This window comes from Saccopteryx leptura, chromosome 6, assembly GCF_036850995.1.
Source record: "Saccopteryx leptura isolate mSacLep1 chromosome 6, mSacLep1_pri_phased_curated, whole genome shotgun sequence".
Lineage (NCBI taxonomy): Eukaryota > Metazoa > Chordata > Mammalia > Chiroptera > Emballonuridae > Saccopteryx > Saccopteryx leptura.
The window spans coordinates 42,667,750-42,811,928 of record NC_089508.1 but is presented as its reverse complement, the minus strand read 5'-3'; the positions used below and the strand labels follow the sequence as shown (position 1 = coordinate 42,811,928).

Sequence of the window (144,179 nt, the reverse complement as noted above, 5' to 3'; positions counted from 1 at the left end):
TTATTGGAAAGATGAATTAGCATTGTCTGCTGAACAAGAGTATATGTAAGGATGTTCATTTTAACATTATTTGTAAAAGTGAAAAATTAGAGAAAACATAAATGTCTTCCAGCAGGAAATGGTCAAATAAACTAATAACAAAATTGCTATTATTATTATCATTGCTTTTACTATTAAATAAGTAACTTGTATTAGTCCTTACCATGTGCTAAATACAGTTCTAAGCATTTCAAATGTCTTGACCTTTACAATCCCCACCATAACTCTTTAAAATACATACTAGTAGTCTCATTAATTGGATTATAGTCATATATTATATATTATGTTCAGCTTCTTTTTTTCCTCAGAGGAGAGAGCACACATAGTTCCTCACTACCACAAATTATGCAGTCAGTTTCCCACATTTGGGGAAATCGCAGGGTCAGCACACCCAGAGTGTACTGGATAAGCGTCACCCTGGGAGAACCACCTTCCTCGTCGTCATGGGATCTCCCGGCCAGGTAAGTATTACTATGTCCAGCTTTTAAAGAACGAGATAGTCTGATGTGCTGCCATGGAAAGAGGTCCATGATATATTGTTATGCCAATGAAGAAAATCATAAAAGAGAGTATTTAGGATGAGCATAGTATCTCTTTTTTGCTTTAAAAAAAAAAGATGTATGCAGAGATGTTTGTAAGCATTTGTACATAGAAAAGCTCTGAAACAACAAACTACACTCTCCTGGGGAATGAGAGTAGACGTGATAAAGAAAGTTTCACATTTTACTTCATAGACATCTAAAGTTTTTTTAAAAATAGGCCTGACCTGTGGTGGCGCAGTGGATAAAGTGTCGACCTGGAAATGCTGAGGTCGCCGGTTCTAAACCTTGGGCTTGCCTGGTCAAGGCACATATGGGAGTTGATGCTCCCAGCTCCTCCCCCCTTCTCTCTCTGTCTCTCCTCAGTCTGTCTCTCCCTCTCCTCTGTAAAAAAAAAAAAAAAAAGATTCTTTAAAGTTTTTTTAAAAATAAACATTTACTCTGGCAATTAAAATAATTACTCTTGTAATGAAAATATAATTATGGTTTTAAAAGAATAGAGAAGAATAAAATTACTATACTTTTATATAACTAATACATAGGAAGACAAATACAATCCAGCTGGAAAATGTCCACAAGCCATTTAACAGAAGTTGGTGTGTGTCAGCCGGAAAGTGCTGGTATCATCTTAGCCAAGATTATACTGATTAAAAAGTGAGGATGCGGCCCTGGCCTGTTGGCTCAGTGCTAGAGTATTGGCCTGGCGTGTGGAAGTCCCTGGTTCGATTCCCAGTCAGGGCACACAGGAGAAGTGCCCATCTGCTTTTCGACCCTTCACCCTCTCTTTCCTCTCTGTCTCTCTTCCCTCCTGCAGCCAAGGCTCCATTGGAGCAAGTTGGCCCCAGCACTGAGGATGGTTCCATGGCCTCCGCCTCAGGCGCGAGAATGACTCCCATTGCAGCGGAGCAACACCCCAGAAGGGCCGAGCATCGCCCCCTGCTGGGCATGTCGAGTGGATCCCAGTGGGGCGTATGCGGGAGTCTGACTGCCTCCCCGCTTCTAACTTTGGAAAAATACAAAAAAAAAAAAAAAAAGTGGGGATGCACGTGGGCAAACTTACTCAGAAAAAAACGAGAACTACAAGTTTTGGGGATACAAAGAGAACAGCTTGGTGAAACAAAGATTATTTAAGTAAACAAAGGACATCAATTTGATGAGGACATCAACAGTCTGTTTACATCTGGAAGTAAAAAATTACATGGTAGGTCACAGAATATTAGACAAATTAGACGGCTCAGATGGCTTGGCAAAGAGAAGAACTCATAGGTGGTTAGAACTATTTCAATATCAAGAGCTAAAATAACTAGAACCGGAACAAAGAAACGGAGAGGAAGAGACATATCAGAACAGTTTCACACTTAGACCCAGGCAAGAGGACTGGGATCTCAAGCTTTAGAAGGCTCCATATATCACAACATTTTAAAAATGATAAGTTTAGTAGAGCCATTGACATGTCCTTCTAAATCCAATACTCTGCGTTGGCATAGCACAGCACAACCCATAACTCTAAATACTCACTGTGCCGACTAATACGTCTTAGGTTCCAGTGAAATGCTTTTGTATCTTTCTTACCCTCAGCCCTTAGAACAAAATGCAGTGGTGTTCGGGCGCCTGTGTTCAATACCATGGAGGCTGTCAGTTCTGCTACTGCCTCCACTGGAAGCAGACACTGCTTTGGAGTACAGGAGTTTTAAGTTCAAGAACAGACAATAAGAGGATGGGAGGAGTCTGAAGAGGGTAAAAGGAGTCAAATATATGGTGATGGGAGAAGCCAAAACTTTGAGAGATGAGCACACAATGCAATACACAGATGATGTATTGTGTTATAGTATTGTACACTTGAAATTATATACTCTTATTAACCAGTTATCCCCTAAAATTTAATTTTAAAAAATGTAAATATAATAACAAGCAAATACAGTAAAATATTAATAATAGATAAACTTTAAAAAGGAGCAAACAGTAACTTATAAAACCCTTCCTCTCAGCTTAAACATAATAGATTGTTGCATTAAAAATATATATTTCCTAGGAAGTTGAACATCCATTATCTGACTTCCTTTTGTGTTCCAATTTGTGGTTTCAGAGTTCTTGTAAATTAGTGTATATTTTAAAACAATTGCACATAGAAATTTAAGACTAATTTGCAATATGAAACAATTCATATTGTTTTGAGGATCTATCAATAGATCAGGGGTCCCCAAACTTTTTACACAGGGGGCCAGTTCACTGTCCCTCAGACCATTGGAGGGCTGGACTATAAAAAAAACCATGAACAAATCCCTATGCACACTGCACATGTCTTATTATAAAGTAAAAAACAAAACGGGAACAAATACAATATTTAAAATAAAGAACAAGTAAATTTAAATCAACAAACTGACCAGTATTTCAATGGGAACTATGGGCCTGCTTTTGGCTAATGAGATGGTCAATGTCCGGTTCCATATTTGTCACTGCTAGCCGTAACAAGTGATATGGCATGCTTCTGGAGCTGTGACGTGTACGTGCTGTGTCACCGGAAGTAGTACTGTACGTGAGCGCTGCCGCTCTTTGTGGCACCACCACATACAGTACTGACCACCAATGAAAGAGGTGCCCCTTCTGGAAGTGCAGCGGGGGCTGGATAAATGGCTTCAGGGGGCCACATGTGGCCCGCGGGCCGTAGTTTGGGGACCCCTGATCTAGGTATATGTATGCAATAAAAATTTTTCACTACTGTTATTAGTTTCATTTTGACAAAAATAGTTAATAAAGTTGAATTTACTTTAAAATTAAAAGGTTAGCTTTAGCTAAATAATTTTGTTTTAAATACTGAAATTTATTATTTGTGTTTTATCTTTTAAATGAATAGCTAAGTTTAATATTTTCAAAGAAAACATTAGAAAATAAATTTTCAAATTAATTGTAATTTTTTAATATTTAATTTATATTTTTGCTGAAAATTACATTTTGTACACTTGAATACAATTGCATTCTATTTTTTAATCATTTAGATCATCCCTGTTAATAGAATACAAATTATGTGAAAATCTTGATTATAACAACATTATTGGTGATTTTTGCTGAAAAGACAAAAACATTTTATAAAATACATGCATAATAATTTGTGAAATGTGCATGTCTTTATTTTAGCACTCATCTAAACATTGTCAGCCCATCAACAATACACTCAGACATGTAAAATTATAGTAATTAAATTCGGTTGTCTTTGACATTTTGCCAACTTTCAGTCACATATAAACCATAGCTTTACTTATATTATTATATTGAATGATAATGAAGATATTATTTATGCAGGAAACATATTTTATTCCACAGTGTGTGATCTCAATTTTTTAGAACTTTTAAGTATTTAGATACAGTATATGTATGCCACTATTATTTTACTTTTCAAATGATAGGTGCATTTCCAGATTCCAGAAATATGGGAAGCAAAAAAAGAAAAAAAAATGGAAACATTAAGGATAAAAAGATTAGATTATGAATCTGTGGTCCCACTGACAAGAAAAGAGAAGTTGGATTGGGCAACTTGAATCCATCTGTCGTTTCTCAAAGCCTGGTGAATATGAGTAATGACAGTCAGTCATAACTTGAAGTCATAAACTGAGGCACTACAAATTCAGAATCAGTGCTATCAATCAGGAGTAAGAAGAGGATGACCTTGCCATCATCCCTCCAAGACCATAGAGCAATGACTGAAGTAAACACTCGTTAGATCAGCGGTTCTCAACCTGTGGGTCGTGACCCTGGCGGGGGTCGAACGACCAAAACACAGGGGTCGCCTAAAGCCATACAGGTTGAGAACCGCTGCATTAGATGGAATCGTAGTTACATATTTCTATTATGGGCAATTCCAGCGTGGTTCTTCAACTGAGATTTCAGAAACAGAGGCATTATTTCAGAATTTCTATATCACAGTATGGCATTACCAGAAGCGAATTTTATTAAATGAAGTCTCTAAATCTTTTCTCTTACAGTTCTCCGAAGATCACTTTCTTTGCTCTTAAGTGATCATTATGTGGGCTCAGCTGATTTCATCCTCATGTTCCTTATATTTATAATGAGGCTATCTTTTCCTCTTAGTTTACCTGAGAGCAAGGGACTAACCACTGTCTACTTGGTCTCAGATCTATCTATGGCTAGACTGGTCACTTTTTGATTGCATCGGCTCAGGAACAGTAGAGACTGTTCGCTGTGCTGTCCTCCCAAACCCATCTATTGGATTGCTATACCCACTGGCGGCTATGAGAGTGACTTCCTAGTGACACAGAGGCTTAGAAAAAGAAAGAGAAATAACAGCTGATGCCAACCCAAGAAGACCTAGAAATAACACAACTGAAAATTGGAAGCAGACAACACCAAGCCTAGACTCAACCAGCCCTACAAACAACACACCCAAACACACAGACATAATGAGAAGACAGAGAAGTGCAATCCAAATGAAACCACAAGAGAAACCTCCAGAAGAGAAACTGAATGATATGGAAATAACCAAACTTTCAGATGCAGAGTTTAAAATAATGATTGTTAGAATGCTTAGGGATCTTAGAACAACAATGGATGGTCATTACGAACACCTAAATAAAGAGATAGCAAGTATAAAAAAGGACATTGAAATATTAAAAAAGAATCAGTCGGAGGTGACAAATACAATATCAGAAATGAAGACCACAATGGAAGGAATTAAAAGTGGGATGGATGAAGCTGAGGATCAAATCAGTGAGTTGGAAGACAAGATAAACAAAGGCATGGAAGCAGAGCAGAGTAAAGAAAAAAAATAAGACTGGCCACTTTTTCATTCTCATCACATTTACCACCCAGGTTGTCACAGCCAATGACTGTGGTGGCTGCACACTGACTATTTTCATGCCCTCAGTCCTGCTGGTCTGACTGATCCTCATCTCCTTAGGCTTTGTCCTACATGAGGTGGGGCTGGATAGATTGGGCAGGACCCTAGCAAAGAACCATAAGGAAGACTACTTCTATCCATACAGAGAACTTAGCTTTTTCCTTTCTTTCAGATCTCTCTGTCCCAGCTACCTCCACTCAAGTCTTCAGGAACCTTTCATGGTCAAAACAACATTTTCTCCATCTCTGACCCACCAACACAGGCCAGTCTTTTAATACTTTTTAATCTTTTAAGAGACTGTTCTTTTCTTTATATAAGCTTAAGATATAATATCTCTAACTCCTACTCACATTTAGTTTATATTGTTTTTTAAATTCAGTTCAAAACAATTGGGTGGTGGGAGGAAACAAAAATGATATACATCAAAGTATTCCCATGTTCAAATGACCCATTTCTGGGATAAGGCATATTATTAACATGAGTAATCCCAGTCCCCACCCCAATCTTATCGGTACACACATTTTACTGCCCTCATGGCTAAAAGAATGTTGGCCACTTCGTCCCACTCTCTTATTTTCTAAGCCTATCTTGGCCTTTTCCAAACAAGTTTGGGATTTTTGTGAGACATAATTCATGGAGTGAGTAGACAGAAAAAGGACCCCAAAGAAAGAGGAAAGTGGTAAAGAATCTTGCTAGCTGGGCCACTTCCATTGCTTTCCTTTGTTGAAGAAAATCTAGGCGATGGGTAAAGCTAAAAGAAATATTTTTAAAAACAACACAAATGATTAAATATTCTACACAGATTTTTAAATATTCTAAAAAACAGAGAAAAAGAAAGGGGGGGCAGAGATAAAATACAATGGTAGAATGTGTCTAGAAATTATTTCTGAGGTGGAAAAGTGGAAGAGGGGACTTCAGTCACTGAGGGATATGAAATATACCCCGCACATGTTTCTGAAGTGATGCCAGTAAGAATTAGAATTCCTTTTATTTCTTTTGGTTGCTGGACTGTAGAATATAACTCCTCACAGAGAATGGGCTACCTGGGCCCATTCTTTCTTTTTTTTTCCATTCTATTGAGAGATAATTGACATATAACCCTCTTTTAGTTTAAGGTGTACAGCACAATCACTTGATTTACATACAATACAAAATGATTGCCACAATAAGTTTAGTTAACAGCCATCACTTCCCACAGTTACAAAGGAAGAAAAAATGATATTTTTCTTTTGATGAGAACTTTCAAGATCTACTCCCTTTGCAATTTTTATATACACTGTGCAGCAATGCTAACTGTGATCATCACCTTGTACCTTACATCCCTAGTACTTACTTTATAACTGAAAGTTTCTACTCTTGACCACCTTCTTCTGATCCCCCCCACCTCTGATATCTACAAATCTGATCTCTTTTTCTATAAGTTTGGTTTTTGAGTTCTATTTTTAAATTACACCTATAAATAAGATCATGCAGTATTTGTCTTTCTTTATCTGACATATTTTATTTATCATAATGCCCTCAAAGTCCAGCCATGTTGCAAACAGAATAATTTCCTTTTTTTATGGCTGAATAATATTCTCTCTCTCCTTTTCTCTCACTATATATATCTTTATACCTTCATTAATAGACACTTAAGTTGTTTCTATGTCTTGGCTACTGTACAAATTAATACTTAACTTACCTAATTACATAAGCCTCTGGTGGAAAGATCTTATAAACTCCCTTTTAACATTCCACAGAGTTAGTGTTCCCCAAACAGAGTAAAGAACAGGGGGAAAGTCATTGAAATATGTTCAGGCAACAATGAAAATTCTGCTTAATCTAGAGACGGGCCCCTGACAACTCAGATGGACTCAACAATTCCCCTTGACATGCTTTCCTTCTTTCTCACTCTTAGGAATTTTTCACAGTCAGCTGCCACCACTGGTCAGGTGGTCTGAACATTCTTTTTTCTCTTTATATATTTTTTTAATTTAGGAATTAAGTTTAATGGGGTGACATTGATCAATAAGAGTACCTGGGTTTCAGGTGAACATCTCCATAACATTTGAACTGTTAATTGCAGTTTTCTGGTGTGTTTATCTGTTTCACAGTAAAAATGGTTAAAAATTATTAAAAGCAAAAAAAAAAAAAAGTATTTTAAAAAATTTTAACCTTTCATTGTTCATTAATAATTAGAAGTTAAATTTAAATACTGGTGAAAATTAAAGAGCTTCTTTACTCTTTTTGATAATCTGAGAGTCAGGGGATCAACTTCAAAATTTGGAAACACTTAGGTTTTCACATTCACTGTTCCTCTCACTCAGTTGCGAACGCTCAGGAAAGATGGGCTCATTTAAAAACTACGATTTACATATTTAGAATCTAGAAAAAGCCTGGCAATACTTTATCAAATGCTACCCAGCCCTATTTTTTCTCACATTACTATTGAAATACATACGTATTTTAAACTAAATAACATGATCTGGATATTTGTTTATAACTCTGCCAGATTCATTGTTTCAAGAAGTGTGGATTTCCATCTGTCAGAGTTTGCAATCAGATTCCAAAATAGTGGCCTACCTCTGAACAAGAACCCTTGGAAATTGTTAAGCCCCATTTTCATGAGGATATAATCCATCTCTAGACACAGCTACTGTTTAAATATGCCAGATTTGGGGATCAAATCTCTTTTGGTCTGTGAAGAGGGTTGAAAGTTTAATCAACTATTTTCTAGCTCATAGAATCCCATATGGTGTTGGGTCATTTTGAACATGGGAATACTTTGACGTCGCACATCACTCTTGTTTCTCCCCCTAGAGGAAAGCTACAACACCTTCTATTTAAGGAGCTGTGCTGGATGGAAGCGACTCCCAAGAGCCCGTTGATATCTGCTGGCAAAGCCACCCGAGCAAGTCACGCGTGAGTAGTTTCCTTGCTAATGTCTTGGCATGTCATGGTTATGCACTAAGTCTTTGTCAGGAATAGACCTGTTGCCAATGTTTGTTGTTCATGCCTGTTGTTATTAATTTTCTTTTTTCTCCTCCCCTATAGCAAACATGATAAGGAGAACAAGCCAGGAAGCTGAAGGGTGCTGTCCTTCCCCCCTTGGCTTGCAAGAGCAAAGGGAGATGGGATGCAGGACAGGGTGAGCGACCTCAAAAAAGAAAGTTCATTGGTATGGATTCCTGAATCTAAAGCGGTTGTATGGCACTTTAGTTGCACATTGAAATCACTCAGGGAAATCTGAAAAGACTGATGTCTGGACCCTTCTCTCATCCTTCAGTGTGTCTGGGAGAACATGAGAGTATAAGTTCATGAGGTAATGCGATGTGATGTCAAGGTTGAGAACCTCTGCTATAGACTCGGTGAACCATCAAGGTGACAAGCTGCTCTTTAACCATTTCTCATCATTGAAGTGTACCTTCTCAGGCACCATGGGGCCATGTTACATCCACACAGGACACGCAAGCCCAGTGAGTCTTACCCTTTCCTTTGAGGCAGCTATGCTGGGACAGGAAGAGTACTGGATCTGGGTCCAAGAACTAGACTCTTCTGTTCAAAGTCAAATAAACTAAGGCTCATGAACAAACTAAGGCATCACTCTGAGTCTCCTTTTTCTAAGATACTGGACTCAGGAAAATTCAGTGACCACTATGAGTATCCCTAACTCAGTTTCAAGCATATGACAATACATAACAAGCATTCTTGTCTTGGTTTCTGTTGGGATATATATATATATATATATATATATATATATATATATATATGCACTGTACCCCAAAGGGATAAAGTGATTGCCTTGAGCTCTTTCTATTACATCTCAGACAATCAGATTTTTTGTTTGGGTGTAGATTTTCTTAATAATTGGATCAATTGAAACAAACTTATATACTTACAAATGTGGCTCACGAGGCTCTACAGTCCAGGAGCAAACAGATATGTCAGTGCTGCCTCAGGATTTCTAGGGCTTGAACTGCTCACGAAATCATAGCTCTGAAAATATTTCACTTTGGAGGTTGTAGGCAATCTATATACACCTTCTTCCCTATTTCTTCCATCAACAAAATGGAAAAATTCCACCGAAGATTAATTCTTGCCTGCATGGCACTTTCAAAATTAAAATGCACTACATGCAAAAAGTAAAGTATTAACCATAGGGAGGAACAGGGAAATCACCAAAGGAAGAGGTAATAACAAGTAAATCAGGCAGAAAGTAAGCCTTTGCTAAAAATGAACTACGTGATTGATATGAACTTAAATTTTCTGTCTCGATACTTGGAGTTTTTGCAGTTTACCTGATTGAGACTCAGCTAAAACTGAATTTACAGGCAAAGCTGCTGTGTCTCTATAAAGGGCAAACCCATTTTTTAAATTAGAAAAATCCAAAGTAACTTAATTCTTAGGTGAGCATTGGGGCACTTTTTCTTTCTCTCTCCCTGTCATCTCTGTCTTTCTCTCATTCTCATTTGTTGATCTTCACATTCAGACATGTCACAGTTGATGGTGATTTTTTTTTTTTTAAAAAAAAAAAATTATTAATTGATTTTAGAAATAGAGGAAGGGAGAGATAGAGAGAGACAGAAACATCGGTCTGTTTTCTGTATGTGCCCTGACTGGGGATCGAATCCTTAACCTTTGTATATAGGAATGATTCTTTAACCAACTAAGCTATACAGGCAGGGCACCGTCGATGGTGTTTTATGTCACACATTAGTACAGCTAAATATATACCCATGAAAAGAAACCTTTCTCTCCAGTACTGCCATAAGTGCTGAGGGGCCATAAAACATTTTGAAAGCAGAAAACACAGACAGGTGCCAATACAGACTCTTGTTCTTTACTACTACCCCCAAAAGATCCAAAGTTCCCCAAGTGTATCTTATTTGGTCAAATACATGTTAAACCCAGGTCCGTGTTTTCTTGAAAACTGCATCAGCAGCTAGGAGAATATTCTTTACTAGATTCATATAATGTCTGTCTTCCTTGAAATGCCTTCATTACCCCTTGGGACAACTACAATTCAGATTTCCATTAAGGTCCACGCCTAACTTCCTTCAAGAAACTTCTGCTGCTACATATTACACTGCAATAACTCCTCTCTAAATTTGTAAAGTAAAAAAAAAATTAAGAAAATAAAACACTAAAAGGCAAATTTAAACATGACAAAAGTAATGACTGGCTGCCATCGCCTGCCCAGCACCGTTCTCAAAGATGGCGGGTAGGAAGACTGGCTGTTCGGAAGAGCCTATGCAGGCAACCCATCAGGAAGCAGGAAGCCAAGGGTGGTCTCCATGTCCACAGTTCTCCCAGATCGAGCTCATGAAACAGGTGCCGACTATCTGGGGGATTACCGGAATTACTGTCCCTTTCCTGGAAGTCCCAGTAACCAGAGGGCCCAGAATCATTCCAGGTATATTTAAGCTGGAGTAGGCAACTGCCACTAGGTGGCACCAAACTGTGGCCAGGACCAGGCGGATTTAGATGGCACAGGCCCCTGGAACTCCCAGATGGCGAGTTGGGCAACCTCACCCTGGTCATTTCATTAATCTTGCATTATGATGCCAAGTTTTAAGCAAGTGAATTTTGGGGACCATGCCTCCCTCATCATGAAGAGAGCTATACTTAGTACTGCAGTCAATTTTATACAGTGTTATTTTTGAGTTTGTATTTTTCAACCCCCAGCCAAACTGCAAGCTCAGCAGGCAGAGGAGTCATGTTTTCTCTAGCTCTTGTATACCCCAGTGTGGTATGGAGGAGGGGGAAATGTTCAACCACTTCCGGTTTTATTGTACTGTTGAAGCTTTAGTAGAGTATGGATTGTCTTAATATGCATTTCTGTAACTTCCTGGATACAAACCTGTCTACCCTCAACACCCCTCCCCATTGTACACTCTCACATTTGCAGCGGGCTTTCCCATTTGGCTTTATCGTTGGCCACACTCTCAGGATGCAATCGGTTCAATCCCTTATCAGAGAAGTAAACAAAAGAACAAAACATCTTTATTCAAAATACCTCTGTGATTCCATTGCTTCGTAATAAACACAACTTTCTACTTTTCCTGATATTCTGGTTGTGTGCCTAGCTACTTAGCCAACCTCTGTTTGTTTTTCTCATCTATGCTAAGTGACTGGGGAAAATAGAAAGCACGCGCGCGCACACACACACACACACACACATACACACACACTAGTGGTGTGCCGCTCTCAGGAGGAGCCACCAGCATAAAAGTCTGGAATGTGCTTGGCTTTGCACCCATCACAGCAAGGCATTAGAAATACTGGATTTAGTGTTGTGCGTCCACAGATATAAAATTAGGCCGACAGAAGTCTGGATCTGGGCCTCACTCCATACTGCTAACTTGTAGAGCAGTGGTAGCCAAAAGGGTTTGGAACGGTTGTCTCTCTACAGATGCTGCCATTCATTTCTGTGGGAACAGGACCACTTACATCTAATTACAGTTTCTGCTTAAATTAACAGGACAGATATGACAGCAAAAACTTCTTCAGACTAACTGGTGAGGAGACCTTTAGCTGACACAGCTTATGAAGTAGTTGGCTTGCAGCAAAGTAATGTCAATTTTAAAAAGTAATTTAGAATTCATATGGTTCCATCCAGCAATTTGTGGCAGCCAGCGAAAAATACGTGGGGTGGGGGGTGGGGGACCAGCCGAGTGGGCAGGCAGGAGCATACACCATTTTAGAGAGAAGAATAGATTATCTTACAGAGTCAACAATTTTAGCGAGATTAGGTTATTTTACACAGAACCATTACGCAGCTAATAAGCCTGGAGCCAACGTTTGAACCCTGACGGTTGAAATTCAGAGTCTTTTTCTTTTAACTGCCTCCAAGGATATCCAGTGCCCTAGCACACACTGAAGTGCTACTTTATCAAATAATTAAAGGAGACTCTGTGCTTAATACTGGTTTGATGACAGTACTACTGGCCTCCACTCTGGCCACTCAACTTGATGCTGTGAGATCCAAGGTGAGTAGACCCTTTAGGACTCTATAAATTCCTAGAATGGGTCATTAAGTGACCCCCAGGATAGGGTCACTGCAAAAGTCTCTCTCCAGCCAGGAAAGGTGTCCAGGCTTCTTTGAGAAAGGCTGCCCCAGTAGGTGCCCAAGGTTCACAGAATTTTACCCAAACTGCCTTTTTTTTTTTTTTTTTTTACAGAGAGAGAGAGAGAGAGAGAGTCAGAGAGAGGAATAGATAAGGGCAGACAGACAGGAACGGAGAGAGATGAGAAGCCATCAATCATCAGTTTTTGTTACGACACCTTAGTTGTTCATTGATTGCTTGTGCCTTGACCGTGGGCCTTCAACAGACCGAGTAACCTCTTGCTCGAGCCAGTGACCTTGGGTCCAAGCTGGTGGGCCTTGCTCAAATCAGATGAACCCGCGCTCAAGCTGGCGACCTCAGGGTCTCGAACCTGGGTCCTCCGCATCCCAGTCCGACGCTCTATCCACTGCGCCACTGCCTGGTCAGGCCCAAACTGCCCTCTTGCCTGTTCCACACCCTGTTCCACCTTTCAGTGAGCTAGACCTGTCTACCTACCTACCTGACCTTCCCATTTGATGCCCCTTACCAGATTCCAGCTGTTGTCTTTATGACCTGGGCCTTCATTATCATCCCTTTACCTTGATGAAACAGCCTGGCAAACAGTCATTTTGGTGAAGGCTGGCCTTAGAGTCACACATACCCATGCTCTCACTGTCCCCGGACATAGCTCTCACCTGGAAGAGACCACCCCGGCAATCATAGACGTGAGGAATCTGGGATGCTTGCTCCACTTGGAGTCTAGAAAAGACGAGGAGGGACTCAGTCTTATGATTTGTGAAAGTAGTTACTAAAAGTAAAGTTTGAAAATCTTGTTGTAGGGTTTCACAGCATACTAGATATAAGTATATATATATATTAGAAACATAGATACAATATATACAAATATACGTATGTAAACATGCACATAAGTAATATACATTTTCAAAAGGAACACATCCCATTTGAAAGCTGTATTTGAAAATGAAGCACTTAAATAAAGTTCTTTTAATTGTTCATCCTGAGACCTGATGTGAGGACAGGAAGTCCCTCTCTCTTGCAAAGGTAAAGTTCTGGAGAATGACCCCGAGGAGTCAGAATCATAAAATGATAGCTAACTTGTGTATGACTGAATGACTTTTTTATATTCAAAAAGTTCTAAAGAATAAATATGTTCCAGGAAGCTCCTTGATCAGATTTCAGCAAACCAAAACCCCTGGGCTGAAATCTAGCCCACTGCCTGTTTTTGTAAGTCAAGTGTTATGGGAACAGAGCCATGCCCATTTGTTTACAAATTATCTACCTACTTTCACACTGCAATGGCTAAGATGAGTGAGTATTTGGGACAGAGACCATGTAGTCCCTTAAAGGAAAAACTGGTTTTTTTCTATACCCACAACTGCTAACACCAAGTGTGTCCGTGTTTTCCCCCACACCAGCCAACTGTCCAACTCCCCAGACACCAGTTGGATGTCCTACGACTCAATTCTGACACTAATGACTCAGGGTTAGCAGAGATCCCAGGCTGAAAGTTCAGCCCCACAAGCCTGCCCAACTCATCAGACACCAATCACAACAAGTCTCAGGTTGTCACCTGGACTTCTGACCAACCCTTTATACCCTGGGGTTCCGACAACCCCCTCCTCAGGTTTGATAACTTGCTAGGACAGCTCATATACTCAGGATTAATTGGTGTATTAAAAGAATATAGTAAAGGATACAAATGAACAGCTAGATGAAGAGGTGCCCTGGGCGGGGTCTGGAAAGGCCCAGAGCGCAGGAGCTTCTGTCCGTGTGGAGTTGGGTGCGTCACCCTCCCACCGCGTGGATGTGTTCGCCAGCAGAGCAGCTCTCCAAACCCTCAAGTTTAGATTTTTATGGAGGTCTCATCATGTTGGTATAACTGATTATTAACTCAATCTCCAGTCCAGAGGACCGGGCGTGGGGCTGAAAGTTCTGGGCTTCGAATCCTGGCTAGGTCTTCCTGATGACCAGCCCCCAGCTGAAGTTATCTGGGTGCCCTGAGCCGCCAGTCATCTCATCAGCACACAGAACGACACCGTTACCACTGCAGAGATTCCTAGGGCCTTAGACATTCTTACGTCAGGAATCTGAGTCAAAGATCAAATATTAGAACAAAAGATGCTCCTAAGCCCCCATATCACTCAGGAATTTCAAGATTTTTAGGAGCTTTGTACAGGAACTGAGGATAAATATCAAATATATTTCTTGTACCATACTGGAAAAACCTAAGATATTTACTACCTGCTCCTTTACAGAAAGTTTGCTGACCCCCTGACCTAGCTGAGTAATAGGGGACATATTAGCTTACCATGTAGATTTTACTACCAAAAGGAGGCCTCTTGGTAGGTCTACTTGAAGGCAAGCAAAGACACCACCTCTGATGTACAGAATTCAGGACAGATTGTTCCAAATAGGTGATTTTTAAATTCAGACACTTCAGGCCCTGGTTAGTTGGCTCAGTAGTAGAGCACAACCAGAGTATGGAAGTCCCAGATTTGATTCCTGGTCAGGGCACACAGAAGAAGCGGCCATACGCTTCTCTTCCCCTCCCCTTTCCCATTCTCTCTCTCTTTCTGTCTCTCTCTTCCCCTCCTGCAGCCACGGCTCAATTGATTCTAGTGTGTTGGCTCCAGTCACTAAGAATAGTTCTGTGGAGCCTCTACCTCAGGTGCTAAAAATAGCTTGCTTGTGAGCATGACCCCAGATGGGCAGAACATCATCCCCAGATAGGGGTCACCAGGTGGATCCCAGTCAGAGCACATACAGGAATCTGTCTCTCTATCTCCCCTCCTCTCACTTAAATAAATAAATAAAATAAATTTAGACACTTCACAGTCAATTATTGAAAACTCCAGGTTGAACTAAATAACAAGACATTTTTGCCAGTTACTTTCTCCAGGGGCTACTCAAATTATAAAATAAAATCATCACCTTTTATTCTCACAGTCTCAGACTAGCAAGAGTACATATTTGCCTGGTTGATTTAAATAATGAAGAATAACTGAAAAGAAAAAAAGCAGCTCATGGGGTTAATATAAAATCTCCATTTCCTTGGAGGTGAAAAGAGTTGGGGAAAGAAATAATGGTAAATATTTATTTTTCCTTAGAGTGAAAAAAAGCAGTGCTTTCAACTAAGTTTAAATAATTACTCGTTTAAATACCAGTGTGTGGAATAATAAAACAGGAATATAAGTTAGTGGTGTCTGCTCTTGCAAAATATCTTCTAGACACAGAAAACAATTCTAAAACATGCTCAATGAACAAAATGAAACATACTTTTTCCTCCTATGAACTTAAGGGAGATAAAAGGGTGCTCCTCAAGCCCTCACTGTGCTCGTGTTGAAGAAGCAGAGTTTAGGAGGTTAATAAAGCGTGTGCTAAGCTCATGACTATGAATACAGCCATCTCCAAAAACCCTCGGGTGCATGCATAAAAATCTGATCTCTTTTGAGTCTGATTCTCATTTTATTTTACTCCCTTTTAAAAAGATGTTTCGGCCCTGGCCAGTTGGCTCAGTGGTAGAGCGTCGGCCTGGTGTGCAGGAGTCCCAGGTTCAATTCCCGGCCAGGGCACACAGGAGAAGCTCCCATCTGCTTCTCCACCCCTCCCCTTCTCCTTCCTCTCTGTCTCTCTCTTCCCCTCCCGCAGCCAAGGCTCCATTGGAGCAAAGTTGGCTCGGGCGCTGAGGATGGCTCTGTGGCCTCTGCCTCAGGCGCTAGAATGGCTCTGGTTGCAACAGAGCAACGCCCCAGATGGGCAGAGCATTGCCCCCTGGTGGGCGTGCTGGGTGGATCCCAGTCGGGCACATGCAGGAGTCTGTCTGACTACCTCCTCATTTCCAACTTCAGAAAAATACAAAAAAATAAAAAAAATAAAAAATAAAAGAAAAAGATGTTTCTATTTTATTGATGTTATTGTTTGTATTACTCATTTGGTCGAGGGGAAGGAGACTTCAGTTTGCAGCATCTCAGTTATGTAATTGACATACTCTCTAACACTCACTGCTCCAAGGCCAAGGTAGAAAAGCATCTGGGCTGGAAATCACAAGTAGCGATGTGGGTCTCATCTCTGTGTCTGTCTAGCTTTGCGATCCGAGGCCTACCTTTGTGCCTCAGGTTCCTCACCTGAAAAATGTAGATCATGAAAGAAGCCCTAACCTATCAAAATGCAAGATGCAGGAATAAAATGAAGTAGAAGATAAAGACCAATTGTTAAAAAGTTAGTTCTAATAAAAATTAGAGTTTTCTCTAAGGGTATATGTTTTCTTTTCTTCTTCTTTTTCTTTTTTCAAGTGAGAGGAGGGGAGATAGTGAGACAGACTCTTGCATGCATCCTAACAGGAATCTACCTGGCAACCCCCATCTAGGGCCAATGTTCAAGTACTGAGCTATTTTTAGTGCCTGAGGCTGATGTCCTCAGATCAACCAAGCCATCCTCAGCAGCCACTCTAATGCTTGAATCAATCAAGTCACTGCCTACGGGAGGGGAAGAGGGAGGGAAGAAGGAGAAGGAGGGGGAGAGAAGTAGATGGTCACTTCTCTTGTGTGCACTGACCAGGAATTGAACCTGGGATGTCTATATGCTGACCAACACTTTATCCACTGAGCCAACCAGCCAGGGCTGGAGTATGTGTTTTCAATTCAATATATCAAACATAAATGGAACCTTTTCTTACTTTGAGTGTGCTGACCATGTTAAAACAGAAAACCTCAATTAGTTTGGATAGACCAAGATCAACTATTGACTCCTGTCTCCCTCCAGCCCTCATTCACAAATGGTGCTGGTTCCAGCCATCTGTGGGGAGGGGGTGAGGCTGCAGGGGAAAACAACAGGAAGCAGGGAAGCCCAGGGCAGGGCCCCACATTCTCATATCCTCCCACCATTGGACCAATGCGAGTAGAGAGAATTACCTGGGGTATCTGAGAAATTACTGTCATTGTCTTGTCAGTACCAGACAGCCACAAGATCCAGAATTACCCACACTGATGTATAAGCCAGGGTAAGAAGCCACTGCAGATCATGCCAACCGAAGTGGGAAAGGGCTAGATTTGGACAGTTCATTTCTCCCCAGTACCCTGCAGCTCATTGAACAGGATTGCCCTGGCTATTCTTTTATAATCTGTCACTCACATTTCAGCCAATTTATCTTTTCAGCCCCCACTTATGTGAGCTAGGTAATGCTGACAAAAGTTGGTTTTAAATGGGGTGAAAAGCCAAATATCACCGGCACTCAGCTGATGTATTTGGTGGTGAGGAAATAGAAAAATCTAGCATATTGGCTTTACTGATAAAGCTTTTGGTGAAGGGCTCATTGCCACCCAGTAGAATCTTGAGTTCTGACCAAATGAAGAAAGCATCCTGTCTGATGTAGCACCACGCTCACTGAATCTTAGAGCTGAGTATCAGCCAGGAACCACCTTTGAATGTGTAGGTACTGAATGTCTCTTTGCTTTATCAATTAGAAACAATCATTTAGGGCTCAACACCAATAATAAGATAAGGGAATAGTTTCCCCATGTCTTCCTAATGTGGTTACTCCAATATTAATATGCAAAATGAGAAAATATACATTACTGTCTATTGGTAAAAAGTACCGTTTTTACTCAGATCTCAAGCACATTTTGAAAGTGGAAACTGGCCCTGGCCGGTTGGCTCAGCGGTAGAGCGTCGGCCTAGCGTGCGGAGGACCTGGGTTCGATTCCCGGCCAGGGCACACAGGAGAAGCACCCATTTGCTTCTCCACCCCTCCGCCGCGCTTTCCTCTCTGTCTCTCTCTTCCCCTCCCGCAGCCAAGGCTCCATTGGAGCAAAGATGGCCCGGGCGCTGGGGATGGCTCTGTGGCCTCTGCCTCAGGCGCTAGAGTGGCTCTGGTCGCAACATGGCGACGCCCAGGATGGGCAGAGCATCGCCCCCTGGTGGGCAGAGCGTCGCCCCTGGTGGGCGTGCCGGGTGGATCCCGGTCGGGCGCATGCGGGAGTCTGTCTGACTGTCTCTCCCTGTTTCCAGCTTCAGAAAAATGAAAGAAAAAAAAAAAATTAAAAAAAAAAGAAAGTGGAAACTGGCACAGAACCCTACTTAGGGAGTATGACCAGCATCCTTCAGATAGCCACTCCAGTGGATAAAGAAAGAGTGATAGAAATGGAAATATTAGCCTTCAGCACACGGCACTAGCCTCCTTCAGGCCACCAATATGCATTAGGATCAAAGGAAAGGCAATTTAAATTTGTTGGGCAGAAATTTTGCCCCCAGCCTCTGGGCAAGGCTGTTTTATTTGCTTGACCCTCTCTAGTCCTAAAACTATTTATGGTCAGATATTACCAAACGTGTGAAGAGTCACAGAACAAAATTACATTTCTTTTAACCAAGGGTAGGGGAAATAAGTTAATTTCATGCTATTTCTTGAGGTTAGATAACAAAATGCACATTTATCCAGGAAGAGAAATTATAGGCTTCTCTCTCCAAAATTGGTCGGCCTGAAAGAAAAAGCCCCGGAACCCAGGAAGTGGACGAGGCGAAGGTGTGAGAGTGCAGCCAGCTGGACAGAGACCCAGAGGCAGCCGGCTCGCTGCTCTCGGAGCAGAGTGCCCTGGGTGACAGCGCCTCATTGTGCGACCACAGTGAGGGCACCTCAGGGAAGTCCCTGACGATCGCCGTTTCTACCTGTAATGAACCCTGGTGGTCACAGCTTCCTAGGTAGCCGACCTCCAGATCAATGGCCCTTAAACATCAGTGAGCATCACAGAAGGTCTGGGGCGGAGCTGATGATTTGTTTGCATTTTTCACAAGTTCCCACGGAGATGCCGCAGCTGCTGGTCCGGGGGATCACACTTTGAGAATCCTGTCCTATATCAAGACAAGGACAATCTTAGACCAGGAAAGGATGAATAAAGCCCTGTATTCCCTACCGAATTGTATTTGCATAGCAGATTCCATCATACAGTATTGACGAACAACCATGAGCTCTCTACTCAGAGATTCGCCGGGATTGATGTTTTAGGACACTCACATCCCCAGGGAATTGCAGACCAAGAAAGGGGCCTTTAAGGGCTGAGGGGCTGGTGGACCCAAAGCTAAGGTGATGAGCTTGAGAGGAAACTCTAGTCCGATATTTTCAAAGCTCACTCTGATTATCACAAACTCAATAGACTTCATACAGAGCCCTGCCCAAAGTGAGATCCACAAACACAGCAGTCCCTACAAACTGCTGACTTGTAGGCAGACACCTGATGAGTGACGTATCCCGAGGCTGGTGACACCGACTCCTGAGCCAAGGCATCCGACAGGCCAGAGGATGATCTCAGCGCATGTGTTCTTAAATAACCCACAGACCAAGAGGAGATGGCTTAAATACATCCCCCAAATAATCCAGCCCTTCCATGCTACGCTGAGAGACTTAACAGGCCTTCCCTGTGGATTGGGCCTAAGAAGGGGGGATGAAGGGGTGGGGGAAATCTTTCAGACAACATGTTATAGCTTGAAAATTAATTTTCATCTGTACTGTCATTTGGTTCTTAAAATTTTACAAGTGTATTTGCATCATTCCCATTTTACAGATGAGGAAATAGACATCAATGAGTTTTGCCCCAGGTCAAAGACTTGAGATTCAAACCCAATGCATGATACCACGCTGCCTCTCGGAGGCCATGGCTCAGATATACAGCAGCAGCCCTGGACAACGTCCCAAACAAAATGAGTAAGACAACCAACAAAACTAAAGTTCTTCATGCCAAGCAAAGTGACAAGTGCACAGGATAAGGGGCAAGCTGGTTTGGCCAGCAAGCGATAGAAAAGCAAACAAAAACAAGATAAAATTGGGATTTTTTTAAAATAAAAAGACATTTAATTACACAGTGATTTCACAGTAATTAAATAAGACATTTCTGGCCCTGGCCGGTTGGCTCAGCGGTAGAGCGTCGGCCTGGCGTGCGGGGGACCTGGGATCGATTCCCGGCCAGGGCACATAGGAGAAGCGCCCATTTGCTCCTCCACCCCCCCTCCTTCCTCTCTGTCTCTCTCTTCCCCTCCCGCAGCCAAGGCTCCATTGGAGCAAAGATGGCCCGGGCGCTGGGGACGGCTCCTCGGCCTCTGCCCCAGGCTATAGAGTAGCTCTGGTCACGGCAGAGCGACGCCCCAGAGGGGCAGAGCATTGCCCCATGGTGGGCAGAGCGTTGCCCCTGGTGGGCGTGCCGGGTGGATCCCGGTCGGGCGCATGCGGGAGTCTGTCTGACTGTCTCTCCCAGTTTCCAGCTTCAGAAAAATACAAAAAAAAAAAAAAAAAGACATTTCTGAGGGCACATTTCATAAACTATCCTGAGGACCCTTACTCAGACGCCTCACTCATCACTACTCCCGTAGACGTATTTTAATATTCAATTTTGTACTAGTTTTTATTTTAGGATTTCTTACAGAGAACCAGTATTACAGGAACTAAAACTGCTTTGTTGGAGGTGGTCAATTTCTGAAGCCCTGCAATGTTGAGAATGCTCGTTGAGACAGTTTTTAAATATGTGTGCACGGAGCTGCACTTTCCTCCTAAGCTCATTCTCCTCCCGCTCCTTATCTCTCTGAGTCCTGGGTCAGAGCCAGCCCGAGGCGGAACTGACAAATAGAAGTCACTTTTCTGCAGCACCTCCACATCCCTAATCCTCACCCTCCTCTAAACACCCCAGGTGTTTCCTCCCACCTTCCTTCACGCAAGGACTCAGTTTCTCTCCTTCCCAATCAAAATCTGCCTTCCAGAAAGGATAGGATCAAAATTTTCCCTCTGAACCAATGGTTTTCCATTTTGGCAGTACATTAAAATCAACTTTCATGTTTTTTAAATATATATACTAATGCCTGAGCTCTATCCTAAACCAAGTGAATCAGAATCTTTGACAATATAGCTCTGGCTTCAGTGTTTTTTAAAACAATTCTCCATGTGATTCTAACACATAGCCAGGATGGAGATTCACTGCCTATACATTCATGGGAGGGCTTATTAAATTACCCTTTCTGGAAAGATTTGAAATTTATACCATAATAAAGTCCTGATAATGGGATTTTTCAAGCAGGTCATAGATGGATGCAGAGTACAGTGAGGAATGGAGGGAAGAAGAGAGGAGCCCTGTGTTGAAATCACCCATGAGGGTGGATAGCCTATGGTTTTCATCTTCACTAGTGAGCTTCATGGGACTGGTGACCGGAGCATCCGTCAGATGGGCATTTGGCTTAAGGTCATTCTATCTCATGGTTTGCCTCTTGGACGCAGCACCCTTTGGCTGGTGTTCATGTTGCCTACCCTTAGATCCTTCAGTTACCTCTGCTTTTTCTCCATGTTGTCAGATTCTTTTCCTCTCAGACCTGATTCAAATATCTGCCCGTGATTTCCATAATTCATCTAAGGCAGTAAGGGGCTTCAAGTTATTTAACATGGTAAGTAAGTGTTGTGATGACAGTCCCCGGTCTTCCTATGAAGAGATGGATTAAAGCTGGGTATCGCAGAGCAGATTTCATGGGGTGGCAGTTTGGGGGGATCACTGAGAAAGCAAGATCTGGTTCTCAGTTTTGTGGGCTCTCAACCAGTTTTATCATTGCACTTGAGAGTGACCAGGCCTTTATGAGGTGGCTCATACTAATCTACCACACATGTCATAACCCAACATACCCATTTTATTGCGATCTTTGATTGCTCAATAGACTACTCCTGTTGGCTAGCCTACATCTTAGTTTAGGAAATTAAATTCAGGGAAAGAGTTTTCTTAGTGAGAACAGAGGTAGAAAAAAGGTATAAAACAAAGACAGGCCTCCACAAAAATGTTTTCTGAGGTCCTAGCTAGAAATTCCAGAAAACCAGAGATTCCTACATTTTAGAAATGTCTCTTTTTCTCCTTGCCTTTGAAACAAAGACCTGATTTTCAAGAGTTAGACTTTGGTAGTGGCAGGAAAATCAGCTCAAGAGGAAACCTTTGAGCCTGACTGGGTGGTGGTGCAGTAGATAGTGTTGGACTTGAACACGGAGGACCCAAGTTGAAACCCCAAGGATGCTGGCTTGAGTGTGGGCTCATCCAACTTGAGTAGCACAGGCTCACCAGCTTGAGCACAGGGTCACTGGCTTGAGTGTGGGATCATAGACATGACCCCAAGGTCGCTGGCTTGAGCCCAAAGGTCATTGGCTTGAAGCCCAAGGTCGCTAGCTTGAGAATAAGGTTGTAAGCTTGAGCAAGGAGTCACTCGCTATGCTGTAAGCCCCCCAGTCAAGGCACATATGAGAAAGCAATCAATGAACAACTATGGTGCTGCAACAAGGAATTGATGCTTCTCATTTCTCTCTCTCTCTCTCCCTTCCTATCTGTCTGTTGCTATCTGTCCCTCTCTCTGACTCTCTCTCTGTCTCTGTCAAAAAAAAAAAAAAAAAAGCCCTGGCCGGTTGGCTCAGCGGTAGAGCATCGGCCTAGCATGCGGAGGACCCGGGTTCGATTCCCGGCCAGGGCACACAGGAGAAGCACCCATTTGCTTCTCCACCCCTCTGCCGCACTTTCCTCTCTGTCTCTCTCTTCCCCTCCCGCAGCCAAGGCTCCATTGGAGCAAAGATGGCCCGGGCGCTGGGGATGGCTCTGTGGCCTCTGCCTCAGGCGCTAGAGTGGCTCTGGTCGCAACATGGCGACGCCCAGGATGGGCAGAGCATCGCCCCCTGGTGGGCAGAGCATCGCCCCCTGGTGGGCATGCCGGGTGGATCCCGGTGGGGCGCATGCGGGAGTCTGTCTGACTGTCTCTCTCTGTTACCAGCTTCAGAAAAATGGAAAAAAAAAAAAAAAAAAAGAGGAAACCTTTGTTAAAGGGATATTGCCAAAGAGAGTCAGTTACCCGACATCTGCTGCAATCTCTTCAATCAGTCCAGTGGTTTTCAAATCTGCACATTAGGATCACATGGAACCTTTAAAAAAATTCTGCTACCTTGGCTAGACACTAGAACAATCAGATCAGTGTCCCTAGAGCTAGGAGCCCATGGCATCAAGATGTTAGGGGTTCTAATAATATTATAAGAAATGTATTGCCAATCAACGCAGGTTATTTTATATTTTTGTAACTCCCCTGGGATGATTCCAAAGGAAAGCCAAGTTTGTGAACTACTGAACTATATCTGTGAAACCAATTAGCATATCCACAGCCAGATTCCCTCTCCCTCCGATGAGGCTGGAAATAAATCCCTACTCCCTATTCTGTCTGCCATCCTGTTTGAGGGTTCAGGGTAAGGAAAGTTTGTAGTTAGTTACATTTATATGCCAGACACTGAAAAGGTGTTTACATACATGCCTCACTAGTTCTGAACATAAGCTGCACATCCCAATCCGCAGGGCTGAGCTTCCTAAAAATACATACGCTAACCACAACCCTCCCAGGTCTCCTGAATCAGAAACTCTGAGATTGGGCGCTGGGGATTTGAAGATCTTTAAAACTCTCCCAAAGGAGTTGATTGAAAACAAAGGTTGAGAATTTCTGAGCCATGTAGATCACCTGGACCTTGTGACATCTTTTGGCACTTGTCATATCAATCTTTATACAGCTAGGCTAGGTTATGATATGAACCAACCAGACGAATGCCGATGGTATCAATATATTAGAAGTGGTGAAAATACTACAGAATGTATTATTGCCAGTGAACTCGGGTTCCTCGGCATACCTCCTAATATAAGAGCAAAAGGTAACACAGTCAATTTTCTACTGAAGTAGATGAACTTTCAGAATAAATTAAGAGGGAGAGAAAAGAAAAGCATTTTCGCCAGTGTTGACCCCTCCTCACTAAGCAAATGTTAGACAAGCATTTTCAACACCCACAGTGCTCACAAATGTCAATCCAGCCCTCATATCATGTCAGATGTCACTAATGCTGTTTGGATTGGTTGTTTCCATGTATTCTGTATAATAAGCAACAAAGACAATAGTGTTGCCATTTACTGAGCACAACTATATTTCTGGCACTAAGTCTTATTACAACTTTTTACTTCCTACCAAAACTCGACTTTCCCCTGGATTTGGCATTCTGAGAGGTTGGGATTTAATTTTTGGGCCTATAGACTTAGGTTTGCCTGCTATACTTCTCAGAAAATCCTCATTAAGATTTGATAAGTTACCTATGCAATTCTTATGAATAAATTTAGCAAAGCTGTCAGCACATAGTGTTTCCATTTTTACAATCACTCAATCATCCCCTGGCAAGAGATTGCAAGTCCAAAGGCAGAAAGGAAATTTGGATTTAATGACTGTTTGCAACAGATATGCCAATATGATTTTCATACATTTTTTGCACTATCACTTGGATTTACTTTGTTAGCCTTTACATATCCAACACATACTTCTGCGGCAAAAAACAGGCTTTTGAAATGCTAACAGAAAGAAGTATTATAGACATCCACTTATCAGGTTAGAATATAGTCTAAACCCAAAGCATCCCATCACTGAGGTTTCTGTAAGAAAGCTCTATTGATGCAGTGACGAAACGCAGACACAACCTGTGGCACTGTGTGTCACCACCCCACTCCATCGGCTGCGAGGAACTGAGGGCCTCCAGGTGCTCCCAGAGCCAGGATGTCTCCTGGGAAGTGCAGGTCAGCCCTTAAATCTGGACCTTTGACAACACAAAATGATAAGGGGGAAATATCCGACTGCGACTGCCTGCGAAAATTGCGATTGTCTGTATTTTCCCAAAAATTTAATGCGTATTTTACTTCTTAAAATGTTTCCTAAAGTTACATAATTAAACACATAATAAGAACACAGGTCAAACGCTAAATTACTTGGTCTTCACAGATAGCTCTTCCTCGCTTCTCATAAGCCCACTGTGCTGTGCTGAAGTGGCTCCGTAAGAAACACGACGGTGACTGTCGGAAAACCCATCTGTTAACTTCATTCCTGTGCATCTTCTTTTCCTAGTTTTGTCTTGTTTTGGAGATTGTGATTTAGTTAACTGTATTTTAATAATGTGTGCTTTTTAAAAAAAAAATACCGTGTGCTTTTCAAAATTTTTTTATTGATTGATTTTAGAGAGAAAGGAAGGGGAGGGAGAGACAGAGACATGAATTTGTGGTTTCGCATAGTTATGCATTCATTAGTTGATTCTTGTATGTGTCCTGGCCGGAGATCGAACTCACAACCTTGGTGTATCAGAACGATGCTCTGACTGAGCTCCTAGGCCAGGGCTTTTAAATCAATTTGTTGTCACAGCTAATAAAATAACAAATACAATGCTGAATTATTGACCTACTCCTTAGCAAAGCTTCACTAGAAAACTTGTAACACCAGGAGGAGGCTTGGAGGGTATTTCTTAAAATTTCTCCAGATATCTTATACAACCCACACGAAGCCAGTAATGACAACATTCTAATCACTGCAAATACCAATAGCTAACATTGTATTTTAAAAATCAAATCAGGATTATTATAATCATACTGACTCCTCTTAAGAAATTAAACTATAGAGAAAAAAAAAACAAAAACAAAATGTCATCTCTTGGTCATAGTCTTACACAGAAAGAAACATTTTCATTGTAAATGTGCCTTTTAGAGCCTTTAAATTTCAAAAAGATGAGAAGGAGGATGGATCCTGTGTACTTACTAATCTGTAAATAGAGCACCAAGCCAGGAATCAATTCTAAAATGCGGAATCAATTGCACAGGCTTCCACTTAGTTTTAGTTGAATAAAAGCCCTACTAGATACGCAAATAACATCAAACTTGCCAGATTAAAGAGAGGCCCCTCATACTCTAAATCATGATTGTCAATCATCACCCAGGATTAAGGGATATATTTTAAAAACCTAAAAGCAAGTGCTTCCTTTTAACTTCTGACTACTGTGCATTTTGGATTATCGCCCAGAAATAGTATTACTTGAAACAAGACTGCCTCCCTCCTACCATCTCTGGGAAGTGCATTGTTACCATCTGCTGTCATCTATTTGGAATAAAACTCAGCAAGGCACACAGCTTAATGTTCAGAGCCCTTCACCAGACCATGCTTGTGGTCACAACACAGCTTCACATTTAAATAGAGCTGATTTTTGGTTTAGTCAGTGTTTTCTCAACATTGCTACCCTCCCAACCACAAAGAAGCAAATTAGTCTAGGAACGAAGAGGACCACAACATATTCACATTGTAAAGAGGAAACTTCCTTTAAACCCTGCAGTGACCAGTGAAGCTTTACTTGTAAACTCTCCAGTTTATTCAGGTGAATCATTTTCCCACTTTGCATTTTCTCATTAGCATTACTCTCTTTAGACATCCGTATTACTTTCACTGTGAGAAAATACTGTTTTAGGAGGCACGTGTTCTTAGTGAATAATTCTCAAAAATGTAATTATCAAAGGGCCTTGAATATATGTGTGTGTGTGTATACATATATATGAACTTTTAAAAAGTTATAATAGGTCTAATAAACAACAGATTTTGTGAATTTGTACAAAAGAAATATCAAAATAATATCTGAAACTAATAACAGGTTTCTTTATTTAGGGGTGAGGGAAGATTGAGGGTCTGAAATAAGAAAGACATTTATTTATATTATTTTGTACTTTTTATTTTTAACATGTAAATGTATTAAACATTTTTTAATTATGACCACTTGTGTAGTTATATAAATTGTAAAAAGAAAATATATACTCGTTCTTAAAATTTAAAACAAAATCACATTCCAGCACTAATCTTATCAAGAAATTTTTAATAAGATTATTAAAACAAAGTGTTAATTTATGAAAAGTTTGACATTCTATTAAATTGCTAATAAAACACTGAATTACAACCCAACAGGTCGCTTCATTGAATTCATTCATCCACTCCTGGCAAAGACATTCCAAATTTGAACTTAATTAATATTCCTTCTCCTGGTTTCCATAGTTTCTTTTTAAACATGAGTACCCGCAGAAGCTGGCAGTAACTTTACTCATATTCTCAATAATAACCCCCTCTGGCTGTCAGTATTGTATGAAAAGGAAAAATTTCTCCTACTCAGAAGAGCTGCCATTTTCCTGTCTTTTGTTTTAAAATATGCTAGTAACATTTCTGTCTCTCTCTGTATTTCACGGATGCAGTTTGACATACTTAACCCTTTCCCTCACACAACGTCAGCTGAACAATGAACGTTCAAGGAGAGCAGTGTTTCCATTCCGGATCCCAACAGCAGCCTCCCACTCTGCGTTCCCGTAGCCTCACAGTTGCAGGGCCCACAAAACTGGGGCCTGACGATGAGATGTTCTGGTGGACACCAATGCCACGGCTTGACATTCAAGGGCTGCCAAAGGTTCATTTGATTATACTGGGTTTTAACACCTAAATGAAGATCTCCTTGCCACTGTAAACAAGGGAATGAGTTGGTAAGAAACTACATCTATATGAGTAAATGGCATGTGGGCCCACTAAACTGGTTCATTTCTTTTTTTTTTTTTTTTTTTTTTTGTATTTTTCCAAAGCTGGAAACTGGGATAGACAGACTCCCGCATGCGCCCGACCAGGATCCACCCGGCATGCCCACCAGGGGGCGACGCTCTTCCCACCAGGGGGCGATGCTCTGCCCCTCTGGGGCGTCGCTCTGTCGTGACCAGAGCCACTCTAGCGCCTGGGGCAGAGGCCAAGGAGCCATCCCCAGCGCCCGGGCCGGGCCATCCTTGCTCCAATGGAGCCTCGCTGCGGGAGGGGAAGAGAGAGACAGAGAGGAAGGAGAGGGAGAGGGGTGGAGAAGCAGATGGGCGCTTCTCCTGTGTGCCCTGGCCAGGAATCGAACCAGGAACTTCTGCACGCCAGGCCGACGCTCTACCACTGAGCCAACCGGCCAGGGCCAAAAACTGGTTCATTTCAACACAACTAATTTACTAGATTCCACATACTTTTTCTACGGCTACGTATTTTCCTCCAGTCCAAAGAAGACAGAAGCAGCCTGAGGCCTAGTCTTGTACCTTCCCTCTTCTTTGTCTCCTCTTGGAGCCAGGCTCGTCCTTGCCGGGCTGATGGCCTTCTGTAAGTTCCATGTCTCCAGCAATATGCTGCTAGACTGCATGCCAAATACCTCTGTGCCCACTTCATTTAAGTCTCGAGTGTCCTCCTATGTCTGTCAGGATGCGGTTGCTGTTTTTCAGATTTTGCTCTTGATTTTGATCTAGCTGCCCCCTCTCTGTGCATTTGCACATTCCACACTGCTGGTGAAAATATCCTTGCTACCTCAGTGTATCTATTGTAGTTTCCAATAAGATTGCCAGCTTTGTTGATGTGGGCTAAGCTCCATTTTCCTTGGTTTACACAAATCAGGCCTGGACCACACATCACATCAGCTTCTGTAGGGATACTTTTTTTTTTTTTTTGTGGTCCCTACTTTTGCTGATCTTTGCATTCAGTCCTCACTGACCATCAGTGTCAAAGGTAAATATGTAGAACCCACCCAAGAGGCCACGGGGCCATGACCTCTCTGGCTACTTCTCTTTGGTCTCGTTGACAACCGTGGCTATCCCAACAAGTAACCACACAGAGCGTCTGTTCTCATGGCCAGTGTGGGCCTTGTCTTGTCTACTACTTTTCTGACTTTGAGACTCACTGATCTGTTTTTCCCTGAAAGGGATTATTTATCCTATTCCAAATGGTCTGAGCGAGAAGAATAACTTGCAAGCAAAAGACAGCTAGAGATGCAATATGCCAAGAAACAATAAACTATGCTTTGCAGTTGTTGCTCCAAAACTTAATTATTCTATGATTATAAGTCAAAGGACAAAAAGTAATATAACAGTGCCTTGTATTGTAGCTGCTGTCCTTCTAGAAAAGTCCTAAGAATAAATTCAAATAGAGTTTAAATTCAAATAAATAAGAAAGAAATATGCTGACCCTAAATAAGAAAGTAGGTTTACAGTTCTGAGTATGTAAAAACTGTCCTTGTAATATTTATTAATTATCGTATGATTTTTCCATCTGAACAACTGCAAACCCATTGTTGCTCTACCCTATATTTAACATCACTGAAGGAAATAAAAGCAGACAGAAAAGCATAACAGCTTTTTGGATGGAAAGAACCTAATATTCCAAAAATGCAAATTCTCCCCAGATTAATATGCCAATGTAATGCAGTTTCAATTAGAATCTACACAGACATGGCAGACAAGCAAGTTGTTCCTGTCTCTTCTGTTCATACCTATACTCCATTGTCCTATCAAACTTCACTTAGAAAACATAAGTTCAGAGGTAAAAACATTAGGCATTTCCAGATGATGTCGGTAGACTATTAAACCATGTGCGGTCTCTTCTGAGAGGTCCCTGTGCAGCTGCACAAATTGCGCACATACAAAGCCAACCCCGCCATCCTCGCCTCTGTATTTCAAGAGGAAACTTTTCCCTGCCATTTCTTCTTTCACTCTATATCCTGACCTACTTCCCCCTAAAGCACTTACCTTCTAATGTATTGTCAATATTTATTGAATTGAGTGAACGATAAAATGAACCCTCCAGTGCTGATAGGGCCTCTGTCCTAGAACAGTAACACCCTATGGGGTAGAGCAGCAATGTTCAATCTATGTGCCACAAGAATTTTTAAAACATGCAATATCTATTTAGTGGGGGCATGGGCCTCTTTTCCCTTAGATTGTCAAATAGAAAAAATGACAACAGCCGACACAATAGCCACCTGATGTGAATAAATCAAAATTACACTTTTTTTTTGTCACTTTGGCAAAATGTTAGTAGTTTGTGTGTGCTGTGAGCTGACGAAGGTTGAAAATCACTGAGGTCAAGTTCTGTGGTGCTTCCTTACTGGAAATGTGTTGCATCAACAGAGATATTGGGCTCTCTCCACTCACGTGCTTGTAGTGCCACTCCTTTGCAGGTTTGCTAATTGGGTTTACCTTACAATGGGTCCAAGTTGTCCTTATGGCCCATCTTTGAATTTGGATCAAGCTTTGGGTCTGTTTTGCCCCACATTTAGATAACATTATTATCAAATGGCCTGTTAACTCTGACCCACTGGCTCTAAATAACAAAGGAAAGGCTCACTCCCTCTATTCTTTATGTTGGCTCAGGTTATCTCCAAACTCTGCTCATGCTCTGAAGAGCCACATCAATATTCAACTTGCTGCATATTTAAGTGTGAAAAGTATGAATTTTTTAAAGTATAAGAACAAGTTTGAGGTCCTGGCTGGTTGGCTCAGTGGTAGAACATCGGCCTGGCGTGCAGGAGTCCCGGGTTTGATTCCTTGTCAGGGCACACAGGAGAAGTGCCCATCTGCTTCTCCACCCTTCCCCCTCTCTTTCCTCTCTGTCTCTCTCTTCCCCTCCCACAGCCAAGGCTCCATTGGAGCAAAGTTGGCCCGGGCACTGAGGATGGCTCCATAGCCTCCACCTCAGGCACTAGAATGGCTCCGGTTGCAACAGAGAAACGCCCCAGATGGGCAGAGCATTGCCCCCTAGTGGGCATGCTGGGTGGATCCCAGTTGGGCACATGTAGGAGTCTGTCTCTCTGCCTCCCTGTTTCTCACTTCTAAAAAATACAAACAAAACAAACAAAACCTCCACAAGTTTGAGAGGTTATACCAATCAAAATTCATGGTTTGATTATTAACAGAGTTGAGCTCTAAGTAGTTCTAGGATTTTTTCACTTTTTAAGTATTCTGATTTGTTTTGCAAAATGATTTGACTTTTGGGCGTTGCTGGGTAGTTTGAATTTCTGGTAGTAGATAATAAATACATTATATTCTGAGATGTACCCTTCGTTTGGGGAAAATTATCCAGAACAGAGTCTTTTGTTACACAAAATCAAGAGTTCATCAATTGAGCTTGGAGAAACAAGTGAAATCATTATAAATCCAAATCCAGATGTTATAATCTGAGCAGATTTTCCAAGAAATACAACAGAGTGTTTAAGAATACAGGTACTAATGCCTGACTGCCTATATTCAATCCTGTTTCTACCTGCCCCTAATTGGATGGATTTACTTTGGGTTTCTTCATGCCTCAACTCTTTCATCCATAAAGGGTGATGATAATGTTGCTATCTACCTCAGAGTTTTTGTGTAGATTAAATGTAGCATTAAAAATAAAAAACAATAAAAAATAAAATAAATGTAGCATTAAAATAACACGTGACACAAAGCAAATGCTCCATGAGTGTTAGCTATCATCATTAGTTCTGTTTAGTAACTAGATATGGTGTTGGCTGTGCTGGGCTCTTGAAGCACTGAAGAAATGCTATTCCTAAATGAAGATTTAGATAGGACTCTCAGTGTTCCTAGGTGGTGTTATTAAAGTAAACTAATTTGGGCTTTGAGAAATCCAGACTACTGTGACTGGCCTTCTAGTCCCTCTTGCAATCATTTTAAAGCAGAAAACTGAGTGGGCCTTGGAATCAGAAATGTGGGAGTGGAGCAGAAAGACTCTCTTCGAGTCTGGATTTGGAGCATGCAAGTTCTTGGAGTTTTGTTGATGGGCATTAAATTGGCCTCAACATCTGGAAGGTTGACTCCACAGGGTCCCTAATATTGAATTTCAGGCTCAGGAACCTGATAAAAATCACCACCAATGGCAGACTAAATCACTTTTAGAGCTGTTCTTTGGTTATCCCCAAGCATACAGGAAAGCTTTATTCACCACTAGGACCTTAGATGGGAAGAATTCAACGTGTTGAACTGGAGTTAAGATTTTAATATTTTTCAAAAATTGAACTTTTGTAGACCAAGCCAATAAAGCAAGTGTACACTACACTATATATTTCTGGTTATTTCATTATTCATTGTATATTTCTGTAATATTTTAAGTATTTATAGCATATATGCAATACTTTAGGAATTAAGAGAGAAAAAACATTATATATACATATCTTAATCCATCCACACAGAAATTACTAGAGTGGATTTTTATCCTTTGAGGTCAGATGATGTTAATTATTCAACAAACAGCACAAGCCAGAAGTTGTATTATCTCCAGAAAGTTCTAGAAAATGTGCCTCTGAATTCGACAGTATGTTTAACAGCACCATTAAAGGCTATGAATACAAAACTGAAGTTCAGTTACATTCAATTACTTTCTTTCAGATACCCATTTTATTAAAATATAACCGATTCAAAAAAGCACATGAATTATATATTTCTCTATGAATTATTTAAAGTTGGACACACTCGTATAACTGTGCCCAAGAAAAAAACCAGCACCTCAGAAGTATGCTCTTGAGACACTACCCTCCTTTCCTTCTTAAAGGCAGAGAGTGGAATTGCTGGGTATGCACATGCAGTACAACATAGCAAATAATTACCCAAAGAGAAATATATCTTTTCCCACTACAAATGTATACGAACTACACCTGCTTCACATTTGCCAACACATGGAATTGTCAGGGCTTTCTTATTTCTGCCATTCTGGGGAATGTGTAATGGTACTTTCTTGTGATTTTAATTTACAATTCCTAGATAACCAACACGGCTGAGTGCCTTTTCTATGCTTATTGAGCACTGGATAATCTCTTTTGTAAATTGTTTCACATCTTTCACTCATTTTTCTTTTTTTTTTTTTTTCCTTTTTTTTTTTTAAATAAATTTTTATTAATGGTAATGGGATGACATTAATAAATCAGGGTATATATATTCAAAGAAAACATGTCTAGGTTATTTTGTCATTAAATTATGTTGCATACCCCTCGCCCAAAGTCAGATTGTCCTTCGCCACCCTCTATCTAGTTCTCTGTGCCCCTCCCCCTCCCCCTAACTCTCCCCCTGTCCTCCCTCCCCCCACCCTTGGTAACCACCACACTCTTGTCCATGTCTCTTAGTCTCATTTTTATGTTCCACCAATGTATGGAATCATGTAGTTCTTGTTTTTTTCTGATTTACTTATTTCACTCCTTATAATGTTATCAAGATCCCACCATTTTGCTGTAAATGATCTGATGTCATCGTTTCTTATGGCTGAGTAGTATTCCATAGTGTATATGTGCCACATCTTCTTTATCCAGTCTTCTATTGAAGGGCTTTTTGGTTGTTTCCATGTCTTGGCCACTGTGAACAGTGCTGCAATGAACATGGGGCTACATGTGTCTTCACGTATCAATGTTTCTGTCACTCATTTTTCTATTGGAATGTCTTTCTTCTTAATGATTTATAGATGTTTCTTACATATTTTGAGTATGAATCTTTTTTCAATTATGCATGGTGTAAATATTTTTCCTGCTCTTTTGCCTTTTCAGTTTAATTTCCACCACCAAATTTCTTCAAGAATCTTTGTCCCCTTAAATCCAGTTTTCTAAACTCTAGGCCCCAGAGGTTCAGAGGCTTTCTGTCCTAATCCCCTCACTCCTAATTGCAAAATCATTCATTTACAGGCCTTAACATTATTGGAAGTTCCTAATTTTAATGTAATCCAACAGTTAATTCTCTGTTACTTTGATTTTTTTGCCTATACCAGGGGTCCCCAAACTTTTAACATAGGAGGCCAGTTCACTGTCCCTCAGACCGTTGGAGGGCCGGACTATAAAAAAAAACTACAAACAAATCCCTATGCACACTGCACATATCTTATTTTAAAGTAAAAAAAAACAAAACGGGAACAAATACAATATTTAAAATAAAGAACAAGTAAATTTAAATCAACAAACTGACCAGTATTTCAATGGGAACTATGGGCCTGCTTTTGGATAATGAGATGGTCAATGTCCAGTTCCATATTTGTCACTGCTAGCTGTAACAGTAATATGACGCGCTTCCAGAGCCATGACGTGAGCGTCCCACATCACCGGAAGTAGTACCATACGTGAGCGACGCGGCACTTTGCAGCGCTGCCACATACAGTGCTCCTCTCACTGACCACCAATGAAAGAGGTGCTCCTTCTGGAAGTGCAGCAGGGGCCAGATAAATGGCCTCAGGGGGCCGCATCCGGCCCACGGGCCGCAGTTTGGGGACCCCTGGCCTATACATTCATAAAGATATTTGCCTGTTATCTTACAGAAGCATTTTATCTTTCACATTTGGGTGCATAATCCACTTAGAACTTATTTTCGTATATAGTATTAAGGAGGGGGATCAAGATTCATATGTACATAAACTCCTCAGCACCAATTTTATCATAAATCAAGTATCTATGTGTCAGTTTATTTCTGGACCATCTGTTCTGCTCAACTGGTCTATTTTTCTACTCTTTTGTCAAGAATTGCACTGTCTTACTATGGTAACTTTGAAATAATTGTTGGTATCTGTGGTGAAAGTTCTCCACATTTTTATTCTCTAGGACTATCTTGGCTATTATTGGACCTTGGCATTTCCACATAAATTCTGAATCAGCCTATCAATCTCCACAGTAAGCCAGCTGAATTTTTATTAGTATTTTGTTAAATCTGTATATTACTTTGTGAAAAATTGATAATATTGTCTTCTGATCCATGAATATACCATTTCACTGCCTCTCAGTGTTTTAGTTTTATGCATAGCTGTCCTGCATGTCTTTCACTAGCTTTATTATCACAAATATTTGATCAACTTTGCATTCTTAAAATAAACCTAATACCATTGTGATATATCTTCCTATTTCCATGTTAGTGGGTTTGGATTAATATTTTGTTTAGAATTTTAGTATCTATGCTCATGAGATTGTCCTATATAATTGTCCTTTCTTATGTCCTTGTTTTTGGCATCAAGGTTATGCTGACATCATAAAAGTGCTGGGAACTTCTTCCTCCTTTTCTACAGTGTTTGTGAAAAATCAGTATTATTTTTTCCTTTAATGTTAGGCCCAGGAAGTCATCTGAGCCTAAGTTTTCTTCACAGGAAAGTCTTTAATTTTGGACTCACTATTTTACTAGATAAAAACAGTTAATGCTTTCTATTTTATATGTTACTCAGCTTTTAACATTTTTTGAAGTATAAACAATCTAATTTTAAAACTTTATTGGCAAAAGGTTGGTCATATTAACCTTTTTTCTTTTTAATGTTTGTAGAACATTTACAGAAGTTTCTTCTTTTTAGGTATGGGTTGTCTGTGCTTTCTCTTTTTCTCTGGTCAGTTCTTGCAGAGGTGTGTTTATCAGTTTCATTAGTTTTTTTTCAGAAAATCAACCATCTTATTACATTTATTGGGGTAACATGTTAATAAAAGTATATAGGTTTCAAGTGTACAACTCTACGTACATCATCTGTATATTGCGCTGTATGTTTAGTACCCAAAATCAAATCTTCTGTCACCAATATTTGACCTCATTTTCTCTTTGCTACCTCCCACTCCCCTTGCCCCTGGTCACGACCATACTGTTGTGTCTATGAGTTTTGTCTTGTTCATTTGTTGCTTTCAGTTTTATATATTACATAGCCATAAGAAAAAATACTGCCATGTGCAACATGATCTTGAGATCATGCTAAGCAAAGTTAAGTCAGAGAAAAAGTCAAGAACTGTATGATTTCATTCGTATATGGAACATAAAACTTGGTTTTTATAGATCCTCTCTCCTATGTTTATTATTTTGTTTTATTTCTGTTTTTCCCTTCTATGTTTATTTTAATGCTTTATTCCAACCTTATTAAAATGGAAAAATAATTGTTTCCACCTTTGCCTCTTTCCCTATATATCATTTAAGGCTTTAAATTTTTTGCTATGCTGCATTTTTACCATTCAGTTCAAATATTTTCTAATTTCTATTGTAATTTTCTTGACTCCGAAGTTACTTAGAAATTTAGTTTCCATGTGTAAGAAAAAAATTAGTGAACTTTTATTTCTAGCTTAATTCCACTTAAGTCACAGAACATACTCTAAATCAGGGGTCGGGAACCTTTTTGGCTGAGAGAGCCATGAATGCCATGTATTTTAAAATGTAATTCCGTGAGAGCCATACAATGAACTGTGTACCTTATGCATTATCCAATAAAAAATTGGTGTTGTTCCAGAGGACAGCTGTGATTGGCTCCAGCCACCTGCAACCATGAACATGGGTGGTAGGAAATGAATGAATTGTAAATACATGAGAATGTTTTATATTTTTGTTACTATTTTTTTATTAAAGATTTGTCTGCGAGCCAGATGCAGCTATCAAAAGAGCCACATCTGGCTCATGAGCCACAGGTTCCCAATCCCTGCTCTAAATAATTTCAAATTTTTGAAAACTGTTAGGACACTGCAGTTTTATACATAATCAATTTTGTAAATTTCTACATGTACTTGAAGTAGACGTGTATCCTGTGGTTATTTGTGACTATCATTTACTTCTAAATAATCTCCTTTAGAGAAAAATTAAAAATTTAAAATAAATTTTAAAGACACATCACTTTACTGATGAAAGTTAAATATGCATTAAAATTAAAATATTTACTAAATATTTCAGAGTTTTGATGAAATTTGTATCCATAAATTTTCTTAAAAATTTAAAATTCTGTAAATGTTCTTTTATTAAAGCCATTAGTAATTACAACAAAAGTAATTTTATTCCTTGTGGTAATAAAATTGCTAAAGCAGAATAGGAAGCACCTGAAATATAAGGATGACAATCTGTGGAGATTTTTCTAACAGATTTAGAAATAAATTACCTCTAGAAAATTTTACTAATCCTTTGGTTAACTAACAGCCTACTTTAGACAACCCAGTTGTGTCAAACATCTAAAAGATCCCAAAATATGTTCTCAAAACACCTGTGTGAAAATCAGCAAATATATACAAGAAAATTTGTAATTACATTTTCCTCATACTCTTCTTGCAGAGTCGTTGTTGTTCATCCTACTGAGAGAAACATGTTCTCTTTGGGACTACCGTCAACTATTAACGGCTAAGAGCTATGTTATAAATCTGCAGTGTTTTCCCAGAAGCAGCTGCCTGACACTCACAGAATTAACATGGAAAAATCTGGCTCAGAATTGGGAATCAAGGTATAAAGTAATCCTAGTTTGTAAATAGTCCACTATAGGAAATCATCTACATATATATTTCCCAATTTAAACTTTCTAAAGGACTGATTTCAGGGGGAATAGGTGTCATTCCATTTGTATACAGTCAAACCACTATATATACTAAAATGCTAGAATGTATTTTTTTCTTTTTTGCTCTATGAAAACTCAATAATTACTAATTTATCAAATAATGTTATTCAAATTTCAAAACCATTCCCATATGTTCCAAAGACATAAAACAAATTTTTTCTCCTACCACATTTCTAGTATCATTGAGAAATATGCAGAGAAAAAGTTTGTTTTTTTACATGACCTTAACCAAACTCTCCTAGAAGGATAATGTTCTTCCAGCAAAAACATTTCCCCTAACTCTCCTTTTGCTGTTATGTCAATGTCTTTCATTCCTTTTCTTCCTTAACCTCCACATCCAATAAGCAACAGGAAGTCAGTCCGATTGGTTTAATCTTCCAAGTAGTCCCAGAACCCATCATCTCCTCTAGTTCAGGCCTTCAACATCCAGATTAATGCAATGGCCTACCTCTGCTTTCCTCTCCCCTCTCATCCAGTGCATCCATTCCCATCAGTCATCTTTTTAAAAAGTTGATCGTCATTTATCTACTTAATCATCAGTAGTTGGTTCTGTAATCTTTATGATAACTCTTAAGACTTAATAAACTAATCTCATGACAAGTATTCCAGCTTCACTTGCCTTTTGTGACAGACCGCACACCCTGAGCTCTACTCATAGGAGTCTAGGAATCATCCCATTTAGTGACTCTACCAGTGACTCGTGTGCCACACCTTAACAAGCTTCTCTTCTAGGCAGAATGCCTCTTCCCCTGCCCCGTTTCCTGAAATGCTCTTTGCCTCTGTAAAGTAATGTAACCTGAAATGTAACTTCCTTTTGTGAAATCTGAGTGGTAATAGAACAAAATGGTTAATGCATTGGCTATGGAGGTCCGCAGGCACAGTGTGAAATCTGACTCTATTCCTTTTTAAATATATAACCTTGGCCAAGTTATCTAACTTTTCTGTCTGTTCTCTCACTTGCAAAATGGATAGAATAATAGTACCTAAGTCCCAGGGTGAGGATTAAGTGTAGTATGTTCTTAGTAAGATGCCTGACACTTAGTAGGTGTTTAATAAAAGTTTAACAGCTTTAAATACTCCAACCCCTACTAGCCCACAAGTTTAATAACGGTTGCCAGTACCTGGTTTCATGCCACTATTATGACACATATTAGAGAGTACTATAAATTGCTGCATACTTTAACTGTCTCACTAGGCTAGACTCTTGAGGGCAGCGTTTTTGTATTTATCTTAGTTTCCCTAACTTCTAATGCAGTACCTGACAAAAAACAGAATTTCAATGTTTGTCAGATGAAGAATGACTGAATGAAGTGATCCTATATAGGACTGAAACACCTTCAAAAAGTGGTGAGAATGAGAAAATGACAACAAATGTCTTTTCTCCCCACTTTACAACAGTTTCAAAGTCATAAAATTAGTAACAAAGCCAAGATGTACATGCGCCATTTGTGATTCAAGAGCATACCGACGACTCTCCGCTGGGCTCACACATGACTTCCTCACCTAGTCTGTTTCTGACAGCACTCTCTCTTTACAGAAAGCCTGCATTTTCTTGCATTTAGTTACAGAATTTTAGCCCTAGCAATGATCATAGACACCTAACAAGGAAACTGAAAGTTGAGTAATTTGCTTGTGTATATACACTTTTAGTTCACATAAACTTTAACATGTATTAAATACAATCCAGATATAGACTCTTTCCTTAAACAAATTCTAACTTAAATGCATTTTTTTTGGCCTATAAAACAGCAACTGTGTGATTGTTTTTCTTTTGAACTTTACTTGTAAAAATAGCCTGTTGGTAGTCAGTCCTTAATGGTCAGATTTCCATTCAGAGTTTCTGATATTATCTATCATTAATTACCAACTACTCAAAGTAGCAAGGAGATATAGGAAAATAGATGGCATGCATTTAAAATTTAATTCCTTCAAGATATAAGTTCCAAGTTTTGGGAATAAACACCTTACCCTTCTCAATTCAGCTTTACTAATTTGCTCACTACACTAAAAGAAAAATAAAAAAAACATTTGTTCCTGAATGATAAAATTATGAGTAATTTTTATTTAGATTTAAAAATCTTTACATGTGTTCTGTAATGACCATTTTCATTCCCCCAACTTTGTCCTAAAGCCAAAGCTTTGGTGGCTGAATGGGGTGAGGAAGTCTTCTTCCTGAGCAGGGAGCAAGAAAAACCAACATGGGGTGTTGGAATTCCAGTGGGGTGAGAATGGTGTCACACAATGGAGTGTCTGTAAATTTAAAATGTATACATGTGTGTGCTGTATTCACACATAAAGCCCCCTAGCACTGTCCACTGATGAGTGAGGGCAGTGACAGCTCAATCATAATAAGTACAACTCATGCACAAATCATGTTTCTAAATACCAATTTCCACTAAAATGTGTAAAAATGGCTGATTCCAGAGCTGAGGCAAGACAAGTATAAGGTGAGTTTGAAAAATCCTGTGAGCCCAAAAGTAAGAAAATACTGATGACAACATGTTAAAAGGACGCAGGAGCCAACTTAAAGAGAGAGCTCCCACTATTAAATGTGGGACAATTTGAGTCAAAATAAATCCATTGACTAGAAAAAAATTTTCTACTAATAAAATTCTGATTAGGAGCAAGATATATACACCGCTTCAAATTACCTCTCCATAAAATACTTAATGAGGGAAAAAGAACAAATTTACAGTGAAAGAGCCCGATAGGTAGTAGCTTAAGCAAGTGATCAAAATGAGTATCATCAGAAATGAGGCAAACGGAAACTTTACACTATGTGGTAGGATGCAATGAGAAAACAAAATTGCTTCTGTAATATCCATGTCAGAAAGCATAACTGGAATCTAATCATGATTAAACAGATAAATCAAAATTTAGAGACAGACATTTTATAAAATAACTGGCCTATAGTCTATAGAAGTGCCAAGGTAACACAAGTCAAGGAAAGACTGAAGAACTGTTCAAAGTGAAAGAAACAAGGTCATACATGACTTTGAACTGAATCCTTATAAAGCATTATTGGGACAATTAGTGAAACTTGAACAGTGTTTGTGGATTAGATGGGAGTAATAAATCAAATGTTAATTTCCCGACTTTGCTGGTTGTATCACAGCTATCTAGGAGAACTGCTTCTTTTTGGAAATACAAAAGGACTAAAGGGCATCATGACAGCAACTTACTCTCAAAGTAGGAAATTTTTTATTTATTCAGTATTTACAACCCTTCTGTAAGTTTGAGACTGTTTCAAAAATTTTTCTTTAAAAAGCAAAATGCAGAAAACCAATCCATAGATTCTTACTATTCTTAGAGTTGATTAAGGAATTCATGAGATATATAACTCTAAAACTTTAATTACAATAAACTCTGTCAAACTCCTGTGTCCACTGTGTACACATTCTTCAAATCTTTTGTGTCATTAATTCACCCAGAAATTTTTCTCAAAAAAACTTTCAGAAACACACACACACATTTCCTGTTAGGACTGAGACATGTTCACCAGTGCTGTTCAGTAGAAAGAAGCTATGTGAGTTCTATTTTTAAAATCAAACAAAAATGTAGGTATTCCTATAAAAATAACATCTCCCTCGTGTGGCAAAAATTAAAAATACATCCCACTGGAGAATCCTAATATAGAGGCACTTAGCATTTATTCCTTATAAAGTAAGTTCACATAATTTCATGTGAATCCTCTAAATAGCACAAAGCATTTGCAAACAATATACTTAGAGGTAGTTTCAGTTTTCTTTAGGTCAGCATTTTCCAGATTCTGTTTGGATAATATTCTCTATAGCTAAAGGCTGCAGGTTTGATAGAACTGCCCTAACAAAACACCAAAATTCAAAGGAACCAAATTTACCCATAGTATGAATAGGAAAATGATAGGCAGGTAAAAAGAGATGGCCTGACTCAAAGCACCTGCCTTTTTAAGATAACAGGAGCATCAATGTTTTCAACCTCTGCAAGTTTAACCTAAAAAATTTGAAAGTCCACCACTAGAGATTTATTCCTTGGAGTTGGTTCCATCCAATCTTCAGACTTCGTTTATTAATATGAAGATACTCTGGAAGGGATAAGACATTTTCCTTCTTTTAACATTGCCAATAGTGAAAACAATAGGAAGTCACTCATCTGAACAATGAATGAAACTAATTCCAGATTTCTACTCCTGTTCTTAACCTTCCATACTTCTTCTTGTTACATCACTAGTCACTGATAATTCTAGGCTTTACAGACCTTCCAGTGATTATAAAGTAATTTAAGTGGTTTTTGAAAGTAAACTTAATTCCAGTTTTGGACTTTTAAATTAAAAGTGGCTCAGTTGGATACTGTCTCTTCAATACAGCAATATAAATATTAGTATCTTGGCTAAAATGAATTATTGACAGTTTTAATACATGTTGCACAGTACATATTAATATAAAAAATACATGTTATCAGCAGCATAATGTTGACCATGTTCTAATCCATTCCACCTGCTCAAATATTAGTGCAAATAATTATATATTTGTAATGCATCACTGCTGTCCAGCACAAATCTGTGCCTTCTGAATAAATAACTTTCCCCTGAAGCTGTTTGCTGTTTGGAGTTTGATATGATATATTCATATTTAAACTGGCTTTGTATGGTGAGACAGACTGTACTCTTCCAAACCACTCAGAAAATGAGCAAGTGTGGTTAATTACTTTCTCTCCCTCCAAAAGAGATATTAATCACAAGAACTGAAATTTACTGTTACTCTCTAATAATAGTGTTAAAATATTCAGAACCTAGTTTAAAACTATCAATCTTGTTAAGCCCAGGGTTATCAGCCTAGCTGCTCCAAATCACCAATTAAAATTCTTACTCCCTAATTTATCATATTTCTCTCTCATTTAAACTTGAGGGGTTGTTTCTCCCCTAAATTTAGAAAAAGAGAGGGTTGGTTAGTGGTAGGAATAAAAGAGTTAAGGCAACTTTTAAAAAGATTAAACGTGCATGTTTGACAAAAATGGCTATCTAATGTTAATAAACTGAGTGCTCGCTTCAGCAGCACATATACTAATGTTAATAAACTGAGTACATTTTCTTTTACAGTTTTCACTCCAGCATCAGCCATTTAAAAACTAACATGGCCGGATTGCTTGGTTGTTTAGTATCACTCCCAAGCACAGAGTTTGCTGGTTCAATTCCTGGTCAGGGCACATACGGGAACAGATCAATGATTTGGTCTCTCTCTAATTTCAATAAATAAAATTTTAAAAATTAAAAAAAAAAGTATGACCACACATTGGACATATTAAAAAATCTAAACACTACAATGAGAATTAAACATTTAAAGAAAATTAGATCAAACAAAACTAATGAGCCTATTTAAAAATGATCTATTTAAAGTTACATAAGGAGAACAGTGTATAGAACATTGAGTGAGCAAGAAAGGGGTTTCAACTTAACCTTTTATAATAGTAATATAATATAGTAATATAATGGGGTGTAACAGTATCCAAAGCCTAGGTCTGATTTGGAATCAAGAGATAATATAAGCACAGGGCTTAACTTAGCATAGTGCATGGCACCTAAGTCAATAAATATAGCTATAATTATCTTTTATTATGCATCAAAATTTTTAAATTGCTCTTTTTATTTTATGTGGAATTATTTACTCTAACAACATGCACTGGTCTTTTCCTCTAAAGTACACATGTATTTCAGGACAGACTTTCCCAAGCAGAAAGTAGTAGTACAGGAACTGAATACAATTAAGTTAAGTGGATGAAAGTACAGAATGTTTGTGATCAAATTCTCCATTAGAAGTCAGAGCTCAGTATGGTACCAGAAAATATCTCCCACTTCTGAGTCAATGGGCAATATATTGGTAATACGCAGAATATTTTTGCATTAAAAAAAGTTAAACTTCTAGATGTGAGCTTTTTAAGTAACAAATTAAGCATTGTGTGAACCTTACTTAGTCTCACATACAGTTCCAGCATGCATCAGGCACTGCCACATAAACAGGACCACAGTAAGGTGTTTTGTGGCATTTCAGTAACCAAAATCTCTTTATCAGGATACTTGTAATTATTCAACATCACAGATGAGAAAAAGGCAATTTAAGGAAGCAGTACATTCCCTACTTTGAATCAATCTACTGACTAATCATTCAATTATTTCACTAAGAGCCAGAAGGTTGATATTCAAACAGTGAAATATTTAAGATGAAAAGAAAATGGCCTAAAATATGCCTTAAATTAACCAACTTAGCAGCTCTTTTGGAAACAGGGAAGGAGCTAGAGCCTTATGACCATGGTGATGCTCATAAAGTGAGGCCAGTTAAGTGTCTAGGACTAGTCAGACAGCCAACTCGTCTAAAGATCCATGCAGCTGTTATTTTATAATTCTTCTTAAGGACCATTTATCTATTCTGGTTGTCTTTTTTTAATATTATAACTCACAGTAGCTAGACTTCCTTATTAAATCTGTTTTGTATTTCCCTTCAGTACCATTTTATGCCAATATAATATAATCAAGTTTTAGAAAAATAATTTTCAGTGTTTTAGAGTATAATAGCAACTTCAAAACATTACCTAAATATTGCTTGTTAGCTCATGTGGAGCTGCACACAACTGCAAAGATTATCTTTGTTCAAATGACGGCAAAGGCCCATTACTGCTACCTAAAAATTTACCATGTATATAGGAAAAACATTTTACTTATTAATCATCTCTTCTGAGACATAAACTTTGGGCAAAATTTTTTAGTGACTATGAATATCAAAAATATTTGAAAAACTGGAATACAAAGAATATATGTTGCTTTATACAACAAAAATTTTTTTCTTAGATAATTTGTTTAGGTGAAATTTCTAATCTTGGTTATGCAGCTAAGTATTTTTCTGCTAAAAAAGAAAGTAAGAAGATCTATGCTATGAAAAAAAGGAACATCTTAAAAATTTAAATAAAAAATAATTTATAAAATCCAGTATAATTGTCCTTAAATGTAAAAATAAAGTGAAATAAAAAAACAACTGCAGGGAATTTGTTTATTGAGCATTAATGTTAACACTTCTAAATTAAGTATTCACTTAGGAGTTTCCTTTGTCACTGCCCTGTCAATGGACATAATGGAAAATATTGCACAGAACTCAAGCATGGAGATGATAATTAACAAGATATCTATGCAACAAGTATATGCTGTACATTTAAAAAATTAATCCAAACAAAATAATGTGAAGCACTTCTAGTTGGAAGTCTTAAAATGTTCTCTCATGTTTTATTTGAGATCCATCCCCCCCCCTTTTTTTTTTACAAATTGACACTGTATACAAAGAGTTCAAATGGCCAGTAAAACTACTGTTTCAAAATTGTTGGCTTTAAATAACAGAAGTATAATCTGAATTCACATCAGAGCTTTCTAAAATGGCAGTAGTACAAGCATGTGTCTAGTATCCAAAACCTGTCCTGGCTCTCCCTTGACTAAAGAATAGAAAACTAAACAGCCTACTAAAGCTGCCACTATTTCCGTAAATGCTTTAATAAAAGTTGGCATACTTCATTTTTCTTGCTTACCTTAATAACACTGGGCTAACCAGAAAATGAAGAAAATACAGTCAACAGTAGCTAGCTTTAGATCTGAAAGTTTTGGTAAAGTGGATGACCATTCAGAAACATTCTCGAGAAAAGTAGTTTACTAAATTAGGGTAGAAAGCCTATGTTAAGAGGAAAAAAATGCCAAGAATGAGTTGAACATTAAAGTTTATCTGTTCCTATTAGGCTATGAACAACACAATGAAAGCCGAAATGCTACATATAGTTAAGAATGCATTCTCATAGAGCAAATATATAGAATGGCCTTTCTAAATGTCTACTTGAAGTTTAAAATTTTGTAAGTGATTTATTATGTCACTATAGTAAGCCAATTGAATTAACTACATTCAGTAGTAACTACTTCAGAAATGCTTTTGAAAAGATGACAAACTATAAATTTGAAAAGCAACTAACTTTGCAAAACCCATCATCTCCAGACTTAGAATATATGTTATCTATCAATTTCCAATTCCTCTTAAAAGAGAAGACTAGAGAGCCATCCATCTTATTCCAGTTTAGCATTAAGATAGACATATTAAAGGATTGCATTGTTGCTAAGCATTGTCTATTTTCTCATATGCACCATTTAGACTATACCTCACTTTTTTTCTTTCCTTATAATCGTAAAATAGTGACCAAATATGGGCCTTAAGGTCCTCCACCTTATCTTAAATGAAATATAAAATAAGGTAGTTTTATTAATTTCTTGCTAGCATTGACTTAAAATCTGTTTACCAAATAATAAATACTAAACTTTGTGTTTTTTTTGTTTTTTTTTAACCCAGAAAGCATATATATTCCGGTCCATTCCTAATACTACATAAACATTTCATCATTTCAGTTTAATGTATAACATTTTTTCTTGAAATAGCATTATAGCTGTACTTCAGAAAAATCCAATCAACCATTTACAGAAATTATGCTCAATTGTTAACCTTTTGAAAAAAGCTAAAAGTTCTCCAGGAATACTTAAAGTAACTTGATTAACAATTACCAGTGCTGAAAAAGTCATATTGACAAAACAGATGGTAAAATTTCCCAATGGCAAATGTTAAGGAATATGAACTGAAACACTGATAATATCTCATTTGCCTCTGACACCAAGATTTTCAAGGATGAAAACAAGGACATGTAGTTTCACAGAATTTGAAACTTACATGTTCAAAAATGGTATTAAAAATCAATGTTAAGGGAAAAAAACAAAATATGGCTAGTAGTGTCCACATTAAAAAAAAAAATCTCAAAGGTAAGTATGGCTGCTGTTTTTCTAAACAGTCACTATTCCATAAAGTGTTGGCTATGTCATAAGAAATCTCCTGTGCTTTCTCTCAACCAGGGCCTGCTGAAGTACAACGTTTCCCTTATAAATTCAACCTCAGCTGAAATGTCGAGCAAGGCGGGCAGATCTATAATCAGCACGAAGTTGTACAAAGGAGTGCAGAATGTTCTTGTCCAGATTGGCAAGTTGTTCTCCTGAGCAGACTTGCTTTAAATTATCTGGGGCAACTACCAGAAGATTGCAAAGTGCATGCAGAGTATCAAAAAGCTGTAATACCAGTGGAATCTAAATTGAAATAAAAGAAGAAAAAAACATTGAAACAATTTCTAGATTTACAATTGGTTTCTAAATTCATCTCACATATATACTTAGTCAAGACTTACTAATATGGGAGAGTTTAATAGATCAGATTTTTAAAAAGCTCCTGAAGTGTTAAAATTCATATATTTCAATTGTTACAGAAATTTGGCTATAATATTTCTGAAAAGAAACATATTTTGTCAATTTTCTTTTCAGTAGTAACAATAATTTATATTTTTGTGTACCAGAACTAGTTATCATTAATTTAGCACTTTTCCTAAATAATTTAAGCCTTAAGAAAAAGTGATTTCAGAGAGCTGTGCATGAAGAAAGAATATATTTTGCTGATGTGTGACAGATACAGCATTAGTGACAGAAGTCAACATGTCATATAAACTGGGGAGTAGAAATATGGCTTTGTCTAAAATAAAGCATAAAGCAAAAATGTGTTAATATTGGAAATATGATTAGAATAATACTTTTTCAGTTTGAAAATGTTCTTGATCATTACAGTATCGATAGAAGTTATAAACTTTTCATAAATGGCAATTCAGTACAGATTTTAAATGATCTGACTTATGTTCTTGTGCCTATTTATAAATTTGATATTTGTGAATACATACCTTGAAGTCTTTGGCACACTTCCTATATTCAGCTACATCACAAATTGCTAACATGCCACCCATACAACTGTAGGAATATTGTTGAAGATGCTCATAAATAAGTCGATGGAAACGTACTCCAAGTTCCATCAACACTGTATCCACATTCTTTCCATCCATGGAATTTTTAATCTTCTCCACTTGTTTTCTTACATAAGCACAGACTTTAACACAGGCCTGTAAAATTTTTTCTACACTTATTACATAGAAATGTGTATTATGTTAGTTAAGGAGAAAATACATATCGTTTCTCATTAATCTCTAAGTATAAAAGAAAAAAATTAAGATTATGGTAAAATACACTAATGAAAATGTTCACAGTAGTAGTAAGAAAGCAGATAGTTTTATGAGCCTATTGAATCATTTTACTCACATTAGTATACTGAATCAAAACATTGTTTTCATCTTCTGGCTTAAAATCTGTTTTCTTTTGTTCCGCAGCCAAGATATGCTTCATTTGTCCAATCATACAATTTAATGTCCTAGAGAATTAAGCATAGCATGTTATTTGGTCCATTTAATTTATATTATTTATTTTAAATTAAATTAAAATTTCTTCAATATCATCATAAAACTATTTTACTATGGGTAGACTTTAGATTTTAGAAAAAATAAAATCCAGGTTTGATATCAAAGAACTCTTAGTTTTATTAGCTTCCTGCTGGAAACAGAGTAAAGATTCATTTGCCTAATATTTCATTTAAATCTTAAAAATCTTAGAAGCTGTCACTACTTTATTTCCTTGACAACTACATATAAAGAATGCTTAGGGAAGGGGAAAAATAGAGGGTTGAAGAAGAACAGCTCAAGTTTAGAAGAGCTTGAGTTTGATAGTCTGAAGACAAACAAGCAGGAGTCTGGAGACAAGTGATACTGAAGACCCAGCGGAGAAATGAAGAGTAGGGGTTTACAACAGCACCAAAAATGTCTGAGTTTCATCATAGTCCCAGTAGTAATCGGCCACCAGGTTATGGAATAAAAGACTGTAATGATCCAGAAGGTAGGATCTTTAAGATGTATGGTTAAAGACAATAAATTTTAGGGTAATTATGAAAGTAATTCAAGGATGGACCAAGCATACTAAGTACAGTAATGATTAAAGTAAAGCTAGGAAAAGAATAGCAAACGATGAAGGTATCATATTAAGGGCTAGAGTTCTGCTGAGGTCAGAAAGCAGGTCTATGTAGTTGGAAGAATAAGATTGTGAACACTGAGTGGAATATTCAGGTTCAAGATTTTTTGTTACCAATGGTAACAAGGTCTATCAGGATATGAAAGTAGGTAACCAAAGTGGAGATGATGAAGAAAATGATGTGTCACAGACATAGAAATAACCTAAGACTTAAGGTTTAAAGAAAAATTGTGAGACAGATGCCTAAATCCTCTGTAAATTTAAGAAACTGACATAAACGAGTGAGAGACATCAAGAAGAAAGGGAAGATGATGTGAGTTTCAAAGCAAAAGGCATCTGGCCTAACAGCAGATGGATACTGTTCTGAAAATATCAGTGGGGATGCAAGTGACTGCTGAGCTCACCTCTTGGCCTCACCATACATGGATAAAGGAGAATTAGAAGTTCACATTCAAGAGAACACCACAGACCACTGTGCCTTCAACTAGATAACTAAAGCAAAGACTCTGAGGCTAAGGCTTACATGGAAAGCTGAAAAGAAATTACTTAATATATATTAAAAAGACAAGTAGGATATCTGCATTTCCTTTACTTTTGAAGGCTTAACATATTCAACTTCCTAATCCCCCAAAATATGATTTTCACATATTCTGAGGCAAAGCAAGACCAAAAAAAAAAAAAAACTTAATTATGAGGGATTTAGGCTAGAAAAACACACTTTCTTGAAATAATAATTATAATGCATATAATATATACATATACATTATAATTTTAGTAAAAGAGTTTTTGTGTAGATATAATCTCATGTGGTCTGACTAAAAACTAAGGGAGAGACTAGTTCTTAGAATTCTTCTAAACATTTAATTCTTCAGTAAACTGGTCTCAGTAATTAATTCTGTAACATCTTTATTTTTTCAGTTTTATTCTTCAATTTTATTTTTCCGTATTATCACATACTCTATGGTAGTTTCTGATCTTAGTGAGAAGATAATTCAGAAATGAGTTGCAAGTCTGTTACTACTAATAAAGTAAGTATTATTTACTTTTCTATGAAATACAGTGGATTCCAGGTTTTCTTTATAACAGCATGGTAACCAACCTGCATTCAAATATGCTTTCATGAGTAAAGGAAAAAGGAACAGAATTACAGTAAATAAAAATGATCTGCCCAAACCTATTTAGAGTTTGAGTCCCAGCTCTACCAACATCAACTGAGTGATCCTGAGCAAATTACTTAATCTCTTTAAGCCATCATTTCCTCATCTGTAAAATGGAAAGTTATTTCCTACCTAGTAAATGAAATAATACAGGCAAAGATCCTCTCAATGTTCCTGGCAAATAACAAATGCTTGATACATGGTAGCTATTATAATCATCAATAAATATATGCCCACTTTCATCTCAAAAGAAAAAAAAAAGAGAGACCCATTGCTCTATATACTATGAATAGGAAATTAACTAAAATAAACATTTCAAAAATATTTTTAATGTAGAGTTTGCATTCCTTTAATGGAATTTACCTTTAGAAAATTCATCTATATATTTATTTAAAGAATTTCATATATAAGCCTGAAAATTCTAAATGAGAATAAAACTCTCTTACATACCATTTTTAAGAAGTTTGGAAAGTGAGAGAGAGCTTGCATGTAGAAGTAGGTAGGATACAAAAAAAGATTTTAACTGAATCTGGTTTAAAAGTAAATCTAAACATACTGACATCCAGAAATAATAAGCTTAAAGATCCAATAAAAATAACATTCTCATATGGATGAAATTAACATGTAAAAATAAAAGTCAAATAGCAGGATGGTGAAATTAAGGTAGACTTTGGGCCCTGGTTGGTTGGCTAAGTGGTAGATGTCAGCTCAGAGTGTACACATCCCGGATTAGAATCTCGACCAGGGCACACAGGAGAAGCGCCCATCTGCTTCTCCACACTTCCTCCTCTCTTTTCTCTCTATCTCTCTCTTCCCTTCCCATAGACAAGGCTCCATTGGAGCAAAGTTGGCCCAGGCACTGAGGATGGTTCTAAGGCTTCCACCTCAGTTGCTAGAATGGCTCTAATTGCAAAGAAGCAATGGCCCAGATGGGCAGAGCATTGCCCCCTAGTGGGCATGCCAGGTGGATCCCAGTAGGGCAAAGTCTGTCTCTCAGCCTTCTCACTTCTCACTTTAGAAAAAAAAAAAAAAAAAGAATTTGTTCTTTTCTGAAAACTTTTTATGCTGCTGTAATGGTGTTTTTGTAATTTTTAAAAATGTTAAGAAAAAGTAAAACTAACAACTTGCCTATCAATTCCAGTATCCAATTTCATCTCCATTTGTTCAATTATTTCTTTTTTCTTCTGAAGGCATTCAGATAACTTAGGAGAAGAGCTATTAAAGGTTTAAAGAAAAAAATCAAATTAGTAGCCTTACAAGTCTTAAGTTTATCTTATTCATAGACTGCCACTTACATCTATACATACATACACACTCACATTATTTTAATATGCTCACAAGCCCAAAAAACACGTAAGTAGTAAAGTAATTATAGCTGACCTTGAAAAACATGGGTTTGAACTGTGTGGGTCCACTAATACCTGGATTTTTTTTTCAGTAAGTACTGCCTATGTATTTTCTCTTCCCTAAGATTTTCTTAATAACATTTTCTTTTCTCTAGTTAACTTCAATGTAAGAATACAGCATATAATACATAAAACATACAAAATATGTTTTAATCTATTTATCTTATCAGTAAGGCTTCCAAGCAACAGCAGGCTATTAGTACAGTTAAGTGTTTGAGGAGTCAAAAGTTATACATGGATTTTCGACAGCAGGGGTGGGAAAGGGGCTTTTGGCACCCCTAGCTCACGCATTGTTCAAGGCTCAACTGTATTTAGTATTTGTTATAACAGTCACACTAGGAAAACTTAACCAGTTAATAAAGAAATGGAAGATTTAGATTTGTTACTTTCATCTCTGAGAAGACATCCCCTAAGAACACAAAAATGTGATTTTGGAATTTGCAATTACAATATTTGGTTTCCCTATGGTTTAAATATCTATTATAACAGTAAGAAAAGTCACAGAATATCACCAGTCTTAAAAACATAGCAAATTACCCTAATTAAAATTTAGAGACTAATAATTGTATTTAGCTTTATTGCACTAAAAAAACAAAACAAAAAAACCTTGACAGTCATACTTGCCTTCTGAATGCTACCTAATTGTCAAAAACACTTAAAATAATAAGGAATATTATTGTATCCTTCCCTAATAGTTATGTAAATTCTGTGCTATGTGGCATTATAGCTCTTTAAAAAGTAAATTTCCTTTCAAAGTATGATTTAGAGATCACAAGTTATCTTTATCTTTGAGATTGTTTGGACTAATTTCTTGGAATATCAATGTTTATAGCAAAATATCTAGAATTTTAACTCTTACACGAATATTTTTTCTCTTTAATAGTATTGCACAGACAATTTTATAAAGCATGTTAACACATACACTACTTTATTTAATCCTCATGTGCTTTAAAAGTTCATATAATTGGCCCTGGCCGGGTGACTCAGTGGATAGAGTGTCGTCCAGCATGTTGAGGTAGCGGGTTCGATCCCCTGTCAGGGCACATATGAGAAGCAACCAATGAGTGCACAACTAAGTGGAACAACTAAGTGGTACAACAAGTTGATGCTTCTCTCTCTCCCCAACCCCCTTCTTTCTCTCTCTCCCAAATCAATGAAAAAAAATTTTTTTTTCAATTCATTTAACTGCTAGGGAGATATAAACCAAACTTACTTAATGCTTCATCAAAACCTATCCTATTAATCTCATAAAATGTGTTGTATGTCTGTATAAGTTGGTACAAGCCAGAGGTCCTCTTTTATATCAGATACAGGTTTATGACAGATTTAGTCTTTTCAAATAAACCATAATTAATACAACAGAAGGAAGAGGGACCTTTTTATTTCACACTTTCCTGTCCTGTTTGATGTTATTATGAACATGTATTACTTTCAATATTTAACAAAAAGATACATAGAATATTTTAATATTTATTGAAATACCAATGAAAATTTGACTAACCTTATTAGTGGCATAAGGTGGTCATTAAACTGCTTGTCAAAAAGATGAAAAATAGTATTGGCCTGCTGCACAACATCCAAAAAATAGAGATTTGCGTTCCGAGAATCTGAAGAAGAAATACCTAAATTGGAAGGCATGCATATGTTAGAATCATACTTTAAGAAGTTCATCTTGGCAACAGAAAAATGAATATGGTTTTATACAGACAACATGAATAAAAGTAACTGCTGTTTTAATAAATCAACAATTAATTTTTGAACTGAAGAGTAAAATTAAACTTGTTAATAATGTAATAAAATTCATCCGAAGTTTTTATGCATAAATTTTCACCATCTATTTATTCTTCATTATTTGCTGAGATAAACCAAAAAATTAAATCATCTTAAACTATACTTTTTCCCCCTCTTGTACCCAACGATTCATTTGAGCCATGAACACACTTGTACCATTTTTCTTTGTCTTTTGTGTTTTAAAATTTATTTAATTATTCATTTTAGAGGAAGGGTGGGGAGAGAGAAGGTAAGGGAGGAGCAGGAAGCATCAATTCCTATATGTGCCTTAACCAGGTAAGCCTGGGGTTTCAAACCGGTGACCTAAGCGTTCCAGGTCCATGCTTTATCCACTGTGTTACTACAGGTCAGGCTACGGTTTTTCTTATAGCCAGGCCTTGATATCTCTGATAACAGTTAAAATAATATTCTTAATACCTTCCTAGTTCAAATCTCTTTATATTTATGCCTAGCAATATATTTAAACTTACTCATTTCATTCTCCATGTTCTCTACTACAGCCTCAAAAGTATTTCTTCTCCTCACTGTCTATAGATTAAATTCTTAATTTTCAGTATGGTATTCAAGCCATTCCATATTCTGGCCCCCAACATGGCAGCTGACTGTTTTGAATTTCAATTCTCTTTTTTTGTAAAAGAGTAAAAGATTAAAAAATCTAATGTCCTTATAACCCTAGGTACTTATATTTCTAGCTAAAATTAAAATGCATATGGGGTTAGGAAAAATATTTGCAGCAAATAAGAAAATGAAAAATTAATACCAAGAGTTCTTTATAGAATGATGTTATTTTTTCAAAGTTTTAAAAATGAAAATCAGAGGTGTTTTATTTTCCCATAAAAGACAAAATTACCCATTGGTATGAAAACTAAAGGCTCCAACATAAACTTACAAGAGAAAAAAGTAATGTCAATACACATGTAGAAAATATTAATCCTTGCTATTATTAATTAAAGACATGAAAATTAAGGCACTATGTATACATATTCTTAGCCACTAAGTTATTAAAATTTTAAAAATAATATTCAATGGTGTTCGGAAAAATCAGTACAGTCATACCTGCCAGTAGCAGTGTAAATTAGTAGGGAAAAAAGCCTTTAGAAAAACAGTTTATATGTATAGAAATTTAAAAAATTTGTGACATTTTGATCTGGTTATTTCACTTTTGGGATTTTATCAAATAAAAATAATTCAAAATAAGAAAATACATTAAGCTCTGCAATGTTCATTATTTATATTACTAAACTGCTGAAAAGATTCAATATGTCTAATAATAGGTATGGGTAACTTCATAATATACACTTAAGACAGAATTTTTTTTTTTTTTTGTACTTTTCTGAAGCTGGAAATGGGGAGAGACAGTCAGACAGACTCCCGCATGCGCCCGGGATCCACCCGGCACGCCCACCAGGGGGTGATGCTCTGCCCCTCCGGGGTATTGCTCTGTTGCGACAAGAGCCACTCCAGCGCCTGGGGCAGAGGCCAAGGAGCCATCCCCAGCGCCCGGGCCATCCTTGCTCCAATGGAGCCTCGGCTGCGGGAGGGGAAGAGAGAGACAGAGAGGAAGGAGAGGGGGAGGGGTGGAGAAGCAGATGGGCGCTTCTCCTGTGTGCCCTGGCCGGGAATCGAACCCGGGACTTCCGCATGCCAGGCCGACGCTCTACCACTGAGCCAACTGGCCAGGGCCTTAAGACAGAATTTTACACAATCACTAGAAACACTAAATATCAAAAGATACATGGAAAATACTGAAGAATACAAGGGATGTTCTTATCCTACCAGAAAATTGTCTAAGCCCTTCCAAATTGTGAGTTCTGTTATTAAAATGAAGTTGCTAGATTACCATTCTAGCTAAACAACAAATCCTTTATACTACATATATGGATTCTAATTCATGTTACTTTTTTTTCATTATCTTTTTAAATCTTTGCATCTTTGAGGTATTATTATCCCAATACAAATAGCCACATTTTAAAGTCATCTGCAAAAGGTAAATGTTAAATATTTGATGTCAAGGGTCAGCTGTAATTAAGAAACAAATAAACAGAAAAAGCAGGATACAAATGTTTACCTGTATCATGAGGACAACTATTGTATATATAAAAATGGGGGTAACAATAAACCACAAGGTTACTAAATTATAGGTAATTTTGCTTCAATGTTAGAAGCTTTATAGAATATCATATACACCAATAAATATTTTTTGAGTGTCTGCTGTATTTTCTACATGCTAAACTATAATGGTGAATAAGACACAGAGTCCTACCCACAAGAGCTTATAGGCTGTTCTCTCTACTAAAATGCTTTCTCTAAATATTCAGTTTACTCCTTGACTTCATTTAGCTCTTCTCAGAGAGGCCTTCTCTCACCAGCCTTTCTGCTCTCTGTACCTGAATGCCCTATCACCCCTCACTATTACTACTCCTTGTCTATCCCTTACACAATTTTATTTTTCTTTGTAGTCATTTGTCTACCTTTTCTACAAGAATGTAAGCTTCATGAGTGCAGGAGTATAGACTTAAGTATGTGCTGTATAAATGAATTCTGGTCAATGGAGGCATACATTAACAGATGAAAATTTCATTGTGATAGTGCTATGAAAAAAGTTGATCCAATGATGAAATCATCAGTAACGAGGCTGGGAGGGGAGGATACTATAGCTAGGATGATCAGCAAAGGCTTCTCTGAGAAGGTAACATCTTTGTTGAGATAAGAAAGTTGAAAAGCCAGGTATGAGAAAAGCTGAAGCTAGATTTGGGGGCTTGGGACACACCAAGTGCCTAGAGCCTGAGGGAAGAGAAAGAATGAAGGGCAAAATGGCAAAGGTGGTGGAGGGAAATACACTGAGATGAGGGAGTACTATGAGGAAACCAGATAAAAAAAACCATGCTTCTTAAGTTTGTTGTTGTTTTCCCCCAAGAGTAACAGGAAGCCACACAAGGGTTTTAAACAAGAAAAAGAGCCAGTGACTTAAAAAGGAAGAATGAATACAGAGACCAGTTAGAAGCAGACAGAGATGGTGTTTAAATTAGACTGACATCAGTGGAAATGGAGAAAAGTAGATAAATTTGAGTTATGTTTAGAAGTGTATATCAGGCGTTGGTGAAAAGTAAGAATTATGGCAACTCCTCAGTTTGGCACTTGAACAATTGGTAAATAGTCATGTCTTGTAAAGGCAAGGGGAAGAAAGGGAGAGGAACAAGGTAAGAGTTTCATTTGGGATATGTTAAATTTGAGATGCACACTGAACAGGTGAAGAGGTCAAGGAGGCAACTGGATTAATATAACTAGAATTTAGGGAAGAAGTCATTACTATCTTATTTACACCACTAAATCCAAAAGACCAAAAGCAAATGAAAAATTCTGATATGAATCTGTTCCTTTCCTGACTTATTCTGGAATATTTTACTTTCATTACTCAATTGCCTCAACCAAAATTACTGTCATCTTTTCTGTTCCTTTGACATTGTATAATTTATAGCACTGTACTACATTCAGTAGTGACTTATATAGCTCACCCTGTCCTGCTTGATGTTAAGCAATATTAGAGAACTCCTGTCTTTCAAAGCTTCCAGCATTGACAAATCCTTGCATTACAAAAGGTCTAAAAGCATTATTCATTGCACTGAATTGAATCCAACACAGAGAGCTAAATATATAGAAAATATTAAGCTTATAGTTTAACCAAGCAGGATCAAAAGCATTTAATACAAATTATAACACGAATAAATATACTTACCAGCAAGTCCTGTTTCCAAAGCATAATCAATATGCTCAATACATAAGAATTCCACAAGAATGGTAAAAATCCTAAAGGCATTCCTTGGTAGATCAGAAGGATCAGAGAGCTTTAAAAACAAAAACCAAATACATCACTCAAGTCTACCTTTCAAAAAAGGCAACTTTTTTGTTTGTTTTTAGCAATCAACTTTGTATAAGACATAGTCAGTACTCAGGTATCAAAATAATAACTTATACCTCTTCCTCCCCACTTTTAGTGCCTCTCTCACATATATACAATGCTCTGTATTTGCTTACAACTCTCTTGGCTTAGAGATCAATGTTTTCTTGACCTGGATTGAAATCCATTAGTGGATTGTGGTAAAAGAAGAGAAGAAAAGAGAAGGACCAATAGAAAATAAAGTATAACAAAATCCCTTTTAATATACATAGTAAAACCAAATATAGTTTCATGAAATTCACACACACACAAGTGCATGTACACGTATACATATGACAAATGTAAACTGGGCTGCCATGTAAAATGCATTTCTTATTGTGAGGCACGGTCAAAATAAAACTTGAGAGCCACTAACTGAACAAAGGCTATTCTAGCAATACTCAGAACAAAAGTACTCTTTATTTTATTAGGGGCTGGGTGGGATGGGGAAATCAATAAACTAATGCACTATAAACTATGAAAAGCTCAAATCCCAGCTTCATCATTTCCTGGTTGAGTGAACACTTGAGATGTTATTTAACCCTACAAAACCTCAAATTCTTCGTTTGTAAGGTGGGAATAATATGAATTGTACTTATACTTACATCCTAGCCTGGAGGTGAGAATAAAATGTGAAAATGCATATAAAGTACCTTTAACACAGTATAGTAAACCCACAATAACAAATGTTCATTTGATGTTGATGCTGTTGCTGATTATTCATAAGAATTATGGCCCTGGCCAGCAGGCTCAATGGATAGAATGTCAGCCCAGCATGTGGATGTCCTGGGTTCAACTCCCAGTCAGGGCACATAAAAGAAGCAACCATCTGCTTTTGTCCTCCTCCCTCTCCCCCTTCTCTTCCCACAGCCAGGGGCTTGACTGGTTCCAGTGTTGGCCCCAGATGTTGAGGGTAGCTCAGTTGGTCCAAGCGTGTCAGCCTCAGGTGCTAAAAATAGCTTGATTGATTCGAGCACAAGACAGGAGTTGTCGGGTAGATCATGGTCAGGGTGCATGTGGGAGTCTGTCTCACTATCTCCCCTCTTCTCACATTAAAAAAAAAAAAAAGAATCATTAGTAGTTATGCTAACAAAATACCTCTTAAAAAGTTAGAAAACTACCTCTGAATTTCTTAAAATTGCTTCTTATATTGTGTATCAATTGGTTGTTGCTTAGTTGTAATCTCCTTTCATGCACCCTCTCAGAGTAATGCTTAATATTGGCTACATATAGCTAGGAATTGAAGTACATAACCCCTCTTAAATCCCCTTAATCTCCACTTATTATAAATACTGATTTGGTATTACTCAATTCCCTTCCTGGTCTTCTTATTACCACCCAAACTTTACACCCTCCATCAGTCTCTGTTACAACCCTTACCTGCCTGATTTGCTCACTAAGCTCAACAAGCGATGCCTTTAATTAGCCATAAAGGATACAGAACTATTGCCCCAGCCGTTTGTCTCAGTGGTAGAGCGTCATCGGCCCAGCATGTGGAAGTCTCAGGTTCGATTCTCAGCCAGGGCACACAGGAGAAGAGCCCATCTGCTTCTCCACCCTTCCCCCTCTCCTTCCTCTCTATCTCTCTTCCCCTCTTGCAGCCAAGACTCCATTGGAGCAAAGTTGGCCCAGGTGCTGAGGACGGCTCCATGGCCTCTACCTCAGGTGCTAGAGTGGCTCCAACTGCAGCAGAGCAATGCCCCAGATGGGCAAAGCATCACTCCCTGGTGGGCATGTTGGGTGGATCCCAGTCAGGCGCAGGTGGGAATTTGACTGCCTCCCCACTTCTAACTTTGGAGGGGAAAAAAAAATAGAACTATTAAAAAACAATAACAGACAATCCAATTTTTAAAATACATAATAATAAAGACCTGGCTGGGTAGCTCAGTTAGAGAATCATCCTGTTACTCCAAGGTTATAGGTTTAATGCCTGGTCAGGTCACATACAAGAATCCGCTAATAAATGCATAATAAATGGAACAAACTGATGTCTCTCTCTCTTTCTCTCTCTCGCCCGTCTTCTCCCTCTCTCTAAAGTCAATCAATAAATACATTAAAAAAAATTTTAAATACACTAAGAATATAGACGGATGGCAAATAAACAGATGAAAAGATGCTCAACATCATTAGTTATTAGAAAATTCAAAATAAAACCATAATGAGGTATCATTACACACTCTATTGAACTGTCTAAAATTAAAAAGACTCTTCATACCACATGCTGGAGATCATGTGGAACAAATGGAACATTCACACAGTATTTGTAAGAATGTCAAAAGAAATAATTTTGGAAAAGACAGTATCTTAGTGACTACTACCATATTTTTACTAAGCATATACCCAAGGCCAATGAAAGTATTGTACTGTCTGCATGAAGACATACACATAAATGTTCATGGCAACTTCATCCCTAATAGTCAAACATGGGAACCAATCTAAATGTCCATCATTAGGTAAATGGATATACAAATTGTGGTATATTCATACAATAAAATGCTACTCAGCAATGAAAAGAAACATACTAATAAATACACACAATATGGATGAATTTCAAAATAATTACACTGAGTGAAGGAAGCCAGAAACACATGTCTATACTATACTATAATTCCATTTATAAAAGATGTGGTACATATATACAACAGAATACTACTCAGCCATAAGAAAGGATGACATACTGCCATTTCCAATAACTAAGACGAACCTTAAGAACATTATACTGAGTGAAATAAGTTAAACAGAAAAAGCTAAGAACTATATGATTTCACACACAGGTGGGATATAAAACTGAGACTCATTGATAGAGATAAAAGTGAAGTGGTTACCAGGGGGAGGGGCATGTAGGGGAGAAAGTGGGGAGAAGGGAGTAAAGAGGGACAAATAAACAGTGACGAAAAAAGATTTGACTTTGGGTGATGGGTATACAACAGGGGGCCAGTTCACTGTCCCTCAGACAGTTGGAGAGCCGGACTATAAAAAAAACAACTATGAACAAATCCCTATGCACACTGCATATATCTTATTTTAAAGTAAAAAAACAAAACGGGAACAAATACAATATTTAAAATAAAGAACAAGTAAATTTAAATCAACAAACTGACCAGTATTTCAATGGGAACTATGGGCCTGCTTTTGGCTAATGAGATGGTCAATGTGCTCCTCTCACTGACCACCAATGAAAGAGGTGCCTCTTCCGGAAGTGTGGCGGGGGCCGGATAAATGGCCTCAGGGGGCCGCATGCGGCCAGCAGGCTGTAGTTTGGGGACCCCTGGTATACAACATAATCAACAGTTCAAATGCTATAGAAATGTTTACCTGAAACCTATGTACTCTTATTGATCAATATCACCCTGTTAAATTTAATTTTCTAAATATTTTTTTAAACTTCTAGAAATTACCATCAATTTCTTAAAAATATCCTATTTAGCTTTCAAGACTTAGTCCTCAAATGTACCCTTGTTTTAAAAAATTAATCTATAGCGACATATAGTAGATGAGGGGTTGCCTAAGGATAGTGGAGAAGGAAAAGAAAATTATAGAAGGGCAACAGTGAACTTTTTGGTATGATGAATCTTTCTGTTGACAGCAGTTATAGCTTCGAAAATGTACACATAATTTATCAGTTACCAAATTGTTTTAATATATGCAATTTATTTAATGTCAATTATATCTCAAAGTTTTTTTAAAAAAAAACCAAATCTGCATGCTCATGACATTGACCTTTTTATTTTTTATTTAATTTAATTTATTTTTTAAGTGAGAGGAAGGGAGATAGACAGACTCCCTCATGTGCCCTGACCAGGATCCACCTAGTAACCCCGTTTGGGGCCAATGCTTGAATCAACAGAGCTGTTTTTAAGTGCCTTAGTCTGATGCTTAGACCGACCGAGCTATCCTCAATGTTGCTCAAATGGACTGGAGTCACTGGCTGCAGGAGGGGAGAGACGGAGATGGGAAAGGGGAGAGAAGCAAATGGTTGCTTATCCTGTGTCCCCTGATTGAGAATCGAACCCAGCATGTCCATATGCCAGGTCAGTGCTCTACCCACTGAGCGAACCAAGCAGGACCACACTGCCCTTTTTAATATCCTTTTTAAAGCTACTCTCATCGAGGCTGTGGAGAAAAAGGAACCCTCATTCACTGTTGGTGGGACTGTAAAGTAGTACAACCATTATGGAGGAAAGTATGGTGGTTCCTCAAAAAACTGCAAATAGAACTACCTTATGACCCAGCAATCCCTCTACTGGGTATATATCCCAAAACCTCAGAAACATTGATACGTGAAGACACATGTAGCCCCATGTTCATTGCAGCACTGTTCACAGTGGCCAAGACATGGAAACAACCAAAAAGCCCTTCAATAGAAGACTGGATAAAGAAGATGTGGCACATATACACTATGGAATACTACTCAGCCATAAGAAATGATGACATCAGATCATTTACAGCAAAATGGTGGGATCTTGATAACATTATAAGGAGTGAAATAAGTAAATCAGAAAAAAACAAGAAATACATGATTCCATACATTGGTGGAACATAAAAATGAGACTAAGAGACATGGACAAGTGTGTGGTGGTTACCAGGGGTGGGGGGAGGGAGGACAGGGGGAGAGTTAGGGGGAGGGGGAGGGGCACAGAGAACTAGATAGAGGGTGGCGAAGGACAATCTGACTTTGGGCGAGGGGTATGCAACATAATTTAATGACAAGGTAACCTAGACATGTTTTCTTTGAATATATGTACCCTGATTTATTAATGTCATCCCATTACCATTAATAAAAATTTATTTAAAAAAAAATAAATAAATAAAGCTACTCTCATCTACAAGGTCAAGTCCAAATTTCTAAGCATGGTATATAAAGAGTTTTTCTCTACATTTTCAACTTCCTCTCTTAATAATCTCCCCATGTACATTTTTATTTCAAGTATTTCATGCTGCATGATTGATCTTTGTATATGTCTTAATATGTACACTATTCTCTCTGCCTGAAACAGTCTGCCAGAATCATCTTCTTAAAGATACCATATTTAGCTGTGAAGACACAGGCATCAAATGTCTCCTTCTTTTTGAAAACTTACCTGATACTCTTCCTCAATTCCTTAACCAGGCAGAGCTGGTTGCTTCTTCCTCTTAGGTCACAGTAACACAGACCTACCTTGCACTAATTCTTTATATGTCTACCTTCTTTCTCCACACTATTCAAAAATATTATATACAGCTAATATTAATATCCTCAATGTCTAGCATGGAAGCTTATACAAGCAAACACATAATGTTTATTAGATTGGATTGCACTGAATTGAACTGAATTTCAATCTTGTGACTTTCTAGAGAGAAGATCATGATTTAGACTTAGTTGCTATGATTCAAACAATAAATACATATAATGTTGACAGCTTCATGTTGCATGATTCTCAGGCTTTAAAAATATTTTAACAAAAAAAAATATTTTAACATATTCCCAGCATTCAGAAAATTAAAAATATTGCTATACCAACTATACTCATTACCCACCCAGGTGTGTTATATGTAACATTTTTACAAATGTACTTCTAAATAGTTTTATAGCAATTCTGTTCTCTAAAACAAAAATCTTATATACACTATTATTATTATAAAAAATGGTTGTCAAGGCAAAACTTAATGCACAACTATATATAAACAAAATAAGTTTATAATTACTCTTACCCTATGACATCTTTCAAAGGCTTGTTTGGTTTCTTGTAAAAGATTAACCACCACTTCTTGGGATAGAAAGGTTTCCCCATGGGTATCAATACTTGGCCCCAATGGTAAGTTGGTACGTTGTCTAATTCTCTCTTTTAAATCTTGAATACTAGAGCATCATATCAACAAATTAAAAAAGAATATTTCACTACACATAGATTTCACTTTCAGGTACTTTCAAAATTAGTAGATATCAACAACAACAAAATGGACCAACAGCAAGGAGACATAAAGTTGTAATTCCAAAAATTAGTTCTAGAAAGAGAGTAAGCCTTAAATCTCTAAACAAAAACTTATATCTAAAAAGTTATTTTTGGAGTTATGATCTCTCAAGTCTCTGTCAGCTCTATAATGCTAACTCAATAACCAGAAACTCCTTGTTCAGTTTTGTAGGAAGTGGGCTATTCCAAATCAGTTAATATTCCAGATAACTAAATGATTCTGCTTAAAACAAACTTTAATGTTGTTAAAATATATTTAACCATTGAAACATAATGGTGACAATAATCTCAATAAACATACTGCGCATCTCTTCATTATTATTAAACAAGATACAGTAAACAATTTAGCTTTCCTTAATGACTAGGGTCACTCTGAAAATTTATTTGGTGATAGCATTGGAAAGTTAATTTTTTGCTCCTAGAATATGTAGCTCTGGACAACGGTGAAAAAGTTTATAAAAAAATTTTATCATTGTTTAACTTTCTTTCCTTTACTTGCTACTGCCTTTCAGATGTCAGTTTTTATTCCTAATTATAACTTCTTCCCTGATCATTATTTAATAAATGACAAACTGGGAAATAAGAAACTGATTTGGGTGGGTGTGTATGTGGACCTGATTATATACCTAAATTGCTGAGTTTTCTCTCACATCTATAACAATCAACAAAAAATAATGTGCTTCCTGGTTAATAACCTAGAATACTAAAGTTTAAAAATAGAAAAGACTCTATAGAGATCTTTATAGTACTGGTATTATGTTTTATATTTTAATAATTTTATGTTAGGTCATTTTCAATATATGGTTCAAGAGAAAGCATTTGATCAATGGTATAAACAAACTAGGTTAAAAGAGTTCATCATAGGAAATTCTAATGACTCAACATTTGACAAGTTTGTCCAAATATAACAAGGTTCTTAATATTTTTATATAATATTTAATAGAAACACTCACCCTCCTGTGCCAATGGATCTCTTTTGATGGTTTTTTGAATCGTAATAGCGCTGTAGGATCATAGCACTTCTGCTTTTCAAATATCCAATCTCCACCTCAATATAGTTCTCCAAATAGGAAATGAAAATGGATTTGATAAGCTTAGACAAGAAAGTCTGTTTATCAGTACCTAAATTAAATTCCATCAACTTGCTGGAAAGATTTGTGGTTCTTTTCATGGAAAAGGGGAAAAAAGATTAATATATATTTTAGGTATAGTAACAATACTAAGAAATGTATATTTTTACAATGTGACTTCAGTAACACGTTAAACCAACATTTCTTAAAATTTGGAAAGGTACTTATTAGGATGCAGAGAGAAGCTGTATAGGGTTATATATAATGTAGAATATTACAAAAATATTAGTTTTGAAAGCTGCCATAAACTCCTAGGGATGATTCAGGAGAAGAAAGAGGCAACCAACCAGTCTAGAAATGGCCACAAGTGGCAGAATGGCTTCAAGCGTACTCTAATGTCATTCATCATATGGTACACAAGTCAGAATGCTGAGAGGTCGACTATCTGTTTGTTCTCTTGTCTTTGTCCATGTGGACTTTCCTCTAATTTTCTGTTTTCCATTATTGAAAATAGGCTCATAATGATGTTATTATTGACATGAACTTTTAGATTATGGTTACTTTTGAAAACTCTCCTCCCAAAATAAACAATAGGGATTAGGTTAAAACTCCATATAAAGCTTCTGATATAGCTTGACCAGGCGGTGGCGCAGTGGACAGAGCGTTGGACTGGGATGCAGAGGACCCGGGTTCGAGACCCCGAGGTCGCCAGCTTGAGCGCAGGCTCATCTGGTTTGAGCAAAAAGCTCACCAGCTTGGACCCAAGGTCGCTAGCTTGAGCAAGGGGTTACTCGGTCTGCTGAAGGCCCACGATCAAGGCACATGTGAGAAAGCAATCAATAAACAACTAAGGTGTTGCAATGCGCAATGAAAAACTAATGTTTGATGCTTCTCATCTCTCTCTGTTCCTGTCTGTCTGTCCCTATCCCTCTCTCTGTAAAAAAAAAAAAAAAAAAGTTTCTGATATAATCTTTTTTTTTTGTTTTTTGCATTTCTCCGAAGCTGGAAACGGGGAGAGACAGTCAGACAGACTCCCGCATACGCCCGACCGGGATCCATCAGGCACGCCCACCAGGGGCGATGCTCTGCCCCTCCGGGGCGTCGCTCTGTCACGACCAGAGCCACTCCAGCGCCTGGGGCAGAGGCCAAGGACCCATCCCCAGCGCCCAGGCCATCTTCGCTCGAATGGACCCTCGGCTGCGGGAGGGGAAGAGGCAGACAGAGAGGAAGGAGAGAGGGAGCGGTGGAGAAGCAGATGGGCACTTCTCCTGTGTGCCCTGGCCGGAAATCGAACCCGGGACCTCTGCACGCCAGGCCGACGCTCTACCACTGAGCCAACCGGCCAGGGCCTGATATAATCTTTTTAATTTAACACTGCCTTTTACAAAAGAAAAAAAAAGACAAATTCTCACATTAGATATAAGGCTGATATTGTCATTTAAAAAAATTATCATTTCCTTTCTCAATTTCTAAAGTTTATACTGCAAATAAATGTAATTATACAAGTTCTTAGAAAAAAAATTAAAGAACAGTTTACAACTCAAATCAGAAACAAAGTGATAAAGTCTTAGTTTAAACAAGAAAAAACAAAGCTTTATGTTGCTTTAAAGTATATTAATATACAACATAATATATAATCCCTTTAAATTAATGTACTAAGAATGCAGCTCTTATACAATAAAGTATATTGCTATCTGCCAAACTATTATGCAAAAATACCTGAATACCTTCCCATTTTCCAAAAATATCTAAGATCTATTATTATTTTCTAGTAATTAAAAATATACCTTGTATATAAATCATAGAGATTTTTGAGATACTGCTCTGCATCAGATTTCCGACATTCTTCTAATTGGTCTTTCACAAAACTCTAAAAAAAGTCAACATTTTGTCAATTAAGTAAATATTACATATTCAAAACATTTTCTCTCTGAAATTAACTTCACCTCCTTAAACTATCCTGACTTATAATTCAACAAAAAAGGCAATGTATAGAAAATAGGCCAATATAAAAAAATAAAAGGTTTAAAATTTTACCACTGAATTTACTAGTCCATCTACATCAGTCTTGAAATATTAAGAATGTGAAAATACCTTTTATTGAAAATGGTCTGTCCTGACTCATGAATACATTTAAAAAACAACACCCCCCCAAAAAAAATCTAAGTTTATACCAAAATAGTCAATTTCTTAAAGCAGCATTTACCAAACTGTGGTCTTGGTAACATTAGTGTCTCCTGAAATATTAACAGGCATTACTCTAAAATTGGAAAATGAGCCCTGGCCAGGTAGCTCAGTTGATTATAGCATTGCCCTGATATGCCAAGGTTGCAGGTTGGATCCCAGGTCAGGACACAATACAAGAATCAACCAATGAGTGAATAAATAAGTGAAACAAAAAACAATGTTTCTCTTTCTCTCTCTCCTCCCTTCTCTAAAAATCAATCAACAAAAATTTTTTAAAAATAAAAAAATAAATTTTGAAAATGCTGTACATTACACCTTCACTTCTAGAAAACCTATTAGTACCTCTAAAAACTATTCAAAGCCAAGCCCTGAACTGTGTTTTAAAAACAAACACTATTTAATGTAACTTAATCCAGCGATAAACATAGTTTAGAAAATATCGCCTTAAAATATATAGTACTGTGGGCGTAAAGATTATAAATTAAATTTATTTTTTTTCCATGCTAAAAAATTTTACAAATTGCATTTGTAATTCTTGTTCAACTTCACAAATGCCATCTATAGGGCAAGGTAAGGACCCAATAAAAATAAAAATCTGAGGGTATCCTACTAAAACCTGTTACTACTACTACTGTTGGTAAACAAAATTCAAACATGTAATCTGATAACATTTAATGATCAGCATATTTTTTCAACAAAACATTTTTATAAAAGCATTACAGTCATTCCTTTCCCCTTCACTGAATAGATTACTATTCCTATGGGTATAGTATAACAATCTAATTATTTTAAAACTTTTAAAACAAAGAGAAAAAAATCAGTTGCTTTAAGAACTACTTAGTCTCATTATTTAAAGTTACCTGTAGTTTGATTTCAAATACGTTTTGAATAAGTTTAGCCAGTACTGTTTCTGGATTACTAAAGATATCTCCAACTTGTTTGTTGACCCGTTGACAGAGTATTGCTGCATCTTCAAATATATCATTTCTCAAGTAAGCACCCTAAATAGCAGAGACATTTTACATAGCAAATACATAATTTTTAAATGGGTTTTAAAACAAATTAGTATAAAATAAAATGAAATCTAATAAAGTATACTGTTATGTTACCTCCTGGCACTGCTTTATATACACATCAACACAATGGGAATAACCCTATGAAGAGGAAAGAAATACATTATCACTGTTCTGATTAAATTATAATAATAATCTCAATAAAAGAGATATTACACAAGGTGGGGCAAAAGTAGGCTTACAGTTGTGAGTACATGAAATACAGAGTTTATTCTTGCATTATTTTTTAATTATTGTATTATTTTCCATATGTAAAACTAACTGTACATCTACTTTTGCCCCATCTTGCATGTAATAAAGCTATGTCTATGTCCCAATGAATGGCCAATAGTTGTAGGACTTTAAAGAAGAAAAAACTGAAGTATAACTAAGTTCTTTATAGTCATTTTACCCAATCATCACCTAGTCATCTCCTTCAGCTCCAGAACGCGTGTGCATACACGCAGATTCAAGGTCTTGAGAAAAGGTTTTTTGTACTTTTCTGAAGCTGGAAACGGGGAGAGACAGTCAGACAGACTCCCGCATGCGCCCGACCAGGATCCACCCGGCACGCCCACCAGGGGCGCCACTCTGCCCACGAGGGGGCAATGCTCTGCCCCTTGGGGACGTTGCTCTGTTGCGACCAGAGCCACTCTAGCACCTGGGGCAGAGGCCAAGGAGCCATCCCCAGCACCTGGACCATCTTCGCTCGAATGGAGCCTCGGCTGCAGGAGGGGAAGAGAGAGACAGAGAGGAAAGAGGGGGGGGTGGAGAAGCAGATGGGCACTTCTCCTGAGTGCCCTGGCCGGGAATCGAACCCGGGACCTCTGCACGCCGGGCCGACGCTCTACCACTGAGCCAACCGGCCAGGGCGAGAAAAGGTTTTAGGTAAACGTATTTCCTTCTTTCCTCTCTTGGATTAAAAGCATTTGCATTCCCTTGCAAGAATATGAACAGAGCTGTATTTAACTAACATTCTGGAAATTTACTTTAAAAATTGTATCCTTTTTAACAGAATGTGTTTAAATAATTTGTCATATTAAGCTCACTATAATGAGATTCTTGCTTATTAACATCATACATAAAAACAAGATAAACAATATAAAGTGTAATATTGTCTCAAGAGCCACTTTTTTTTTTTAACTGAATCTATTGGGTAACACTGGTTAATAAAATTATATAGGTTTCAGGTGTACAATTCTATAATACATCATTTGTATATTGTATTGTGTGTTCACCACCCTAAATCAAGTCTCCTTCCATCACTATTTACTCCCCCCTTTCTTCTCTCCTACCTTCCCCATTCTCCTTTCCCTCTGGTAAAATGTGTCGCATGGCTTTGTTTGTTTGTGTTTTGCTTAATCCCTTTACCTTTTTCACTCAGCCCTACAACCTCAAGAGCCATTCTCAATACTTCGGTATGGTACTTAAATGAAAACTCCAACAAATGGCTTGTATTTACCTAATCTGATATATAAAATGAACAGACTAAAGGAAGCACATTTTCTTTGAGCACTTTGTTTACAGAAATGTACTCATACACAGGGATTCTCTTCCTAATTCAAATTCCAGGAAGATAGTCCCATAATAGAATATTCTGTTGTATTACCACCTGAGAGCCTCTGGATTTAACTTAAGCCTTATACTACTAGTTACATTCCATTTACTCCGTGGTTCCTCCACTCCTCCAGATACTTAACATCAAGTGTTCGTGCTTTTGACCTATTTAATAACATGCTTAGCTAAAAAAAAAAAAAAAAATACATTATCAACCAAGAAGGCCAATAATATGCTTTTCTATATCAAACTATATATAAAAATTTATATATAGCTTGATATATACTAATATCAAATATATTGATGTTTGATAAAACATTGTTATAAAATATAAAAATCCCTATTTAAATATTAAATACCTAAAATTTAACATTGCTTATGAAGATAGATATAAAATGTATAGATTATTCAAAACAATAAAAATTATCATGTTAGTCATACAACTAATAGAAAATCACAGACTATAATACATAGAATTTATATAATCTCCACAGTCTTGAAGACTAATCTTCATTTTTAATTTTTACTATTTACCTTAAAATGAAGTAAAACTGCTGCTACTTCTCTCATTCTGGAGATTTCACCTCTTCTTTGAGCACTAGTAAACTCCTGAATCAGTTGGCATTCTAAATCATGGTATTTACCTTAAGATAAAAAGAAAGTCATTCAGCTACAGTGAGTTAGGTATTCAAGTTATTTGCTAGCATATGAATTATTTCTAAATATGACTATACATCTAGCCTTCCTTTGAAAACAGCTGAGCTCCCATACTCTGACTGCTACTTACCACTATTATTTTAAAAAGCAGATGACTGGGAAAACCTCCTGGATGGCATCTCTGATAGCAAGAGACAGGAAAAGTCTTAAAGTTGAAATTATAGAAAGGACAGAGGACTACAAAATTTTTACTTGAGTTTAGATGCCTTTATTTTAAAAAATGGAATATTCAACAACAAATTTCACCTTAATATGTGATATTTGACTCACTACATTCTCTTTTTTTTAGTGAGAGACACAGACAGAAAGGGAGAGAGATGAGAAGTATTAACTCATAGTTGTGGCTCTTTAGTTGTTCATTGATTGCTTCTCATATGTGCCTTGACCTGGGCCTCCAGCCAAGCCAGTGAACCCTTGCTCAAGCCAGTGATCTTTGGGCTCAAGCCTGCGAAAACCATGGAGTCATGTCTATGATCCCATGCTCAAGCTGGTGAGCCCATGCTCAAGCTGGATGAGCCTATACTCAAGCCGGCAACCTCTGGGTTTCAAACCTGGGTCCTCCATGTCCCAGGCTGACACTCTATCCACTGTGCCCCACTGGTCAGGCAACTCACTACATTCTTGAGGCTATTACAGTTCTGAATGAATAACTGAACTTTGGAACGAACCTATAGTGATCAAAACCATTGCCAGGAAGTCCATCTATCTATGTCATCCTTATTCTAACACTTTGGGGAAAATAGGTAGTTCTTTGAACCTTCTATGAAAAATGGTCTCCCAAACAGGGTGACTCCGGTTATCACAGGAACATACAATTCCATGGCTTTTCCAGAAATCTAGAATGATCTGACCAAAATATAATCCAAAAATTGGCAAGAATTAAACTAGTCTTGTAAGGAATTAAATAAATACTAAAACACTCATATAAGCTTATCTTTAAAAAAAAAAAAGAACCTGCTTTATATATATATATATATATATATATATATATATATATATATATGAATACAAAACAATCTCCAAGATACATTGTTATAGTAAAAACAGAAGGTAAAAGCTATTTGTACAGTATGCTACTATTATAAAATAAATGGGGACAGCAGAACTAAGTTTTACACATATACACATGATTTATGTCCTATGCTTGTACATCCATAGCATTCTCTGGAAGAATATTCAAGGAACAGCAATCAGACTCAGGAATGGGGTGGAAGGATGATACTGTTTCCATTATCTGTCCTTTTACTATGTTTTTTTCTTTTACACAAGTCATTTTATTACTTATTCAAAACAGTTAAATAAATAGAACCCCACTTACTTGCAATTTTGGATTTTACATCTGAAAATCTGAAAGATAAAAACCGATGATGAATGAAGTTCATTAGTTGTGACAAATGTACCAGAGTAATGTGAAATATTAATAAAAGGGGAAACTGAGTTTGGGGATATTTTGGAACCCTTTGTACTAAAGGTCATCATAAAAAAAGGAAGAAAGAAAAAGACAAAGCCAGAAGGGAGAGAGTACTGACAGGAAGCATGCCAGGTGGCAAAACTACATTTGGGTAGCTGGTTCTCATTCAAGAAATTCACATTAAATAACCAATTCCCTTGTTAAACAGGGGAAAAGTGTATGAGGCATTAACAATCTAGCCAGCCCCAACACTGAGTTATTGCCCCCAGTCATCTTCACTGGCATTTGAAATTCACTTGATAGTAGCCTATTTCCCCTCTCTGTTGGGATTTTTTTTCATATAAAATTCAATTACTATAATTTAAAGAAAAACAATAAAAAGTATGGAAAAAATCAGTTATTTTAATACTAGTATAGAAGCCATAAAAAAGACCCAGCAATGTGCCAAGCAGAGTAATAATTCAATCTTTACAAATTCAGAAACTAAAATATAACACATACCATACACTAGAATTTTTTCAAACCTTAAATATCAAGGGGGAATGCACAGTATGGAAAATAAATACTGAGAGATCCTATACAATCAGTTTAAAGAGAGAGGAAAGTGGCTAGCAAAAGAGATGCTAAAAACAGATGAAAAAATAAAAATTTAGTTATACAAAATTGATATACAGTCACGTACTGCTTAATGACAGCAATGTATTGCGAAAAGTGGGTTGTAGGTGGTTTTGTTGTTGTGTGAACATCATAGAGTGCACTTAAACAAACCTAAATGGCATGGCCTACTACACATCTATGCTATATTGTACAGCCTGTTGCTCCTAGACTACAAGTCTGTACAGCATGTTACTGTACAAAACAACACAAGATTAAATAAATCACATGAAAAAATTATGCAATCAAGGGACCCAATAAACCTGAGATGTACAAGGCTGCTGCTGGTATTACTTGGCATACTGTTATACAGCTAACCTTTTTTATAAGTAAAAAGAATACACTCTAAAATAATGATTAAAAGTATAGTAAATATATAAACCAGTAACACAGTTGTTTATTATCATTATCAAGTATTATGTACTGTGCATAATTTTATGTGCTGTGCTTTTATATGACTGATAGCACAGGTTTATTTACACCAGCATCATCACAAACACCTGAATAATGCACTGTGCTACAATGTCACAATGGCTACAGTGTGACTAGGTGATAATAATTTTTCAGCTCCATTATTATCTTATGAAGCCATCTCTATATATGTGGTTCGGGGAATGCCAAAACATCATTATATAGGGCATGACTGTATAAAAGTCACAAAATGCATGTAAGACCATGTTGATCTTTGGGGAAAAAATTAAATCTGATTAGGATATATATCCAACTTAAAGTCTTGGCAGAGAAGCTAAAACAAAACTGTAAGAGAAGTATGTAATTGTATAATTGAGAAGTGGGAGAAGGTAAGTATATGCATGTGTGTTTTATAGAGGAAGAAGATAGCAAGGGGTGGGAGAGGCAGCCAACAATTATTATACACCTATTGTGAGCCACACATTTTACTCATTTATTTAAATGGCCTAACTATAAAATGAGATAAAAGTTAAAAGAGAGGTTTTTATGCATCGCTTTTAAAGTCATTACTCAACATGCTGAACAAGTATGAGATTATTAATAATAGCTAAGTGAAGCCCTGGCCGGTTGGCTCAGTGGTAGAGCGTCAGCCTGGCGTGCAGGAGTCCCAGGTTCAATTCCCGGCCAGGGCACACAGGAGAAGTGCCCATCTGCTTCTCCACCCCTCCCCCTCTCCTTCCTCTCTGCCTCTCTCTTCCCCTCTCGCAGCCAAGGCTCCATTGGAGCAAAGTTGGCCTGGGCGCTGAGTATGGCTCTGTGGCCTCTGCCTCAGGCACTAGAATGGCTCTGGTTGCAACAGAGCAATGCCCCAGATGGGCAGAGCATCGCCCCCTACTGGGCATGCCGGGTGGATCCTGGTGTGGCGCATGTGGGAGTCTGTCTGACTGCCTCCTGTTTCCAACTTCAGGAAACAAAAAAAATAGCTAGGCCCTGGCTGGTTGGTTCAGCGGTAGAGCGTCGGCCTGGCGTGTGGGGGACCCGGGTGCGATTCCCGGCCAGGGCACATAGAAGAAGCGCCCATTTGCTTCACCACGCCCCCCTTCCTCTCTGTCTCTCTCTTCCCCTTCCGCAGCCAAGGCTCCATTGGAGCAAAGATGGCCCGGGCACTGGGGATGGCTCCTTGGCCGTTGCCCCAGGCGCTAGAGTGGCTCTGGTCGCGGCAGAGCGAAGCCCCGGAGGGGCAGAGCGTCGCCCCCTGGTGGGCAGAGCGTCACCCCCGGTGGGCGTGCGGGTGGATCCCGGTCAGGCGCATGTGGGAGTCTGTCTGACTGTCTCTCCTTGTTTCCAGCTTCAGAAAAATACAAAAAAAAAAAAAAATAGCTAAGTGATAGGTGACCATTACTGCTAATCCGTTATAATGACAGAGTTCAGAGTAAATAAAGATATATTTTCAGAGTAGGGAACTCAAACTCACTCTCTCTGTTTGGGACATAATGGTCAAACTTCAAGTATAGCAATACATTTATATTCTACCTACACCAGAGCAGCTTTAAGTATTACCAAAAGAATAACAGATATATTGTCTATTATATGGGAAGACATATTTCTTTCAATATTCACATGGGAAAACTACTACTATCAATATTTTATTAAAGTGTCTGATATTGCATAGACTAAAGGAAACCAGGCAAAAATTTCCATCTCAATGAATTTTCTTTAACGATGAAACCATTAACACTTGACTTAGCAATGGCCCTAAGGCCCTGAGGCTAAAGCAAGGGTTCTTAACCTGAAGTTTCTAGGAAGGAGTCTGAATAGCTAATGAGTATAAAACTTCATGAAATTCTATACAATGATCTATGTGTATCTTAATTTTTTGAAGAAACTTTATAACTTTCATCAGCTTTTCCAAGGTAACTTGGATCTTAAAACACTTAAGAACTCTTATTTAGAGAGAAGAAAACGCAGCTCAATGGTCACGTGTTTAAACTTTCCCTGTCACTTCCCACCCTGGTTAACAAAGTCCAAAAAATGAAAATTCAAAATCTTACCAGTAAATTTCAAAATTCTCCTTCATCAGTTATTTCCCAGAAGGAAAACAGAGAATTAAAATTATTTCAAGGTATATTATTAAATTTAGAAACTGAGACAGGATTTTTTACTCAACTATTATATACTGCTCCACGCACAAAAGAGGTACTCAATAAAATCTAGTTGAATTAATGAGCAAAATCATACAGAGATTATACAAGTTTATTCTATAAATTATACCACGTCCAAATTAGCTCTTGAGAAATAAACTTGCCTATCAAAAGGTAACTCTTGGGCGATTAGGTGCAACTTCTGAATGATGTCTGCTGCCTCCTTTATCTATTAAAAAAATAAAAGCAGTAACTTTTTAAACCCTTATTTTATATCAAAAAGTTTACATTTGAAAATAATATTCCTCTATGTATGCTCATAGACCCACACCCAAACAACTTTCTTTTAAAATCCACAATAAACAAAACTTTTCGAGCAACAGCAATACATCCGAGATGTCATCAATGAGTTGATAAAATATATATACTGGATTTTATAATGCCACAATCACCTTCTCAATGAAACCTGCAGTTCGTTTACTCTGAAAAATTTCAATTCATTGCTCACTGAAATCAGAAGTGTACGTTTTTTCTGAGTTTATGAACTCAAAAGGGGTAAAGAAGACTTACAAAAATAATTCAGCTCACACTGCTACATATATCCCACTTTACACTACATGAATAAAATAACAAAAATGCCACTTCATCTTATCAATGATTTAGGTCAAACCAACCTCCTCCAATGAAATTTAACTATTTAAAAACTATAAGAATTCTGTTAATATTAAGTCAATTACAGAGAAGAACTACTCATTAACAGAAATACCTCAGCATTTCTAAACCATACATAATTTCATTAAAAAAGCCAAGCAACTCAATTAAAAATTGGAATATAAACAATCAGCAATCTAGAGGAGAGTAGACTAATTTACATTTCAGAACAATAAAAACTTACTAAGTCAGCTACTCAGTGATTTGAAGTAATGATTGTAGTTTATAATTAGGACATTGTTATTAATGCTGCAACTTGCTTTTACCCTTCTGACAGTGCTCACCTTTTCAGAATTTGTAAAAACATCAGATTTCAATTCTCCGTCTAGAAACTCATTAAAGTATTTCATCAACTTCTGAGCCTCTACTGCCCGTTGTCTGGGAGTGTTTACCCCTTCCAACTGGTCTCCAAGGTGACAGACCTTGGTTGCTACATAGCTAATGTGCTCATCTAGTTCTTGGAAATGTTGGAAGGCAACCTAGAAAAAATGTGCATAAGCATAAAATACAATGATAGAACCAAGTTTTACTTATAATACAATAACAGCACCCAGAATTAACTTATAATTCTTATCAAAACTATACCACCAACTCATCACTACTCTCAAATTTAACTAAAGATAACATAGAAGTTATATATGAGATAATCTACAAAAACAATTCATGCCCATTAGATCACCACACAACCTAAAAACTTTTTAACAAAGTTGCATACTTTTATACTTTTAATTATTAAAATCATCATATTTTATCATAATACATTTGCTAATCAACAAAATAGCTAGGAAGTTCCAGTACCACTCACTCAAAAATAATGATTCTGATAACAATGAACTAAGTATCAAAGGGATCAGTTACCTGAACAACCTGTTACTATTACACTAAAGTGAGTAAAAAATATTAATAATGCTAGAAGTAAAAAAAAATAATTAAAAAGAATATTTAACAAAAATTTATTTTAAATATTTAAAGAGCAATGCCAGTATAAATAAGGTAAAAACATTTTTTGGCCAGTTTTGAAAACAAAAGATTATAATTAGTCTACTGAGACAAAGGTACACTACTTCCTAGAATACCCCTTTTCCCAGGGTACACTGATTGTTCTGTGATAAAAATATGTACCATGAATGCCTTAGAATTGCCAATAACAAAATTGTTGATAATTCAGTATGGTACTTTTGTTCTCACCTTAAATTGAAGGGGGAAAGCTGCAAACATTTATTAAGGACTACCTCTATGCCAGACACTATTCTAAGCATATTACATGTATTTACTTAGTTTTTACAACAACTAGTTTTATATGTAGATGAAAAAACTAGGCACAGAAAGGTTGAGTTGCTTGAGATAAAACAGCTAATATTTGGCAGAGCACACTGGCTCCAGAACTTGTTAGATTAACTAGTAATATTATTATTACCAAGGGAAAACTGCACTAGAAGTATTTGGAATCTATCATCTTAATTACTTAAAAACACATTTTCTATCTTATGTAAATTACTTCTTTATTAAATATTTCTCACAGCCACACATGCTTAAGTGAAAGAATCTAAATAAATGAAATCTGAGCAGAGATCAGTTTGCTAATCCCTAACACTAAAAAATAAACAGTCTCCAGAAGGCAGCAGAGCTAAACAATGTTCCTCAAACTTACACATTTATGAAGAGCACTCAAGTTCTAGAACAGGCCCAGGCTGTGAAAGCGGTTCAGAGGTTCCATATCAAGTCTAGGGCCTAAGAATGGCTAAGGAGCTCGACCTACTTAGCCCAAGGGCCAGTCTAATTTGTTTTTACTCCAAAATAGAGGAAGAATTCTGCATCCATTTTTCCCAGAGTTACTTACACTAGAATTTTTATGAGGGCACATACCTCAGGACTTTTGTGCAACTTCCCAGACTAGGTTTCCTGTAGGGAAAAACCTGATCCAGGCAATAGTTGGTCTGGTATTACTTTGTTTTATGATTAAATGAGAATGCAAATGACTACCTAAATATCCAAGCTAACAGTGAATCCCTAAAGAGACAGGTCCTCTGACGCATCATTCCTGAAAGGCTGTATTGTTACAGGGTAAGTAAGGACCACACTGTATTTCCATCCTAAGAAGGGAGTACTGTGTTCCCAAACCAACACTCAGTAGTAAGCCACTGCCAAGAGTGTCTGATAACAATTCACTAACATTTTATCCCACAGCATGGGAGCAGTAGAGAGAACCCAGAGTGGTTACTATCATTTGACTAGATTTTTATTAATAATTTAAAACTGGAAGGAAATAAAGATAGTATAGCCTATATAAACTATTTATTGCTTAGCTAAATATTTACCTGATTGCTTTTCTGGAGCTCTTGTACCTTCTTGGCAAATTCCTTGGCTTCTTTCTGACACTGTTGCTCTAGTTTCTCTACTTTCCTCTGAATTCTTTCATCCATTATCTGGAGTTCTTGAATATGATTTACAAATTCTTCTAATAACCTAAGAGAGGAAAATGAGAATATGTATCAATCTATCTATGATTAATTTTAGGAACCAACCAGTTCACTTATAATTGTAAATAAACTATTAATAAACACTCTTGAACTAAGGATGATCATGTTAATCTCTATAACTTCTTGTTAGGGATTATCTCTGACATGAATGAAAACCTCACTCAGAATCTCCATTAACTCCCAAAATTGAAATCAATTTCAAAGAAACAGTCAAAAGGTAAATGTGTTACATAAAAATTATATTGTGCATTCCAGGCTATGGTGACTTTCTGGTCTCCCAACTTAAAACTATAGTTAAAACAACTCATTCAACATGTTTTTATTATTACCAACTCTTTCTAACTTATTACCAATGGGGAAAATATTAAATTTATATAACAAAATCCATTCCCTCATACCAGTTAAAGTTCTCTAAACTAAATGTAAAGGGAGAAAATAAATCAATCCCAAAACTTCTAATGGTTCTATCTTTTAACAACCAACTGTCAACTAAAATCCTTTTACATGAATGTTAAAAAAAATTCCAACAGTCACATCTATTTCAAACACAAATTTGTACAAGACTGCGTTTATGAAAAAAATATTTACTTCACCTTTTAGGATCAAAAGCTTCAGATCCCCCTCTAGAGCCTCCTCCTGGGGTTCTCCATACAAGACGTTCAATATACTCATCTGCCACAAAAGGCTCCTAGTTTACAAAATAAATGGTCTTTTAAATTTTTTCATAAAAGATAACTTAATACCATTACAAATATGAAACAGGTTGTACTATGTGAGAACTTGAAATTAAATTAAATTACAAATATCAGTTAAAACATACCAATAAAAGAGTGAGCAAAGGACACAAATAATTTATAGAAGAAATACAAATGGTCAAAAAACATGAAAAAATATGCAATTTTACTATAAAATACAGTCAAATCACTTTTTTATCTCACAAAGTGACAGCTTTTTAAAATGATAATATGTAAGGCAGGATACAATATTTTCTAAATTTTCTCAGAAAAAAGGATTACAAAAGAAAAAAATTAGAATAGAAGGACCAATCAAAAAATATTCAAATATTCATCACCAGCTGATAATACCTTTTGAGGATAATACACACTAATTTATGTATTCCCCATACTACCACCTTGCAAATGACTACTATATATTGCCTATAACTTAGGATGTGACTTAATAGCATTTGCTGGTGATTCCAGTTTAAAATCTTGTATCTGTAAAATTTTGCATTTGTTAATCATACTTGAAAAATATTTTCATTGATAAACATTCACTGAACAATAAAATTTCCTGTGTCAAACACTGTTAGGATTTGAAATAAAAAGATATATAAAGCAAAAATTATACCCAAGAAACTCATAGTCTAAAAGGAAAAGTTATATATGATTGCAATAGTATGTGATAAGTAAAATTAAAAACTGCATACACAGCCTGACCTGTGGTGGTGCAGTGGGTAAAAGCGTCAACCTGAAACACTGAGGTCGCTGGTTTGAAACGCTGAGGTCGCTGGTTTGAAACCTCAGGCTTCCCTAGTCAAGGCACGTATGGGAGTTGATGCTTCCTGTTCCTCTCTCCCTTCTCTATCTGTCCCTGTCTCCTCTCTCTAAAATGAATAAATAAAATTTAAAAAAAAAAAAGAAGAAAAAAAAACTGCATACACAAACTTCAGTATTAAAATTGTTGAGTGGCTTTGGCCAGTTGGCTCAGCAGTAGAATGTTGGCCTGGCATGTGGAAGTCCTGGGTTCGATTACTGGTTAGGGCACACAGGAGAAGCGCCCATCTGCTTCTCCACCCTTCCCCCTCTCCTTCCTCTCTATCTCTCTATTCCCCTCCCGCAGCCAAAGCTCCACTGGAGCAAAGTTGGCCCGGGCAACTGAGGAGGGCTCCATGGACTCCGCCTCAGGCGCTAGAATGGTTCCGGCCACAAAGGAGCAACGCCCCAGATGGGCAGAGCATTGCCCCCTGGTGGGCATGCCGGGTGGATCCTGGTAGGGCTCATGCAGGAGTCTGACAGCCACCCTGCATCTAACTTCAGAAACGCGCACACACGCACACACAAATAATAAATAAATAAATGAATAAATAAGTAAAATTGTTCAGTGAGTTGTTATGACTTAGTAGGTGATTGGGAGATGGAAAAAGAGTATTCATTAAGTCGGCAAAATGTTTACAAAGCACCTACTATGTGCTGGGCACTGTGGTAGGCACTAAGATGTTAATTCAATAGACAGGGTCACTGCAAGGCCTTACAGAAATGATCTTCTAAGTAAGAATGCAATATTAAACAATTAATTGTGGAAATGACTAATTAAGTTGTAATAAATGTGAAGGAAAGAGAAAGTCCTGGATAGTCTGTATACCAGAGTAGGCAAAAGTAGGTTTACAGTTGCAAGTACGTGAAACAGTTTTTATTCTTCTATTATTATTTACTATTATCATTAACCTAGTTTTGCCTACCCCTCTATAACAGAAAGAGAGAGGACAGGAAGATAGTGAGGGATAAAAAAAGAATGGCAAGAAGTGGATGCTGCAACAAGCAAACTTTCTAAGAATGTGATACTTAAGCTGAGACCAGAAGAAAGAAGAAAAATCAGCCAGACAAAAACGAAATGAATAGCTCTCCAGGCCATTAGAGGAAGACAGACAGAACTTAACCCACTCGAGGACTGAGAAGTAAGCATGGACTAGATCACAGAAACTACGTGTGAAAGGAATCCAGCGAGAGGTAACAATTAAGTCCAATGGATGGCCCTGGCCAGTTGGCTCAGCAGTAGGGCTTTGGCCTAGTGTGTGGATGTCCCAGGTTCAATTCCTGGTCAGGGCACACAGGAGAAGCAACCGTCTGCTTCTCCACCCCTCTACCTCCTCCTTCTCTCTATTTTTTTTTCTCTCTCTCTCTTCTTCTCTCACAGCCATGGCTCCATTGATTTGACCATGTCAGCCACAGGCGCTGACGATGGCTCTTTGGAGCCTCCATATCAGGTTTTAAAAATAGCTAAATTGTGAACTTGGCCCCAGATGGGCAGAGCACAGGCCCCAGAAGGGGGGTGCCAGGTAGATCCTGATCTGTGTGCATGTGGGAGTCTATCTCCCCTCCTCGGACTTGGAAAAAGAAAAAAAAAAAGACCAATGGATGATAACTTCTACATTTTATAATCATCATTATTATCACATTCAGCACTTTGCCTACACAAGTGTTTCTCAACTGCCAGTCTGCAGACCAGTGCCGGTCCACCAGAAATTTCATGCAGGTCTGCAAAAAAGTTAACATCAGATGGTCTGCAGACCAGCCATTGAAAACCATTGGTCTATACAATACAGGATATTACAGTGGGGAAATCTAAATGAAAGTCTCTGAAATTACCCCCCTGTACTCAATGTAGTAAATCAGGTGGAATGGCAAAAATTAGTTCTCCTTTTAAAGCTCTAAAGCAAGAATCAGTGAATTTTTTTCTTAAAGGCCAGAGAATATGTATTTTTAGGCTTACAGGCCAAATAGTTCTGTTACAACCATTCAACTCTGCCATTACAGTACAAATGTAGCCATAGATGATACATAAACAAATGGGCATGGCTGTGTGTCAATAAAACTTTAAAAATAAGCATCTATTCTATGAGCGGTAAGTTTGCTGACTCCTAATCTAAAAGATGCAGGAGTGATCTCCCATCTTTTTCTCATTTAATTCATCCGTTTGGGTTTTGCAGAAACCAGACAAATCCTGAAGGATAACTACCTCAGAACTGACCAATGTAGTATCTCCCAGACTCATGGTACATAGCTAATTGAACTATCCATTATAAAATGGAGGTAGTAAACCCAGAATCAAACATGGGGACAGGACCAGAAAGCAAACTGCATAAGCAGGTAGCCCGAATTCCCATGTCTTTCATCACTAATGCACTAGCATCCCTCTCTCAACTTAAACTATGGCCTTATGGGGGAGTTTTTACAACCAGCTGATGGACAAGGAAAAAGCCTGAGCTTGGTTCATGAAAAGTTAGCCAGGCAGGTGAGTGCCTACTAAAAATGGACAGCAGCTGCAATTACCTCACTTGGGTGGCCATGAAATTCAGAAAACAGAAAAGTATCTTCCAAATAAGTAAAAATTTGCAAAATATATCTGGTCATCCTCTTGGGTGGAGAGAGAACTGACCTGAGGTTAGAATATACACAAACTTGCAGACAACGGCAAAATGCCGGGCTAGCAGAGGGCACAGATTAGAAGACTAAAGACAGGGAAGTCTGGGGTAGAGTCCTCTGGATGGATACATGCGAGTGGGCATACAATATGAAGAGCTTTGTATCACATGTTAAAATCCCCAGAGGATACACATTCACCATGGAAGAAGAATTAAACAACCAGGAAGACAAAATGTTTCTGCCAGTTGACATCAGGCAGTCTCTGCCCAGCATTAGCAGACAGAACAGAGCAAGCACAGTACAGATACAACATGGCCCCAACAGCATGAGGTCCTATTTATCAAGGCTGATCCAGCTACTGTCAAAGCCTAACAGTGAGAGACCAACTCTGAGCCTTAACCAGCCCCATCCCTTCAAGCCAGTGGTTGGCAAATCGAGGCTCACAAGCCACATGTGGCTCAATCAGATTGAGGACGTTTTTAGCAAAGGCCAGCTTAGGAGTACCCTAATTAAGTTAATAACAATGTACCTACCTATACAGTTTAAAAAATTTGGCTCTCAAAAGAAATTTCAACCGTTGTACTGTTGATATTTAGCTCTGTTGACCAATGAGTTTACTGACCACTGATAGACTAATCAGCCACATGGTGGCAAGTTTACTACACTGGACCTTTTCCAGTCTAGAAAAGTAATTCATTCTAACAAAAATTAAGAACATTCCAAGTTGGGTTTCACTCTCCTTAGAGGGAGTGTTTGTTCCCCTGACATGAGATCCCACATATCACATCAGACCAAGGGACCTATTCTTCAGCAAAGGGAATGACCATGGGATCCACTGATCATATTACAAGCCATACCATCCAGACTGACAGCACTGGAGCAGCCTGCAGAAGCATAGCTGAAGCACCAGTTCAGAGCCAATACTCTATAAAGATACAGCACTACCCCTTTAAGATGTAGTGTACATTCTGAGCTAAAAACCTTTGTATGATGCTGTGTCCCCAAAAGTAAAAAACACATGAGTCTAGGAACAATGAGTAAAAGCAGAAGTGGTCCTGCTTATAATGATCCGAATTTGTGCTTGCTATTCCTGTAATTCTGGGATCTACCTACAGGGTTAGAGGTCTTGCACTCTAAAGGGGGAACCCTTGCCTGGGGACATAATAAAAGTCACATTAGACTGTAACTACAAGTGTTGCCTGGGCACCTGACTGCTTATAATCAGAGAATAAAAGATGAGAAGTGACCATCTTTGTCAAGGGCAATGGACTCAAATCATCATAAGGAAGCAGGGCTGCTATTACACAATGAGTACAGGGAATAATATGTTTGACACATAGACCTACTCAAGGAAATCTCTTGCTACTCCCTTAACCAATTCTAAATTACACGGACAAATGTAGCAACCCTGACCTAAGGAAGGTATGGTAACCAGTTAAACCACCAAGAATAGCAGAGGTACTAGCTGAAGGTGAAATTGGGGGTGGGGGGGGTAGAGGGGGAAGAACTCCTATTCATTCCATTAAACTTCTAATTTTCCTCCAAGATGAGAACCCCAACTGGAAAGCTGGTGGAGCTGCTCCCCAAATGTATATAAAGTGGAGTCTGGTGGCACTAGGTTGGTCTGTGGTAGATGATGTATCATCCAGATCACCCTTTAAGAAGGGACTTGCCCTAGCTCCTAGCAGTGCTGTGCTCAGAGAGCCTCCATCCGGCAGTATTTCCAGAGATATCCTAAGCTGCAGAGACACCCTAAGCGGCAGAGAACCACTTCACTCAATGTTATACCTTTGCCAACGTGGTCTATACCCAATGAATGACTAAGGTGGGGACTGTAAAAGCCTGACCACCCTGACAGGCCGTGTTCCAAAACTCCCCAAAGAGAATATCAACACTGTCACTGGGCCAGACCTGTCGCTCTACTTTCCCGCAGGCCCAATCTTGCTTCCTTACCTTGCCACTCCACATATGTTCATCCAAAGGGTACTTCCTAATCAATTTTCAGCTCACTAAACTCTGTCTTAAAGTATTCTCAGAGAATTCGACCAGCAACACTGCTGTAATTTAATCAAGAGATGATAAAGGCTCAGATGTAAGTGACAGTAGTGAGGGTGCTGATAGTGGAGGAGGTTCGTGACATTTAAAGGATGTACTCATACAAATTGCGGATGGGTTAATGTGGAGAGTAATATAAAAAAGGAATTGTGGTTACTCAGAGGTTTGCAGCCTGAACAACTGTGTGAATGGTGGGTGTGCCTTTTACTGAACATCAGGAAAGAGATGGAAGAGGGAGTGGGAGAACAACAATTTTGTTCTGCATCTGATATGCTGTAGACACCTATTAGATTTACAAGTTAAAGCACACAGTCAGAAAAATAAGTTTGCATACAAGGAAGAAACTGAAGCCGGATATAATTTAAAGATATTATTTAAAACCTCTGAATTGGATGAGATCATCTAGAAGGATGAACAGAATGCCAACATTTGGAGATAGGAGGAGAAAAAAGATCCAGATCCAACAAAAGAAATAAAGGAGGGACCAGTGAAGGAAGAAAATTGGGAGAAAGGTATCCTGGAAACAATGTGCAGGTTTTACCTTCAGAGGAAATCATTTACCACAAAAGTATAAGATAAATCAGCTGCTGATCTAATGTAATCTCAGTTCCAAAAAAGCAAAAACCTAAACAAAAATCTTTCTGCTTATAAAACCTAATAAATCTCAACAGCTTTCTAATCATCAACCTTGCTACAAACAAAGGCATTTACACTGATATAAAAGCCAAACTAACAAACTCTAAGACCTCAAAATGGCAAGTCCTCCCAAGAGGATTCTCAGATACTTGTAAACAAGCACTCTTCAAAAGTCTTTTAAAATTACATGAACCTGACAAAGGCATATCTTCACCTTCTATTTTACTACAGTAACTAAAAGCAAAAATTGCCAAAACAAAAACAAACACTGAAGAAGGATACACTACAGACTAAAATACTATCCTATTAAATTCAACTCTAAATAATTGGTTATTGTGTTGCTCTATTAAACTTATTTAATTTCATACTCCTTACATATGCTATCAAGTGTAAGAAAAACATGGGGTGTGGTCATTTCTATTAAAAAATTAAGACATTAAGCCCTTAAACAGGAGCATAAATCTGTAATTTAACACTGTTCCTTTGAGACAGTCAACTAAACTTGTGTTTTCTTATAGCATCTTTCCCAAAATAGATCCAATACAATGTGTTACACCACCCGTATCTGTCTCTTCACTCCTTCCCCCAGCTGCCCCCCCCCCCGCAAAAAGTCACATCAGCTCCTTTAAATATGGATTATAAAGCCTTCTCAAAGGTTCTTCCAACTGCTCCTGTGATCTCAATGTCTTGTTATGAGCCACCACTCCAACACTGAAAATACGCATATAAAGATCCTATCTCTTTATAGTGTTTCCTGAATACACCTCACCTTACAAACTGGAATGCCCTTTTCCAAAAAATTTCTATTCATCTATTAACACACAATTTACATGTCATTACTACATAAAACCTTTCCTAATTATTCTAGGAAGAGATTCTGGTACTCCCACTGCACTGTATTATCTGCTAATGAATTTCTCCCTGTGATGTTATGTAAGAAATATATATTTTGGTTCTAAGTGATAAAGGTGCTAAGAGCACCTTTTGTTCTAATATTTGGTTTTTGACCCTGGTTCCTGACACAGAGCTCCTAAATTCCTTAAAGTTTTCTAGATGATAGAAGGGTCTTTTGTTCCACTCAAGTAACTTTTGGCTGCTCCTGGATGGCAGCTCATCACCAAAAAGATTAAGCATGATGAGAACCCTGAAACTTCCAGCCCCAACCCCTATATTCCAGGATGGTGAGTTAATAACTAACTGATTACTCCTATGTGATGAAGTCTCCACAAAAATCCCTTAAGTTTGGGGTTCAAAGAGCTTCCAGGTTGCTGAACAAATTAAGATGCTGGGAGGGTAGCAGACTCCAAGAGGGCATGGAAGTGCTATGCTCCTTCCCACATATCTTGCCCTATGCAGGTCTTCCATATGGTTGTCCCTGAGTTGTATCTTTTTATTATTAATCAGTAATCTAGTACTGTTTTCCTGAGTTTTGCGGGCTGTTCCAGCAAATTAATGAATCTGACATGGGGGTCATGAGAACTCCCAATACACAGCCAGTCAGTCAGAAGCACAGGTAAGTAACAACCTGAACTGCAACTAGTATGTGAAATGGGGGTGTCTTCTGGGACTGAGCCCTTAACTTGTGGGATCCGATGCTAACTCTAGGTACAGTGTGTCAGAATCAAACTGTAGGACACCCAGTCCATGTCTACTGGAAAACCAAATTGCTGCGGGAAAAATCCCCACACATCCAGTGTCAGAGGCAAAGTATCTAGACTAGTGGTAGAGGGTTGAGAGATGAAAGAGTCTTTTCCTTTCACTCCCTCAACTAGATTTTTAACCTTTTTTTTTTAAAGTGAGACAGGGACAGAAGAGATGAGAAACATCAACTCATACTTGCGGCACCTTAGCTGTGCATTGATTGCTTTCTCATATGTGCCTTGACTGGGGAGCTCCAGATGAGCCAGTGACCCTTTCCTCAAGCCAGTGACCTTGGGCTCAAGCCAGTGACCATGGGGTCATGTCTGTGATGCCATGCTCAGGCCAGCAACCCCGCAGTTTTGAGCCTGGGTCCTCAGCATCCCAGACCGACACTTTATCCACTGCAACGTTGCTTGGTCAGGCAACTCAAAACATCTTTTAACTCCAGTATGTGGAAAGACTTCTGGCCTAGGGCAGGTAAGATAGTCAATAAAATGTTTGCTTAATGAATATATTTTCTCAAACACACAATACTGTAGTTGGTAGCCAGGTTCCACAAACACTGAACAGTTAATATGGCTGAAACATGCAGCATTTCATAACCTTAAAGGTAAAAGAGTGGACCTTACTTATATATCTCACATTCATTAATATATATTTAGCTAGTTAACGCCACGAGAAATCTTTTGATAAGTCTAGTTGTAACTTTTGTAACTTAGTTTAAACATCTATGAGACATACACTTGTTTGTGATATGTGTTCTTGGCTACTCAAATTCTAATCTGAAATTAAAAAAGCCATTGGCACCACAGTCAAATTACACGACCTCAAATACTATTACCAAGGCACCAAGATTTACAGTAAAGAAAAAAACCTAATTCCTAATTCTGGCATTCAGGACCTCTACAATTAAACCCCAATTTACCTTACATGTATTCTTCTTCTTCATGCACGCTATACTCCAGGCAAAATGAACTCTTCCTTGTCTCCAGGGTCTACACTTACTTCCCTTTATGTCTTGGATTTTACTGTCCACTTTATTAGAAAATCCCTCCACCCAGTTCCACAAACACAAACCTAACTGATTCTTTGTATATCATTCAAATACCACCTCCAAATCCATTCGCACTTCTAGAGGCAATCTTCCCATCTTCTCAACTCTTTTAGCACTTTATCTAGACCTCTCTGACACCATTTATAACTTTATTTCAAGAGTATGTATTTATATATCTATTTTCCCTCCCTCTATTTAACAATAATGGCAGGTAATATACATATAATTCAACATTTTCCAATATATGTTCGATGGATTTTACAAAATTAATAAGCATTACAAAATAAGTCTCATGGTTAAAAGTTTGGAAAACAGAACTCAGAATTTTTAACACACCAAGGTACACTGTAAATCTCTAATGAAACAAAGTATGCCCATTTGCAAAACCTATTTGGCCTCTGACCCACTCTGGGGTTTTTGTAGAACATAACATATGATGAATATTTCTATGGCATGCAGCTTCATTGATCTTGGCACCTTATCTTGAACTTAATAGTTACGCAGCAAATATTTGTTGAATAAATGGGTAATTGACCTTAGTTAACAAAGAATTCCCCATTAAGGTAACTTGCCCCAAAAGAAGAAAAGACACCAGAGGAATAACAAGAGAAAAAAATATAAAGTGAGAAGAGAGTCCAATGCCCTCAGTAGTGCAATAAGAAAAAAAAAAATCTGCAATAACAGAAAAAGAATTTACTACCACAGCCACTTTTTATATATGAAGGAATTAATCCAAATCACCTGGAAAATCCTGTTTAGAATGTGTATCCTGAGGTGATGATTTAGAAACACTGCACACAGATCCTTTCAGAAACTTTTGTTAACAAGGGCAGAAATTAAAAAGGTATTCTGTTCAATTTCCAGGATACTTACTTTTAAAATAATTGAGTAATCTATTACTAATCATTTCTGTCAACTGAGAAAATACCCTACAGTCGATTTTATTGTATGAAAATGTTTATGTTTAAAAAAAAAAGGCAGTTTCATGGGAACAATAAGATTTAAATAGAGTTAACACATGAAATTTCATGAATTTAAGGCATAATTTTGCACTGATATGACCTCTATCAATAAGAAAAAATGAAAGCATAACTCAACTTAATAGCGCATTAAAACCAGGATGCATAAAAAACAAAATATCTTGACTACTCCTGACCTCTGCTTCCCACAGTTCTCCAACTGTGATGAAGAAAGGGAAGCAAGAGAAAAAAAATCACTCCCTGATTTGTCCTTCAACCTAGATACTATGGAAGTAGCAACAGGAAATAGCAGCAATGACGGAGGTTTGGTTTTTTTTTTTTATCCCCCCTCATCCCTCTAAAGCAAAGAGACCAACTTTTCTCTTAGGGATGAAAACTTCCAATGAGCCCACTGTAGGGTTGAAAAGATAACTATATTTCTTAATCATACTATTAACATTTAATTGTAATTATTAATGTAATGCTTTTCCTATTGATGAAACAAGCTACATATGGTTAGGAAAAAAAAAATCATGTAAGTTAAGATCCATAAGCATGTTTAAGATTGCTATATGAACCTGGTGGCCAGAGAACTAGCCTATCATCATCACTCTATCAGCAACGATTTTCAACTTTTTTCATTTCATGGCACACATAAATTACTAAAATTCTACAGCATACCAAAAAATATATATATATTTTTGATCTGACAAAAAATAGGTATAATTTTGATTCATTCATAGCAGATGGCTATTGTTGTGTTGGCTGTTATTTTTTATTTGACAATCTAAGGGAAAAGAGGCCAGTGTCCCTGACTAAATAGTCAGACATAACCATTTTAAAAATTCTTGCAGTGCACCAGTTGAAAATTGCAGCTCTATCAGTAAGTGAATATTACCATATTAGCAGCTGTCACATAACTGGAGACACTGAGTTAAGTTAAACCCTAATTTGGTTTGGCTACTTTACTAAATTGTGAGATGCTAGAAAGCAAAATATAAGGTCTACCGGAAAGTTCTGTCCGTTTTTGGAATAAAACAAAATACAAATTTTTCTTACTGTCAATAAACTTTATTAAAAATATAATTGTCATTATTATTAATGATTTCTTGCCAACGTGAGGCCAATTTGTATATCCCATTTTTGAAAAATGTTTTATCTTTTGATGCGAAAAATTGAACCACTGCTTGTTTGATATCTTCTTCATTTTTGAATTTTTTGCCCTTCAAAAAATTTTGTAAGGACAAAAACAAGTGATTGTCGGGGGGTGCTAAGTCTGGGGAATATGGTGGATGCGATAGACATGCTTCTGTAGTATTTCTTGCTTGTTGAAATTCATAAAAATTACAGTGGCGTAAATGAACTTTATCAGTAGCCATGGGTACACTATCGCTTCACACATAAGACTAACATGAATCAACTTTGTTTCAGTTAATTTGCTACGTCAGTATGTATACATTAAGTGATAAAAATAGAGAGGCACACATGTGCCAAATAAACATGTGCTTACATGTCAAAACTTGTTGTGATAGAAACGAACAGAACTTTCTGGTAGACCTTATATATCATTTCTCTACATCCTCCTCTTACCACTGCAGGGGATCAGAAATGAGGCACACTTTCAAATAAGTTATGTGGATTCATGTGGTCAAACACTTAAAAAAAAATGGACATACTATGGTCTGAAACACCACTGGAAATGTCAAGCAGTAGTCATTAACTCAAAGATCAATGCCTTATAAATTGTACAACAAAATAAGTTTTCTATTAAAAGCTAGCTGGTCAAGTATTTCATTAAGTAAATTAAAGACCTCAACTTTATAGTTTTCTACCTTCATAAGATGTAAAAAATAAAACAAGAAACTATAGAACTCCTTATTTAGAATCATGTCCAGCAACACACAGTAAAAGCTTTTAACAAAAAGAATGTCTCCCTGCTCCTGTGTCAATCAATAAACAGATGGAATTAGAGAAGTTAAGGTACTGTATCTCTCAACACTTAAATCTGAGGAAATGTAATTAATACTTCCAAATTCTTTCTTGTAACTATAAATTCTTCACTTACAAATTATTTTATTGCAAATTAAGACAATGGCATATTATTCCGCTCAACAAAAGCACTATCTATCCAAAAGTGAGAGAAACCCAAACTATAGTAACAGTAACAAATGTGAAAAGTTCAATAAAAACTGTGGCGTTTACACTTTAAACCAACACACACACACACACACACACACACACACACACACACGCTGAATCTTAACCCGAAAAAGGATCCAGTTTTCACGTACGGAGAAATTCGCTATTTTCAACTGCAGTCTTCTCAATTATTACTTACTTTGTTACTCAATATGAAACAAACACACACAAAAAAGGGTCCTTCCTTCCTTTTTCTTCATACCTCTGTTTTCACTTCTTTCACAAATGGTCGTTTCATTGTTTTGTGGTCCAATTATTATTTTTCAATTCTCTTATCTCAAAGATCCCAGCTTGTCACGTTGGATTTCATTAGATCAACTTTTAAGTTTTAGCCACTGAAAGCTCTCACGGAAACATCAGCAGGGTTCTCTAGCTAGCAGTGAGGTGGTATCACGAACACAATTCCCCGAGACCCGCGCACTACTGTTAATCTTAGTTTGGCCCCCATTCAGTCTAAAGAGTTAAGTAGGCCGTTATTGTCCTAAAAAATACGTCGACCTTTTTCCAGGGTTAAGAGTAAACCGGCATGCACAAGAGAGCCCCCTCTCTCTACTAACGGAATGGTCACAAACAACAAGAAGTCCCCAATCGTCCCGATCTCGGGTGGCCCCCGGAGAAATTACGCGAGGATCCATCCCAGCTACTACACGGGACTCGCCCAGCCTGGGGCTCCCGACTCCCCTCCGCGCCTGAGTCAGCCCTTCCCACCTCTCGTCCCGAGTACATCCCCAGCCTCCCAGGCTCCCGCCTCCCCTCCGCCTTTAGGACTCCGGGATCCCGTCCCTGCCAGCCGCCCCCCCCCCCGCCCCCGGCCCGACCCCCAAGCCGCCCCTCCCCCATTTCACGCCCCGCCCGCGCCAACCCCGGAGTCGCCACGCCACCCCGCCGCTCCGCTTCCACACCTCTCTTCCGAGGGCTGCTCCCGGGCCGCGGCCCTCCCACCTGGCCGCCGGCACCCGGCCTGCCACTCCCTAGAGAGCCGCCAGGACCCACCTCGAACAGCTCGGCCGTCGTAGCCATCCCGGCCGGCTGAAAGGCTCGCCTCGCGCTGGACGCCGTCTCCTCTTCACATGCTGCGCCTCAGCGGCGCCGCGCACTGGTCCCCGCTCCGCTCGCCAGCTTCGGCTCCCGGACGCCCCAGGCTCCCCAACTCCCCACCGAGACCAGGCGGGGAGCGAGAGCGGCCATGAAGCGGAGCCTCAGACGCCTGTCAGCTGCCTCCCGGCGCCGCCCGCGCCGCTCCCATTGTCACCGCCTCGTACGCCGGAAGTGGAGCTGCGCGCGCCGGCTCGGCAGTCGGGAGGGGCTGGCGAGCGGAGCGAACAGCGGCCGCACCACGGAGAGGCTTGTCGCTCGAACGAGTGAGAAAGCATGATCCTCGCGGGCCACCATCCCGGAAGTGGACTTGAGAGGAAGCTAGTACTAGGGTTGCTGGGGGATAAGTTTTCGATATTCTAGGTGCGAACTCACAGTTTTTGTGGCATGTGTTGGCCAAGACGAACTCAGAGGTTTTGTTCACTTTTTCTGAAGTAGCTAGCTTCTCTGCTGAGCCCGACCTGTTTGTGGTGAGGCAGAAGGTGGTTCGGATGAGTAAGCCTCCGGGCTACTGATAGGAGTCCATCTGAGAAAGCCGGTCTGCGCTCTGCCTCCGTGGCGGCCTTAGGGGTGATCTGATGCTTTAGGGGCTTCTCATGGCCCAGCGAGCAGTGTGGCTCATAAGCCATGAACCAGGAACTCCACTTTGTGGCACCGTCAGATTCTCCAGGTAAATGCAAATTGGAATTCTCAGGGATGATCAAGCGGAGGAGTGGATCGTGTGGCATAATTCTCTTTTGCAATGAATCCCTGGCCCGCCACCTAGGACGAGTTACTTAACCTCTTGTTTCACCTGCTAAATAAGTATTTTAGTGATGCTACCTCAATGTTGTGAGAATTAAATGAGTTGATGCTTGGCAAACATTAAGTTTTATGTATTTTCTAATACAGTGTTATTTAGTATCACTGTACCTTAAAATTAATTTTGGACATGGAGATGAAAGAAAGGAAACATTGAGCACTATACATGTTTAAGTTTTTATCTTTCGTTAATAAAAATAAGTCAATGACATTTTAACTCATTCTTCTGGGAAACCCTTATTGAGCAATATCAGACTTATTTTCATATTGTCATCTTTCATTACTAGAAATTTTCAGGTGGTTTAACGTTACTGATTGTTGAAGAAAATTGAAAAAAGATTAAAAAATTAAATTATATTCATGTGGCCAACACACGCCACACTTTTTTTTAGATGGTTTAAGCTGATCTGATTTCATTTTTAAATTTGCCACATTTTCTGAAAATAACTCTGAAGAGTGCTAGACAATAATTTCATAAAATGTGGGTGGCAATTAATTTGTTTCACCTTTTATTTTCAGTGACTGTTGACAGTTATATCTTGCCAACAAATTCAGTCTTCCCTGAGAAAAGCTCTACAGTGAAGTAGGGTGACACTGAACTGAGATTGAGGCAGGTAAAGATGAGTGTAATTTAAATGAAACGTGATTAACAATGTGGATATGAAATTCCCACTTTGCAACCTAAACCATTTTTGCAACTAAGGGCAACAGAGTTGGAGTTTCCTATTCCCCTACCCCCAGGTTACATTTGTTGTACTGCAAGCGAAGAGGTTAATAGTATTCTTTAGTATGATTCATCAGCCTCGGTTTGTATTCTTAACATTAGTTCTATGTCATTTTTTAGCTACTATAGTTATTTTCTCTTAATTTATCATTGCCAATTAACTTGATGTTGCCCTTGATTAAACAGAAATCACTAAGTTTATTGCAAGCAAAGTAGTTAGTGCTTTAGGAAATTAGTTGAAGTCTTTCCCTACCCTTGTTTCCCAAGGATATCTTCCTATGTTATCTTCTCTTAACTGTATAATTTTATCTGTTAGGTTTTTATCTATAGTCCATCTTTGGGTACAGTGTTAATATAGGAATCCCATTTTGTTTTTCTCTATACAGTTTTCCAACATCGTCTTCCAAACAATACATATTTTTTTCATTGATTTGTGGGGATATTAGTTTATTATGTTTCCCATATAAATATTAGTCTGTCTCAGTTCTACTACTTTGTTATTGTACCAATACCATACTCTAGGTATATATGTGGCTTTGTAGCTATCTCAATATCCCATGGAGGTAATGTTTTTTTCCTGCTTCCAAAAAATAAGCTCCTTGAAGAAGTCATGCTTGTCTTCAGTATTTTTCCCCACTGTGCTCAGAATATTTCAGAAGAAAAATTCAGATATGTTTGGGTGGTTAGTTCAATATCTCTATGCAGGCAGCTAGTTGGGTTCAGATAATTCACTTATCACTTACTAATTCTGTGTTGAGTGAACTAGATTAGTTTTATTAATTTATGTTTACTGACCTCTTGGGGCTGGTGGTAGGGCTACACAGATATGCACTGGCATCTTACCCACATATATGCCACAAGATAATGGCCATCATGCAAGATTTTAAAAGGCAAATGATCTTTCCTGTATCTAATTACTTTTTCCCAACAACAACAACAAACTTGGTTTAGATTCTATTTTAGAAGTTTGCTGCCCAGATAGATAGTAATAGTATCAGGTTAAGTCTGGCTGAGGTTGGTATTGTACCTCATAGTTGTAGGGCCATTTAAAGGTATAGTCCTATTTTAGAAAAGACTTAAATCTGAAATGGCAGGTTGAGTCATCCAACAAAAATATTTATTGAGTACATATTGAAGCATTGTAAAGGTCCCAGATTAAAATCTTGTGTTTACATTTAGCTGTGAGGTTCTTATGCTTAAGAACTTTAATTATTCTTTAGGTAACTAGGAGATAAGGCACTGTACTAGAGTTTAGTCCAAAGTTCTCGACTATTCTTATTCAGAAACTCAGAGAAAGAAATAGCATTGACCTATCACTCCCTCCATTACTGGAGTGCTGGCTAATTCTTTCCCCTTCTAACCAAGAAATGCATCAGAATGTAAATGAGTTAGTTCCACTAATACACTGATAACTTGAATACATTCTTATTTTTCTTTTTAAAGAATATTAGTAAACATCAATATTTTATTAGTAGAATTAGTGGGAAAAAAATCTTTTGGCCAGGTGGGTGTGTTCTTGGTCCTTGATGAGAATTACTGGTATGTTCTTTAGCCATCCCTTTATTTCACAAATAAGAAAAAAGACAGGGAAATTGGGTGATTTGCATAGAATTTAATAACCAATAGATGATTCTGTTCTGGACTGTGAAATGGAGAGGTAAGGAATAGGGAAAGCATGTATTTTTGGAACCAAGAAACATTTTTGTAAATGAACAAAAGCACCTTCTATTCTGATTTCCCCCGAAAGGGGATGAATTACTAACTTACCATTCAGTGTAGAGCACGCAAATCATAAAAGATAATTCAGATTTTTTTTTTTCATTACCTCATAATATCTTCCAGGGCCAGAGAGGTAAACCAGTATTACTGAAAAGCTCATGTATTTTGTGGAGGTTAGCAAGAAAACTCAGGGTACCTGTAATTCACTATAGGTTGAGTAGACTAGAACATTCCTTTTACAATTATATCATCTCAGCTAATGAATTCAAAATGGTAGAGGGTTAATTTGAACCATTTCTTTTGATCCTACTCTACTAAGATGGAATCAGGAAAAAGGTTTTTATAGATACCTAAAATGTGTCCAGGTATACACTCTGCCAGCCAGATGGGAATCTGAATGGCCAAGAGATTAGGATTTCTAATTAGAACCATGTACTGTACCTATTTAAAAAATGTAACTAAATTGAATTATTCTTAGTAATAGATAATGATACTTTATCAGTTGAGATAATATAGCAAGTATGCAACATTCAGTTACTATAGTCAGAACATAACATGTAATATGTTTTCTTGGTTGTGGTTTTTGTAAGTGTGTATGTATTTGTTATTGCATATTTTGTTATTACTGTTTACCTTCATTTTTGAGTTTGTTTTTTGTGTTTGGATTCTACCATTTTTATTTTACTTGGAAGAATCATTTGTAATGTTTTTGTTTCCATATGCAGAAGGTATCCAACTGTTGAAAAACGGGCCAGAGTCTTCAATGGAGCAAGTTATGTGCCTATTCCTGAAGATGGTCCCTTTCTTCAGTCACTCCTCTTCGAGCTTAGATTATTGGATGAAGATAAGGACTTCATGGAGAGTCGTGATAGCTGTTCTCGCATCAATAAAACATCTGTTTATGGACTTAAAGTAGGAAGTGAAGAACTCTGGCCAGTTGTTGCTTTTCTGAAGAATGGCATAGTATATGCTTGTGTTCCACTAGTTGAACAAACTTTATCCCCTCGTCCACCATTAATTAGCATCAGTGCAATTTCACAAGGCTTTGAACTTCTTTTTGGAGTACAGGATTTTCTTTACTCAAATCAAAAAAATGATGCTGAACTACACACAAAATTGAGCCAATTGCCTGATTTGCTTCTGCAGGCTTGCCCGTTTGGAACTTTGTTAGATGCCAACTTACAGAATTCATTGGACAGTATTAATTTAGCTTCTGTGGCGCATCCACAAAAACAGCCAGCCTGGAAAGTTGGAACATACAAAGGAAAACCACAAGTTTCTATTTCTATCACTGAAAAGGTAAAATCCATGCAATATGATAAACAGGATATAGCAGATACATGGCAAGTAGTTGGAACTGTCACATGCAAGGTGAGATTTTTCTCTGGTACTTGTTTTATCATATCATTTAACATCTATGGAGAAAAGTAAAACTTACTGACTCTAGTTTACATTGTTATATGACATTTTTTATTTTTATAATAAAAAGCAGTCATTAGATGTTAGATTCATGTCAAATTTGGTTAGTTACCTTTTTGCAGTCCTTACTAATTGTGTTATGTATTGCGAAGTAATAAATTGCTCATTGTCTCAATAAAGAACTACAATATCCTTATCATTCCAGTGTGTCAGGATTTCAGGAGCTGCTTAGCTGGAATTTCTAGGGTGGAGTCTATTAAGATCACAGTCAAGATTTCAGCTGGAGCAATAGTCACCTGAAGGTTCTATTGGGGCTGGAAGACCTGCTTTCACGGCGGCTCACTTACATGGCCTTAGTTTCTTTATATCAGGGGTCCCCAAACTATGGCCCGCAGGCCACATGCGGCCCCCTGAGGCCATTTATCCAGCCCCCGCCGCACTTCTGGAAGGGGCATCTCTTTCATTGGTGATCAGTGAGAGAAGCATAGTTCCCATTGGAATACTGGTCAGTTTGTTGATTTAAATTTACTTGTTCTTTATTTTAAATATTGTATTTGTTCCCATTTTGTTTTTTTTTACTTTAAAATAAGATATGTGCAGTGTGTATAGGGATTTGTTCATAGCTTTTTTTATAGTCCGGCCCTCCAACGGTCTGAGGGACAGTGAACTGCCCCCTGTGTAAAAAGTTTGGGGACCCCTGCTTTATATTACATGTGGACTTCTCAACAAGCTGCTTAAGAATGTCCTCACAGCCTAGTGACTAGTTTCCTGTAGATCAAATGATTAGACAAGAGACAGACACAGAGCACAGGTAGAAGCTACATTTTTTATTACCAAGACTGAGAGGTTAGATAGAATCAATTCTACCATTTTCTTTTCGTTAGAAGTAGCTCACTAAGTCTGGTCCACATTCAGGGGAGATGGAATTAAACTCCGCCTCTTAAAAAGAATCATTTGTGAAAATATTTTGAAACCACCATGCCTATTTTCCATTTCTAAAGGGGTGAAATTGACAAGCCTCTGATTCAATATCTAAAACCATTTTAAAGGCTCCTGTTTTACTTAAACAAGTCAATGAGTTAATGTAGGGTTCTCTGGTTAGAAAATCAGAAAAGACAATGAAATAACAATACAGTTAGCAATGATCAGTACCATGTTGAATAATGATCCAAAATAAAAACCATCTAGGTATAATTGTTATAGTGCATATTAATATTCTCAGATATCTTTATTCTGATATTTTATTTTCTAATGAATATAAACTTTTTATATCTCAAACTTAATATTAAGTGACTTTGTACAAATCCTACAGATAAAAGTGGATTTCCTTTTCTTCTTTCTTTCTTTTTTTTTTTTTTTTTTTTGCCTTTTCCAAGTGAGAGGAGGGGAGATAGAGAGACAGACTCCCACATGTACCCTGACTGGGATCCACCAGGCAACCCCGGTCTGGGGCCAATGCTCTGCCCATTTGGAGCCATGCTCACAACTCGGCTATTTTAGCACCTGAGGTGGAGGCTCCATGGAGCCCAGAGCTGAGGTGATGCTGTCTAACCAAGCCATGGCTGCCAGAGGGCAAGAGAGAAAGAGTGAATGGGCAGGGGGAAGGGTGGAGAAGCAGATGGTCGCTTCTCCCATGTGCCCTGACTGGAAATTGAACCAGAGACATTCACAGGTTAAGCTGACACTCTATACCACTGAGCCAACCAGCTAGGGCCAAATGTGATTTCAAGAACAGAGATGTAGAACAATCCTGGCTGACAAATTAGGTCTTTCTTTTCCCTTTTAACTTTAAACTGATCTAAGAGTTTTTGTTTTAAACTCACTTTTATCATGATTAAAAATACATAGCAGTTATTAAGTTTATTAGAAGTATTGTAAATAGCTCCGAAATTGAGGTGTTCATGGTTTATGTTATTTGTAAGTCTTAAAGTAGTTGAATCCTACTTTTTTATAAGGTAAAAGTAGAAAAAAAGTAGAAAATTCACCATTTGTTTTTTCTTGCTGTGACAAATAGGGAATATATTATATATATAATTTATTATTAATTAAGATCATAGTGTTTAAATGTCTCAGCTCATTAATAAGCTGACCCTAGTTTATTGCATATGAGAATATTGGATTGATTCCTATTTCTTGTCTGATAACAAATTATTATGATGGAAAACTTTCTTCTTTAAAAAACCTTTCTTCTAAAAATAAAGAGTAGGGATATACCTTAATCCACATACTAAACGTTTCTTTAAACTTGTATGTAAATAGTATATCTGTTAGCCAAATATTTTTTTAAGTACTTTAGGAGCTTAGTATTTAAAGGAGTTCTATTATGAGGCCTATGTAAGTGGAAGTAATTATCTTCATTGTATCTTAGTCTTAGTAGACAACCAAAAGCCAACAGATTCAAGTCCTATTCCCTACTCTACCACTAATTTTTTACATATCTTTGGAAAAGTTCTAATTTTTAAAATTTTTTCTCATTTTTAAAATCAGATAAGTTCCTAGGTCTCTTCTGTTTTTATCATTTCTAGCTAAAAGTCCACATTTACATTTGCCAGATTGGTTTAAAGGGTAATGCATAGATTTCTTCTAGAATGAATGTTCTCACTCTATAGTAAATGACTGGTGATCTAGTATTTTAAATGCCTAGGAAGCAGATAATTTGTTGGTGGTTTCCGTAATGGCTGCAATTTTCTGATCCCTGGAAGAATGTTAGAAGCTAATTTAATAAGTACAAACTGAATATTTAAAAATTTTAATAGTATTTGCTATTAATATTTGCACACTTTATTACCTTCATAAATATCTGTCAGAAACAAAACTTTTATTCTTGCTAGTTCACATATAACGAGAGAAAAGTAGCAAATGATTTAGAAGTTGAAACACTAATATATTTTTTAAGTTTTGTTGTAAGATTACTTGGTATTTTTATGTTCAGATATGATTGATATTGTAACTGTCACCAAAACCTTTGTAAGATACTAATTATGGTGCTGATTATATGTCTACTTGCTTTCCAAGTGCTTACACTTTATAGAACATACATTGTTGAATTTACACATATGTCAAGCAGTAGATAAAACAAAAAGGTGAAACATTTCATATTAGAATGGAAAACAAAGATAGACTCCATAATTAGAAAACAATATACATTCAGCAAACAGTTTTTGAGTGCCTCTTGTGCATAGCAGTGTGCTAGACACTAGATGTGAAGGAAAACAGGTCTGTGAAGCTGTCAAATCTGGCTTCCATGGCCTTCCTACAATTCTTTCTTTCCCTTTCTTATGCAAGTGTCTAAGTACCTCTCATTGGCAAGCCTGACCACATAGGAAAAAAGATGCTGGGCTTCTCTGCATTGCGGCAGTAGGCTATGGAGGGGACAATACAAAACATAAGGGCTCACAAAGCATCAAATGAGCTGCAGTTACAAAGAGAAAAGATTGTAGCTGGAGGCAATAGCACATACAAAAGCTTGAAGGTGTGCCCTGGCCGGTTGGCTCAGTGGTAGAGCGTTGGCCTGGCGTGCAGGAGTCCCGGGTTCGATTCCCGGCCAGGGTACACAGGAGAAGTGCCCATCTGCTTCTCCACCCCTCCCCCCTCCTTCCTCTCTGTCTCTCTCTTCCCCTCCCGCAGCCAAGGCTCCATTGGAGCAAAGTTGGCTCGGGCGCTGAGGATGGCTCTGTGGCCTCTGCCTCAGGTGCTAGAATGGCTCTGGTCGCAACAGAGCAATGCCCCAGATGGGCAAAGCATTGCCCCCTGGTGGGCATGCCGGGTGGATCCCAGTCGGGCGCATGCAGGAGTCTGATTGCCTCCCTGTTTCCAACTTCAGAAAAATACAAAAAGAAAAAAAAGCTTGAAGGTGTATAAGACATTATGATTTTATTCAGGAAAATTCAAGAATCCAATATGTCTATAGCATCGGTGGCAGGGTAAAAAATGATTAAAGAGGTAGGTGGGAGCTAAACAATGAAAGGTATTAAAAGGAATCCAAAACTACGGAAACTACTGAAAGGTTTTGGGCATGGATACAATCTAATTAGAATTATTTCTCATTAAGGTAACTTGATACTGATGGAGGTGGATTGATTAGAGGAATAAATTCTAAATACATTTAAAAGACTAGGACAAAAATTATAAGAGCCAATACCAATGTGTTTGCAACAGGAATGGAAAAAAATGTGTTTTAAACAGGAATGGGTTTAAAATAGCTTTTTAAGGGTTCTGAATATAAGCAGTAGGACTCCAGGAAGACTCTCCTGGTCTCCACCTTGGGTGTCTGAGAGCATGATAGAACTTGTAACGAGAACAGAAAGCAAAGAAAACAAAATCTTGAGAGAAAAGTGAGTTAAGTTATGGGAAATGACTCAGATAAATTCGAAAGCCTCACGCTGAAGATATGCTTCTAAGATCTTAGTAATGTTTCCTTTTGTATTGCAGTGTGATTTAGAAGGAATCATGCCAAATGTTACCATCAGCTTGAGTCTCCCCACCAATGGATCTCCACTTCAGGATATTCTAGTTCATCCTTGTGTGACTTCTCTTGACTCTGCCATTCTGACTTCTAGTAGCATTGATGCAATGGATGATTCTGCATTTAGCGGACCTTACAAATTTCCATTCACTCCACCGTTAGAGTCATTCAACTTGTGCTACTACACTTCCCAGGTAAGTAACCTTGGAAATGTTGAGACTTTGCAAATCATTTATACATTTGGTCTGAATCAAAACGTTTCATGAGTTATTTACCAGACAGTAATTGAAGAGTGAAGATGAAAATTCAATTCTTTGAATAGAATGCCTCTTAATGTCTAGTGTCTCTTAACAGCACTGAATGGTTTTCTAATTCATGGGATTTGTTATTTTTTTAATGTTCTTTAATAAGAAGTTATGGTCTTAAAAAAGATCCTGGTGTGATCTAGTCATGGTTTGAACTCTGAACATGTAAAAATGCCAATAATCCTAGACAAGTGTTGTTACAAACATATAATCAACTTTTTATTGCTTATTGAATAATGACTGTGTGTCAGACATTGTCCTAAGCACTTTATAGGCATTTTCTCTAGTACTTTTAAAACCCTTAACGAGTAGGTATTATTAGCCCCATTTTACAGATGAAGAGAGTCTCAGAGAAACTGAATGACTTGTCATGTAACAATAAGTAGCAGAAGCTAGGTTTGAACCCAAAATTCCAGACTCCAAAAGTCAGTGTCTTTTTTACTGTACCATTTGCCTTTTGTTATAATTGTCAATCAGTAATTTAGAAAAACCTACTCAAGCTAGCTTAAGTAAAGGGCATTTATTTTGAGAATGCAAGAAGCAATCTCGTTCTTATTCAAGGATAGGAAGTAAACCCAGGCCATACTGGAACTGGAATTAAAAAATAAAAATTAAAATCACTCTATACGCAAGGTCTACACAGTCTGTCTCATCTCTGCTTCTCAGTCTTCTCTTCCACCTGCTTTCTCTGTCTGCACAGGTTTTCCAGCACTAGCTTGTCATACTGTAAAAGCAGGTCTTTCCTATTTCCTCCTTCAGATGTACCAGAAATAGTGATTGGCTCACCCCAGCTTACAGATTGTCTCCCTTTCATTCAGTCATTGATAACCAATTTAGTAAGTTACTGCTGAGCTGGGAAAACGGGGAGGGAAGTGTCACAATATACGAACGGGGCAGCAGGAACTCTGGGCAGGGTGGCCATGCATCTTCTATAGCAGGTCGTAGAGAACCTGAAGGAAGGGAACCTGGACAAACCAGAGTAGGAAAAAGAATATAAGATGTACTGCCTACCTTTCTCACCTCTGAAGACAGAACTGGAAGCATTCCTGCCCTTATAATGAATGTAGTTCCCCTAATCGAGCATCCAGACAACTTAAAGTAACTCATTAGTCTTAAAGACATATCTGTACATAATGAGTATTTACCGTAAGACTTTTTTCTCAATCACCATTGATATTTTAGACCCATTAACCTGAGAACTATATAAAACTTTATGTTTATTTCCAGGTTCCTGTCCCACCAATTTTGGGCTTTTATCAAATGAAAGAAGAAGAATTACAACTAAAAATAACAGTTAATTTAAAACTTCATGAAAGTGTGAAAAATAATTTTGAATTCTGTGAAGCTCATATACCTTTTTACAATAGGTAGGAATAAAAATAACATGATGTCATGATTTCTGTCTTCCTTTGTACATTTTCACTGCTACAATAAGTTACCTGTCTTTGTTTTTCACCTTATTTTTAAGATTTTTATATGTTATTGAAATGTTGATTCTAAACCATAATATAGTCATAAAAATTATCTTTACCTTGAAATGTGTCTTCATTTTTCTGGTTAAACTTGTTAGTAAATATAAACTTAAGCCAAGTTAGCTTTCTCAGGGATTATTTCACTTCTGGCTTTATTTCTAGCATTCTGTACTCTATATACACATCAAGCCCAACTGTTGACAATCTAGTGAATTACGTCAATCATATCATAAGATTACAGTTGATCCGTGAACCAATCAAGGACTGGGTCACCAACCCTGGCACAGGGGAAAATTCGTGTATAACTTTTAACTCCTCAAAAATTTAACCACAAAAAAAAACAAAAACAAAAAAAACTTAACCACAGCTGGCCCTCCACACCTTTGGATTCCCATTCATGGAGTGAAAAGGTTGAGCCTCGAACAACATGGTTTTGAATGTGTAGGGACCTGTGTTGTTCGTGGGTCAACTGTACTTTCTCATCAATTCTACTTTTAAACTTGTTCTACAACATAGTTATTTTCAAAGGTTATCCAAATGTGTAGTAAAATCATAGTTTTAATATTATGTCAATTGATGTGACAGTGTATTCTATGAGTTTATATTTGTCTTTAGAATTGATAATGAAATGTATGTCATCACCAACAATGTCTTCAGAATTAATAACGAAATGCATATTATCACTTAACATTAAGAAATGTTTATTGTGTTTCTGACATTTTAAAAAATATTATTTCTTCTATTCTGTTCTGCAAATTTGAATATAGAAATGCTTTTATGCTTTTCTTGTATTAAGTAACAGTAGCAAGATTTGAACCTGTGATTCTCTTTCTTTTTTTTTTTTGCATTGTATTCCTTTATTAAAGAGGTCCAATCACACACGTGGAATACAAAGTAAGTTTTGGCCAGCTTGAAGTATTTCGAGAGAAAAGCTTATTGATCTGGATCATTGGTGAGCCAGGTTTTGTTTATTAATTATTTTTCATTTATTTGCTGTAGAATCTACTTAGTTTAGGATATTCGATTGATGTGTTTTCAATTTTAGGACAGAGGTTCCCAAAATCAATGGAAATTAGTCTTTCTGGAACTGTAACTTTCGGAGCCAAGAACCATGAGAAGCAGCCATTTGACCACATTTGCATTGGGGGTACAGCATATTTAAAGGTAAATATGTGTGTATGGCTAGCAGGAAAACCTAAATAGAATAGTCTCAAAGAAGAGAGCTTGAAATCTTTACATAAAAGCATTAGGAGAAATGGTAATGAAGCTAGAAGTACACCTGGGGTATTCATTTCTTTCTCTTGGTTTCAACTATGTCCATGAGCTTAGTTTCAAAGATTATTATAAAAATTCCTGCTTTCAGATATTTTTCAGGAAAAAATATGGGATGTTACTACATTGGATGTTTTTCAAAGGTAGGGATTAAGACTTTTCATTTTCATCACCTAATCAGTTACAATTTAATCGAAAGCATGTACTACATATTTGTGTTCCTAGAATAGATTTATTTTTATAATGTCTAGTTTTGTGGAAATCAACCTTGTCACAACAAGCAAGCCAAAGCTCTTTACTAATGAAATAATATGAGCTGCAACAGGAAAATAATTGCAAAGATCTGAAAATTACATTCTATGCAAATGATAAGTTGGTTTGGTAATCAAAAGGAGAAAGTTGGGAAATAGGAGAACTTTGCAGGGAAGGGAGATAGGAGGAAAAAAGTATATAGAAAGGATATCAGGATGTTGCAGAATCAGGGGCTTTCAGCAGCAGAGATGAAGAGGAAGGAGCACAGCAAAAGGAGACTGGAGCTCCGGAAGCTGTAGAACTCTAGTTAATGGGAATAGCAGTGTGATGCAGGCACCCAGCGCTGTGCTTTCAGAGAAGGTACTAATGGCCCTTTCTAATAGTGCAGCATAATAACTGGCATTTATACTGATGATGCCACATTATCAATTAAATTCAGGAACTATGGATTATATTTTAGAAAAGTTTTAATAGGTGAGAGAGGGGGTGATTTCTAAGCTTAGTTATATAAAAATTACATTTCAGTTTTCAGAAAATTAAGTAGAGCATCTCATTTCTTCTAAACACCAAAAATAAACTGACGTTTCTCCTTTAGTAATTGCACTGTTACATTTTGGTAGAAGATGTATAAGTTTCTGCCTGTAGAAGAATTATGATCTGACTATATCACAATCACACAGCCCTAGAGGTAAAAGCGAATATTACCGTAGGGTAAGGAGCACCAGCTTTTGGAATCAATCAGGTCTAAGGTCAAATGCCAGTTCTGCTCTTACATGCTGGGTTGCTAATTGCCCTCACCTCTGAGCTTCAGTTTCCTCATTATATGATAGGGATACTTTGTAGTATGGGTTAGAGTTCCTATTAGGGAGGTGCCTGGTTTGTGTGAAGGATTCATAATGCCACCCTTTCAAAGAAGTGGCCCAAATGCAAAGGGGAAGTGGTGTGTATGTGTGTACTCAGGTTCAGTATTTGTGATTATAATTTTGCAAACTGTGTCAAGTAAATTCCTAGAATTGCATCAAGAGGGAAAATGTGGCCATTATTTTTACCAAAAAAATTACCTCAATTTGATACATTTTTCTTCTTTTTCTAGCTTCATTTTAGGATCTTAGATTACACACTTACTGGGTGTTATGCAGATCAGCATTCAGTTCAAGTTTTTGCATCAGGAAAACCAAAAATCAGTACACGTAAGTTGTGTAGATCCATACTAACTAGAAGGAATTAAAATGGTGTTAATCAGTTATTACCTAAGGCAAAATTAAAATGTAACAGAAAGAGATCAGGGAATAATCCCAAATTATAAAAATTCTGACCTAATCCTATTCTGTGTAACAATTTGTGGACTTTACATTGCCCTCTGCCTCTTTCTGTTTATGAACCTCTCTTGATGAGCGAGTGTTGACATAGAGATGGGCCTTTGTGTAAAAATGGATTTATTTTGCTCTGTGTATAATACACACTTTTATTTAGGGCTTTAGTGTTGGACAGACAAGGTTTAAGTCTAGCTCAGACAGTTTGTTATCTGTATAATTTTAGACGATTTAGTGAACTTACAAAGTTTTAGTTTCCTCACCTATAAAATAGAAATAATAGTATTACATATTTGCTTCAGGATTGTTATGAGGTTTAAATAAAATTATATTGGCCAAGCATGATGCTTAGCATGTAGCATGGATTCAATAAATGTAGATATGATTATTTAACATTTTAATATTTCTAGCAAATGTGGTCAATGAGCATTATTTAGTGCCCTCTATTTTACAAATAAGAGGGCAGTAGAAAGAAGGTTTCCTGCCTTTGGTGAGTTTGTTGGTTGTTAAAATATATATGTATATAGTATATATGAAAATATTGGGAGACAAAAAGCAATTTATAAATGAGTTCAAAATTATTTAATTCAGATCAAATACACATACATATGTGGCATAGAACAGAAAAGTAGCTAGAATAAGGTAGCATTAGCAAAACATAAGCAGAAACATTTTGCCTCATATATTAAGGAGAATAAAGCTGTTATATTTAGATAAGTATTTTTTAAGTGAAGGACTGGAGTCTTTAAAATAGGAAAGAAAGATAGGGCCTCTCACTTGAAAATTTCAAAATAATTAGAATGCTAAGCAATTACTTGTAAAGGGTAATAATAAATTCTATGTAATGTAATTAGTATGTCATATTCTTTACCTCCCAAAGGCTTTTCCTGTTTTCTCCTATACTGTGTTTATGTCTGTTTTTTTTTAAGAGATGCATATATACAGAATAGTCTTTATAATGTTCTTTTTCTAAACTCAAACAGATCAATATTTTAGCATTATCTTAATTTTATATATCTGTGGGATACTGAATGCAAAATGTTCATTTAAATAATAATGGCTAACATTTATGGCTTACTGTGTTCCAGGCACAGTTCTAAGTATTTATGTGTTAACATTATTAATCTTTACAATATTCTATTAAGTGTTGTTACCTTTATTTTACGGATGAGGATTTGGCAGAACAGAGAGATTAGGGTCCCATAACTAGTCCCATGGCAGAACTGGGAATCAAACCCAAGTAGTCCGGCTCTGGAGCCTGGCTACTTAACCGCTATGCTGTGTGCCTCTCCCTGTTACTAAGTTCCCAAATTGGAGGCGGGGAGATAAGGTAATACTGTATATCCCACCTATCCTACCTATATCTTTTTCATTATGAAGAAGGGTATGAAGAAGAAAGGTAAAAAAGGCAGAACTGGATATTTACTGATGTATGTGACAATAAGAATTCACATGTGTAAGCTCCAAATGAGCATTATCTTAATTTTATATATCAGAAAACTAGTTCAAAGAGGGCTGTCATTTGTCCAAAGCTACAAACTATTAAAGCAAAAAGCTTAAATTTGAATTTTAAGAAACCACGGAAGCAATCTTTTTAAAACATTCTTAGAAAGTTGGGTATTTATTCCAACCACTGAAACTTTGGATGGATAGAGAATAATTTGCAAAATCAGAATCAGGACCTCTATCAGATTTACAAAAGAGAAACCAATAAAAAATTTTAATGTTTTTGTACTTGGAAGTAAAAGTTCATCAGAAACAATTTAGGGGAAATGTGAGGGAAAAGATTTGGCATAAGTGAAGGATGTTGGCCTAAATTTGTCACAAATAAGCTTAAAGATAGATTATTTAAATATTTAATGAGTACATTTTTAAAATGGTAAAAGTTATAATAATGCCTTGATAAAGTCAAGATAAAATGAATATTTAAAAGGATTGCCTTCCTTGAAATAATTGTTTTCCATGATTTTAAAATAACATGACTTGCTCTCTTATTGAACTTTTGTTAATATAATATAATCTTATCATTTCTTCCTTTTTTTTTTTCAGACCGGAAACTAATTTCTTCTGACTATTACATCTGGAATTCTAAAGCCCCTGCTCCAATAACACATGGATCATTACTGCTGTAATTAGCTCATGTTTAAATAGGATTTATACAATAGTAACATAGCCTAAATTAAATCATAATCTTTTATTTTTAATATGGATAACCTGTGAATGAGAAATCATTGAATGATTTTATTATAAAAATGCTCATGTTTGATATTTTTAGTCAATATTTTAAAGACAAATGTCGCTAGTTTTATTATTCTTTGATTTTACCCGCATATGATTCAGAGCATAAACCAAAAATGATTCATTTCAGGCTTATTTTAGAACTAGTCTTGGGTCATCTTGCCTCATGTTCCTTCATGCACCTGTGGCAGACATGGCTAATCAATCCGAACCCTATTTCTCTACTGAGCTTCCTGGATACAGGCTTACGTTCCTCTTCAATGCAGAGCTACAGGCAGCCACTCCTGATGGATTGTAACTGACTTGCAAGATAAACTATTTGCTCTTCCAAACCTGAATACTCAGCTCCTCGAACATTTTGTTGTTACGGAATGCCAGAGATCACATAGAAACAACTGTAAATCTCTTGGAAAAACAGCCAATGAAAACAAAGGGAAATTGTTTAAGTAGTAGCCTGCCCTTAGTTATAACTATCCAATGAACTTATAAAGAATATGCATAATTCTACTTAAGATGTTTATCTCTGTTCTAGAGTTACTTTTCAGGTAAGTTTATTATCATATTAATCTGCTACAATAACAATTTTCTTAGGGCATCAATACAAATAGTAAGAGAGGTGGTATATCTTCAGAAGATGAGCATAGTGTTTTCTGATTACTTACTGTGTGCAGCCAAAATTTTAAAGATAAATTTAGGTAAAATATTGGTCTTTTATTTATTTTTTATTAAATTCATTAATGAATGCAGGTAAGTTTCAAAAGTCATTCTGTGAATAGGGTGTATCATTTAATCGTATTTCAGTCTCATGTAGCATATTTTCTTTAAATGCCTCATTCTCACTAATAGTTATTCTCTTGGTTTCTTCAGGAACCATCTAGTCATATTCTTTATCTGTTTTAACAATTATATGTCTTACTGTTTTCAAGACAGATTATTGTCAAGTTGGACTTTAAGTGACCATTCAAGAAAAGATGAAATCTCAAGATCCTTAAAACTTAATCCATGTCAAGTTTCTTTTTATAGAACAGAAGTAGAAGTGTTATGGAAAAAATATTCACTACAGATTAGTATTCAATTAAATTCTATCTTGGCTTCTATTTTTTAATGAGTTGCCTAAGGAAAAGCTTAGAAAAAGCTGCTAACTCCTTGAACGAGAGGATAGTTTGAAGGGATATAGCATATAAATTTAGGATTTGAAATATGATTTTTTAATTAAGGTCAATCCTACTCATTATAAATTCTCATTTTCTGCAAGGCATTATCATAGCATAATATTCTCTGTTCAAATTATCCCAAGTAACAAAGGAAATGAAATAACTGCCTGACCAGGACTTGAACTTGTTATTATAGCTTAATCATAGATAATCGGTAGTAAAAACCTTCCCTTTGAAAGAATAAAAAAATTATTCCCCTTAAGTTATTTAATCTCTCTTAAACTCAAGGGAAGCTTAACATTTAACTTACGTTAATATGAATGGAACCATTTGGACATCTTGATTATATAAATGTTTAGCAAAGTACAGTAAGATAGGCAAGAAGCATTTGTCTAATAAGTAGGCAGAGATTCAGTATAATAGTCCCCTAGGGCATACTTTCTTTAGAAACAATCAGAAAAACCAATGAATCTTTGATTTGACATTTCTAGAAACGTGAGGAAAATCCAGGGAGTCCTGGAAAAGTGTAGGGGCCATGGGCAACCTGATGCCATCTGTTGCCATTCCATTCTAACATAACACTACAGAACTAAAACCAACTCATGTTTTTATCCTGTTGAGATCAGCTGGACACATTGTGATGCTTTTGATTTTGTCTAGAAACCTGTCACTTCAGGATAATTTCTGAAGACAAAGTCTGTTTCCCGTTCGGTAGGTGACCTGTTTAATGTTTTCCCTGTGTCTGGGAACTCCTTAGTGTAATCAGCGACCTTTGAACTCCACAACTAATCCTGAGCTATTTTGTATTCCTTACTCATCTTTAAGGCTGGACCTTTCTTTTCTTCAGAGACCGCTGCCACAATTAAAGAAGAAACAGCTGCATTTCAAAGGGATTCCGATTCCAGAGGCTTAATCGTGATTGACATGTTCTTATTCTAAGCTATAAGACACTCTAAGAGTGCTTTCTTGGGTTAAAACTTCAATCATTTTCTAAAAAATTATCTCACTATGGATTTTATTCATTTTCTTTGATAACTATTCTTTGCATTTTTAACTTGAAAGATGCTTTGCGTTTGCAATGAATATGAGCACCTACTTCCAAAGATTTGGATGGTGTTAGACCTATTCTAGATGCAAAATTGCTAAATTCCCTTTTAGTGCCAAAATATGATTATGAAATCTGATGTCTATCATATAGGTAATTATTCTTCAGTAGACCCAAAAGGTACAAAAGGTGTTAGATTTCTGAAAATGTGCTCCAGAAAAGATGGTTTATGATTTTGGTAAAACCCTTCTTTTCTCAACAATATTTTTAAAACGTTTTAAAGCCAGAAGTACCCTTACAGAGGTGGGCATTATTTTATTTTTCTAAAAATAATTTATTTCGATATCAGGTTTGACATAAATAGCCTTGTCCAGAATTCTTAAGAGAAGTATTTGTTTAAAATGTTTTCTTGATTAAAATTTAAGATTTTTACACCAACTATTATATATAATATGAGTTTAAATTATTGTGAATTTATATATATTGTATAATTTAAGGTTTCTCAAAGCACCGTTTTATACTAATAACAACAAATACTTTTTCCCCTTATTTTATTATAGTATCTCAAACCACACTATAGACATTCATAGACTCCTGCACCACGCCTGAGTGGTAGGTAGTTCGAGTTTTCATCCAGACTCTGCAGGGACTGCTGCCACAGCAGAATGGTTGTTTCTAAGACAAAGGTCAGAAAAGGGATGTTAATAAACAGTCCTCAGGTTTAAGGGACTTTTTTAGGATTACATCTTAAATTCCAACAAATCAGATTTAGGAGTTACTGAAAGTGAAATTGATCCATCCCTCATCCAAACTTTGCAATACTTTCCTGTTCTGACATCATTTAGATAGTTAGCTGTATTATCAGATTAGAAACCATTGTACCACGCTGCTGAAAGGAAAAGGAGGCAAAAAGCTAAACATAGGATGAATTCTGAACCTTTTAACCTGGCTGAAGTAGTCAGTCCCTGTTATGCAAATACCTTCAATCCTCTGCTAAGTTCAGTGGAAATAATTTTCTTGAATGACAGGTTTATTCAGCAAGGATTCAGTTGGTGATTAATCCCCCTTTGATCTAGGGTATTTCACTTAACTACCAGTTACCTCGTTCTGACAAAGTGCAACTGAGATTAGGGCGATCACTAGAACACTACCAGGGTGTGCGTTTATTCTCTCTAACCTTTTAAAGCAAGGGCCAAGAATGCAATTTATTTTCAGTATTTGAAGATGTAAAGTCCTGTCTGCTAAGTTAGAAAGTCAATTGAATACCAAATGAAGTTTATTTCTTACGTAATAGAACAAACATTTCTTTTTGCTTTGCCTGACAATGATTTTTGGAAACATAGGCTTTGAAGAAAGAAGAAACAAAGACTACATTCTAAGGCTATCTTCTAGTTTTGTTTCTTGTACTGGAGAGTATGCTTATTGGCTCTGAGATAACTCAAAAATCAAAACAGTGGCTACAAGTTAAGTTGAGAAAATGCTTCTGTATCATTAAACTTCATAGTTTCTTCCCATTAAAAAATGTCATGCTATGTGGTAAATCCAATTGGGGAAAACATGTAACACACACTGTTCATCCTAAGACTTCTGATTTCAAAGCTATATTTGTTAACTTTGTTCTTTCTTGAAGAAAACAACTTATGTACCCATCATAAGAATAATTGCATTCATTTTCACAGTGAAGATTTTTGTTTATAAAGGTAAATGATGCCATTACAAAAATACTTCTAATTATTTTAAATTATCACAATAACCATTTCCCACAGTATTGTTTACTATTTTCCTGCCTTTTCATTTAACTGTGTACCTCTTTCATAAATTTAAAACTTCTAAATATTCTATGGAATTTTGCACATTTTAAGAATAAAATTTTAAGATGTGTTTTATGCTAGTTTCTTAAAAACTTCATGTTTAAAAACTTATAAATGTCAGTATTTATCTGATAAGATATCAAATTTGTTGGTCCTGGTCCTCATATCTTTCAAGATCCTTAAAAAAGAAAGCAATGGAACTATATTATTCCATACGTAGGTGGGACATAATAGTGAAACTAAGAGACATTTACAAGAGTGTGGTGGTTGGGGGGGGGGGATGGGAGAGGGATAGGGGGTGGGGAGGGGCACAAAGAAAACAAGATAGAAGGTGATAGAGGACAATCTGACTTTGGGTGGTGGGTATGCAACATAATTGAACGACAAGATAACCTGGACTTGTTATCTTTGAATATATGTATCCTGATTTATTGATGTCACCCCATTAAAAAAATAAAATTATATATAAAAAAAAAAAAAAGAAAGCAATGATTTTTAACAAAATTTATTTTTAAATATTATTATTAGTGATTAATTTTATTATAGACAAAGTGTTTATAAATGCTTTATAATTGTCCATTATTCTAGTAGCAGTTTGCGATACAAGTTATGCATTTACATAATTTTCTTATAAATTCTTTGGGCTCAAGAGTCTTTTGTGACCCAGTTTTGAAATTAAAACAGTGACTCCTTTAAAGAACTACATGTCTAATTTACCTTGGTACCAGCCTCTCAAGTTTCAGTTTAGTAACCAACCTGTTTTCAGGTATCTTTTGATAGCAAGTTATTTAATCACAGAAATTTAGGATCAGGAAAAAATAAAAGATGAAAGTTAGGATCCCCTGGCTATGTTGCTAAGAAACTAGTGTTTTTAATAATTCACTATGCAGTAACTATTTAGTTAATAAAATGTTGCAATATATTTTGAAATATGCCATCACAGGATCTATATAAAACATATTCATGTGTGTATATGTAATGTATATAATACATATGTTAGTGTGTGTGACTTGGTGGGTTTTCTTATGAAATATTTTAGTATCATGTCAGAGGAAGAACATTTGATCTTCCCTCCAAACACAATGTTAGTAATGAGAAAGTTCATTAAAATATAAATTGCCAAAGAACTCATGAGATTACTCTTACAAAATGATTACGAGCTGAAGATAGCTTCTAATTTTTTTCAAAAGCCATTTTATGGATATGATAATATTGTCCAGATATAGCCTGTAGCAGTGCAATGCCTTATCTGTTTAGTTTGCTGCCTTGTAAGCAGGGTACTTGGAGGTCCAGGTTGACTTCTCTGAGGCTCTGGCTAATCTGCATAATTGTTGACAGGGTGGTGTTAATATATGATGCCCAGCATTTACAGATGACCGTGGGCTCGAAACCACCTGCTGAATTGTGTTTTCAATGGGACATATGAAATTTTGTATATTTTAATAGTCTATTAAAACATTTAAAGCTAAAGTGTGTTTCCTTTTAAATGTCTTTCCAAGTGATAGTTTTCTAAAATTAGGTTTAGATAACACTTTTCAGTAACAAAAATGAAAATAATTGTTATTCCTCTTAAAAATGTTTACTTTTTCTTTTAAGGGACTTGAGTGCCCTCTGCAGGTTGTGAAGAGATAATTAATGACTATATTTCATTTTAAATCCTGTGATTTTTCCCTTTTAGAAGCGTAGCTTGCATAAATGTGACCTATTTTATATTGTTAACTTTGTTAATTTTCAGGTGATTGAGGGAAGAGTTTCTTTTCCTGACTTGTTTTATACTTGTGTTCATTGTGAAGACTGTAATACCATTGAAATTTTCCTAACCACTTAGCTAGCACTCTGAATGTTGGAACTATACACATTGGAACTAATGTAAAATCCCTTCCAGAATGGAGATTGGGAAATTTGAGCTATTTTGAAATTTAGTGAAGATGTGGAGAATAACTTGGTTATTTCCCATAATATTTTTAGAATATTAATACATTTGAAATAAGCCTTTTTCATTATGCATCATGTAAAAATCTTAAATTACTTATATGAGTTCTATTTCTTAATGTTATTGATGAATGATGAGTGTGTTTCAGCTAAAATAAAACTTAGTATTTATTTAAACAAAATTAGGATGGAACAGATACTGCTCTGGCATTATTGTTTCATATGTCTATTGACTAGAAAGTATTTTTGTTTGAAGAGCAAAGGGCAAAGATTTCACATTAAGTCACTCATTTCAGTACTCATTTCTCAATGGGCATAACAGATTTCTTTCTAAAGGATATAGGAGTTCATTTTGTGTGTAAAACTATAGAACTTAAGCAGTGGTGGCATTTCTGATTAACTTGAAGCTGCCACGGGACCTAAATATGAGAACAAGAGGAACGATTGGAACAAATTAATAGAAATAAATCTTTTAGCAAGCAACATAGTGATCCTGATCATCAACCTTGAAAAGTAAATTAGAGCAAGCAAATTGCTGTTGAAAAATTCTTTCAGCACTCTGCTGTTGCTACTCAGCTAGATGAAGCTCAGCCAGAAGCAAGGGGAAAATGCACTCTGTTTTGCATTAACAAAGGAAACATTGTTAAAGTGAATGTTTACATTGTGTTTATTGAAGTGTTCAAAGAATATTTGTTGCATCTTCAACCTGCTGTTCTCTGCTATTACAGAGCATGAGTGATAATAAAAATAAGTTATTTGTACATTTTAGAAAATAAAGGGCATTTAAGTGTGAATGAACTATCTTCAAAATATCAAGTATCAAACTTAATGTTTTACCTTTTAAAGATTTCTGTCTTCGGGAATTGTATCCCATTTAAAAATATTTGCTTGAATATACGTTCCAATTATATATTTCCACACCTGATTTTAGCCAAAAGGCCAAGAACCAATTCAATTATTTCCATATACATTTTTTTTAACTTTCCTCCCAGAAACTACAATGTATAAGAAATAAGCTGAAAAAATTCAAAATAAATTTAAAAAATAAAAACAATTGTGAAATTACTGAAGTGGGTAATTGAAGATATAATATGTTCACTGGAGAAACAGCTTGATAACAGAGCTTTTGTGAGCAATTATCTTGAGCTATTTCATAAAAACTAAATCGATTAGACAGCACTTGAAAACAGGGATGCCAATCTGACATTTAAAAAATTTAATATGTACTGGTAAAATATGAGAAAAGTTAGTTAAAAATTCAGATAAAGTTTATGCTTTCTCCTGTCTAAAATGAACAACTTAAGTTGCATTTTAGAAGTATACAACTTAATGGATTAATGTATCATATTTTACTTGATCTCTTAGCAGGTGTTATTGAATACAATTCAGAATTCTGTAATCTTTTATGGACTAATTTTTGAAGAATTATTTTATTAGATTCAACAACAGTTATCAGTCTTCCATATTTCAGCCTAAAATTTTTTATCTGTCACTGCAAAGATTATTAGCCCATACTATAGGCTCTTACAAACCTTTTAGCTGATACTTCATTATTTACCCTGTGAATAATATATTTACAGAGCATCATATTAATTAAAATCCAAAAAGGTTATATAAAAATTGTTTCAAAGATGTGACTTAACTGTATCAGTAACATTTTTTCCTAAGAAACTTCAATCTTTTTTTATAACCTAAAAAACAATTTTTGAATCTAAAATAAAGCAAATGGCAAGCCACTAACTCTCCTTCTGTTAAGGAAGTAACCAGAAGTGATTGGTGATTCTTATAGCTTGTTAACTAATAATGGCAAGAGGACTTTTTAATTAATGTATCAGTGGCTTCATGCCCATAATATGTGGTAGTTCCCTTAAACATTAAAGTAGCATATGTGATTTTATTTCATTTTTAAGGCCTAAACTCAAACATAAGGCATGACTTGGAATTAAAAACTGCTGAGTAATCTAGTTAAAATAGACACCTAAATTTGGTCAATAAAAACTCATTGTTAAACTTTAATTGTGCTCCTATTATATGCCACTCTAGAATGAGACAAAGAAAAAAAAATAGTGCCTGATTTTGAATGGTATATAACTGCTAGGATGATTGCCCAAATAAGCGTGGTTGAAGTTCACCAGGCAGACAAAGGAAAGAAGGCATCCTAGGGGCAACATCTTAGCCACAGTCTGCCTGACAAGCAGAATCCCAGAAACCTAAACATTTTCTATGGTAAGAAAAAGCATGCAATGGAATATTTTTTGCTTCCAAATGTTTGAGGCTTGGGTATTTAAATATGTATTTCTAAGGAAAGGAATTACTGTATTTAATTTCCAGCCTAATGTACCCAGAAATATGAAGGCACTCCTACATATGAAATGTACACTGCCCCGCTGTCTCCCCTTCTGCCTCCCTTTGTCGATAATTTTGAATGCATGTTCACATGTGCTAGTATGAGATTTATCCCTGCATTACCAGTGAAGAAAATGCAATGACTAAATAGGATTTTGAGGAAGCTATATAAGTGAGTTGTTATATAATCTGTTAATATGTATTAGTCAATTGATAAGCTAAAATTTTGTTCAGGATAGTGTACCTACGGTAGGACTTCTACCTTGGAGCACATTCTTAGCCTTGAATCAGTTAAGTGTATATATAATACATACACGTGTATGTATGTATATAAAGAAAATGTGAGCTCTAGAACTCTGGTTTTATATATATTTAGAAGTTTACAAATTTTGCCTCCATCTCTCATGCCAATATTTTGAACTTCCTGAGGACAACATTCATCCTCACGTCATTGTATTCTCAGTGCCACGAGGAACAAAATAAGCTTAGTCTTGATTCAGTAAGGTAGCAAAATATTAAGTATGTAATGAAGTAGGTTGTTTTCCCACCTAAAACAAGTCAGCGATGTTTTAGTGATTGTTTTGCACGTGTGTATAAAAGTCCATTGTGCAAACAGCGGTTTGCACATGAAGCACAGGTGACTTCTCCCTTTGATTGCCATCTCTGACACTATTCAGACTGTGTCACTATGACACTGCCCTTCCGACACGCTGTGAAGAGCTTTGGCTCCACCTGCTAGACTGGCAACAGCCAAGGCCTGCAGTAGCTGCCACCATAGGTCACATTCTTTGCAGTTCTGCTTCAGTGAACCTTAAAGGCTTTGGCACTCCCATCTTAGAAATTCCTTTCTGGATCTCACCCTACAATGGCTTTGTGAGCTCCCCACTGTTCACCAGAGTCAATCCTGATTTTCAATATAATAGGACCTGATATGTTATGACTCCCCTCACCCCATAAAGCCACAGCGTTTCAGTGATTCCCATATACTGATGAAATAGAGTTGCCATCATCCATGAAGGCCGAGTGGTATAGAGGAGATACGCAATCTTTGAAGTCATACAGGCCTGACTTCCAATCCCACCTCTGCCGTTCACAAGCTGGGTGGTCCTACGTCAGTGAGGCTCTGTGGTCTTCACTTTCCCCCTAGCTTCTAAGGGTTATTGTGAGCATTGAATGATAGCAAGTTCTAAGTGCATAGGTATTCAATCAATATTCATTCCCTTTTATATCAAAGTTTAAAGATGGCCTTTTCATGCAACTATTCTGCCTATAATTAGATAATTATGCCTTCAAATTATCACAACTATATAAATTGTCCATTTGACCTTGGTTCTGAATGTTCGCTTGTACATTATATTGCAAAAATGCCTGCTCTGTTGCTTGAATGGGTCGTTGGAGTTAAAACAGCCATAGAATTAAGTGAGTGTGAGTGTTCTATAAAGGTTTGCTGAAGTTTAACAATCCATCATTATTCATGGAAAGACATTTACTCAAACTTCACATAAGGTTTGAAAAAAAATAGTTATAGTCTGCAAAAAGTGGGATTGAATAAAACTGAAATTCATCCACAGGAACATTGAACAAATGCAGTGATACCCTGCGAACTATTAATAGAGTTCAATTAACTTCTTTATATTGTCCAAGATGTGGTCTGCGCCATTTATAACTAATTGCTATGAGTGGAAGTCACTTCTTCATAAGGTAAACCAGATTAAACCTGAGTTTGATGTCTGGTAAGGAAATGAATGCATTCAGAATATTCTAACATATTCATTTATTATGTAATATATTGTATTCGGCTCTGGGGGAAAAAAAGTAATGATTAAGTGCTTGTTTTCCCAGAATTTACAATTTGAAAGAAAACAGAAATGTTTTAAGTCTAAGCTGTTTATCTCTTGGATTTTTTTGAAGTATTGTTTTTCTAAAAATAATAGGAAAATATTGATTTAACTGACAAAAATTTTTTTAAATGTCAGACGGCTTGACTGACTTAATGAAACATTATTCGAGTTGTCAAATTTAGCCTACTAGAAATCTGAAGTTTTAGGACAGGAGCACTTAAATCTTAATAATGCTAAAAGTCTGAAAGTAATTTGTTCTCTTCTCATAGAATAGGGACATTTTATTTTATTTCATTCGATCAGCCCTTTTGCCAAAATTAGTTTTATTGAATAAAGTACTCTAAGCTGCAGCTGCAAGTTTCTAATAGCTGTGGGCATATTTCTTCACCTTTTCTGGGGCTGAGTCTCTGCCACAATGCCAAGCCCCTTTGACCCTCAGGAAACTTGTGCTGAAGACCACGCCCCTACACCCTAGGAGGGGTGGAGCTCACTAACTTCCCAGTTCTACACATGCCCAGTGGGTGGTGTCCGAGAGCTTCCTGAGGGTTGTATGGGTTCACATCTTTTAATAGTTACTGTTTCTCTTTATGCTTCATTTTATTTCTAGCAAACACTGGCTTTAACTGTGACATAAAGTTTCCTTTTTAAATTTTAAAATGAATACACATAAAGAAAAAATATTGAGTAAATAGTTTAGGTGCTATGTGGCTAACAGGAAGGTTGAAACTCAAGTAAGTGTACTAAAGTTATCTTGGGCATTTTGAGACTTGTTTGGAGGTTCTAGCAGGGGAGCGTGCAGCTACTCGTATACTCCTGACCAAAGAACGGTCCTCTCTTCTATGGGGGAAGGTCGTCCTCTTCCACCGAGCGCGCAGCTTCGGGAGGGACGCACATGGAGCGGTGAGGGAGGAAGGGGACACCCGCCTAGCCAGCCAGATCAGCCGAATCAACCCTGGCGATCAGTGGGGTGACAGATGTCGCAGCCAGATCACCCTCACATCCATCTTGGGCATTTTCAAAGTCAAAGATTGATGCTTAGAAAATCTAAAAGAGGGATAATTTCAGTATGCTACTTAATGACAGTTTTTCAGGAAATCCTATGGAGGAGTTAATAAGCAGTGTCATTAGGGAAAAGTATACTCTGGATTTGGGGTTAGGCAGACACAGTTCAAACTGCTTCTGAGTAAATCTTGGACCCAGGGTCCTCGTGTAAAATAGAAACCTTCATAAGACTGGTGTATGAACTAAATGACAGCACATGTAAAGTGAACAAGACATAGATGATGCTCCTATGTCTCCTTTGCCTCTCCCTGGAATAAGATATTAGCTGTTTCTATTTTCTTAGAGACTTATGAACTGGAAGTAGGTCCCAATTATTTACACTCCATTTTTTGTACTGTGCTAGCAAAGTAGGGAAAAGAAAAGTAGTAAGTCCCCACAGGTACTGCAGCACAGAAAAATTAAATGCTTGTGTTAATGGCAGAGTCAGATTTAGGTTTTTATCTAGTCACACTAACCAGCCCCACTGCTTCTCTTGCTCGTGTACACACAGAGAGAAAATGAATTCAGGCATATAATTCTTGTAATGGGTAATTTTCCTCTCTGCTTCGGTGACTTAAAACTGCGAGCTGAAATGTCCTTTTTCCAGAGCATTTTCAGATACACTTTTGGTTATCGTCTTTGTATTGTATATGTTTTACTATTCTATCTTTATTTTCCCTTTACTTCAAGTTATTTACTTTTTTATCCTATTGCATCCTATTGTACTATACTTTCATATTACATTGATAGTTATTAATGTTATATTATATATTTTATTGTTAGTTTCCTCAAATCATTTTTGGGAAAAGGTTAAAAATAATTATATATGCAAAATAGTGTTATTAATCCACCACCAATAATGTTCTAGCAAAAATGTAAGAGACAAAGATTAGAGAAACTTTAATATGATCCCAAAACTAAGTCAGACAGTTCTCTGGTGACTTCTAACTTGAAGCATTTCATTCTTGCTCAAACACAGCTAACTTAGTTATGCCACCAATCACTGCTTTACCTCAAAATCCTTTAGAATCTATTTGACTATTTTTTAAAAAATAATAACACTAACAACATTAGCAATTCTACCAGTTCGTGTATTCAAATAGGTATTGTCTTTGAAATTAGTCTCCTCTAGAGGTGATTCTTGTGAAACCATCGCAGTTAGAAAATATTGAGGACTTTCCTTTGCAAAAGCCTTCAAAGCTAATACAGAAGCTACAGAAGAAAAATAAACCTTATGATTGCCTCTTTTCTTTTTTAATTAAAACCACTTTACCTAGCTTAATCAATGATCTTATGTTCAGGGGGCTCAATTTTAAGAAATCAAATATTTGGAAGAATATGCCACATAGTTTGAAGGTCATTTATAAAGAAAAGGGAATTCTCAGAATTGACACAATGACTGAATCATGGAGTTAAGTGTACAGTTAACCAGAGAATACTTTGAAGCTCATTCGCAAGTTCTGTTGTGTTCATTTTCCAATGACTCTCAATAATAAGCACATTTCATACAGCATAATCCTACCTTTCTAGGGAGCCAAAATATTTTCAATATCAGGATTTATTTGAAGTCTGTTTGTATAAAGCATAAAGATAAATTTTTAAATAAAAATAATAATTTGGGGGTCCTTAATAGCAAAGATCTACTTTGACAAGAAAATTATAGCAATTGTGCCTGTAGTATGAAATATAGGCTTGGGACTGCTTAAAATGAAAGAAAAATAAAAGTATTTGTGCATGTGTTTTTATATTCTAATTAGGGTACTCAAGAAGAGAAACTAAAAATTGTTTTTGATAGGTCATTCTCATGCTTCTGACAATCTTGTGATGGTTTTACTTAATATTAAACATTTCCTGACATTTTTGCTTCTATTATTTTTAGCGGTTCACCCACGAATGCAGTAAGGCTGACATAATTACTTCCTTTTAATTCACAAAAGACGTGGATTACCTACTTGTTATAAGGCTTTTTATGCCAGCGTGCTGTTACTGTGACAAGACTGCTTTGAACACACAGTAGGTGAAATAATATCGCATATTGCACAGCAACCCCAAGAGCTGACTGTTAATTTAACCAGTAAAGACAAAGTAATTACAATAATAAGAATTCTTATCTGCTGATGGAGTTAAAAATGGAACTCAAATTGTTCTTATAGAGGCCATTGCTGGCTCAGTAATAAAAATCAACCAACGTACAAGTAAGTTTGCAACTAGTTACTACAAATCCTGGGAGAAAATCTCAGTGTAGTAGATATTAGTGGCATACCTAGAGTGTGTGACTCCCAGAGTGGGTTATTTTTAACACCCATCACCTCCATATAACAAAATTATTTTGAGTAATAATCATGAAAGAAATAAGAATTATATCCAGAAAAGGATTGCATATAGTGAAAATTGTCTTTTATTGAATGAGTATGTATGTATGTGTGTGTATATCATATATATATACATGGACACCATATATATGTGTGTGTGTATACATATATCATAATAATCATGCCAGTAAAAATGAAAAATAAAATTATTACAGAACAAATAAGGAATAGCATACTAATACTTTTCTTTTTAAGCAAGAGGAGGGGAAATAGAGAGACAGACTCCCACATGTGCCCAGACTGGGATCCACCTGGCAACGCCATCAGGGCCTGATGCTCCAATCAACTGAACTATCCTCAGTTCCCCGGGGCCGATACTTGGACCAACCAAGCCATCCTCAGTGCCCAGGGCCAATACTCGAACCAATCAAGTCACTGGCTGTGAGAAGGGAAGAGAGGGATAAGGGAGAGAGTAAGAGGCAGAGAAACAGATGGTTACTTCTCTTGTGTGTCCTGACTGGGAATCAAACCTGGGATGCTCTATCCACTGAGCAAACTGGCCAGGGTCACACCCTAATACTTTTAAATTACATGAATGTATTTTGAAAAGGAACAAATTTATATTTTACACATTGGTCTGCCATGGTAATGCATAACATTACAGTAACTGATAAGTAAATTTTAACAAAACCAAAATATCTGCAAAAATTACAATTTAGACAACTAAATTATATCGCTGACTGAACATTGTATTTTCTTGAGTTACTTTTTAGTTTAAAACAAATAATAAAATAACAAATTTAGTAAAAGATTTGAGGTTTGAAATAATGTTTTACACTTATTAAACAAAACCATTACATCTCAAGTGAGCATGCTGTTTCTCTACTGTAATAAAAACTGCAAAGAATGACCAAATCAAAGTTCTGTCTGTTCATCTCTCAAATCACTGCTAAATTATTCATTTTAAATATACTCCTTAAATATAGGGTTATGTAATACTACAAAGGTTGGTGATAGAAATTCCTTCAGAGCAAGCAAGCTTTCATGATCTGCTATCATTATGACTCTGGAGAGAAAGGTGTACAGCCCAGCCCAAGTAGGGGCTAACGGTATAACTGGGAATTCTCCAAATCAACTTACATGCAAGATGCAAGGTTTATGAAAGAAGAAATTATCAAATTTTTGTGCTAATTTGAAACTTTCATATATTTTACTTCAACTCAACAATTGCCACAGTACACATTAAGTCCCCAAGTTACAAACATCCAAATACGTACAGCTCGTACTTATAAATGGAACACCGTAAGGGCTATTGGTAATCCACTGCAGCTGGAATCAGTCAAAATGATACCATAGAGTTATTCAACTCCCACAGCAAAGAACTAACTAATGAAGACCCTGTGGAACTAGAGAGCAGATGATAGCATTTAGAAAGAAAACAGGACCTAGAAGTTCCAGAATTGAAAAAGTTTTTTACAAAAGAGTTCGCTGATGCTTTTTGTCTCATTGAAGCAGGAATAGCAAAGTTAGAAGGGCAAAATCCTGACACAGAGAGGTTCATCAAAGTTTACTGCACAGTTACCGAAGGCCTGAGATGCTACAGGCCATTTATGAGAAAAAGAAAAGCTCTGTACAAACCCTCCTTGATGCTACTTCAAGAAACTTTCGCCAGCAGCAGAATCTAACACCAGTCCCATCCTCTCCAACAAGTCTATCACCTTCTGCATCATCCAAGACTGTTTAAGATTGTATTTGAAGATGTTTAAGTATTTATATGCACAGAAAGGTAAAAATAAATACTATGCTAAGACAAATATCTGCCTAAGTTGCATTTAATAGGCAAATGTACCTGTTCCAACTTACATACAAATTCAATGTAAGAACAAACCTACAGAACCTATCTCATTCATAACCTGGGGCCTGCTTGTAATTGCTTAGAAGTTAGACTAATAAGAGTTTGAAAGAGGATTGTCTCATCACTATCACTGTTTAGAATTGTTGGCACATGACGATAATAAAAAGCAGACCCAGTTTTGGTCAATCTCATTCCTGTGGTTAGCTTCTCTATGGACACGGTATCCCCTCAATGATTATATCAGGAGGAACCACTCTGTCTGCAATACATCACTGCCCACCCTAATTTCATCTCTACCCACAAAATCTGCTTTGCTTTGTGCATGTATCTCAACTGCAGAAAACACTCAGAGGTGTCCCTCACCAATCTCAGAGTCCACTTTACGTACTCATCAGTAGGAGATACTAGGGTGCTATCCATTAGTAAAATTAACAGTTGTTAAATAACCCCATCACTGCATCCCAGCACTCTTACACAATATAACTTATGCATGATTATTCTTCACTATATCCCACTATTTACACTATAAAGAACATTAAAAAAAAAGACAAAAAGCAAAACAAAACAAACCAACTTTGAACTGGAGAGGAAACTCAAAGCTGGCTGTCAGTGGGCAGATGACTTCATTTAGCCTTTTTGCTTTACCTTTGAACATGTTTCTAGTTTCCACTCTGTTCTCTCCCACTCCTAGAATCTCAGTGCTCCCATGGTCCTCGATTTCTGGGGTCTCTTTGAAGTTTGTGTCCCCACTAAAGTATTAGGAATCTGTGTGTCTCACCATTCAGAGGATTTGCTTCTCAAATAGGATTGCAGAGTGAGCAAAGCTTAGTGCAAAGGCCAGTGGTGCAATATATGACATTGGGGGTATTCTGTATTTGGGGTTATAGGGCCTCTGTACTCCCTCTCAGATTATACTACATCAAGGACTCCTTACTCATGTGGTCCACTCAGATAAGGTGACTTAGCCCAAATGATTATCTTATGACAACAAATGAGGAATTAGTGCTTGTGAGCTTATGGAAGCTTCTATCCTGCTGAAGACAGGTTTTCAAATCTTTTTATAAAGTCACAAGACTTCTAAAACTAAAACAAAACCTTGAGCTTCTGTCAGTGTTGGTAGCTATGCAATCAATCATGTGTACATTACACTGGGGAACAAAATTTTTGTTGCATCCACAAAAACACTTGTTCTTACGTAATTCGAGTGTGCTGGTCTCAAATCTGACATTAGTTTTTTTCTGTAAGCTACGGGTTTTTTTCTGCAATTCAAGATTTTAGGTTTTCATCTTGTTGCAAAGTTTTCAACATTTAGTTTAACATAATGAAGTAGAATGTCTTATTGGGCATCATCTTTGTGAAAATATAATAATTTATATAAAGCAGTAAATACACTAATACACTAAAAGATATAATTGCATCAAAATTTGTCCACAATTTTGAAATAGAACATATTAAAACACTTACTTTAATCATAAAATTTGTGCAAAACTTATTTAAATTCTATTCAAGCAAAAATTTGCGTTTGTAGCTCTTTCATTTGTGTACTTATTGAGGACCATCTTGTTTGATGCTCTAGCAGTAGTCTGCTCATCACTAACAGCTCCAAGATTTTCAGGAAACTTATCAAGGTGACTGTTTAGGAAGTGAATCTTAATGCTCATGTTACACCCAAGGTCGTGGAAAGCCAACAGCATCCTTTGAACCAGAAGTTCATAGTTTTCTGCTTTTTTGTTGCCAAGAAAGTTCTTTGTAACTGCCACAAAAGACTGCCATGCTGCTTTCTCCTCCTTATTCATCTTCCTGGCAAATTCTTCATCACGTATGAGGATTCGAATTTGAGATCCATCAAATACACCTGCTTTTATCTTCTTGAAAGACAAGGCAGGAAAAGCAGAAATAATATGTTGAAAGCATTCACTTTCTCTATTCAAAACCTGAACAAACTGCTCATTAAGCCAAGTTTGATGTGAAGTGGGGGGAAAATGATTCTGTCTCGATTAACTACAGGTTCATTCACAATATTTTGCATCCCTACTTCCTGAGTTTCACATTTTGGCACACTCTTCTGTGTCCAGTGTCTCTCCTGAGCTTGTCTGTCCCACAAACACAGAAAGCAAGGATACTTCGTGAAACCTCTCTGTTGTCCTAGCAGGAAATTTATCATTTTAAGATACACACAAATGATCCAGTTATGCTCCTCATACTTCAGAAAGTTGAGGACAATTTTTAATGTCATTCTTACTAAGTCATTCAATTTGGGTTGGCTAAACTGCTGAGGGGTTAATGACTGCTTGGCATCAGAAGAAGACCCTTCAGATTCTACAACCATTTCCTCATGCATCTTATCAAATATACTTGGTCACCATGTTCACTTTCTTCATCCTTAGAAGAAATAAAACCATTGAAAACTGGAACTGGGAGTGTCTCAGAGTGTGGGATAGGTCATATTGTTGAAGGAATATTAGGATATGCAATCATATGCTGTTTTTTCTTGCCGATGCCCTTTGTATGGATCAGACAGAAATAACAGTCACTGCTGTGGTCCTTAGGTTCACGCCAAACCATGGGAATACCTAAAGGCATTCCTTTGTGTTTTCCTTTTGTCCAGTCATAAAGCATTTCCTCACAATTATGACACACAATATGAGGAGCCCAATTCTTGTCTTGATCGCCAAGGGGAACTTGAAAATAGGCAATATATGCATGTATCACAAATGATGAAATATTGCACCTTTGACATTGAAGTGTGTAACAGCCACATATATAACAGAAGATGTCAGGACTATTCTTACATTTACGCCTACTCGAAGAAGCCATGATTCAATCTTAAAACAAAATAAGAGGGTGTTTTATCAGATAATAATTTTTTACATTTAAAAACAACTACAATTATGTAAAAGTGATGTTTGTAAAACATTAATTGCCTTGTGGTTATGTTCAATCCAAGAGTCATTGCCCTTTAACTCCAATTTAAAAACCAATGCATGCCATTAACTGTAACAAAAAGAAATTAAAATTGCATAAAAACTAGAGCATGCACCAAAAAACAAATTTCAGATTTGGAATCAGCAATGCAGAAATATATAGAAACAGTTCTAAAATCTCATGCAACAGAAAATGAAAAATAATTTTGTTCCCCAATGTTATTTATCAATTTTCTCCACTGAAAAATATGGGAATAAGACAAGATAGTTGACTGATCTTTAAGGTCCCTTCCACATCTTCTTTGCTCCTACTGTATATAGATAGATAGATGATAGATAAATAGATAGATAGATAAAGATCTAGATAGATATATAAACCAAATGTTATATAAACTAAATTTTATCATGTATAGCCATGTAATTTCAGATGAGACAAATTGTTAATAATAGGAAAAAATGATGGTGGTATTGGGCAGATAAAATATATTATGCTCACTTTGTTAAAGATGGTGCTGCCCACATGGAAGCCCATCACCCAGTGTTGGTCAAATAAGTTTGTAAATATGATATATATGTTTGCTCGCTTATAGTTTGCATTGGGTGTGGGGGACAGGCTGTAAGCAGGCAGGGATGTTATAGCCTAAGGCTTAGTTTTAAGACTAAGCCTTTCCCACCCTTTTTGATGTAATGTGGTGCAGTCTCATAAGGAATCCCATTATGCCTCAGATAAGTGACTTTATATCAGAGACTTCCTTGTTTGTATATTGGATTAAAGGTTTTGATTTCCACACTATAAAAGGGGGGCAAACCGGGAGCTTGCTCTCTCTTGGTTCCTGAGATTAGTATTAGAGAGGAGAGCAGAGTAAGGCCATGTGGAGGAGGCCAGGAGAAGCAGCCAAGATGGTGGAATGAGAAGGAGAAGCCAGTTTGTGCACAGTTTGTGCAGAGAGAGAGTTGGAGAACAGAGGTGAATGAGACTGGTGAGGTTAGAAACCTTTGATTCTAGGAAACTCGGATAAGTCAGTAGCTTTATGAGCGCTGAATGAGTGAGTTTTGGAGCCCAGTGTGTGTTTTTACTTGCTTTCCAGGTGCAAGCTAGGATTAAAGATAATGGCCCACCAGTTTGTGGCTCTGTTGTTCCATTACCGTCTGTCCGAATCCAATGCGAACCTGCATGGGCCAGGTGGCTGTGATGGTGGCTGTGGATACTGGCTTTACAGGTGGTGACAATGATTTCAAGGCTAACGGTTAGGAAGGGAAACTGTGGAAGTATAAAAGTCTTTCTCTTACAGAATTTTCTTGGTTGAGTCTCATACACACACATATAGAAAAGATTTTGATAAATTCTACCCACAGAATCTTTCATTTAACACCTATCGATGAAGCATCTGCTATGTTTGACATTATTCTAGGGACTGGGATTTCACAATGAATAAAACAAAACTTTCTGTCTCCATGGGGCTTATACTATGTAAAGGGAGATAAAAAATAAAGACAGAATAAGTAAGTGTGAGTGTTTAGCTAATCTACTCCATAATATTGCTGCTGTGATATGATTGTGTGTGGCCAAGCCACCTGCAGAAGACTTGAACTGACACTAGCCCCTCCCTTAGGTGCATACCCTAGATAACAGGCCAGAGTCAGAAATAAATTTAAATTCTTTTTTTCCAAAAAATGTTTATTGATTGATTTTAATGAGAGAGGCAGAGGAAGACAGAGGGAGACAGCAACATCAATTTGCTCCTGTATGTGCCTGGACCAGGCATCCAACCGGCAACCTCTGTGCTTCTGGATGGCACGCCAACCAACTAAGCCATCCGTCTAGGGCCTAAATTCGTGACATGGCTCTCAACAACCTCATGGAGCTTACCAAAACCCCACTCTTTTTGGTTTCAATGGACTGATCAGGCCTTAGCCCAGGAACCCCAAAGCACTCCACCTGTGGCCCCTCATAAAGACGAGCTCCAGGTTCTGCTGCTCTCTCTGCCTGCACCCTGCCTTGCCCCTCCCACCCCTGTGGCCCCTCAAGGCCTTCTCTGTACCTCCTCCAGGACCAGTGAATAATAAACTTCTCTGTTTCACTTTCCCTTGAGGTCTTCTGTTGAACCTTCTACTCACTCTCCCACATCCTGGGGCTCTACTTAACAAATGCTCATTTAACAAGGTCATAACAATAAAAGGTGTAGTCTTTCAGGTAGGGTTAAATTCTTTGGAGTTTAAACAAGGAAAGGGTGAAAATGAGGAGTTTGGGAGGATGGAAGTAGGTACAATTTTTACAATAGAATATGCATAATTTCCACAAAAAGGAGGGTGCTGGGGGTGGCAAAAGTGAACTTTCTGGTAATCAGGAAAAGAGCAACAGGTGTTGTGAAAAGTCACAACCACACCCTTCAGGAGAGAAGTGACCAGGTTTATGCTTTTCACAAGGACAGCAGGTGTCATAAGAACAGGTGAAGGTGTGCAACTGAGAAGTAATCCCACTTCTCAAACCCATTATCTTGATACAAACTGAATGATTTAAAAACAAAGGCAGTAATTTCACAAAACAACTAAAGCCTAATTGCAGTTGCAAGCTAACCTCTGACACAGTAGCAAAATTTAGACACTAATCGTAATAACACCTGAAACACAGTATCCTAGGGAAATACTACTTCTCAATAAGATACAGTCTGCTGTTGGACAGGCCAGTTTTCTTTTTCTGCTCTCTATCAGTCATATGTTAGAAATCAGAATTGGAAATTTGCAATACAAGAAATTCCTCTGAGAGTGTTTTGAGGGTTTCGACTGAGAAGTTGCCCAATTCCTGGAGGTGTGAACTCCAGGGAAGGATGGGGAGAGAGAAGGTTCTTGGCTGAACCAGTCCTGACCCAAACGTACTGGGCTGACTGGTGCAGGAGCAGATTGACATGATCAGTATCAGTCGTATTTTGCTTCATTGGTAAAGAAGTTGACCTAAGCAGAAGACCCTTGTGCTCCGAATGATGGGAAGGGGAAGGGGAGATCCCGTTCTTTATCCACTTTTATCCATATATGTATAGATAATTTGTAGAGCAATCGAGACATCTTCAAATTGCACAAATATCTTTTTACTTCCTAAATGGTGATGAAACCAAGAAACTTTTCATTGTCTACTGCCCAAGTAAAGTTTAAATCCTAGTCTATAAAAGAAAATTTTCAGAGCACTCATTATCACATAAATATTTGCTTACACATACAAATTCATAATGTTCTAGGCTGGTTCTGAACATAGATCATAATAACTAACATTTGTTCAGCACTTTCTGTTCATCGATTAATCCCTAGCCATTTTCTCTTTAATCTTCCCAATAACCCATGGAGGTTTGGCACCTCCATTTTGCAGAAGAGGAAAATTGGAGTTTTACTACATAAAATGGTGAAGTCACAATCTGAGGCCACCTCTCCTTCCTCTAACACAGCACCTTCCAGAAGGCAAACCTCATTTTTTTTGGCACTTGGAGGGAGAACCCTCACATGTATTTTTTTTTCTTTTCCTCTTGTGATCTTCTTCCTAGCACAGGTACTCTGGTACTCTGCAGCTAGATTACTCACATTAATCCAATACATCTTTTCGCTAATAGGTTGGTGTGAACATTTCTCTGCTTCCATCTTTCTTAATCCTCCCGTTTCACAAACGAGGCCATTCAGTTGATGTGTGCTCTCCAGCAAACCTACTAACAATAACTGAGAATCATCTGCAAAAACTAACTTTTGGTCCTGACTCTCTCCATTTGCACAAGCAAAGGATTTACTCAAATTTCATAAGGAAGAGGTAAAAAAAAAATGTAAATGTGATTCTTTGCAATATTTCCTTCTGGTTCGGGGAGCATACATGGCAGGGACTCATTGTCAGAAAATTTAATTGTTCCCTGCCTCCTGAGCTTCCCCCTGTGCTGGGGCACACCATAGGTGCTAATAGTGAGAGAAGTCGACTGGAGCTCTGTTGTGCTCCCTTCATTAAGCTAATGGAACATTTTTCTCTCATTTTCTCCCTAGGGTGGCTGTTGGAGTACAGCCTTATAATTGTTGCTCTCGTTGTAATTGGAGGTAGTAGGAGTATTTATAATCGTATTGTCTTTCCTATGTGGTGGTAGTTTATTTATGACCTATTGAGAATTCCCAGCCAGCAGCAGAAAACTCAGTGAGTATTACATTAGTATTCCCTCCCAGGAGAGGGACTACTAAACAAAGATTATTATTAATCACAAAGAACACATACTTGGGATGGCCCATCAAATCAAATATAAACTTCATTACTGCAAAGACTGACCCCTTCAGGTATCATCATGGGTGCTGACTCTTTTTGTCCCCCCCACTAATATTAGTGAAGCCTTAGTCTTTTTTCTTGAGATATATAAACTGAGCTTCATGAATCTTTGGTGAGGCTCTCAAAGGCCACTACACACCTTCTTCAAAGTGATGGGAAGTCTTGTTTGGCCACTGTGAAGTCCTTGGAGTATAAGGAACCGGAAGAAAAACATTAAAATTCAGCCTCCACCATTCTGACTCAGGGCCACTAGGCTGTGCTCACTACAATTTGGAGTCAACAGGACCCTCCCCCCCAAAAATAGATACTCTGGGGACCGGGGAAATACAAATGAGGAGATTTGTTGAGGCACAAACCTCTGTAAGCCAAACCTTGACCTCCTACCACATAACAGTGAAATAACCCTTTCCCCATCTTTTATAAGCTGTAACACTCTTTAGAACATTGTGCATTCTCAGAAAAGTTTCTAAAACCTATTTGCTGCATTTGGTCTTCATTAAAGAGTAACTGAAGGCCCTGGCCAGTTGGCTCAGTGGTAGAGCATCGGCCTGGCGTGCAGAAGTCCCGGGTTTGATTCCCAGCCAGGGCACACAGGAGAAGCGCCCATCTGCTTCTCTACCCCTCCCCCTCTCCTTCCTCTCTGTCTCTCTCTTCCCCTCCCGCAGCCAAGGCTCCATTGGAGCAAAAAGATGGCCCAGGCGCTGGGGATGGCTCCTTGGCCTCTGCCCCAGGTGCTAGAGTGGCTCTGGTCGCAACAGAGCGACGCCCCAGAGGGGCAGAGCATCGCCCCCTGGTGGGCAGAGCGTCGCCCCCTGGTGGGCATGCCGGGTGGATCCCGGTCGGACGCATGCGGGAGTCTGTCTGTCTCTCCCCGTTTCCAGCTTCAGAAAAATACAAAAAAAAAAAAAAAGAGTAACTGAAGAGAACATCATGTTGACTATTTTGCTGTTTAAAATTGTGCCTTTCAAGGACTGTCCTTTATTTTTTGGACAGAAAGTATCTACTTAGGTCAGTACATAGAGCTCATAAATGTAAACAAAAAAAATTATTAGGTTGGTGTCCTTGCAAACATAACATTATGTATTCCACCCCCCATTAGGATATTTAACATCTAAGAATTTAATGCAAGATAGGATGCATAGTTAGGTATATGGATTGTTAAAACTTAAAAATTGCACATTGGCATTGGTCAAATATCTATTATGTGGCAAGCACAATGCTAAGAACATCACAGACATTATTTTATTTCATACTACTGTAGTAGGCAGAATAATGGCCTCCCCAAAAATATACATGTCTCAGTTCCTAAAACCTGTATGTTACTTTGTAAAGCAACAGAGATCTTGCAGGTGTGATTAAGTTAGGGTCTTGATTATTCTGGTCATTATAAGAAGGAGGTAGGAGGGTCAGAGTCAGAGAAGAAAATATGACAAAAGAAGCAGAACTCAGAGTGATGAGGCCATGAACCAAGGATTGTGGGCAGCCTCTAGAAGCTGGAAAAGGCAAGAAAATAGATTCTGCCTGACCTGCAGAGGTGCGATGGATAAAGCGTCGCCCTGGAATGCTGAGGTTGCTGGTTCAAAATGCCAGGCTTGTCTGGTCAAGGCACATATGAGAAGCAACTACTACAAGTTGGTGCTTCCTGCTCCTCCCCTCCCTTTCTTTCTTTCTCTCCTCTCTCTAAAATTAATCAATAAATACAATCTATGTATTACAAGTGAGGGCAACCTCACAATCCCTATGTGACCTAAGCCTGGCCAATCAGAGTATTCTACCTTCTGACCACAGTGAGGTTCAGGGATCAAGAAGGATATGCGACCCAAGTTGGTCCAGAGTTCTTCTTGGAACTTCACTGCCAGAGAAGGGGCGATGATTTCTCTCTCTCTTTGGCAAGCTATCAGAATAATATAAATGTAGGACTCATGCATCTTGTGGCCATTTTTCCTGAACCTTGGGGACAGCCATGTGCTGCAAGAGTGAATGCAGTTAACATCCAGGAGCTAAGAGTTAGCTACAGAGAGAAAAAACAAGTTCTGATTTATCCAGCTACTCTGCCACTGGACTCCTCCAGCACATAGCCAACAAGCCACCATTTTTCAAATTTAAGTTAATTGAATATGGATTTTTGATTAAATTTTAAAATAACTTTTTTTAAAATAACTTTTTTTTAAAAAATAAACTTTTTTATTTTAGAATACTTTTAGAATACTCTTGGGAACTTATAACAAAGAATTGCAAAAATAGTATGGAGAGCTTCTATCCACATTTCACTCAGTTTTCCCTATTGTTAACATTTTATAACAATTCATTTGTCACAACAAGGGAGTCATTGTTGGCACATTACTATTAAGTAAACCCCACAGTTTATTCTTTTTCACAAATTTTTCCCTGTTGTAAGATTATATTCTAGGTTATTACATTATATTTAGTTATTATGACTCCTTAACTTCTTCCAGTCTGTGACTTTCTCAGATTCTCCTTGTGTTTAGTAACTTTGGCCATTTTGAGTACTGGTTAGGTATTTTGTACAATGCCCCTCAGTTTGAGCATTTCTCTCCTATTTATTTATTACTTGTTCAATTATATTTTCCTGGATATTTATTTTATACTTTGGATTATAATTTAATCCTATCTTATGTACAGTGTGTCCGTAAAGTTATGGTGCACTTTTGACCAGTCACAGGAAAGCAACAAAAGACGATAGAAATGTGAAATCTGCACCAAATAAAAGGAAAACTCTCCCAGTTTCATACCTATTCAATGCAGTTTGATGTGGGCTCATGCACAGATTTTTTAGGGCTCCTTAGGTAGCTATCCCGTATAGCCTCTACAGACTCGTCACTGACTGATGGCCTACCAGAACGGGGTTTCTCCACCAAACTGCCCATTTCCTTCAACTGCGTATCCCACCGAGTAACTTTATTCCTATATGGTGGTGCTTTGTTATAAACACGCTGATATTCACGTTGCACTTTGGTCACGGATTCGAATTTAGCGAGCCACAGAACACACTGAACTTTCCTCTGTACCGTCCACATCTCAACTGGCATGGCCGTGGGCTGCTCCGCTGTATACACGGTGTTATGTCATCATCTGTGCATGCGCACATGCTGCCACATCATCCTACAGAAACTGGGAGGGTTTTCCTTTTATTTGGTGCAGATTTCACATTTGTTGCTTTCCTGTGACCAGTCAAAAGTGCACCATGACTTTAGGGACACACTGTATTTTGTTTCCTAAATTGGTAGCTGTTTTAAGTTGACTGCTATTTTCCTTTAATATGCCTAATTGTTTATTTGGGTTTTTTTTTTTTTTTTGAGCACTTCCTTATTCTTGGGCACTACAGGATGCTCCAGGTTCATCTTGAATGGTCTCTTTCTCAACCCTATAATCAGCCATTTTTCCAAGGATCCTGCTTCCTTTCATTAGAAAATGTCACACACCCCTAATTTATTGTGATTTTTAAGGACCTCCCCCAACTTAAAAGCTATTTGGAATACCAGGAAAGGAGAAAGATAGTGGTAACTTACCTTGGAATTGATGTAAACTTTATGTAACACCTTACTACAAGACAGAGACCATATTACTTGTTCCTTATCCTAGAAAAACAGTACTAAAAATTGGAATTTTCAGGCTTAACCTTATACCTTTAGAAATGTTATTTAACTAACATTTTATAATCTATCTGGAGAATGCTAAACAGATATTCCAAGAATGAGATTTAGTGATATAAACTATTTTAAGAGCAAGAATTCCATAAATATATAGGATAGTTACCACTCTTACTTAGTCTTTGTATTTTTATTAGAAATACCTAACAGATTTTACATGCCATACTCTGAGTCATTCAGTGTGTGCATAGCTAGTGTCACTTTTTAAAAACCTATATTAAGGGGAGGGAGAGACATTTTCACTCTACACATACAATGACTAGCCAACCTTAGAAATAAAAAATTGCTTCAGAAAGAGGTACTTAAGTTAAATTATTCTGAAATCTATACTACATAAATGTGAATTCAAAGTTAATTGTATTTTCCCCCTAAAAGCTACATTTGTATTTATAGATACAAGGCTCAACTCAGCTGTCTGTGTCAAATGACAGAATCTGGTTATTAGATTTATGATGGGATTGAAATGTTTTTAGTAAAAGTGAAAAATAAAATACTTTTTGTTAAATATGAGTTTTGCAATTCAAATGATTTGTTCATTTGGGTCTGCAAGTTCGTCCTTTCAACATGAGAGAGTCTTGAAGGTAGTATTCTTGCTTCAAAAGATTTTGCCTTCAAACCTAACTTCTACTTTGAAACCAACTGAAAAGAACTCAGTGCATCAGAACCATGCCTAATCCCCCAGCAGTCAGCATGGCATCAAGTTTATTAAAATTAAACATTCTTTCTTTTCTTCTCTCCAAATAGGCATCTGGTAATAAAGGCAAATCAGCTGGGTTAGGATAAAACAGGCAATGTTTTTTACTTCACTAGTTCATTTGAAAAAGTCGCTTTGCTAATTGAGAAAAATTTAATGAATTTTACTTGTATTTAAATAAAGGTGATTGCTTCACGGCAGCAATGTACTCATTTGAGAAAGTCATTACATTGATGTATTATGTTTTCATGTAAATACTTGTACCAAAATGTATTAGTAAGGAATATAATATTATGGTTCATGGCCCATGTATTATCTGAAAAGAATGATTGTATACTAATCAGTGAAAACAAAGTAAATGTTCCTCTTGGGTTTGTACAATAAAAATGGAATTAGAATTATTCAGGCTCAAAAATGCAAATATAATGCATCTCTACAAGCAAGAAAATAAAATTTTAAAGGCAAAACTTATATATTAAGGCCAGTGTTTTAATTCCTCTGAAAGTCTTAGCTGTATTTCAGAACCAGTCTCATCAAAATTCACTTCACGCATTTTTATAAAGTAATCAAATATTTCACTGTTTTTAAAACAACAAAATTATCATTCATTCTCCTGAACTAGCTCACTGATATTCTGAACACATTCTGGGGGGAAATTAATGCTAATCAGTGCAGTGGCAGCAACCAAAATAGCACTTCGATTATTAAACAGTAACAGAAGATTAAATTCACAGTAAACTCAAGAGCAAATAAGCAATATCAATTTAAACAGATTAAATCCTGGGAAAGGGCAAAGGTTAGAAATCATTTGGCATGATAACCAAATTCTAGTGAGAACCCTAGGCCTTGTATTAGACAACAGCAACCCCTACCGGGAGCCCGAGGCTGCCAGGACAGGCGTTCTTGAAGGCTGTGAGAAAGAATAGCAGGGGACAGAAATCTGTGAGGATGCTCAGACCTCCACCTGACAGGGAAAGCCGCCATAAAATTCAAAGCATCATCATCAGTTCCAGAATTATTTCTTCTCTATTGTGTAATCATAAACCATGTTTTCATCATCTAGAATGTTTATTATTTCTCAACTGTAATTGAGAAAGAAATTGTTTCAAAAGGTTTTAGTGGTAAACATTGAGAGCACCTTTTTTTTTTTTTAAGAAAGCTAAGATTCTGTGATAATACTTGACATGAAAAAGCAGTATCTGCTCATCCAATAATTTTTAATGAGGCTTCCTAGGAATTCTTCCCAGAGCTCAAAATTGTTCCTAACACTAGTCAAGAATATTTTTGAGGGTGCTTTGATATAACATCCCAATAAGCATGCATCGTAGCTATACTTTACACACTTATATACAAATATACATGTACACACACAGCATAAAATCTGTGGTTCAAAATAGAACCTAGAAAAGCCTCACTAGTTGAAAAGTTCACCATCAGCTTGCTGCTTAGTGTTCAGGCTTATGGGTTTCTTACCTATTTTCCTTTGTGAGGGGAAGATAATTAAACACCCTTAACAATCACTTGCAAGAAGAAATATGAAAACATCTGAGAAATGATAAAAGGCAGACTAACCATCTATAGAACATCTATGTGTAAAAATTAATGTAAAATTCCCAACAGTATTTTGAATTCAGCAATTCAAAAATATCAAATATTTAACTGTTATGTCATATAACTAAAGAAAACCTCAGTCAAGCCGACTTGCTAAATGTGTGTAAATCCCACAAGCATTAAGTACAGTGATCAGAAAACTAAACTGGAGAAAAATCAGGGGAGACCATTTTAACATATGGGGGCAGAGACAGAGAATGGAAGAAAAAAGGAAATTGAAGCAAGCACTAAAATCAGATTTGGCTTGGAAAAAAGAAAGAGCCTAAATGATTATGAAAAATGATCGTGGAAACACACCTCTCAGCTTTGCATGTTACTTTCTGAACACCCACCCTACCACCTCCAGCACCAAATACTTCTGTTTCGTGACTTACTTGTGAATGGTTTTTATAAAAACCTACCAGAGAGGCGCATCACCCAACGACCAATCCCAGCTCAGAGCCCATGTCCATGGTCCCAGACAGATGAGAGGAGACGTGGACTTTTCTTCTGTGGAATTTCAGCCATTTGTTTAGTCTTTGATAGGTATTTATTAAGGTATTTATTAAGTCTGACATGTATATTATGTGTCAGACTCCAAGGCAGGAAATAGAATATGAACTTCTCAATCTTTTCCCTCACAGAACGTGCAGCTTATTGGGGAGGAACGGCAAACAGATCTGTTTTCACAGCAGAGCAGTGAATCCTCTGCTAGCATGTGCCACAATGAGCAGAGAGCATGCCCGGATGATCTCCGCCAGGGAGGCAATGGTGAAAATGTCACCAAAAGATGACCAGGCGGTGGCGCAGTGGATAGAGCGTCAGACTGGGATGAGGAAGGACCCAGGTTTGAGACCCCGAGGTCGCTAGCTTGAGCGCAGGCTCATCTGGTTTGAGCAAATAGCTCGCCAGCTTGAATCCAAGGTCGCTGGCTCGAGCAAGGGGTTACTTGGTCTGCTGAAGGCCCACGGTCAAGGCACATATGAGAAAGCAATGCGCAACGAAAAACTAATGATTGATGCTTCTCATCTCTCCGTTCCTGTCTGTCTGTCCCTGTCTATCCCTCACTTTGACTCTTTCTCTGTCTCTGTAAAAAAAAAAAAAAAAAAAAAAAAGATGCCCAGAGGGGGCAACACCCAAGCCCATCTTAAAGCATGAATAAGAGTTAGGCATGAAAAAAAGAAGGCATTTCACACAAAGTGAGCAGTCTTTGAGCTAAAGCTTAGAGCAGGGAAGAACACATGGATGGGTCAGGCAACAGCAAGCTGTCCATCATGGCTGGAGAGCAGAGCTGTGTCCAGAGAAAGGGCCTCAGAGGGAGCAAGAATCAGCCCTGGCTTGAAGTGCTGAAGGAAAAAGCTCCTTCTACCCCGGATGAGGGTGTGAGGGTGGTGGGAACAGAGGGAAACAGACCTAAGATTTTTAAGACTGGTGGCAAGAAACCAGTTAAGAGCTTGTGATAAAAGTCTGTACTAAGTCTACAGCAGTGAAAACAGAGAGAAAGAAAGAAATTTGTAAATATTTATAAAGTAGAATCAACAGGTTTTAGCGATTGATTGTGTTTGACAGTGAGGCAGAGGGAAATGTTAAGGATAACGTCCAGCTTAATGGCTGGTGCCATGGACAACAACAAAGGATGGAGATCAATTTAGGTTGGGAAAAATGAAGAATTCTCTCTGGGTCATGGTTAATGAGACATTCAGACAGAGATGTCTAAAGGATTCTAGAGGATAAAGAAGAGTAGAACTAGAGACAAAGATTTGGGAGTGAACTGAAGCAATGTTCCAGGATTATATCTTCACCTGTCAGTGCCCAAGAGAGGGATTTCCTTCTTCCTTATGCTGTTCATTTGCCCAACCAAGTATTAAAAAATCCTGTGGAAGAATTCTGATTGCTCGGATAATATGCCCAACTCTGTGGCCAAGAGGGTGGGCTGCATTGATTGGCAGCTTCCACCAGTACCATTTACATTGAGGGATTATATCCCAAAGGATGTAGTGGTGCTATTTAAAGCCACAAATGTCCCTAGCACCCTTTCATCCATTTTTTCTGAATAAGAATCCATTCTCATGATCATATCCTGAAAATGTATATTTCTGGAATTCTTCCACCTCAGAAAATCCATTCTCTTACCATAGCCTTCTCCCATTGCACACTTATCTCTACCACTCTCAATCTCATACATGCACTTGACCTAATCTTCAACTTCATCCAGGACTCCAGTCTGCAGTCCTTTGTTCATTTCTGCATTGTACCAACCTTATCCCAACTTTCCTTATCCCAACTTTCCTTATCCAGTCTGGGTCACAAGGCTCATCATATTTGGTCTGATTGTCTGTATAGGATCACAAGAAATTCATAAATGACATAGACCAGTCTGATGGTGGACCATGGCCATCCTGAATGATTCCTTGAACTGAGATCTCAATATTCACATACTCCCTAACATGTCCTAGTTCAGATGTTTCTCAGTTGACTTGCCCACACCACCTCTGCATAGTGCCAAACCAAATAGTTTTAAAATGACCCAAGGTTGAGTTTCTGAGCCAAAGCCTCTCCTCTACCCTTAGGAAATTCAGAAAATGCCAGTGAACATTATCACAATTTTAAAATCACAGCTCCTCCATGCCATTAGGGAAATCTACAGTTCTTGGACTTGATGAGTTATTTCACTTTTTTTTTTCATTAAGTATTTAATAGATATTTGTCCAGCAATAATATTTTCAATTTACATTTGTGACTTTTACAATTTTATTCTGTAAGTATTTTAATAGATAGACTGAAACCTTCAGTAAAATGCCCAATCCAACAGGGATCATTGATGAATATAACGATAATGAGAAGTACACTCAGTAACCCCTAGAGTTAAACCAGGGATATCTACATATAATGAACATGAACAGTCATCTGAGAAAGTTAACCAAGACTTTGTAAAATGTGACTTAAATTCCCACAATTAGGAACCCCTACAATTCCAATCAAGGTAATCTGGAAAGTGTGTTTGGAAAAGAAAAATTTATATAGTGAATTTTTTGGTAGCAAAACTGGAGATAGACTGTATTAACTGGTCAGGAAAGGAAGTGATCTACCTGAATGGCAAGGCTGCATACACATTTACATCTTATCTGATTTTTTTTTAATTTTTTAAAAATTCATTTTAGAGAGGAGAGGGAGAGAGAGAGAGGGGAGAGACAGAGAGGGAGAAGGGAGGAGGAGCTGGAAGCATCAACTCCCATATGTGCCTTGACCAGGCAAGCCCAGGGTTTCGAACCGGCAACCTCAGCATTTCCAGGTCGACGCTTTATCCACTGTGCCACCACAGGTCAGGCTGATTTTATTTTTTAATAACTTTCTGATTTTCTTTTTGGCAGTTTGACTCCAAGAGAATATATTGGTTGTGCAAATGGAATGCACCATCTTTCCGGCAGTTATATTCATTGTTGTCAATTAGAACTTGTATTAATTCAGCTATTTCTGCTGGCTTTAGTTGTGTGAGTTGAATCTCCAAATTCTGATTAGATAGGTGGATGCAGATTCTGTAAAACCTCAGGTGTGAAAGCCATAGAAAAGTAAACTCCACCTAGAACCCTCTGGCAGAAGACTTATTTACCCTTCCAGCCATACCCTTGAACTGGACCAAGGCAACTTTTGTAACATTTGAAGAGCAACCCAGTTGATAAATCAACAAACAGTTATTGAAAACACCAAACTTAGGTATGGTTTTTAGTGATAATGTTAACTCCTATTTGTTGAATGACTCAGGAGTCACTGTTAGTGGCTCCCCCAACATGCATGCTCTCCTTCTACCTAAGAGTTCATTTGAATTAAGTTTTGGATATTGAAGTTATTTTTATTCAGAAGTACAGATTAGATAAGTGTCTCAGCAAAAAAAAATACATGTGGCTTCTAATGTGTCAAGAGTAGCTCTAGGTAATTTTTGACAATATGCCAAAAAAAAGTATGTACATTTTTTTTCTTAAAATCTTATTTATAACAGTGTGCTATGGACTGAATATTTGTGTCCCTTCAAAGTTCAGATGTTGAAGCCCCAAGCCCCAGTATAATAATATTTGGAGATGGGAGCTTTGGAGGGTGAATAGATCATGGGAATGGAAACCTCACGAATGGGATTATTGCCCTTTAAGAAGAGACAAGAAACTAGCTCTGCCTCTTCCTATGCTTTCCACCATGTGAGGATGAAACCAGAAGGTGCCTGTCTGTAAATCAAGGAGAAGGCTCTCACTAGACACTGAATCTGCTAACATTTGATTTTGGACCTCCTGAATTGTGAGAAAAAATAAATGTGTCTTGTTTAAGCCACTGAGTTTATGGTAATTTGTTATAGCAGCCCAACCTGACTAAGACAATGAAAAACTGGGATTAACCTAAACATTCAACCTCCATAAAGTGTAATCCCAGTTGGTGAAAACATATAAACGAAAAGACTGAAGAACCACACATCAAAACATTAACGAATAGGTTCAGACATCTTTTTATTTTTTTTATCATCTGCCTTGTTCCTACAGTGATTATATATTTTATAACTGAGAAATTTTAATTCAAAGTTAATTCACACAAGAAAACTTCAAAATTATTATATAAGTCTTCAGAATCTTCTTTAGATATTATGTCAATGCAATGTGGGAGTTCTTGTAAAAATTGTATTGAATTTTTAGATGAAATACAGATACACGGTCCTTTTGGTTTACTAAAGACTTAATTTGTCATTCTGCTAACACGCCTTTGGTCCCTTATTTAAAACAAAACCAACAGAGCAATATCAGCCTAATTTTGCTTCATTACCATAGCAACATAATAGTGACAAAATCACACAGTTTCCTCCCTCCCTTTCACAAACATGCCCTGTTATTGTTTCTCTTTCTCCTACTTTCATTCAGCACCATTGTCTTCCATCTAATTTTTCCATCCATCCTTTTTCACATGCTCGCTTCCTTCCTCCCCAGAATTTTTGTGTATGACAAAGAAAGAGCGGAAGTGACTAATCAAAATACTCTAAATTCTAAATGCCAACTTATTTGCTTTGCTTTCTTCTCTTTAAGGATCCTCTTAGTCACCCGTAAGAAAGGAACACATATTTTTTTTCTGAGACACTTATCTAATCTGCACTTCAGAATAAAAATAACTTCAATATCCAGGATTTAATTCAAATGAACACTTAGGTAGAAGGAGAGAATGCATGTTGTGGGAGCCGCTAGAAGTAATTGAATTTTACTGGGCTTTCTTCCACTTTCCTTTCTCATCCTCCACATAAGCAGCTGTGAAGAAATGGGAAGGTGACAGGGGCTATCACAGAAAAACATTTCGATGGCACTGAAAATGAAGTCAGGGACATGGGCATGTTGTACTCCATGGAGAGAGCATGCAGGTGATTTGCTTACCAAATCCACTCTGGACCCCTCCCTTTTCTACACTCCTTCCTCCTTCCTAAGAAATCTGACTTCACTCAGGTATCTATCTGCCTTTCTGCTGGAAGGATGGCCTAAGCCCAAAACCTAGATGGTGAATCTTGATTAATATAAGGTAATTATGGAGGTACCATTCCTTTGCCAGGATTTTGGCTTAGGCACGGACATGCAATTCTCTTCTGGTTGATAAGACATAAAGGAAAATCTGCTTGTGGCTTCTGAGGAAGTTTGTTGAGAGGTACAAGAATTTGGCAATGTGGCTGACCTGTGGTGGTGCAGTGGATAAAGCATTGACCTGGAATTTTGAGTTTGCTGGTTCGAAACCCCAGGCTTACCTGGTCAAGGCACATATGAGAAGCAACTACCATGAGTTGATGGTTCCCGCTCTCTCTTCTGCCTCTCTCTCTATCCTCTCTCTAAAATCAATAATGAAATCTAAAAATAAAAAAAAATGTAGGTGGCAGTGACTGTTCCCTACTATGCATGCTCTACTTAGTCCATAAAAGTAGAAAAGTTACCTTGGTACATAGCCATCCAGAATAAAGAATATATTTCTCAGCCTCTTACGTAGTGCATTTTGGCCTCATAAATTCTGATAGGAGAAAAGCAGAAGTACAGTGTGGCAATTCCTGGGAATCTTCCTTATTAGATGAGAAACACATGCCTTTTTACCTACTCTTTCTCCTTTTCTTTATTCTGCTATGTGGAATGTGGATGTGATAGCTGAAAATGAAATAACTACTTAAATGACCTTGGGAATAGAATCCATGGATGAAAGAACAAAAAGGATTCCACGCTTACGCTACTGTTATTTTAGGTTTCCTGTTATTTACAATCACAACTAACTGAAAGAAAGAGATGGTTCATTTAAGCCTCTTCTTGTGGTTGTGTCTAGAAGTGATTCCTAGACCTGCTACAGCCACCGTGAGACCAGGAAGGAAACCGGCCCAAGGCCAAAGCCTAACATAAGGATGGCAGGTGATGAGATAGAGCTACAGAGGCAACCTACCCTGTAGCTGCCTTCCTGTGGATTTTTTATTATGTGAGAAAATATGTTTGATTATTGTTTAAGCCACTGAGTTGGTAATTTCTGTTTCTTGCAGCTGAAAGCAATCTAGCTGGTACAGAGTTTAATGGTAGCTAATGGTCATAAACTACATGATCCTTTAGAAAAGACTCAACTAACCGAAGATTCAAAAGAGAAAAAATTAAATCTAAAGGGTTGAAGAAGGTGTGCTATAAAACATTTAGAAAATAGAAAGCAGAGGGAAAAAAACATAATCTCACTAGTCTAAAATGGCCAAGATAATACGTCATATGTTTCTCTATATCCCATTGAATATAATACATATAAGTAAAAACTCTGGACGAAGGATAATAATCAACTATCCAAAGACTCTGAAAAGTACAAACAAACAAATAAATAAGGCAGTTTAAGAAAAAAATTCAAAATTTGAAGAAAAACTACTATGGTAGTGGTACGATTTTCTCTTTTTTTGCTTGTTTATCTTTTAGCTTTCACTGGAGGGTAAGTCAAATCCGTGAACTGCTCAGTAGATGCAGAGAACAAAAACGTTCTAAACAGAGTGGTGGGAACAGGAACCACTGTGTGCCTTCTCTTGATTTACCTTTCAATCTGCCTACTTACAAATATTAGATGCCTCGTTGGGTCTCTTAAAACTGTGCTTCTTAAAAGAGATTTTTTTTCCATTTTAAATAAGACAAATAGCAATGTCCTAATATCCAAGAAGTAGCCTCAGTTCACTTGTGGAAACCTTAATTTTATCAGTCATTTTTTCATGTTGATAGCAACCACAGCTATCCCCCACATCCAACTGATTTGGCCTCACAACCAGCAAGAATAGCCAACCCATTGTTTCCTTCTGTCTACTAGGAAAGGACAAAAACAGTTGGCTTTTTTTTCTTTCTTTCTTTCTTTTTTTTTTTTTTTCAAAATAGGAGGCTGGAGGAAGGCCCAGAGTGGGCTTGGCTGAGTTTGATCATTTCTGGACTTTCTCCCATCTTGTGAACTAAAGGATCCCTGAAACCAGATGCCAAACCATGGCTAATAATGATGGCCTCACTCTCACTGCCAATGGGCAAAGAATGTGAGGAGGAATGGAAAGAAACAGAGAAAAAAGGTTGGCATCATCTTTGCAGCAAAATGCTCATCTCTCCCAAAGGAGTGTTCCACATCAGTGGACAGGCCAGCTACTCCTTATGATGCTCCTCTCCTTCCTCCTGGAATAAATCTCCTAAGAATCACAGCTCAGAGAATTGTTCCTTTTCAAGTCACAGTGTCTGAGTACTTCTCTTTAGTCAATCCTAAGTGATGCTGATTTTCAGGTCACACACTAAGATTGAAAATAAAATTTTAAATATTTTCTATGTTTAAAGTGTGTATGTGATTGGTTTTTGTAAGTTTGGTGTTCACATTGTTTTAAAAAGTCATTTTATTTTTAATAAGGGAATTCAGACAATTCTGACATTTGAATAATCATGCTTCTTTGTGGTTTATTACTTTTAAAGTAACAATATTCTGTCAAAAGTGAAAACATTTTTGTAGATACCAAGAAAAATTTTTTTCAAATGTAGTTGTTTTGAAAGATGTCTGAATAGTTCTTAAACTGGGTTTGTATAATATAGTGATGTGTACGTTGATAATTGAACTTAGAAAGATCATCAAAGTTTTAAAAAATTATCTTTGGCCTGACAGTTTGCCAAGTGATTGCCTTTTATCTAGCATCCATAGTCCTCCTCATTTTCTAGAACAGAAAGGCTAGAAAATATCTCCAAATGAATAAAAATCCAAAAGAATTTCAGACACAGATAAAAGTTGCAAAAGAATCGGTGTTGTTAAGAAAAAAAACAAAAACAGAAACCTTTTCCAATGCATTCATGCTGACAGCGCCATAACAAAATGATTGAAATATTTGTTGTGATGAAGACATTGCAAATCAATGGAAAGCCAGGTAGGGACATAGAGCTCAGCTGCGCTACACGAAGAGCACCTCTGCCATCCTGTGGGGAGAGGCAGCTCAGGGCAGAAGGACAGGGAGCCCCAGGGAGTCTCCTGTCAGCAATGCCACCTAGAAAAACACCCAGCTCCCTTATTATCCCACCCTGCTTTTCTGCACCACATCAAACACCAGATGGACAGTCAGCTGTCAGAAGACGCTCTCTGCTTGTGTCCTCAATGGAAGTATAGTGTGTGCAAGGTACCATTTTTTTGAGTCTTGTACTTTCATGTGAGAAGTGCTGGTAAGGCAGCAGGATCTTGGGGTAGGGGTTACATGTTACAAAAATGTCCAGAAACATCAAACGTTACTCTCTCTACAGAAAGGTAGGCTCCAGCTCAAGCAGCTGATTCTTTTGGCTCAAGCTGAGTTGAGCAGTACACAAAGAACAAACAAAAGCCTGCAAACGACTGGCAGTCACCATGGGGTATGCCAGACCAATGCTGGCTAACTCCCGAAATTGTTCCTTCTCTGTGGACAAGCG

General features: G+C 37.4%; 2 protein-coding genes and 2 non-coding genes across 8 annotated transcripts; 1 reads left to right on the top strand and 3 right to left on the bottom strand.

Moving 5' to 3' along the window:
* Positions 1 to 344: 344 nt before the first annotated feature.
* Positions 345 to 508, bottom strand: LOC136377688 (U1 spliceosomal RNA). The gene has a single exon (XR_010746365.1). It is a non-coding gene; the product is annotated as a U1 spliceosomal RNA (small nuclear RNA).
* A 43,915-nt stretch (positions 509 to 44,423) lies between these two features.
* On the bottom strand, positions 44,424 to 90,930 carry EXOC5 (exocyst complex component 5). Its single transcript, XM_066343019.1, has 18 exons — positions 90,670 to 90,930; positions 77,581 to 77,675; positions 76,826 to 76,973; positions 74,792 to 74,986; positions 73,961 to 74,025; positions 70,498 to 70,526; positions 68,997 to 69,106; positions 66,963 to 67,007; positions 66,714 to 66,854; positions 65,454 to 65,536; positions 63,550 to 63,759; positions 62,337 to 62,484; positions 56,445 to 56,553; positions 52,419 to 52,539; positions 50,640 to 50,726; positions 47,596 to 47,704; positions 47,184 to 47,399; positions 44,424 to 46,545 (listed from the first exon to the last, which is right to left on the bottom strand). Exons 1-18 carry the CDS (start codon positions 90,694 to 90,696, stop codon positions 46,357 to 46,359), a joined length of 2,127 nt encoding a protein of 708 aa, XP_066199116.1. The 5' UTR covers positions 90,697 to 90,930; the 3' UTR covers positions 44,424 to 46,356.
* On the bottom strand, positions 54,316 to 54,391 carry TRNAA-GGC (transfer RNA alanine (anticodon GGC)). The gene has a single exon. It is a non-coding gene; the product is annotated as a tRNA-Ala (tRNA).
* A 147-nt stretch (positions 90,931 to 91,077) lies between the features above and the next one.
* AP5M1 (adaptor related protein complex 5 subunit mu 1) lies at positions 91,078 to 110,999 on the top strand. 5 transcript variants are annotated; one of them, XR_010746236.1, is made up of 10 exons: positions 91,078 to 91,441; positions 94,741 to 95,386; positions 99,866 to 100,093; positions 101,432 to 101,571; positions 102,543 to 102,628; positions 102,722 to 102,840; positions 104,294 to 104,390; positions 106,563 to 107,296; positions 108,566 to 108,616; positions 108,731 to 110,999. XR_010746236.1 is itself a non-coding variant. In XM_066343020.1 (8 exons), the coding sequence occupies exons 1-8, from the start codon at positions 91,368 to 91,370 to the stop codon at positions 106,643 to 106,645; spliced, it is 1,473 nt and encodes a 490-aa protein (XP_066199117.1). In that variant the 5' UTR covers positions 91,078 to 91,367; the 3' UTR covers positions 106,646 to 110,999. The 5 variants fall into 5 exon arrangements, 1 of the variants encoding a protein (XP_066199117.1); XR_010746237.1 differs by lacking the exon at positions 108,566 to 108,616; XR_010746234.1 differs by having other exon boundaries at positions 108,566 to 110,999.
* The last annotated feature ends 33,180 nt before the right edge of the window (positions 111,000 to 144,179 follow it).

Excerpts from the sequence above, each read along its gene's own strand:
- AP5M1 (XM_066343020.1), top strand. The coding sequence starts at position 91,368 with ATGGCCCAGCGAGCAGTGTGGCTCATAAGCCATGAACCAGGAACTCCA. Across the intron at positions 91,442-94,740 it reads GGCACCGTCAGATTCTCCAG|AAGGTATCCAACTGTTGAAA; the intron begins GTAAATGCAAAT and ends TTCCATATGCAG. Across the intron at positions 100,094-101,431 it reads TGTGCTACTACACTTCCCAG|GTTCCTGTCCCACCAATTTT; the intron begins GTAAGTAACCTT and ends GTTTATTTCCAG.
- EXOC5 (XM_066343019.1), bottom strand. The coding sequence starts at position 90,696 with ATGGCTACGACGGCCGAGCTGTTCGAG. Across the intron at positions 77,676-90,669 it reads CGACGGCCGAGCTGTTCGAG|GAGCCTTTTGTGGCAGATGA; the intron begins GTGGGTCCTGGC and ends TTTGTAAACTAG. Across the intron at positions 46,546-47,183 it reads AGTGTGCCAAAGACTTCAAG|ATTCCACTGGTATTACAGCT; the intron begins GTATGTATTCAC and ends ATTTCAATTTAG.